Below are 122,653 nucleotides of genomic sequence, written 5' to 3'. Positions count from 1 at the left end.
AATTCAACAAGGATGACCACAAGGACATTTCGCTTTACAAAAAGTCCAAACAGGCCTCGTCGGGTCCAAGTGTTTGACCTGAACCTAAACCCGAATTCTAAATGCTATGAAAGTGTTTTGTAACTCTGGAGATGTATCAACCAAGCCATTTTAGTCAATATTAGTTTTGAGTAAGGATAATTTGGTAAGTTGGAAGCCTTTCTAACATGACCGCAAGGAGGCTTGGATATGCGGCGCCAAAAACTCAGAGAATGTAGAGTGTGATAAAATACTAATTGTTCTTGTGAACCATAAACATAAACATGGGTGTGAATTGATGAACGCGTCCAGCCTAAAAACGTTCTCAATAGCATAGGCCGTTGGCCCACAACAGTCAAAATTAACTCTGGAGATCGATGCTTTGAGCTCTCATGACTCGTGACTCGCTTGTCACGTGATTAACTCATGCATTCATGAATCCGGATCTTCTGTCTACCAGAATTCTGCCCACATAACATAGCAGCCACATATAGAGAATATCTCATCCATTTATATAGTATTATATAGGGGGGATATTTCCAATTCACAGGAGTAATATCTTGTGAGTAGACGTATACATAATTCTCATGGGTAGGAGATCCCGCGTCTGCATTCACAGGTTCATAAACTCTCAATCAGGGGCCATGCCATAAGCCCATAAGCCATAACTTGTGATTAGTACTTGGTCGGTTTGTCCTGACTTTTTTAACAGCGTTGTTTCCCCTTATATGCTTAACTGAAATAAATGAAAGCCCTTCTTTGCAAAAAAATAAATGACAGCATGCTTCACATCAACCTCACAGTGCATGGCAGCTCGGCATTGGAAAGCATTTCTTATACTTAATTTTATCAGTCAGAGAAAGATATTTTCAATACAGGGCTGCGATGTGCTGTGAAGTTTGTGTGAGAGCAAATCTGATTTCCATACAACTACACCAGTCGGTTCCATGATTCCTTCAGCTCATTTAATGTTTGCATGACACTTGGTATGGGTGTAGGATAAAAGATTAATCAAAAGGACAAATAAAGGACTGAGTGGGGTAACATATCCGAAAAAAGGAAGAGAAAAAAAGTAATGTCTTAGATTGTTATCCACTTTGTTTTATTCTATAATGTGTTTTCGGCCCCAATGGGCTTAGTCAACAGAATAGTCTGTGTCAGTATGGATTCAGGGGCGAAGACAATGGCATGTGAGGCCCACTGTCATTCCATGACAGCTGGCAATTCAATGGATCAATCCCATCTTCCACTTTGAGAGTAATGTTTCGGCCGTTTAACAACAGCTGAAGTGACTGAATTGAAAAGTCCATTACTTGTGAACAGGTTTTATGGAAGCTGCGGGCTTCTTATTTACTTTAGCATCTGTTTGGCATGGATGCCATTGCTTTAAAAAATGGTGATACATCAGTGTCATATTGGGAAAAAAAATGGTGTTCCTGGAAACATTAATATATTTGAAATTATTTTTTCATAAAAAATGGTGCTCTAAGTAATGCCTTAGAAATTGAGAAGGTGTGGTTTGGAGCAATGTCAAATTTGATATTTTCTCATATTGGAACTTATTGCTACCAACAAGAACGTAATGTGACAGTGACGTGGACTTTCTATAATGGGTACCAATGCTGAAAATAGGTATGGAGCACTGGTACCAAATAGAAAGTGTTGTTATTCCAAAAAATATCCTACCTAATAGCAACATTTTCAAACAAAAAAAAAAGACACCACAGCACAATACCAAACATATATTAAAACCGTAATGGGATAGATTACATACAACGAATAAATCATTTGGTTCAACAACTTCAGCGGTTCAGCCAGTATCAAATGGCATTAGTTAACCATTTCATACTGCCACCAATGGGTTGGGTGATTGGGTCTGGTTTGGGTCAAGATAGACCCCATCTTAACCCAATAAGTAAATGTTCAGAACCAGGTCCAAAGCAAATTCTGTAAGGTTTATAATTGAAACCTACATGTTAATTAAATTGACATATTTTAACGTCATAATAGGCAAATGTTAATACGTGTGGGAGCATATATATTTCAGCTTGAAACTTGAAACAATTAAAATTCATCCTTGAACCAATTATAATCGGAGCACATGCTTTAGACCAAAAACTTTAAATCGGCTTTGTTGGATCAGCCCAACCCATTGACAACCTTTACATATCCGGCGACAGCCTTCCATGAGTTAGAAATTTATTTCTTAGGGGGTGTTTTTTTTTATTTTGAGAGGAGGGGAAGTTGGTCAATGGGATTTTGGTTCCCATTGACCAAGAATCCTATGTTCATTTTTCAGATTTATATGGGGACTAAAGAAAGTTTATTTTCTTGGGTACCACTTACCTGGGTAAGTGATATCTATCTCCTAAGTGGGTAAATAATTTTTCTATCTAGAGGGAAATTGCCAACACTTGAATGGGACAAAAATGTCCCTTTTAATAATGGATTTTTATGGCTAAAATGGTCATTACCTTATTTATATGAGAAATTAAAGGACATGGGTAAGTAACTATCCGGAAAGTGAACAAGGCCTTAAATATATTAAATATTTACAAATATGTAATATGCATGGCTCCAGATATCCTATTCACAAAACACTATATCCGTGCATTAGGAACATCTCCCAATGCATAATAATATGTAAGAGGATGAGATGTTCCTCATGTGTAGCTACGATGTTATGTGGGTAGGTGTGGGTAGAGTTGTCGGATAGAAAATCTGGACTCAATATACACATGTGCAAGTAAACTATATATGATATTTGAATTTTATTTTTATGATTTGCATAAAATCTACAACAAATTTTAACTTTATATGGATAGATGAGATAAAGGGTCATGATTTTATGTGGAAATCAATGTCTTTCATAGAATAATTGAGAAATCTCAGCTCGTGAGACCTGATATCATAATAGGACAACATGAGATGTGGTGTGGGAAGTTTATGATTTTGGCTATTTATGGAGGTTTGTTGCAATCTATCCATTGGTTGAGATTCGAGAAACAAAACTACAATAGTAAAATTGAAATATATAATTCTTTCATTGGTACCATTGTTCGGTAGTGTGAATGTATTGTAGGACTGTTTTAGTCCTGTCCAATAGAATGCAGAATTCTGTTTTATATGAAGAGTTTTCGTTCATAAAATAGCATAAATAAGGATGGGCCACACCCCCCATTTATTGAACATTTATGGGAAGGGCTCGATATAATTCAAATATTTAATATATTACACCTCAAGTTAGGAAAGAATCAAGCCCGGTACTCGACAATCCTGTGTAGGCTTATAAAATTGTTGGCAAAGACGTCTTCCTCAGTGACCCACATAGCGGTGGAATTGCTTAGATGAGTCATTTGAGAGAGAAAGTTTGATGATCTGTCAATGTCACCCTCTTTCTATCAAGGTTTTAGCCCAAAAATTCCAATCATGTTAAGAAAGGATGAGAAAGAGTTTGATGATGTGGAGAATCTCAAGATCCAGGTAGGGGTGTCAATTAGACTGGATTTGGTTCAATCCGATCCAGTTCAATGTGATTCCATTATAAATGGACCGGGTCCAATCAAATACATTGAATGTTTTGGAAATTTGGATTGGTCCAATTCAATGTTTGGACCGTTTTATCTGTTCAAATTCATTTTGATTTAAATTGATTTCAATCCAAATCCGGTCCATTGACATATGTATTCTTATCTTATATCAATGGATTAGATATTGGCTTAATCCAACCCAATTTAATATAAATTTGTTACAGAAGGACCAGATTCAATCCAATTTAATAAATTTTTTGGACCGTATTGGTTCAATCCAATATGTCTTGTTGATCCGTCCAATCTATCCAAATTAATTTTGGACTGAACGAGGTCCAATCTAAACCGGTCCATTGACACCCTTGGATCCAGGTAACTAGTCGTCAACCTTCTCTTATCTTCATCCCTAAAAAATGAAAGGAGGATGTCAATGGAATCATGTAAGCATAATTGGGTTTTGGTCAGATTTGGTTTGAGGTCAACCCGTATCAAATCCAACATGTTGACATGGTAGAATTGAAATTTTCGTTGAGAATGGTGCTATTTTAAGGGGGCCATTGGTGTAATGGTAAAATGACATCTCAGGCGGCAAGCATGAGAATGTGGGTTTGAAATTGAATAGGAATGAAAATGGATCTAATCGGATTTGAATTAGGGTATATCCAAATCCGATTCAATACCGTATAGATTCGATCAGATCTCATAAATATTGATTCGAATTTAAATTCGATCAGGATGTTGGATATCTAAATATGATCCAACCTGGATTCAATTTTATTTTTTAATCAATAAATTATTAAAAAGAAAAGAAAATATAACAGTCTAAATAAAGAAAAAAATTACAAGTATTTTTTCAACTTTTTTTTATCATATATACGTGTATTTTATAAAAAAAAAATAAATAACATAAAAATTTGCAAAAATTAATACAATATAATAACATATTTATCAATAAATAAATAACATATTATACTTTTTTAGATCAGATGGGGTGATCCGAATATGATCCAAAGATCTAAAACAGAGATACCAAATCCGACAAAATAGGATCAGACTTCGGACCGTATCGGATCACCACCATTTGCACTCCCTAGGTTTGAATCCAAGAGCATCCATTTCGTGAAAACAAAAAGGCCAAAGTTTATGATTGTATCTAATCTACTCCTCCCAAGACCCTAAATATCTGGGACCAACATTAGGAAATGGCCCTTTTTTGTTAGTTAGGTCTAGCATCCCATTTTATTTTGTTGAATCTGGTCAAGTTTAGTTTGACAAAACCCGATTGACACCCCTGGGGTTGATGTCTGAACATCTAGCTTATGCACATAGACATTGACACTGAATACATTGCAATTTTACTCTTAAGATGAGGTCATTTGCATTGCAATCCAGGGGTGGATCCAAAACCTTTGATAACTGGGGGTAGACATTATCATAATATTAACTTAGTTATAACATTTGAGTAATTAAAACAAAAATATTGAGATTAAAATATTTTCACTCTAATAAGTATCTAGGGCTAGCAATCTTGACCCACCCACCTTGGAACCCACCCATACCCACCCATTCTATTGGTGGGTAAATATGGGTTGAGCAACCCATTGGGGTCAGTGAAAAAGGGTTAGGGTGGGGTTGGGTTGAGGGGGTCAAGGGTTGGGTTGACAATTTCGCCAAGCCTTACAATAAAAAATGTGTTTCAAGAGACTCAAACTCAAGTCCACCTAGCGCGTTAACATTCTCCTTCAATTTCAAGCCACCAAGCCAAAATGCAACTTTGTGATAAAAAGTTATATACAAATGATTTTATTAGCTTTTGTATTCACATGCAATTTAAACAAAATCAAATATTTATATTTAGCAACTCTAACTAAAAATTAAAAAATATTATTTTATAAACTAATAGAATAAATAATCTATCAAATCTACATTTATATAAAAAGATGATTTTTAATATAAAAAAAATTATAAAAATAGAATATTAATAATAGAATAATTATTTTAATACTTAAAATTTATAAGTTTGTACATGATATAAATATTACAATTCTTATATATTTTTATAAATTATTAACTAATAATTTAATTTACATTAATAAGTAATAACAAAATATTTATTATTTACAAAAAAATAAAAATATTATAAACAAAAGTATTGAAGAATATAATATTAAATTGAATCTATCAAATCCACTAATCTACATTTATTTCGAAAAATAATTTTTTATTTTATAAAATTTATAGAAATAAAAACATTAATAATGGAATAATTATTTTAGTAATTAAAAACTATGAATTTGTATATGTTATGTATCGTAGAAATTTTAACTAAATTGATACACTCTAAGTTAAGATTATAATTTTATAAATTTTTAATTCATATTTTAATTTGAGTTGGTTTTTAGTTAATTTAAAAAAATAAAATAATAATTGATATAATAATTAAAATGCAATAGGTGCATATATTTAATGTCTTGGACACTTGATTGATCCATTATAAATAAAATTGTATGATAGCTACACATCCCAGTATACTAATTGTAATATATTTCTTCTTATATATCATTAAAATTTACGTTTTCCATGTATTTATAAAATATTTTGTGATTATTTTGATCTTAAATTTAGTATTATTAAAGTATTTATAAAATATGTATGCATTTCCCTAGCATATTCATACGTTTCAATATTTTTTATCCGCATCCAAGCATTTCCAAAGTGTATTAGTATTCGTGTTATCCGATATAATATCTGATACTCAATACTGATACTTTATTCCTTAGCTTTAAAAATTCGAAAGTCTCTGTTCAAGTTGAATGTTTCTGAGTAAAGGTTGAGCCTTCCTCCAACCAGTTTTTGCCATGTTTTTATGGTATGTTTTCATGCATTTTCTACATTTTTTTTGTTTTTTTTGCATTTTTATTATTTTTTCTATAAAAGTAATGCATTTTTTGCATTTCTGCAATTTTTAACATTTTTTGGTATTTTTCTGCATAATTTTTGCATTTTTTTCTATTTTACATTATTTTCTGCAATTTCTAGTATTTTTCTGAAACTTTATTGTATTTGTTGCATTGTTTTTTGTAATATTTTGATAATTTTCTAGATTTTCAGCAAATTTCTGCTTTTTTGTATTTCCTGCAAATTTCTGTATTTTCTATAATTTTCTAATATTTTCTGCATTTTTTGTAATTTTCTAGTATTTTTTGCACAATTTATGAATTTTTTCTAGTGTTTCCATGCATTTTTTGTATTTTCTGCATTTTTTGCAATTTTCTGCAAAAGTTATGCATTTTTTGCACTTTCTGCTATTTGTTGCAATTTTTGGTATTTTTTTTCAGTTTTCCTATTATTTTTCGGAATTTCCTACAATTTTTCTACATAATTTCTGCATTTTTCTAGTGTTTTCATGCATTTCTGCATTTTTTTTTGGTATTTTTTGCATTTTTTCTGATTTTTTACAAAATTTTTGCAACTTTTTTTTTGTTTTTTCTATATTTTTGCAAATTTTCTATCTTTTTTTCTAAATTTTTTGCAATATTTCTGTTGTATTACATTTTCTACAATTTTTCTAGTATTTTTTGCAAAATTTTTGCATTTTCTATAAAGTTTTTGGTTTTTTTTTGCATAATTTTTGCATTTTCGGGCATACAAGTCGATTTGACCCGTTTTTGCCACGTGGTAGCCTTGGTAGAGATTATTCTCTCAAAAATGTTATTTTCAGGTATACAGGTTGGTCAACTCATTTCTGTGACGTGGCGGCCTTGAGAGATGATTCTCTCAAAAATGTTATTTTCGGATATACAGGTCAATCTGACCCATTTATAGTGTGTGGTAGACTTGAGAGAGTTTGTTCGCTCAAAAGTTGCTTTTTGGGTATATAGGTTGACCCGCCCCGTTTCTGTATTTATAGGTGAGGGTAGGTGGGTTAGTATGGGTGGTGGTGGGTAAGGGTTAATATGGGTGGGTCAAGTGGGTCAATATGAGTGGGTTAGGGTGACCCAGGGGTTAGGGTGGGTTTTGACCCTTTAAGAAGCATTGATGATGGGTCATGGTGGATTGGTGGGTTAGTATTCAACCCTTACCCAACCCAATCCAATCCACCCATTTGCCACTCCCATAAATGGATAATCTTTTCTCTTAGATTTTTCTGAAATAAGGAAGCATAGAAGGTTCTAAAAACTAAAAAAGGGAAAGAAAACATTGCTCCTAACATAAAAATGATCAACACGATTTTGCATTAAAAGCTAGGGGTTGTAATTTGTAAAACAACAAGAGAGAGATTTTTGAAGTGTGTTTTGTCCTTCAAGAATGTTAGAACGAATAAAGATATGGAAGGACTCTATCTAGTTCATCTCCTTGATTTCCTCTACAATCCAACAACCTATTCAAAGAGTCTATGGTGGCGTTTGATTGCACTTTTTAGACGTCTGAATTTGAAAAAATTGCTTTTCAGACGCCACCTTTGTTTGGTGTTGCATCTAAAATGTTTTTCTAGATCTTAAATTTTTATACTTAGGCTCGTCACTTAACGTTCTCAAGCATGTTTCATACATGGCCTAAAGTCAAAAATACCCCTCCCCATTCGACATCTCTCTCTCGTCTTCATACAACTCTTTCTCTCTCTCTCTCTTGCTCCCCTGTCTTCCCATCTTCCCTCCATTGCCACCACCGCTGCAACTTGTAGTGGCAGCAGTTCGGTGAGTAGTAATAAAAATAGTAATAATAATTATTAATTGTTTTAATATTTTTATAGTCATTAATTATTTTTTAATTTTAATCGTTTCATTTATTAATTATTAATTATTAATTATTTATTTTTTATTTGTATTGTTTCAATATTATTTTGAGGTTGAAAATTATTTTCTATGAGATAATGCAAATTGAACTCAACATTTCCAAATAGTATGTTCTAGAGGTAAAATAGTAAAATCAGTAAACTTCATATGGTAAAGGATTGATCAAAAACAAACAAACATATGGATTCAGAGCCTCTAAAAAGTAGAAAAGCACATATGCTTCTTTTCATATTTCAGATAAAAAAAATATCTTTTTAACTTTTCAGATCTTAAATTTCAAATTTATCAAACACGACCTAAGACTCCAACTCTAAACTTGAAAAGAGAAAAGACGGTTTGAATGACTCCTTTAGTTATTAGGGGTGTAACTGTCATTTCACTTCTCATTATTTCAGTTTTAAATTTTAAGTATGTCCATGGACATGGGTGTCATTATTTGACCCTTTATCATTACCAAAAAATAATAAAATTGACATTATCATTTCATTTGATTGTGGGCAATTGTGAAAAAAATAAAAAATTCATTATTATATAAAAAATTTTCAAATCTCAGTGGGGTATATTGCCCAGAGTCTCAATGGGGCAATTGCCCACACGCCCACACTGACATGTACATGGATATGCCTTTGATTGCAATGTTGCTAGTTTTAAATTGAAATTGTAACTTAAAATTAGTGTTAAGAGGATAAGGATCTATTCCACGAAAATGAAAGGTATAATCTCTATATGGACATGGCCATTAAATCCAACCATACTTTAATTGATGTATGATCTGGATATATTAGTTACATTTTCCATCCAGATTTTGCCTTTTTTTTTATTTTTTTTAAATAGCCCATTGGCTTGTTCAATTCAACTTCAAAAGAGGGTTACAAAGCTATATAATTTAACATACTTTTTCTAGAACAGGAGAGCAATCCTAATTAATGTCCCAAGCATTCTCATTTACATCAAATTTAGCCAAAACATGAGCAGCTTTATTACCATATTTTGGAGTAAAAGGGGGGATTACAACTGATGTTTAACAGAGAATAAAATGATAATGACCACCTTTGCATCACCTTCACAACAAAGGCAAGTCAGATTTTGAGGTATTGATTTGGGCACACCCCTACTCAAAAGGTATATGCAGTAAAGGACTAAAATAACCCCACTTTTTCTTTGAGTTTTTATCATAATCAATGGATGGTTAATGGTTTTCTATCTTTATATGCCCCTTTCATCAAATTGTGATGTGCCCATATCAGCCCCCTTTATTTTTATTTCGAACCATGTTTGCCACCAAAACTGTGGCTGAAATAGTGAGTTATGAATAGTTTATTACTAACTTTTATGTGTTCATTGTTCTACATTTCTAATCAATCAATTGATCCCTCACTTTGGCCTTTTGTTCCTTCTCATCAGGTGAAAAGGGAGAAGAAAAAATGGTTAAAACAGAGTAATCTGAAATATATTAAACAAATGATTGATTTAGAGATAAAATCTAACAAATAAAATGGAACTATTGTATTAAAAATCATCATCCCTTAGATATAAGCTTCACATATTATTAATTATTTACAATGCTTACAAGAAATTATTTCTTCCTTTTCTTCTCCTCCTCCTCCTCCTCTTGATTACTTATCTTCTACCTGTAATCTGGAAGTCTAAATCTTTATTGTTTAGCTTGATAGACTTTAACTAAAAAATAGCTTAAAATGCTTTTCAGGGCCCCCACCAACTCAAGATAAGTGGGTGATTCATAAGATGATATTGAGACAATTGAACTTTGGTTCATCAATCAAGCATATCTTGTATTCTTCTTGAGGGTGACCCAATATAAATAACTACAAATGAAAGCATGCTTTACTGGCAATAATGACAAATAAAGGGCTCTTAGTTTATTATGTGAAAAGGATATCATGACAATAACATTGTTGATGACACTTGTGGTAAGTAAAGCACTCATCTTACTGCATTAGCAGATGGAGTCCAGTTTAGATCCTTCTATTCCATGGTCCACATTATTAAGAGTCGTTTTAACTTTTAAGAAGTCCATAGGAAGAGCTAGCAGTTTCTGGTTTCTAGGGTTTTCTTTCCTCTAGTTCTCTTTCTATGTATTTGGCCATATTATGGGTAGTCTGTCACTTTACTACCTGGACTATCAAAAGATGAAGATATTTCCTTCCAATTTTTACAAGTGATGTCTGTGAAAGTAAAATGACCAAATTAACCTTATTTATTTCACATATTCACGTGTATAGTGGGGTTTTGTTCTCACACCTAACAAAATGAAAGGGTCTAGGGTTTCTTTAGAACAAAAGCCTCTCACCACCAGAGAAGTAGCAAAGTAGACATCAAAACAGCCCTCCCTTCTCTCCTCTTGAAATGTCAAATGAAAAAATAAACACAAACTTCTCTGAGGATAAGTTGGGCATTTCGAGAAACTTAATAGGTCTCATGATGTAGGCATAACCATTTTCCTGATGTGACGCTTACAATATACACCCTATGTAGATCGGGGGTGTTGGAGTTGTGCTCAGATCTCCTGCTCACAAGAATCTTATTCACACTTTTAGGGATATTAATGGGTTAAGTTAAATGGTAAGCTTAGTTTGACCCAATCCTATAGAGTCAAGTATATTCAGCTTTAAGGTTGGGTTAGAGTTTTGATTATTTGACCCGAGTTTGGTTTAGGTTTTGGCTGACCCCATCCCATCAGCCATCAGGTCATGATACCTTGCATATTAATAAAGTACTCTTGCAATTTTTTTTTTTTTGACTTTTAACTCTATAGCCTTAATGTTTATGATTTATTTATATATTGATTTTGGTTTTCTTCCTTTTTTTTAAATAAAAAAAAGTAATATCTTAAAATCTATAAAACAATTTCCTAACTTATTAATGGATTTTAGGTATTCAAAACATGTTAAAAATTCATTTGAAATGCTATGAGTTAAGTCAAGTCGGTATTGGGTTAAGCCCTATAGGGTCAGATGGGGTTTAGAAATTATGTATTTTTAAACTGGATTGGGTCAAATTTGAATAAGGTGCTCGAAGGTCAGGTTAGATTGAGACAAATCCATATGAACCTAGCACGTTAACATCCCTACATGAAAAACATATCACTACAGCTGTACATTGAGAATATCTTAATATTTGCATGTATTCATGGGAGATATTCCCAATATACAATTGTAATATCCTCTGATCGGTGTGGGCAGGGTTTTTGTGAGCAGATCTGGATTGGTTGGACTTTACCCAAATAAGGCAAGACTGTCAATAAAATGGAGTGGCAATGATGTTGTGTTCTATTAATTTGACTCTCAAACGATGCTTTACATTATTTTAATAAAACTAATACTTAAACTAGCAAAAGGAGTCTAATAAGGCTGGCCACCGTTAGAAAGACACTCAAGGTTCCCACCCTTATGACTCACAATTTTGTATATTTATTCAATTAATATCTTAAGGGTTGGTGGTGGATCGGATTCTGCCGCTCTAACCAAAATTTTTGCGATGGGGTTGGTTGGGTGGTACAGAATCAAAAAAGTCAATGGCGTGATAAATACTGAAACCTAAATACTGAAGATTTCAAATTAAAAAGTCTCATTCAGCATTTGAGCGATTTCAAGGCCTAAAAGGTAAAAGTCATTTCATCCATGCTCAGGTTACAAAATAATATCAAAAATAGCAATAAGATCCAAATTAGATGACCGTGTATTTCACTATTTTGTATGAATATGAATAACAGATATTGAATGCAGAGTGCCAACTGCTGGTTGGTAAGATCTCCTGTTGATTGTAGCGGAGACTTGACATTGAATCCCTCGCCTACACCTGAGTTGAGTTGGGGCAGGTTTAGGAATGATGTAAGGAATTTACATCAGCACCCCACAGGGCGTGCGGGAGATACTGATGTGATCTTTGATTTAAGCCCCCCCGCCCCTCCTCCAAAAAAAAAAAAGAAGCAACAGACATCAAGAAACAGACCAAACTGATGATTTTTTAACCAAAACAATTTGAATGATTTCTCTAACATCAAAAGTTTTATTTATCAACAATATTTATCGATTTAGGACATTTTAAGTTTGGAATTCTTCACTAGTTTGCCCAGCAGTCGGCACCTATTTCAATGTTATCAAATTCCTTCACAGGTCTCACAGGTCACAGCCCAATTTAGGGATACAATATTGTATTTAGGGATGTTAATGGGTCAGGTTAAACAGTAAATCTCCTTTACCCAGTTGGGATCGAGATTGGGCCAATATTAGCCTGGTTCAGGTCAGGTTTGAATCGAGTCAAGGCCGCAGCAAGCCTGCACATTGACATCTCCGAGCCATAGTTTTCTTTCGTTGCCATATTGTTACAGGCATTTTGGTGGCATTTTTCTTTAATATCTAAATCCCCCTTTCCACCAGGACTAACCTGAGATCATATGTAAATCCCTCTTTCCATGAGAACACATGATAAATCCGAGACCCTTGACAAAATATCATGTCAATTCCGTGTTGGATTAAAGCACTGGCGTGTTCAAAACTCGCGGGAGGTCTTGGGGCTTGTCCTAAATCAGGGTTTGCAGGAAATGTGTTCTCCGTTTTCATCATGAACACAAAGGAAAAATAAAACCAAAGAAAATTTCACTCCTACGAATATGATACTAATCACAAGTATGGTTGAGTAAGAATCAATTCTGGCCCTATAGCAGGGCTGTCAACAGGTTTGAATTTAATAGGTGATTCATTGGCCAATGGACAGCCAAATGGGCTGTTTCTTTGAAGGTTATCGAACCGTTGTTGATTTGGACGGTCAAACCATTCAGCCTAGGAAGGCAATTGGTTCTGTTTTACCCTAAATCCAGTCTTTGACCAAAAACTGTTGAAAAAGTCAACAATCTGTTGACTTAGGAGGTTGAACCGTTGACCCATTCAATGATTTTGACTTTTTTTATTTTTTTAATTTATTTGTCAGAATGAACCGTCCGTTCAAACTAGATAGTCGGACCATTGACCCAGAAACCAATGGCCAGAATGATTCCATTTCTAAATCATTTTTTAAAACGTTGGTTTTTCTCCACATCAATTAAATAAGGAGTCCAAATATAATTCATTTCAAAAATTTCATCATATGTTACATTAGAATTATTTTTCATTTATTAATATTTGACAAAATGTACTTAACATTAAAAACTTTACAACGTTAAAGATGTACTGTGACGTGTCCCTTTTATCACTGATTTGTTTAAGTTATATTGCATCAATTTCCATAGAATGCATTATAGATTTTGTCTTAAATGTGTTGTTACTTGTTACGGAATGAGTTTATTGAATTTGAATAAATACATGATTGAGCTGTATTGAATTGGGCTACTCGATCGAGTTCTGGCCTTCTGAGCACTGGGAACATATGCTTTTTGCTGATATGCAACTTTTGAAAATTACGATCCTAATTCCTGATATTGCAGTGGCATTATTCTCATCTAACTGTCTAATTCCAATCAATTGGTTTGAACCTCAAATCAGTTTATTGAACTGAAAATTACGATCCTAATTCCTCTAAGGCCGATTTAGAACTAGTTCATTGCTAGAAATGCTTATCCTTGGCTGTGTTTGGTTTGACAAAGAGGAACAAAATGTGGAAATCATATATACTTACCCTCTCAACCCTCTCTCTCTCTCTCATCAAATTAAATATAGCTTAATAAAATTCAAGTGTGGATTTTCTGACCACAAACATTGTTGGCCATGTTCATCCACTCGCACTTAGGAATATCGGTAATATAAAGTATGAGTGGACCCAACCTGAGCCAACGACCCAGCCCACAATTTTATATGGATTGGGGCCCAGGCCCAGGCCCGAGTCCAACCCAAATGCATCAAATTTTAATTTGGGCTGAGCCTGGGTTGAACAGTTTGGGCGTAACCTCAGGCTTGGGTTGGGCTCAGGCCTTAGGCCCACTTCTTAGGATTGGGCTTGGGTTGAGCTTAAATCCAGCTCAACTTGCAGTCCTAATATAAAAGTATCAGAGATGTTACCAACGTGTGGTTGAATAAATGTGGCCAGCAATGTCTTGTAATGGATCGAAACATGAAACATGTAAGATTCTGGCCATAGTTATTTACCATTACTTCTGCTCTATTTCATCTTTGTTTGTCCTCTGCTTGTTTATAGTTATTTACCATTACTTCTGCTCTATTATACTTGTGTAATTTTGGAAATGTATTCAAATTTATTTAAATTTTCATTAAATAATTTATTTTCTTTTTAAATGGTTTACTTATAGAATTATACTAATTTATCTTATAATTTCTAATATAAACTAACCAATAATTTCCTTTTTTCAATATTATACTAATTTATCTTAATAATTTGTGTAATTATTTGTTCAAATTATAGTTTTCATTTCCCATAGTCATTTATCTTTAATAATTTTCAATAATTTGCAATGAAAATTACATAATTTTTCAATGGTTTTCCAAAATATATCAAACGTAATATTTTTTCCTAAAATTTGCAAAATATTCTAATAATTTTCAATAATCATTTAATGCATTTTAAATAAACTTTCAAATACTTTATATCTTTTAATTTCAAAAATGTTATTTTACGAAAATATAGTTTTATAAATTTTTTTGAAAATTTTATTACATTTGTGTAACTATGGGGATTTATTGAATTTTTTTAAATTGTTATTAAATAAATATATTTTTATTTGGTAGTTTACTAACAAAACTACACTAATTTATCTTTTATTTTTCAATATAAATTAATTAATAATTTCATTTTCTAACATTATAATATTTTGTTCCCCCATTTGTATTTGGTTATTAATTATAATAATAACAATAACTAAAATTTTATACTTTTTGATAATTGTTAAATATAATTCTCAATTTTATAGAAATTAGTTAATGAGTTTTCAATTTCTATAAAATGTTGTTAATGAGTTAATTAATAACAATATGTATTATTTTGGGAAATTTACTAACCGTACTAATAAGAATATTTAATTTTTGGTAATTTACTAATCGTATTTATTAACTTTTGGTAATAACATTATTTAATACCCATTGAATATGTATGGGATTAAATATTAAACGTATTTAACTATTTATTAATATGAATATTTTAAATGAGGAAGAGTGGATATAGATTGGGGGGGATGCATTTTAGGAATTGATTAGGGAGTGGGGCAACATGATACTTTCTTATTGGTTTAAATGAGATACCTTAGGAGAGAGATTATAGGAATATTTTTATGTAGTTGGATGACATGACTTAATGGGAGTGGTGGGAAGGGGAGAGGAGAGAAAGTCAAAGAGAATGTAGGGTGAGGATAATGGAACAAGGAGAGGCATGGTGACAGGGACCCGTGCGATGCATGGGCTTTGTTAAGCGAAAGTTAAACAATAGAAATACATAAGAGTATATAATTGTTTTATATTTTAACTTTTTAATAAACAATCCGATCAAACTCAACCTGAGTTGGTTGGCTTTCTAGTATTCCAGATCAGCTTTGGTTTAATAAATATATATTAATATTTTATGCTTTAAATTTAATTTTTAATACGAAAAAGTAGGAAAATTCCCATATTCCTTAGTCTAAAATATTTTATATCATAGATTTATTTTTTGTAAATTATTTTTAAATAATATCATTGTAATTTATGAAATTTAAAGTTAATTTTTAAGCTTAAATCTTTTGAGCAAACAAACTAAACCAAAAATAGACCCAAGTTGATACAACTCGAGTTGATGGGTTTTCACTAATGGTCAATCGGTTTCAAGTGACAAACTGTGGACTTGACCAGATCATTTTGGTTGGCGAAACAACCTACAACTGAACTAAACCAATCATTGAACACTCCTAATCTCAACAAAATTTATAGTCTAATCTCTAATAAATAACAATAGTTTAATCTCCAATAATTTTGGAAAATTTATAGCAAACGTACACAATCATTGAAAATAAGTTTATAATGAGAATATAATAGATATATAATAAAAATACAATAATTACAACAATATAATAAATACTGAAAATATACTAAATAAGTCAATAAATAGTGTAATCTCAAATAATGGTTTAATATCTAATGAGTATTGATGGTGCGCAATCCGGTCACTCCTACCTGGCACTTGCGTGGCTCCCGAAAGGTAGCTTAGATGGAAAAGAAGAAGAATCCCCGGGGGCTTGCCCGGCGGGAACACTCCGATGCTTAAGTTAGTATTCTGTAGGGGAAGCAAGGAGAAGATGAAGGTTAAGAGTGCAGATAGCCCGAGTGTAGAAGATCGTATCTCTCCTCCTTGATAATAAACTCCTTATAACAGAAATTCGTTTCATCCGGCCCACTGGCCTCTGACAGGGCAGGTATAACTGCCACTGCCAGCCTGCCGCATCCGTTACTGGTAGGGGCTGAGGTGGCACGCGTGGGGCCGTCATCGCAGGGTACGTGCCTGTCAGGTGTGAGGCACCCTCTAAAGGTGGCAGGCACGACGCTGTCTGACGAGGGATATGGATGCTGTCCCCATATTTGTCGGGTACGGTGGTCGGGCAGGAGGTCTTCCTGTGGTATGCCGAACTACCCTTCCGTGAGCTACCCTATGTCGGGCTACCTTGTAAGCGGCGAGCTGCCTGTGGCAAGCAAAGCCGAGTTGTCTGGCTTGAGGTGTCTTCACCTCGGGGTGTCTATAGGCGGATCGGTGTATTCCTGTCTAGGAGTGGCCCGAGATCCGCTGGGAGGAGCTCGGGTATTAGGAAAGATCAGGGGGCCCCGAGCTCGGAGGTAGCTCGGGGTGCCTTAGCCCCCGGGGTGGCGGTGCAGGCCAAGCGGCTCCCGGCGAGTAGTCTATTCCGTCGAGTCGCCAAGCTGAACTCGGTAGGACCTTCCCTCCGAGTCGCGGTTGCGCCTGCTGTGCTGCCGTGCTGAGTCATCATTTGAACAAGGTCACGCACACGTGTCCTTGGGCCACAAGGTCAGGCCAAATCGTCCTCCATCAAGTATTAATCTATAAATTATAAAAATATGTAATTACTAAAAACAAATTTATAACAAAAATACAATAAATACGATAAATTAAAATTCAAAAGTTAAATAATAGTTGTTTAATCTTCAATAATTATTGATAATTTTCTATTAAATAAAAAATAAAATATATATTTGCAAATAATTATTGAAAGCATATTTATAAAAAACAATAAATCATTATTGAAAATAAAATAAATATTAGTTATAGTATATATAAATATATAATGAATATACACTATTATTGTAAAATTATTACTAATAAAAATAATTTTTTTGATAGTTATTTCTATAATTATTAATTGAAATAAGTAAAATTAGTAATTTACAATATTATTTAGTTATTGAAATAATATTGTTATTTAAATTCTTCAAATATTAATTATTTATTGAATTTAATAATCCATTAAATTATAATTGTACTATTTGGTTATTTTAACTATTTATAATTTTGTCATGTGAAACATTTTGTTATTTAAATATTTAAAATTTTTCATTATTTTTTATGTTGTTACATAATATTAAATATTTTTTTATACTATTTAGCTATTTTTAATGTTTTTTATTTAATATTATTAGTTATTGAAATATTTAAATAATGTTTTAGTTTTTAATGTTAAATTTTTATTATTTGAGTAATATTTAAATTGAATAATTCATAAAATTATAATTTATATTGTTACTACATAATTTCTTGATGAATTTTGTAAAAATATTGAATTATTAATAATATGAATATTCTTAAATCTATTAATTTTTTGTGTTTTGAATAAATACTTTAAATTTAGTATTTAATTTCGTTATAACATTTAAACAGTTCAATCTTTTTAATTGAAAATTTCTTTATATAGATATAGATAAAAAGTGGGGGAGAGGATAAATAGGAACTAAAGATAGTTTAGGAGAGAATTTCTCTACTAAATTAAGAGATAAATAGAAGTTAGAGATAATTTAGGAGATAAATAGGAATTAGAGACAATTTAGGAGGAAGTGGTGCCACTTGGCTAAACATTAGAAAGCAAATCCCCCTTTCTTAATGGTTGTTAGAAATAGTTAAGCATATGTGATTTCCTTATTGGTTTAATGGGTAATACTGTGGAATTATAAAAATAAAATATTCAAAAAAAAAACAGAAAATTTGAAAGGGGGTTTGAAGCAAGGAGAGGTATGTTGACGTGGACAAACCAATTTTAGTATATATACTAGTAGGGGCCCTTGCGATGCACGAGACTTATTAAGCGAAAGCTAAATAATAGAAATGGTCATTTACTAAAATACCCCATATAGTTTCATGGATTTACTAAAATCTACCCTATATAGTTAAACTTTTACTAAAACACCACTTATAATTTGCAATGGATTTAATCATTCTTCCATTAGATGACAGTGGAAAATGACAATGTTGACCCTAATGTTCATTTAAATAAATTTAATCAAAAGAAAATAAAAATAAAAATACCATTTTTGCCCTTTATAAGACACAGACAACCACTCTACTGGCTATATTTGGTTAATTTTGTTTTCTACACAAAAAAGTGTTAAGGGTATTTTTGGAATAAAAAATTATGGGCCTAACGGAAAAACAAACACTCTTTAATGAAAGGTTGATTAAGTAAATAAGTTGTAAAATATATGAGATGTTTTAATAAAATGAAAACTATAAGGTAGGTTTAAGTAAATATGTAAAACTATAAGATGTGTTCTAATAAATGACCCTAATAAGTATTCAATTGTTTTATATTTTCAAATTTTTAAATAGTTAATAATTATTCATATTGTATATACTACTTTTAATAATTTTTTTATAACACAAAAATAACAATAATTAATTTCAGTTAGGTTTATTCATCAAACTAATGAAACCGACCAACCCGATCAACTCGACCCGAGTTGGTTGGTTTTCTAGTATTTTAGATCGGCTTGGTTCAAAATTTCCCAATTCAACCAAGTTGGGTCGATTTCACTTTGGCCATTTGTAAACTAACCAAAATCGAACGACCTAACCATGGATATATATTAATATTTTATATTTTAAATATAATTTTTAATATGGAAAAGTGGAAAATTTCCCATATTTCTTAGTCTAAAATGTTTTATATCATAAATCTAATTTTTAAATTTATTTTTTAATAATTGCACTATAATTTTTAAAATTAAATTAAATTTTTAAGTTTAAACCTTTTGAATCAACTAACCAAACTAAAAAATCGACCCAAACCGATACAACTTGAGTGGGTCAGTTTTTACAAAAGGTCAGTCGGTTTCAACTAACCAACTCCCCAACCTGACCAGGTCAATTTGGTTGGCCAAATAGCCTATGACCGAACTGAACCAACTCATGAACACTCATAATTTCAGCTAAATTAAAAGTCTCATATCTGATAAATAATAATAGTTTAATCTCCAATAATTATTAAAAATTTATAACAAAAATACACAATTATTGAAAATATATTGATAATGAAAAAATATAATAACTACTAAAAATATATTAACTTAGTCAGTAAATAGCATAATCTCTAATAAATATTAATCAATAAGTTATAACAAAAAAACAATAAGTACAATAAATTAAATTTAAAAATTTTACTAATAGTAGTTTAATCTCCAATAATTATTGTAAATTTTCTATTAAATAACAAAACAAAATAAATTTATACATAATCATTAAAAATACATTTATCAAAAGCCAATGGTGCCTGATTGAAATGTGCACAAAAGCCAAAATGAGGAAGAGAGGGTTAAATGTTAAAGTGAGATGTGCAGTGTCGTCAGATCATGTTGGTAGGTTGCTGGAATGTATTTTGTTGGTAGGAGATCTCAACTCGCAAATCTTAGGGCCTAGGCTCTCTCAAGACTTGAGGCCCAACATTCAGCTAAGTAAGTTCAGCTGCTGCTTCTTTTTCTTTAATTTTCAGTTAAGAAGCTAGTTCAACTGCCTTGAGGCGCTCTTAATAAGCTATCAAGTAGATAGCCCAAAAGATGATTGTCTGATAATTGATTTGGGCTATTTGGATTTTCACCAAATACCATGTGAAGCCCACCTTGGAAAGCCAGAAACTGTTACACTTCAGCCCTCCCAGAGGGGCACAGTGATCAGCTCAAGCCCAGCTATGTCCACTTTTTAATTTTTCCTATGGATACAGCTATGCCCACTTTTTATTTTTTCTTGATGGATACAGCTGTCACCTTGGCCGGGAATTAATTAGGTTCATTTTCATCGGTTAAATCCATTTTTTATATTGGGCTTGGCCTAAAATTTTCAACCAAATTGACCCTAGGTACACGCTTTGCAATAATCAGGAGGAGATATGTGGGACTGGAATAGAGGTGGCAATTTTACCCACAAAACCGAGTCCCCGATCCGACCCGCCCTTAATGGGGCGTATTTTCCTTGGTCACAAATGCATGCGGGTCGGGTTTGGGGAATTTTTTGCCCCAGACCGGGGACGGGGCGGGGATGGGGTCTGCCTATAAATCCTTGAACCCGCCCCGACCCCGGTTGTAATTTATAACTATATCCTTATATAATATATATATAGTGTATTAAACTATTAGGGTACGTTCAGTTTCAGTGTTTGTGTTTCAATGTTCAACTTCTTCGCTCGCAGAAGGCAGAAGCCACAGAATCGCAGTTTGTAGTCGCACAACCACCGACTGCCGGGCGTCGTTGCCACCGTAGAACCGTCGATCGCCGTAGCACAGAATTGTGGCTCAGTCTGCAAGCGACTATCATTTTCAGTTCAGACTTCAGTCTTCGATTGCAGACTGAGAAACTGAGAAATCTCGTTTGTCTGCCGACCGCCGGGTGCCGCTGCCACCATAGAACCGCTGACCCCGGCCGCCGACCACCCTAGCACAGAACAAACCAGTTTTTATTTTGAAAACAAGTCTCACTGGTAGTTTTCCTTCATGACTTCTGTTGCTTCTTCTGTTGAAAAGTTCTCCTCTTCGCAGGGATGGAGTAGTTGCTTGTTTGGTCATTGTTTCGAAAACAAGTGTTTATATGCTGAGGGTTCAATTGGGTATCTTTTTTCTCTTTTTATGTTTGTCTTTTGTGGTCTTTCTTTCTCTTAGGGGAGACAATGGAAGTCTGTGTTTGTGCTGAATCTATCCATCTATTCGACCATTCAATAATCTCATCAAAGGCCGAGGAAGGATGGAGTCGACGGACAAACAGAGAAGACTGAGAGAAGTGCAGTTTAGGGTCTTCAGATTTCACAAAGGTAGAGAGAGAGAGAGGGATGAATACAGTAAAAGTGCAGTAAAACTGGTTGTGAGGCGGGTACATGTCGGGGATTCCCCGTCCCCAATGGAGCCATGGATGGGGCTTGAATCTTCACCCCGATACAGGGGACGGGGTGGGGACGGGTGCGGGGATTTTAGCTACAGGGCAGGGACGGGGAGTGCATGCCCCGCCCCATACCCGCCCCGTTGCCATCCCTACACTGGAATGATAGTTTCGTGGACTCCGGATCTCCCATAAAACACTACTTTCGTGTAGGAATGCCAACGGGGCAGGGCAGGGACAGGGAGCCTCTCCCCATTCCCCTTCCCGTGAAAATCCCCATCTCCATCCTACAAGGTCATCCCCATCTCCGTGGGATCCTCGTTCCACATGATTTTTTATAATGTTAATTATTTTATTTTTATTTTTTATTTTATTTAAAAATAAATAAAATAATTAAAATTTACAATCCTATTAGAAAAGATTTAAACATATTTAACCATATTTGTAAAAATATTAATATATAGATGTATGTGTATATATATATATATAACGTATGGATATATACATATATATTAGTGGTAATCCCCCGAGGCGGAGATCGGGGTCCCCGTGGGGTGGAGAGTGCTCTCCCCGTCCCCGCTAATGGGGATGAAAATTTCTCTATTTCTGTTCCCATGTGGAAAAATCATCCCCATCCCCACCCCATTCGAGACGAATCCCCACGTGATTCAAGGAAATGAGAAAATTACCATCCCTATGCACCGGAAATATCTCTTCGTGCATAATAAGAATGAAATGTTCCCCATAGCTGCGATGTTGTGGATAGGAAATCCGGGCTCAATTTTGTGGCAACGGAGGAAATAATCCAGCCATTCCAAGCTGAGGTTTTTGCTGTCAAAGGAAGGGTTGTTTTATAAAGAAACTGAGCGCTGATCTGGAATCTGGATCGATTTATTCAACGTAAAGGCAATGCCGCTGCAATTCGGATTCTGGTTGTCTAGTGGTTGGTTGTTAGTTTTGCTTTTGTCATTGTGCTGGTCTGTCGTCGATTCTCTTGTCTAGTGGTTGCCAGTTCAGATCTCTTGCCAACAATAATCTTTCCCAACACGTTCCAACATGATCAGGATAAAAAATATTTCTTGACAAAAACCACTGCGATCAAAAACATCTCCCAAGAATTTAATGGATGGGGATCTCTTCCAATAAAAAATGTTCTAACACTCTCCTAACGTAATGGACACAATATAATTACGGGTGCAATTTGAACAGGCCCAATCCAAGCCCAGACCAATTCAGTCTGAAATTTTATATGTTTGGGCTTAGATTTTCTATCCTCTAGCTGGGCTCAGGTTTTTATTTTTTGGGTTAGGCCAAGGGTTAAGTCTATTTTGAGTATACACATTCATATATACATATATAGATATATATTTACACTAACGGCCTTCCGTGTGATGCATGGAATTGGACTTAAAAACTTATTGTTCTATGGAGCTATATAACACGGGGTAGGGATGGCAATTTTCTCCATCCCCACCAAGTACCTAGCCTCCTTGATTAGTAGACTTGTTCATGGGCCGGGTGGCTCGACGGCCTGGCCCGGCCCCCGGACGGGCTTGAACACACAAATGGGCCCACGGGCTTAACCTCAGGCCAAAAAGCCCAGCCTGCAATAAATTCGAGCCAGGCTTGGGATTTGTCAAAATAGCCAGGCCCGACCTATAATTAAAGCTAAAAACCCTAGTCGAATACCCCTCTTTCTTTCACCTCTTTGGCTCTTTCATTTCTTCTTCCAGCTGAACCTTTCTTCTCCACATCCTCCACAGTTCTCAGTCCTCACACTCTCAAGCAGGCACACAACCAGCGAAGCGACGAACGTTCACCGACGCAACAACTCTGGCAGTGAGTCCTCTCCTTCTCTCTCTCTCTCTCTCTCTCTCTCTCTCTCTCTTGCTCAGACGCGAACTGGTCACTGTTAAAATTGCAGGTTGCAGCTCACAGTCACCGTGAACTATGCTCCGACGAACACAATCACCGGTGGTGAATCCTCGGGCTTCGGGCTTTTTATCAGGGCTGGGCTCGGGTCCAAGTTGTAGGCCCGTTGGTCGGGCTGGGCTCGGGCTCGGGCCTAACAAATCTCCATTAATGAAGAGTAAAAGCCCGGCCCGAGCCCGGCTCGGCCCGACCCATGAATAGGTCAGCTAATCAGGTAGGGATGGGATGGAGATTGCCTTAACGGGGATAAGGTGGGGATGGAATTAATAGGAATACCTGATTAGGGATGGGGAGTGAAGTCCACACCCTGCCCCAACCCCAATTATATATATTAAATATATAATATTATTTATGTTATTTATAATAGTTTTATATTATATATATCAAAATATATTTAAAATAGTATTTGCGTTTTAACTTTTTTCCTTTATTTAAATAAATATATTTCAAAAAGCAAACTTTTAATTAAAAAAATTTAGGGATTCAAGTCCCCGATGGGGAAGCCCTCTCTATCGAGGACCTAGGATGCAAGCTAAAATTTTTTATAGGATTAATTTAAAACTTGAGGTCGGGATGGGGAGTATGATCCCCACCACAAACACGTCCATTGCCATTCCTACCCTGGGGTCATCCCCTAAACTTATAACAACCCCAAACCCATAAATATAGTTCATCTAATTATGGAAATTATAAATGTAGTATCCAATACTTTTGGAAATTATTAAAATTTTCCAATTATTTATTTGAAAAATTGGAAGTTTTATAATTTAAGTTTCATTAAATTAACAAAATCACTAATTATTGCTAAAAAATTATAGTAAATATCAAAATTATTGAAAATATAAAAAATAAATGTATATTTATTGAAATTAAATTTCTGCTAAAAAATTACTATTTTTAATTATTGTTTGATAATATCATTAGATATTAATAAATTGACCAAAGTTACTAAAAATATCAATAACTACTTATTGCTAAAAATTACTGATAATTTTTAATTATTAAATTTGTATTTATTAATATTTTAATTAATTATTAATTTTTAGTAATTATTGATTTCAATAATTAATTTTCAAAAAATTCTGAAACTAAAATACCAAAATTAGTAATTTTCAGAAAGTAATTCTTAGTAATTAAAATTTACAATTTACCAAAATTACGAAAAATTATAGTTTAGGTGTTGATATTTACTAAATAATATTCAATAATATCAGTAATTATTGAAAATATAAAATATAATTTTTAATATGAAAAAGTGGAAAATTCCCATATTTTTTAGTCTAAAATATTTTATACCATAAATTTAATTTTTTTAATAATACCACTGTAACTTATTAAATTTAAATTTAATTTTTAAGTTTTAATCTTTCAAACAAACAAACCAAACCAAAAATAGACCCAAATTGATACAACCCAAATTGGCAGGTTTCCACTAATGGTCGATCGTTTCGGGTAACAAGCTCCCGACCTAACTAGGTAAATTTGGTTGGCGAAACAGCTAAATTGAAACAATCCTTGAACACTCCTAATTTCAGCTAAATTAATAATCTTATCTCTAATAAATGATAATAGTTTAATATCCCATAAATATTGAAAATTTATAGCAAAAATACACAACTATTGAAAATAAATTTATAATGAAAATACAATAGATATCTAATAAAAATACAATAATTACAAAAATTCAATAAATACGAAAAGTATATTAAATTAATCAATAAATAGTTTAATCTCAAATAATAATTTAATCTCTAATAAATATTAATCAATAAATTATAATAAATACATAATTACCAAAAAATAATTTTGAAACAAAAATACAATAAATATGATAAGTTAAATTTCAAAAGTTAAATAATAGTTGTTTAATCTCCAATAGTTATTGATAATTTTTTGTTAAACAACAAAACAAAAATAGATTTATAAAAAAGAATTATTGAAAACATATTTATCAAAAAATACAATAAATATTAATTTTAGTATATATATATATATATATATATGTAATGAATATACACTATTATTGTGAAGTTATTACTAATAAATATTAATATTTTTCAAAGTTATTTTATATAATTAGTAATTGATATAAGTGAAGTTAGTTACTTACAATATTATTTAGTTATTTAAATAATATTGTTATTTATATTTTTAAAATATTAATTATTTATTGAATTTAGTAATCCATAAAATTATATTGTATTATTACATAATTTGGTATTGATTTTGTAAAATGTTAAATTATTATTAATATGAATATTATAAAATCTTTTATAATTATTTTTCTACTTTTAAGTTTTTTTTTAAATTTATTACGTAATTTTGTTATTTTAACTATTTAAAATTTAGTCATGTTAAATGCTTCATTATTTAAATATTTAATAATATGTAAAATATTTACATTTTTTATTATTTGAATTTTATTTATTTTAATTTTATTACATAATATTAAATATTTTGTCATATAATTATTTAGCTACTTTTAATGTTTTTTATTTAAGATATTTAGTTATTGAAATATTTAAATAATGTTTTGTTTTCAAGTGTTAAATTTTTATTATTTGAATAACATTTAAATTGAATAATTCATAAAATTATAATTTATATTGTTACTACATAATTTCATGATGAATTTTGTAAAAATATAGAACTATTAATAATATAAATATTATTAATTCTATTTATAATTGTTTTTTTTGTTTTGAGTAAATATTTTAAAGTTAGTATATAATTTTTTTATAATATTGAAATAATTCTAAAAGTTTTTAATTGAAACTTTGTTTAGATTGATGTAGGTAAAAAGTGGGGGAAAGGATGAATAGGAAATTAGGAATTAGAGATAGTTTAGGAGAGAATCTTTGTACCAAATTAGAGATAGTTTAAGAGATAAATAGGAGGTAGAGATAATTTAGGAGATAAATAGAAATTAGAGACAATTTAGGAGAATGTGGTGCCACTTGGCTAAACAAACAGAGTTCGGATCTCTTGCTCACAAAAACTCTGCCCACGTCTACCCACATGACATCACAACCATACAAGGAGAACATTTCATTTTCCTACATAGTATTACGCAAGGGGAGATGTTCCCAATTCATGGGGGTAGTGTGTTGTGGGTAGACGTGGGCAGGAGATCCGAAGTCGAACATTAGAAGAGCAAATCCCTCTTTTTTTATGGTTGTTAGAAATGGTTAAGCCCATGTTATTTTCTTATTTGTTTAATGGGTAATTATGTGAAAATAAAAAAATAAAAAATTTCAAAAAACCAGAAAATTAGGAAGGAGAATTTGGAGAAAGGAGAGAGGCATGGTGATGTGGACCGTCTTACTATGGATAGATATAAATACATACATACATACATGCATACATGATTGCATAAATGCATAAACACATGTATAATCTTAGAGTGAGTTCATTGACCAAGCCTAACCCAGGCCTAAGCGGCTGAGCCCAACTCGAATGCATCAAATTACAGTATAGGTTGGGCATAGGTTGAAAAGATCAGGCTTGATTCAGACTCGGGCCTTAGGCCAATATCTTAGGGATGGGCCTAAGTTGACAATAAACCTGTCCGACCCTGGCTCAATACGCTTGACTTGCGCCCCTAAATGGAATATGTATGGGATATGAGGACACCGATAATATGGAACATGTTGGAATGATTTTTGTTGGGTGGAATGCTGGATTCAATTTTTAGAATCCCAATTTATTCCTCAATCTCACACCAACCTGACAACACTTTCAACTGTGCATTTGAAACAAGACCGGATCTGCTCCTCACACCTGGCGCCTCCTCACAGGAGCCTTACACGCACATCTTATCATGCATTGAAAACATCTCCCATACTTATTGGTTATTATTCACGGGAGATGTTCCCAATGCATGGTGGATGTGCCCGTAAGGCGCCCATTTGTGAGGAATAGATCCCGTCACATTTGAAACATCTCTCGCATTCATATTCATCATTCATGGGTCTGTGAGAACCTAGATTTCCTACTCACTTTCTCTACCCACAACCTACCTACAGTGAATTGCAGTTGCGCATCTCACAATACAAGATGGCATGGATGGCGCAATTTAAGAAGGGAAGCCGCACATCCCACTCTAATATATAAACCAGTCCAATGTGAGTCAATTATAAATGGACCAGGTCCAACCCAATCCAATGAATGTTTTGGATCAATTTGAACTGGTCCAATTTGTTTAAATTCATTTTGATTTAGATTGGTTTCAACCCAAACCCGGTCCATTGACTCATATATTCTCATCTTATATTAATGGACTAAAAATCGGCTTAATCCAATCCAATCCAACAAAAATTTGTTACGAACGGACCAGGTCCAATCTAATCTAATAAATATTTTGGACCGATCCAATCCAATATGTCTTGTTGATCCGTCCAATCGGTCTACATCGATTTTATACAGGACGGGGTCCAATCCAAAACCGACACCCTTACAAACCACTAAACCAGGCAATCACATTTCCCATGAACCCGATCGCCTACTGTGTAAACAGCTATGTAACCAACTACCATTTACCGGTGGACATGCCAATGTCATGGATCGACAGCGAGCAACAGATCTGCGGTGGTTTTCTATTACAATTTGCAAGTATAGTCTTACATGCCTGAAAGTGCACAAAAATGCAGAGCAGAAAAGTGCAGGAGATACCGATTCTGCAAACAAACTCCAACACTACCAACAAAAGCTAGCTGGCTCTATCATTTTAAAATTGTAAGATGACCATATCTTTGTTTCTTGAAATTATCACATTTTTGGACGACAATGATATCTCCACTCCACCCACGGATGAAAACTCACTTTCCTTTGATTCCTTCTTCATGCAGAAGGATGCGGTTGAAAAGCAAGAAAGTAATAAAACAACCCTATGGCACTAAAATTAGGTAGATTCGTTGTCGAGGAAAAAGCTGTTATTTTTAATTGTTTTTTTGGTTTTTTTAAGTTAAAGTTATCATCATTTATGAGAAAGATCGCGATGTCTCCAACAACCATCAACCTAACCCCAACTTTTATAGACTGCAGTTGGTGCAAACCTGGAAAACTGCGGTTTGGAGTTGCGTATCCAAACGGGTCGTTGTGGGTTTTCTCTGTGTTCGAAATTGATTTCGTTCTCTTCTTGTTTTGATCAGATGTAACGTAAAACAGTAAAAGCAAGCGGTCTTAAGCTTGAGTTGGCCATGGCTGAGGTGAGCTCTTTACGTCTTTTTGCATTCCCTGGAAACGATTTTATTTGATGCATACTACCTGTTTGATAGATTTTCTAAAGAAGTTCTATGCCGAAGTATTTGCATAATCAAAGAGAATGAGTAAGAAAAAAAATGTTCTATAATTCGCATTTCCTAGAAAATTAATGTTTGGACTCTAATGTCTTAGTCAACTTTGATGCCTAGTTCTTTTTAGCACACAGGAGGGTGTCGCTTACCAAAAGTATGAACACGTTAAGAATCAAGTGCTGCCCAGTTCGCCCATTCTCTTTTCCCTGTTTTCCTTTCTATTTCCGAGGGTCTGAGCGTAAGGAGTGTCGGGGGTGTACAATAACTGTTTTGAGTTGTTTTGTGAAGCTTAAGTTTGTGGAGTTCAAGCACATAAAATTCCAGAGTGCTGCTGTCTTAATTTGCATCTTGTTCACAGAACCTCTCAGTCACCTGTTTATCCCGAGCCCATACTAGGATAGCAGTATATTTTTAGGCAACTGCCGAAAATCTCCTTTTAATCAAAAGATTCTCAAAGTGCCAATTTTGTATTTCATAGAATGATATTTAGACGAATTAGTTACTCATAATCTTCGATGCTTATAAGTAGGATTCTGCATTTTGGTGGACTAACAAAGGCGAGTGAAACCAAGTTTTGTGACAATAATCTAGTTCAACAGTATATTGAAGTTGTTTAACTCTTTTTGAAACGCTTACATTGATAATTATTCTCATGAGGGTGATACTGGGATTTTCAAATGGTCATGATAAGAACACCATTCTTTCATGATAAAGACTTAAAGAGAGAGGATTCTTAACCAGAAAGAAACTAAAGGTAATTTACAGAGGTGGGGTAAAGAGCTAGAAATCTGCTTGTTATTTGATCTCCAAGTCTATGACACGGGTTTATATTGTCAAACAATGAGGTATTGTAAAACATTACCTCAGAATGTGCGAGTTTTGCGATTTTGTTTTTGGAGTTTGGATGCTAATGACATTGTAAAAATCCATTTTTATGTTGATAGAAGGATAAAAAAATTGCTGTCAAACATCTCTAGAGAAAGGCCTCAACAGAATTTCATTGTCATACACATAGTGTAGACTATAACAGCTTGAGTGGATATAGAGTAGAGATGGTATTGAGAGGAAGGAGGGGCTGCTGGGTTGGAACTTGGAAGCATCAGTTAAAGTGAAGTTGAGAATCTACTCTTGAAACATAAGAGGATTGGGAATTTGTGGGCCAAAGGTTAACTGTAATTTCTCTGGTGCAGGATAAGAAGATAGGGTTGTAATGGTCTTCTAAATAGAATTAGATATAAGATGGTCATTGTACCATTTCTTCCTTTTGGTGCAGGAGATTATATGGCTAGGAGAAGTTGCTTGCAGTTGCAAATGGTACTGCAAGTAAATAATAATCACATGGAATCTAGAAGTTCAGATGCCATTTTAAAGATATCTTAGTTTTGTTCCCCTTGATTAAGGATATCATGTCATTCTGGACTCCCAGGTTTTGAAGTATGAATAGTGGCGGTATTTTGATCAGTAGCACAGGGGATAAAGAATAGATATGATATTTCTCAGTATCTGAGTAAAACATTTACAGGCTCAGCTTTTCTTGTAACACAAGTGGTAGAGTCGTTTCCTTTACTGCTTTACCTAGTCAAATAATAGAGGACTCCCTAATATGCCATAACAATGTTCACTTTCATGGTTCAACAATAAATCGACCCTAATGTCATTCCTCCTGCATGGTCCTTAGTCTGTTAGGATTGGAAATCCTACTTCCTATAGTAGCTCATCTATCAGATATTGGATCATATTCCCATGCTGGGCACTATATTTATTTCTTTCTCCTCTCCCTTTCAAGAATATACTGCTATTTGTTAGCAGCTTTAGAATCTAGTTGGCAATTGGTAGTGTTGGGGAGAAGGGGGTTCAGTTTTTTTCTGCTACAAGGTTCTGGTTTAGTTCTTCAACAGAAGTTGAAAGGAGAACAGTTTTAGGAATCTAGTTGGCAATTGGTAGGGTTGGGGAGAGGGGGGTTCAGGTTTTTTCTGGTACAAGGTTCTGGTTTAGTTCTTCAACAGAAGTTGAAAGGAGATGTAAATGAAGTAATGAACAGAGTTATTTGAAAATATGCGTCAGAAGGCCGTGTCAGTGGGGAACAATAATAATTATTGATAGAAAGAAGATATACTACTACCAAGGCTCCAGTGGCATAGGGTGAAAGCATAACTCTGGAAAGACTTCATAGTGATCCACTAACCACTGAGATAATGTAATTGGTAAGTTAAATATATGGTCTATTTGCTTGAGGAAAAGATGAACGCATCATGACCATGATTCACAATTTCCCTGAAATTTTTTGAGATTTCCCCACTTTTCCAAGCATGAAACTAGAAAAGAAGTCCTAACTCTAATATTTTGGAAATTCTGATATAACAGAAAAAAACTTTCTACATGTGTAAGCATTCCAAATTTTGATGAAAATTTTTTACAGAATCACAAGAATGACTGTGAGGCATAGAGACAACCCCAAAGCAGCTAGCTAGAAAAATGAAACTATGATATGCTGATTCTGGACCTTTGAGTCACCATCTATATTTGGATTTTTTTAAAAGTTATATTTTTATACTTTAGAAATAACTTGAATTGTTATAGTAATCATAGTTTTGAGAAAATAGTTATCTTCTAGAGTATTTGGTTTCATAAAAAATGAATTAGGTCAATTAATTGAACAGGCATGCATCTCATTTGAGGCTTAAATCTTGACCATACCTCATGAGAACGTTACTGTTTGGAATTATGCTTAGGGTACACCTGTCAACTATCATTGAAAATACTGGTTTAAAGGCATAGATGTATAATATAGAGTCAGGTTCAGGTTCAACAAGGATTATTTGAGGGTCAAGTCTGAGAATAACCATATTACAAAATGGACTATGATTTTATCCCTAATCCAGCACAACCCTGTATTGTGTTTTGGCCAAACCCAATTTTTACCTTTACCAAAACCAATTCCATGATACTTCAGAAAAGTTTGAGGTTTAAGTTATAGTGGCCACTAATCTCTATTGTCCTCATGTCTGTGCATGTGGACAAGGATATCGAATCAGGGTTCTTGGAAATTCCATAATCACATCAAAGATCTTTGATGCCAAACACAATCCTCTCAATGGCCATTACTATCCAATCTGCTCTACAAGTTCAAATGGTCAGACAGAAGTGCATTGGATGCTAAAAATAAGGAAATGGTCCAAACATTCTATGTTGTAGTCTACATGAAACATTGATATGTTTTGTCTAGTCATATTTGTTTTTAGCACGGGAAATCCATGTAATCATCCTGTTACTTGAATTTTCTTTTCAATTTTAAGCAGCAGGAATCAGAAGATGCATCTCAAATACAAATTGCCTCTCAAGACAGATCTAAGGCCAAATGGACACCACCACGGGATGATTATCTCGTTGAACTAATGATCGATCGACTTCCATTTGGGTGGAAAAAAAGTGAAAATGGATTTACCAAACAAGCTTGGCTTTCCATGGTAATCCGTTTCAATAGGAAATTTGGTCTAGATTTTGAGAAAGCACAGTTAAGAAACCGATACACCAACTTAAGGAGGATGTACTTCATTATTAAGTCACTTATTAATCAAAATGGATTTGGTTGGGATGATGCACAACAGACAATTACTGCTTCAGATGAAGACTGGAACCGTTATATCTCGGTATGTTGCTCTTTTAAGATTTTCAAAATGGCTATGAATATCTTTGAGCCATGGATAGCAGATTGTAGCATAGCAAAATTATGCTGGTAATAATGTGCAGGAGCATCCTGATATGGAGTCTTATAGGTTTAAGAGCTTTCCACTGTACAAGAAATTGGCATTAATTTTTGAAGGTAACTACATTATTTTTTCATAATAGCTTTAAAAAATTCGAATATTATACCTATGATTTTGTGTGTTAATGCCACAGGTTCCAAAGGGCGTTCTCTTATGAACAGTCCTACAGAGGTGACAAAAGAAGGCAATAGCATCAAAGGATTGTCAATATTTCCCAATGACTCTACCCTGCAACATATACCACAAACTGACACAGTAAATGAGCAGTCGAAAACAAGTTCAGATACAATGTCCTCTGAAAGAGGTATACAGTCCAAGAAGCATCAAGCTACTGAGGAGACAATATCATGTCGTAAAAGATCACGGAATGCTGAATTGATGATTGCACGTGTTATTTCAGAAATGGCATCAAATTCTAGAATCAATGCAAAACAAGTTGTCAACTCAAGGCAGTATTCATATGATAGATGCTTGGAAGAACTACAGGAATTGGAAGGTTTGGAGGATTCAGTCTTTGTGAAGGCAGTTAGGCTTCTAAGAGATGAAAAGAATGCAATTGCTTTCATGACACTCAAAGGCGCTAGGAGATTACTATGGCTAAAGGCAGAATGCCAAGCTGAGTTTCCTTAGGCGATAGGAGATTACTCTGGCCAAAGGCAGAATTGACGCTCAAAGTCTAGTGAGTCGAACTTTTGCACCAACAGTTATAATTAACATCCTTTTTTATATTGTGAATTATATGTAACTTGTTAATGTAAACCTTTTGTACTATCAAGCAGTTTCTTTGAGTAATTTTAGTCACACTACTGTGCAACTTTTTGTGCTTTGATGGATGTACTTAGGGGGTGAGCATGGGTCGGTTCAGTTCGGTCCATGGCAGAACCCGGAACCTACCTGTAGGGGTCGGTTCTAGGTTTTTGGAACTGGAGCCTATCCTGTGAAGGTTGGTTCCAAGGTCAGTTCTGGCCTTGGCAGTTTCGGTGTCGGTTTCAAGTCTACCTGTGGAACCTATTCATTCTTTACTTTCCCCCTTCAAGAAAAAAAAAATGAAACATGTCATTTAAAAACCTGATTTTCAATAATGATAATATATGGTTTAAAACTTATATTGTCTTTATTGATTAAATTAAGTAATTTAATATGTAGATTATCATAATATATTAACATATAGTTGAAAATTTGTCATTATAATTTAAATTTTGTAAGTATACCTTTTACATGATTTATTATACACATACAATAAAATGAAAACAAATGATCAAATCACTTAAGTAGCTCGATGGTCAAGTGAGACCATGACTTTTGTAACCATGAGTGCTTTGGCTCAAATCTTTACATCCTTAAAAATATTTTGGGGTTTATTTCAAAGCAAATTCGGTTCCAAGGCTGTTTCGGGTAGGGTAAACCCCTAGACCCTGAAACTGACCTGGGTAGGGTCGGTTCAAGGCCGGTTCGAGGTTAGTTCCATTCGGTTCCAGGTAGAACCTACCCATTTGCTCACCCCTAGATGTACTTGGTTCAAAACATTGTACTTCTTGGCCTACCAACTTGACTATAAAATAGGGAGATTGTGTTTCTTTACCAAGCATCTAAATATATAATACATGAAAGAGAGTATATATAGGCCAGGGGTAGAGCAAGGCAGTTCGGATCAAATATGCATAGTATTGTAAGCACGTTTAATGAGCACTAAGAATTTTTTTTTAACACCTGTCCCATAAAATACCTCCAGTCAACCATTGAAAAAGATTAAAAACAATTTTTGACAGTGAGAATATTTATTAAGTGCTCATTGAACTTGCTTATTATGATGTGCCTACTAGATCGGAGCAAAGGGGGAGGGCCAACTAGGGCTGTCAACGGAGGTCTGGCTGAAGTGGAACTGACCCGGCAAGAAATATTAAGGAACTGGAACCGAACCGGACTTGATAGGGTCTGTAATTTTAAACCCAAAACTGAACTGATCAATTCTCGGGACAATCGGGTCTGACCCGACGGGCCCGATCATAATAAGTCGAGGTTCTGAGCCACAGGGAGACCATGGTTCCCCCAAGCTCTGCCCCTAAGCACACATCTTCACCACCAAAGTGGGTGGGCCCTGTCCTGCATTCTTGCCACATGTTAGGTTGGTCTTGACCAAATCAAGAAGATTGAGAATCATACAGTAGCAATTGGATATGCTACCTTGACTGTCGCCCCTGTGGCTCAGGCGAGTTCTGTTCTTCCGAAATCTTGGCCAAGATGATTAGTGTCGTGCGTTATAGAATGAGTTCTTCAACTTAGTTTTTGCCTCACTGTGCATTTGTTTGGTAAAATCAGTTTGCGCAAAAAAATCAAATGTGACGTACCTCGAATGTACAAGCATTTGTTTCTATAATCCTGCAAGATTAGAGTTGATATCTCCCCCCTACAACGCCCCACAGCACATTCTCGCCATGTATTGGAAATATCTTCTAATGATAATATCATCGGTTCTGATATTATCATTGAAAGATATTCTAAATACATGGCGAGAATATGCTGTGAGACGTTGTGAGGCAGCCCCTTATGGGGCGGAGATGTGAACTCGCAAAACTAATATTAAATTCTGTTATTCTCTGCGTTATATCCTCAAATGATGTATGTATCAAATTACCGATGGATGGCGAAACAAACTGTAGAGGCACATTTCAATCATCAAATACTTTAATCTATCCTTGTACGTGTAGTGCACGCACAGTTCTTTGAAAAAGGAGTAGTTTGAGGCTGAGCATCATTAGAACTATAGTTCGTCTCTAACTTTTGCCTTCATGTAAGGAAGCTGGGGTCACCTATCCACAGAGTGGCTGGACTGATCATCAAAGCAGCCAATTCAATTGGACAAATTACTTATAATAAAAAGGAGAACTTGTTCTTTCTCCCCTTTTATGTGTTCCCATCATGATTTCACCCAAGTTGGTATATAGTGCATTGAATCACTAAGTGTAGCTTCCTTTTGAAGGAGTATCTAAACTAATATGAATTATGATTCCAAATGATAAATTATTGCACAAAAGCGGCTTTATTCTTCTCATGATCATGCTTTTACTTTTTAAAACCTTTTCTATAGTTAGAAATGTAACATGTCATTTTAGTGTCTCCTGTTTAGGGTTAATTATTTAGTAGTTAGTAGATATACTAGATTGGTTTATATATAAATTTAATAATTCTAAGCTAGCCCATGATTATTTGATTAATTGGATGTCTGAAGAGATGACCGACAGCTTGCCTCCCAAGTCCTAATCTAGGGCATCCCATAACCCATCTTGTTTGTAATTCACAAAGCTGGGAAATGCTCTCCCTTTGGCCTTGAAAGCTAAAATTAAAGTTTTGATTGGACACGAAAAAATATCAAGGGCCTGTTTGATTTGCTGGAATAGAGGTCTGGAAATGGAATCAGAATTGGCCATTCCGATTCGAACTGTTTGTTGTTGGGTGGAATTGGGATCCCATTCCCAATTCTGGTGAAATGACATTTCCACATTTGAGGGAATGATTATTGTAAATAAGGTGGTGGTACTTTACGAGCACTATGCACTTGCAATTATTCCCTCCCCTCCTGTTGGGAATGAAATCCCATTCAGCTTATTTCAATTCCTGTCTGAACCAAACAGACCAAGGAAATAGATCGTTCTATCTGATTCTGAGAGATTTCGATCCTGATTCCCACTATGAACCAAATGAACCCCAAGTAGATCATTCTAAGAATGAAGAAGGAATCACCATTTCAGTGATAACAACTCGGAGGCATCTCAAGGCAGTGTTATCCCTATTGAATCATTATGGGATTTGTTGGTGCCCGGATTGGCCGAGGACAACAAGGTAAATTTGCTCCGCTTCTTGGATGAACTGACTAGGAGCATCTGAGCTGTGGTCGGCCGAGGTAGAGCCAAGGACGTGGATCAATGATGTTCAAGTAGGGCCGAGGCCGAGGTCGAGGGCCAGTGGGATCCATGGAGTGCCGAGAACTTACGAAGGAAGGAACGTCAGAGACCCCAGGTGAAGACCCGAGGCAGGGACTCCGACGGTCAAGTTAGTAGGGCGTAGTAGGGAGAGTGGACGAGGTCCGAAGGGTCCGGACGAGGTCTCCTAGAAACTGGGGAGCTAGAGTGCAAGTTCTGGGTCTAGATCCAAAAAAGTTGTTCCCAAGAAAAGATCCCTTACCTTGGGGGAGTGATGCCCTATTTATACTTGAGGTTGCCTGATGGCGGACGCTGCAGACGGTTAGGATGTGATCCGTCCCTGAGTGGGTGGCCATCCGAGCTCGCTGATTCGCTCTGAGCCCGACCACGTGTCGACGTGCCAAAGGCCCGCCAAATGCGCCTACATCACTTGCCCCCCACTCTCGAGGTCGTGGTGGAGGTCTTAGCTTAGGACCTCGGCTTTGGCCGAAGAGAGTGTTCTTGCTAGGAGGTACTAAGCGGCCTTCTTGGTGAAGGCCTAGGCTATGGCCAAGCTGGAGAGAGCAGTCTTCTGGCGAGGAGGTGTTGGTCTCGATTTTGGGACACATCTGTCAAGGCGAAGCCATCGGGATGCATCTGTCGAGGTGTAACAGTCGGGGTGCGTCCGCCAAGGCGAAGCTGTCGGGACGCATCCGCTGAGATGAGACCACTAGGGTGCGTCCACCAAGGCGAAGCCATCGGGGCGCATCCGCCGAGGTGAGACCGCGGGGTGCGTCTACCGAGGTGAACCCGTCGGGGCGCATCCGCCGAGGTGAGACCGCGGGGGTGCGTCTGCCGAGGAGAAGCCGTCGGGATGCATCCGTCGAGGTGAGACCGCCGGGGTGCGTCTGCCGAGGCAAAGCCGTCGGGGCGCATCCGCCGAGGTGAGACCGTCAAGGTGCGTCTGCTGAGGCAAAGTCGTCGGGGCACATCTGCCGAGGTGAGACCATCGGGGTGCATCCGCCAAGGTAAAGCCATCAGGGCGCATCCACCGAGGTTTAACCGTCAGGGTGCGTCCGTCGAGGAGAAGCCATCGGGACGCATCCGCCGAGGTGAGACCGCTGGGGTGTGTCCGCCGAGGCGAAGCCGTCAAGGCGCATCTGCCGAGGTGAGACCGCTGGGGTGCGTTCGCCGAGGTGAGACCGTCGGGGTGCATCCACCAAGGCGAAGCCATCAGGGCGCATCCGTCGAGGTGAGACCATCGGGGTACGTCCGCCGAGGCAAAGCCGTCGGGGCGCATCTTCCAATGTGAGACCGTCAGGGTGCATCTGCCGAGAAGAAGCTATCGGGGGCACATCCACCGAGGTGAGACTGTCGGGGTACATCCGCCGAGGCGAAGCCGTCGGGGCGCATCCGCCAAGGTGAAACCGTTGGGGTGCATCCACCGAGGCGAAGCCGTCGGGGCGCATCTACCGAGGAGAGACCGCCGGGGTGTTGGAGTTGTTTCCTTCAACATGTTTGTTCAAGTGGGGGGCCAATGCCAACGCTCAAACTTGGAAGAGAACTCGCTCACTTGGAGGGTCTTACCGAGGCCGAGGCCAAAATCGAGGGCCTTCCTGTTGACGGCCACCCAAGGGGCCGTGTGCCTTGGAATGTAGTCCAGTCCGAGCGTGTAACCTTAGAAAAGGTTGTATGTTGCAGAAGGGCGCTCGATCGAGACTAGAATGCATGTGCTGAGGATTTGAGGCGAGGTAAAAGAGACTTACTTTATTACAAAAATGGTTTTTACATAGTCGACCAAAGTCGAGTGCTTGTGGTCACATGGTTCGGCCGGCGGATGCAACCGGGGTTGAGGTGATGACGATGACTGACTACGACAACGGCCATTGAGACGGGGTGATAAGATCGGTGTCAACAGCACTGAGCTACTTCTCATCGTCGTCACGGCTGTCCCGTCATTGGTGATCGCCATGGTCGATATCGGCATCGATGTCGATGTCAGCCTCTCCACCTGGGCGTTCGCCGACCGGGGCTTCTTCGGCAGCGATATACTTTTGTGCCTTTTTCATAAATTCTGCTTTGGTTTTGTCCGACATTTTGGCGACAGAGTTCTTAAGGGCCGACCTAGGGAGGAGGCCTTGGATTGCTGCGTGCACGGAGACCATGGGGTCGAGGTCGCGGACCTCCATCTCTTCTTTCTTGAAACGGTCGATGTAGGACCGTAGGCTCTCGCCACGTCGCTGTCAGACGGCCATGAGTGAGACGATGCTCTTCTGGTGCCGCCAGCTGCTGATGAAGTGGGTGAGGAATAGATGGGTGAACTGGTCCCAGGAGTTGATGGAAGAGCAGGAGCCTGAAAAAGCATCATCGAGTTGCCCCCTGAAGGTCACTTGGAAAGCTTAGCACTTCAATGCGTCAGAGTACCCATACAAGAGCATGAGTGCCTGGAAGCTCTCCAAGTGTTCGTTTGGGTCCGAGGTGCCATCGTAAGTCTCTAACATGGGAGCTTTGAAATGAGGCGGAAGAGGTTCCGAGGTGATGGCGGTAGTGAAAGCATCCATCCTGGTGGAAGGGTGCTGGCTGGCTGAGGTGTCACCTCGGCTCTCCTTGACTTGTCAAATTTTGTCCTTCACTGCACCGATCTGTGCTCGTATGTCGGCGATCTGCTGGCCGACGAGCACCCTGGCTTTGTCTTGGTCTTCATGGTAGCGGGACAGGCCGGCTGTGTCTCAGTTACTTTTGGCCCATCGTTCGTTGAGGTAGTCTCGGAGGTCTAAGGTGTGAGGCGGTTGGAGGGTCCTCGGTGGCTGACTCACACTCTAGCTGCTTCCGCCGGACGTTGAGGGTTCGGCCTTGGAGGGCACGATAGGGTGCTTAGCCGGCGAAGCCCGCGAAGGGCGTCTGCGGTGATGCCCCCGGTTTTCAGCGTGGCAGCCACCCTACGGGCAGCCTCCTACTGGTTGCCGCACCTCGTCCAACCTCTACGAGAGGTCGTCGAGCCGGTCAAGGACTGTCTGGAATTGGTCCCTAGTGACCAAGTTCTGTGTAACTTTCCTATGCCTAGCCATTTCGTTGGAAGCTGAGTTGTTTGGGGGAGGGCTTAGTATTCAGTTCCCACAGACGGCGCCAATTGTTGGTGCTCGGATTGGCCGAGGACAACAAGGTAAGTTTGCTTCGCTTCCTGGACGAGCTGACTAGGAGGATCTGAGCTGTGGTTGGCCAAGGTAGAGCCGAGGACAAGGATCAATGATGTCCAAGTAGGGCCGAGGCTGAGGACCGGTGTTGTCCGAAGAAGGGCGAGGCCAAGGACCGGTGTTGTCCGAAGAAGGCCGAGGCCGAGGCCAGTGGGATTTGTGGAGTGCCGAAAACCTACGAAGGAAGGAACGTTAGAGGCCCCGGGTGAAGACCCGAGGCGAGGACTCCGACGATCAAGTTAGTAGGGCATAGTAGGGAGGGCAGATGAGGTCGCCTGAAAACTGGGGAGCTAGAGTGCAAGTTCTGGGTCTGGATCCTAAAAACTTGTTCCCAATAAAAGATCCCTTACCTTGGGGGAGTGATGCCCTATTTATATTGAGATCACCGGATGGCAGACGCTGCGGATGGTTAGGATGTGATCTGTCCCTGAGCGGGTGGCCACCCGAGCTCGTTGCATGTGGTTGTGCCATTAGTCTCGCGTTGGGCACTGACCCCTGCCTTATTTGACGTGTTGATTCGCTCCGAGCCCGACCACGTGTCGACATGGCAAAGGCCCACCAAATGCGGAGGATTCATTGTGAATATGAAGTTTGTTTGGCCATTCCGTTCTATTTAATGTCATATTCATTATTAAATTATGAGCTCTTAAATCATTTCTTATTATTTTCATTCACGTCTTTTTCATATGTCTTCTTCTAGTACCTTCTGTTATTTCTATCGAATAACCTGATATATATCTTACTTGCAAGGGTAAGATAAGATGAACAATGTGGGGGAAGATAAAGAAACAAAAAAAAGGAAAAGAGAAGTAGCTAGAAGCCTAGAAATATAATATTTTTGGAAATCCAAAGTGCCACTTCCCCTTTTCCAACAAAGGTAATTGTTGCAAACACACATGGTTTCATTGATTCATTATGTAAATTATTCATCCACTAAATAAATAGGACGATATATATAGAGCTAGAGGCTAGCTCCTTTCCTTATCCCTAGCTTGCATTGATGTGCTTGTAGATATGTACTTAGAATCTTTACAAGAACAAATAAAATCAATCTTTTGCTGGTGACAATAATGACAGTATTGGATAAACATTCTTGGCAAGGGGGGTCCAAACCCCTAATGGTGCCCATGTCATAGATGATGGTGATGGCATGGGCGCCAGCAGCCCGCCAACTCTCTTCTATTTCTGCCTAGTTAAATCTTAAAATCGATCAAATATACCAGACTTGGACACTGCAGATTAATTAATTAACTTACCACATCTCACGAGACTGAATCTGCCCCACAACATCTCACAGTACATCCTTACTCTGTATTGAGAATATTTTCCAATGATGACATCATCATTTCTATTATTATCATCGGGAGATATTTTCAATACACGGCAGAGATATGCTGTGAGACGTTGTGGGGGGTTGATTTGAATTCACATCTCAAGTATTATTTATTAATATTACTGATATGATATGGCACTAAACAAAATGGAATGACAAAACATATAGCTGATAGCCTACCCATATAATTGGAATTGATGATGATGATGATGATGATGATGATGATGCCAATAACTATGAAATATAAAACAAAAATAAAAATTTATGGTCCATGATATTGTAATGTTACCAAATGGACTACATAATGGCTTGATAAAGATCTGGGTGTTTCCTTCCCCTTTCCATACTTTGGATTCAAAAGCCTGATATATAGTTATTATAACAAGTGGGAATACTTAGAGAAATGAGATTCCTAAAATGGGCTCCCTGGTGCACAATCACCAAACTTTTCATGTCAAGCAAAACCATTTTGTATTTCTCATTCAAAGTTTCAAATCTTAGGTGCCAAACCACTGTAAATTTTCATATGTTTTTCTCATTCTAGTTAGGTAAAGATGGGGTCAAATCAGCGGCATCATGGTCTAGACAACACTGAACTGCATTCAGATGTGCTAATTAAAGGTTTCACCACAATTTCCTTTTACGCCATACCCAGAAATTTTGTTTATATAAAACGATATTTACGTGGTTCAGAGTTGATAGTTAATTATTATCATGGAGTAGAAAAGGGAAGAAAGATCAACAAGCTTATCCTTGGAGAAAACTTGGAAAATTTAATCCTTCCCTAATTCATTCAAGTGTTCAGCTTAATAAGAAAAGTTGCAATAAAGCATAGAAAATCTATAAGAAATCAAAAAGTCTACTCTCAACAACTAATTCAAAGTCCAAGATGGTTGCCGAGAAGATATTTTCTTTGTTTGAAGAATGAAAACATTCCCTTCATCCGAATCTTTCAAATTAACAGAATGTCAAAGTTTTACTGTAAAAAGTAACACGTGTGCTCTTGAATTCACTATAAAAACTACAACTCCTACCATTCCTTAGCACTACCACCTTTCTTCTTTGCTTCTTCGCCACCTTTCTTCCTTAATTGCTTCCATTAATTTCTTCTGCTATTAATTCACCCTATAATGGCTCTCTTCGTTCAGTCTCTCCTTTTGCTCCTTGTCTCTTTTCTTCTGCTGCAAACTCCAGCATATGCTGCAACATGTAGCGACTGCTTCACTCAATCACGAGCAGCTTACTACCCCAACTCCGACGAGAAGGGAACAGAAGGTGCAAGAGAGTTTGAACTTAGAGAGAGATAGAGAGAGAGAGCTCTAGCTATTACTTGCATTATCTGACAATCTGAAATCTAAATGTGCAATACGTAAAAGTTCTAACTTGTTTCTTATAACTAAATTGCAGATGGGGCGTGCGGATTTGGTTCATTTGGTGCAACAATCAACGGTGGCGATGTTTCTGCTGCATCTGATCTATACAGGGATGGTGTGGGTTGTGGTGCCTGCTACCAGGTGAAAATTAGTCCAACAACTAAGATCTTCTGGTCTTGTTTAATGGTATTAGCTAGAGTATATAGAAATTGAACAATTCTGCTTCTCCAGGTGAGATGCACCAACGCTCAGTTTTGCTCAGACAATGGAGTGACCGTAGTCATCACCGACCATGGCTCAAGCGATCGCACTGACTTCATACTGAGCAGACGTGCCTTCAGCAAGATGGCTCAGACCACAGATGCCGCTGCATCTCTACTATCTCTTGGCGTTGTTGGCATCGAATACCGAAGGTGAGACCGATACCACCATTGTCCTTTTATATCTATTCAAATTAATTAAGTAGTCTTCAAACAAATTATAACACTGAGACTTGGAGGTTCCTTCAATTTGCAGGGTTTCATGCAGTTACCCAAACAAGAACATCCAATTCAAGATTGATGAGAGCAGCAACTACCCCAACTATCTGGCTTTTGTTTTATGGTTTCAGCAAGGCAAGAAGGATGTAACTGCTGTACAACTATGTGAGGTATTTCTTCACTCCTTTCTCATAATAATTTCTTAAAAAACCATTTAACCTAAAAGCTTAAGTTGTCAGGTGAGGTCCTTGAATAGGTTGTTATTTTAAAATATGTGAAGCCCTTCACACGAAAACTCATGAATTTGAAGCGTAAACAGCAAGCATTGGCCCATAACCATGCCTTGTGCTGAAACTTAATTAATTATAATGAGGCGACGAGAATCAAACACCAGACCATTTGATTAAAGTGGCTCTGATACTATCTTAAATAACCATTCAATCTAAAAGCTTAAACTGTTAGATGAGATGCTTAAATAGGTTGTTATTCTCTAACATTCATAGAGCATCATTTTGCTTGTTATAAAGCTTTTTCTGAAGCATGCAAAAACTGAGCCAGGTTCATTTTTGACATATCCAATGAATGCAGACTCAAAATTTTGTATGCAAGCTTCTGGATCGGAGCCATGGAGCAGTTTGGGACAGTGTGATGCCCCCAAGCGGACCCCTGTCTATAAGGATGCTATTGACCGACAGTGACACAGGAGATGAGACCTGGCTGGTGCCTACCAATGACATACCCCAGGACTGGAAGGCCGGAGATGTATACGACTCTGGAGTGCAAATAGAATGATCATAACCCCCAATAATAACTCAACTTCTTCTCGCTAGCGCTCATTCGTTGCATTCATAGCAGAGAATAAGCTCGTCATTATTCATATTATATATAACCACAATAAAAAGAGTTCATACGTTGTTCTTTTGGTTAATAGGTTCTATTTCATCATTATTATTATTATTATTATTTTTGTTTTGAGATTGGAGAATGGAGAAAGGAGAGGAGTAGTTCATCATTGAGTTATTTGGTTTGTATGGACAATTTAGTTGATCAATAAAAATGTATGATTCCTTTATAAATGCATAAATATTAATAGAAAAATGATTCAATCTGGTTGCCCTCCTCTGAGCCCATCACTGCATGGTTTTTAAAACCGAACTGGTGATTGAACCGGTCGGCAATCCAGTTATTTGTTCGAACGTCTGACCGTTCGACTCCAACGACTGGCATGTTCTGACAAAAAAAAAATTAAAAAATTAAAAATTTTGAAAAATAGTCAAAATCATTCAAACGGTTCAAACGATTAACCAACCGATTCAACGGTTTATTGACCAAAATCAACGATTTAAAAAAAAAACAGATTTGAAGAAAAACGAAATCAATTAAGTAACTAATTCCTAATTTTTCCAATCCGAACCGGTTTTAAAAACCATGCATCATTGAACTTGATACAAGTTTTTTTCTTTCTCAAGTTTCTCCGCTACAGGAACTAATAATAATGAAAATTTAATTACATTCTTATTATTATGACCTCATGCCGCACAAGAGCTAGACCCATCAACTTTGAACTGATTAAATGTAGCAATAGCAATAGCTTAGCTAGCATCTGTTGTTTTCAATCACTGTCGCTATATCTCTTCGGAGGGGGGAGGTGGTGGGGTAGGGTGATATGAATGTGCGAAGACCCCTCCCTAGCCAACCAGGGAGATATAGCTATTGCGGTTGAGTGATGCACAGTTCTACACAAATGCAAAGTAATTAAGTGTCATATCTTGACACGTTTCTGTATGGTGGATTAGAAACAACCTGATGGGACTACGGAAACGGAATGGAGGGTTGTTGAATGGGTAATTAAAAGAAGTGTTAAACCAGCTGGTCCAACGTTTGAAGAAGTGAAGAGAACCTTAATTGCTTCTTTAATTCTTTTGGGCAATTCTAGGAAGCTGCACAAAAGGGCAAAGTGTAAAGCATTCCTGTGGCACTTTTACCTACATGTTGAGTGAGGATCAAAGTTGTTGCTTCGGGTCGGGTTCAGGATGAGCTAAGCCCATATCAAACCCGTCTCATTGACATCCCTTTACACACTGTCATAGACATATATAAAGATTGAATAGAACAGGGAGTAGGGATCTTAACTTAATTTTTGCTTAGTCATCCAACCCCATTAAGTTGACCTGGGTCAGTCGACCAGTGGGTTCACCCTCGGTGATCTAACCTGCCTCTCTCTCTCTCTCTGGTGAGGAAAACCTCCAAGGGTTGATGTTGATGATGCCCACCTAAGTAGGGCTGTTAATGGACTTAAAAATGTCCGATGATTCAACTCTAAATACGATTATAATTTGCATCTGATTAATAATTAGATCGATATATCCACATGCTTTACACAAGGCAATTTCTGATCATGATGATAGTAAATAATATGTTTATAAAATTTTCTATATTTTTCTTATATTTCTATATTTATAAAAAATATTCTTATTTGCTACGCTTATTATTGTTTAATATGATGAATATATAATATTTGAGATGTACCAAATGTTTTTATAATTTTTTGTATTAATTTTTCATGCTTTTGTTTGTTTTCATATTTTTTAATTTTTCTTATTATTTAATAATGACATTAAGGGTTGACACATTTGACCCAAAAGGTTGAATTGTTGACTCACCACCAAATGGAAAAACAACTCCATTTTTTTGTTAGTTCTGAATTTGTGTTTTATTCTCATCATCAATTAAAACAAGTATTCTTTATTACACATTTTTTTCGATATGATTAATTAATATAAGATATTAGAGATATGCCAAATGTTTTCTACATAATTTATATATTTTTTTGTGTTATCTTTTGTAATTTTTACTTCAGAGGTTAACACATTTAACCTGAAAGGTTGAATTGCTGATCCACCATAAAAAAGCAAAACAATTCTTTAGCATGAAAGAGCTATATATCCCCCAGAGACATACATTAGGGCTCTCTCTCTCTCTCTCTCTCTCTCTCTCTTGCAAATGTCTTCAAAAGCAACTCAGTTCTTTCAATCTCCTCAACTCGTCTAGTTTCCAATTCCCTTTCACTTCTCTTATATGTTGCTCAAATTCAGACCAACAATATTTATATGCATATATAAGTTACAAAAGAACTTTTTTTAATTTTTTTTTATTTTTTATCATTTTAACACATAATGTGACCGTGGATTAAATCCACATTCGATCCAAAATCCAACTTGATAATTGGATGTAAATGTAAATATAGAGGTTTCACCATCGGATGCAGATGCAAATGCAATTGGGTTTGGTTTAAATCCAATTTTTACAACCCCACTTACAAGGAGGAAAAATCATCAATTGGGCCTAGTTGAGCCAAAACAAAAGCAAGAGAGAACCTTGGAATATCAATAAGAAAGGAAAAAAATTAGGATCTAAAATTCTAGATTCACACTACACACTAGTAGACTCAGCATTCCATGGTTTATAAACAACATTGGAAGCTTAGCATCATCCTTGTGCAAAAATAAAGTGTCAGTTTGAGGGATGAAAAACTTTGTGGAAATTGTTGTCTTTTTATTATGCAAGGTACATCCTATATATACAAGTAGGAGATTCAGTTTCAGTAGGAATCGATTTTCCAAATACATCTAGGAATACCAATTACACATGCATGCAAGAAGGTTCCCAATGAAGGTTGCGTAGAGATTCGGTATGAAGGTTACGTGGAGATTTGGTATGAAGGTTACGTGGAGATTCGGTTTCTCAATACTCCCCCTCAAATTGGCGCATGCAGATTCCGAATGCCCAATTTGCCAAGGAAATATGAGAATTTCTCTTTTCCAAGAGCCTTCGTCAGGATATCAGCCAACTGCTATGTGGTTCGAACATGGCAAGTAACAATGTTCCCACGCCGTAGCTCATCGCGAACCAAATGACAATCGACCTCAATATGCTTTGTCAGCTCGTGGAACACTGGATTCATCGCGCAGGTTCATCATGCGCCACCCCAAAGGACAAAAGAAGTTTCTTCATCCACTTCAGCTCACAGCTTGTCGCAACCATCAAACGATATTCGACTTCTACAGAGGAGCACGACACGATATGTTGTTTTTTCATTTTCCAAGAAACCGGTGACTGCCCCAGCATAACAAAATAGACAGTCAATGACCATCGCGTCAATGGGCAGCTTGCCCAATCAGAGTCGTAATAAGCATATAGACACAGATCGCTATCAGAACGAAACAATATACCTTGTCCAAGATATCCTTTCATATAACGCACTACGCGCAGAGCTGCATCCCAATGTTCTTGTCGTGGACTTTGCATGAACTGAGCTAGGATATGAACACAATAACACAACTCAGGTCGTGTAATGGTCAAGTAGATCAATAGTCCCACTAATCGTCGATACCGATTCGGATTTTCCATAAGAGCGCCTTTTGCCAGCGCAAGATGATGATTCTTTTCAATGGGCACGGATGTTGGTTCGGCTCCCAAGAGTCCACATTTCGAGATGATGTCTAGGGCATACTTCCGTTGCGACAAAAATATTCCCTCAGGGCCACGAGCTACTTCAATCCCTAGAAAATATTTGAGTGGGCCCAGGTCTTTCATATGGAAGCACCGATGGAGATACTTTTTGAATTTTACAATGGCAGCAGTATCATTTCCCCCAATAATCGGGTCATCAACATATATCAGCACGTGCAAACGAACATTGTGTTTGCAATAGGTGAACAAAGAGTAATCAGGATACGATTGAACAAACTCAAACTGTATCAAGGCTGTTGTTAACTTCAAGAACCAACATCTGGGAGCTTGACGCAGTCAATAGAGAGATTTCTTCAGTTTGCACACTTTTGTTCGATCCTTAGATGTAAATCCTGGCGTCAACTGCATGTATACTTTCTCATTCAAATCCCCATGTAAGAAAGCATTATGTACATCCATCTGATGCAACTCCCAGTTCCTAGCGGCCGCCACGACTAAGAAGGTTCGGACTGTCGTCAGTTTGGCCACAGGAGCAAAAGTCTCATTGTAATCTAATCCTTCAACCTGTCTATTCCCGAGGATAACTAGGCGTGCCTTATACCGTTTAATCGTCCCATCTGAATTATATTTGATCTTATAGACCCATTTACTCCCTATGGCCTTTTCCCAGGAGGTAGAGATTCCAATGTCCATGTACCATTATCCTCCAGAGCCTGGATTTCCTTCCTCATAGCTTCTCTCCATTTCTCACTTTTTACTGCCTCAGAAAAACTGGTAGACTCGGCTCCTGCAGTGACTGCAGCTAAGAAAGCTTGATGTCTAGCAAAGAAGTTAGTACATGTCACATAATTTTCTATGGGATAGAGAGTCGTACCTGAGGACTTTGATTCAGAGTTGGCTTGAGTGTGAATGGGATCTTTCAGACATCGAGCAGTGTAGGTTACATAGGGCTTAACAAAATAGACGGCGTGCGATGTCGATGTCCCCTGCCAAGTTGCTCTTATGGTGTTGTTTGTGGTGCTAGATCCACACTAATTCTTCCCTCACCGCCATTAGCTTCCACTTCCTGCACATCCCTTCCATTGCCTTGCTCCTCCTCTCTTCTATAGGTATTTTGAAAGCTCTCCCTATCATTTGCACAGATATCCTCTTTGTCACTCCCCCTGTCTTTATTTCCTCTGTGGCTGTGAACAACATCGTCATCAACTATAGCCGCAATTTCCGGCCCAGGGTTGTCTTCAAGAGTTACTTCTAAATCACCGGCATATGGAAATATATTTTCATGGAAGACTACATCGCGAGAGACGAAGTATTCACCGCTCTCAACATCATATACACGCCAACCTTTCTTTCCGTAGGGATAGCCTACAAAAACACACTTCCTATTCCTCGCTCCAAACTTATCCTTATCTCAAGGGCTCCAATGGGCATAGCAGAGACAGCCAAACACTCTTATTTGCTCGTATCGAGGTGTCATCCCGAACAATACCTCATACAGAGTCTTCCCATCAAGTACGGAAGAAGGTGTCCTATTTATCAAGTATCCGACGGTCAAGACACACTTTCCCAAAAACGAATAGGCAAACCTGCTTGAAACCTCAATGCTCTCGCAACATTCAAAATATGCCTATGTTTTCTCTCCACTCGACCATTCTGTTGGGGCGTTCCAACATAGGAAATTTGATGCATAATGCCATGAGTCTCAAAGTATGACTTCAGGCTTTTAAAATCTGTTCCATTATCACTTCGAGCAGTTCTGACTTGCTTGCCAAATTGGCGTTCTACCATGGCACAGAAATTCTCAACAATATGTGCTACTTCACTTTTTTCAAGTAATAGGTAAACCCACATAGCACGAGAATAATCATAAAAAATGATTAGAGAGTAAACGACACCACAAGAAGCAGGTACTTTATAAGCACCCCATGTATCGCAATGAATTAGAGAAAAACAATCATCAGCTTTATGTTCACTTTCAGGAAAAATTTCCCTAGTTTGTTTTGCTCTGTAACAAACATCACATGGCTTATCTCTTTCAGGTCTATTATTTAATTTATCTACTTTAGGAAGATAAGATAATATCTGTTTAGACGGATTCCCTAACCTGCGATGCCACAACTCCCATTCACTCATTCCACTTGTTCTATTTGCCCGAACCGGTGCTGCTCCTCTAAACTAATAAACCCCATCACACAGCTCACCTGCTCCAATAAGAGTCCTCGAGGTTTGGTCCTGTATCACGCACAGCTTGTCAGTAAAAGTGACAATACAATTTATCTCTTGCAATAATTTAGCTACAGAAATAAGGGTGCAGTTCATTCTTGGTACGAAAAGCACATGATGTAAATAAATATTTCCACCCAAATGCAAAGTCCCTTCCTTCATTGCGGTAGCTTGCTTCCCATTAGGAAGTTCCACCGAACATGGTGTAATATTCCGAACTTCAATCAATAAATTAACTTCTCCAGTCATATGGTGCGACGCCCCGGAATCAATTATCCAATCAGTAGAATTTTTCTTACCAGAAAGTTTTTCACCAGATTTATGTGAATTCAAAATATTCAGAAGTGTTGTCCATTGATCTCCACTCAGCCCCGGAAACCCGCTACGGTCATGCTCATTTGTGGTTCCAACTTTTTGTCCTCCAGTCTCACTTCTCGTTGCTTGGGCAGCATTTGCTCTTGCCTTGTTTCCTCGTCCTTGTCCGCCGGCATCGATGCCCGAACCACTTTGCCCGTGGCCTACTCCTTTCCCAGTTGAGCATGGTCTATCTCCCCACCATTCTGGATATCCGATCACCTGGAAACAGTCATTTGCTTCATGTCCGGATTTTCCACAGTGTGTACAGCTCTTGCTTTTATCCTTTGTACATGCAGCAGCTGCTTTTGCACCAGCATGAACCGCAAAACCCACAGCATCACTTTGTTCTTCTTTGCTCTTGGCTATACTTTGATGCCTTTCCTCTTGAATGACAATTGCATAGACACAGTTCAAATTCGACAACGACTCTATGCTCAAAATATTCGAACGCACAGTGCCATAAGTTCCGTCGTCAAGGCCCATCAAGAACTGATGTACCCTCTCTTCTTCTCGCTTCTTTTCAATTATGGTCGCAATTTTACAGTTGCAACCGCTACAACGACACGCAGGTACTAGATCATATTCTACCATCTCGTCCCACATGACCTTTAGCTTCCCGTAGTAAGCCATCACTACTTGTCCCTGTTGTTTACAAGCAGCCAAATCAGCCTTCAATTGATGGACTCGAGGTCCATTCCCGATAGAAAATCACTGTCACAGATCCTCCCACAAGTCTTTCACACTCTCCATATATGATATAGTAGTTCGCAAGGTTGGTTCGATTGTATTGAAAATCCATGCAACCAGCATTGAATTCACCATTCACCAATCTTCGATATCGGTCAAATCATCTGTTGGTTTACCCAACGTTCCGTCAACGAACTTGAGCTTTCTCTTCGCTCTGAGGGCGTTTCTCATGGATCTCGCCCATTCCTCATACTTCTCACCTTTTAACTGAACAGGTGAGAGAATCATTCCGGGGTTGTCGAACGGATGCAAGTAGTACGGCGAGGGGACGGCCGTGTCTTTCCCTGCGCTTTTTTCTGCTGTCTTCACCTTCACCTGACATGATGGAGAAACCGGCGAGATGCCTTCAGATTCGCTAGTATGCACTATTGCCCACTGTTCCGATCCTTCGGTAAGGAAAAGAGAACCGAAACTGTAGAAGGAGACTGTAGAAGAAGACTTCGCCGCTGTTGGAAGAAGACTGTAGAAGAATAAAACAGAAGAGCTCTGCTTGAGTGCAGAGTTCTTGTCTGAACCGCGAAAGTCGGAACTCGGAACTCGGATCCGCCGGTCGTAGCCTTGGAGGATTCTCGATCTCTGTCTCTCTGGAGTTGAGACGAACAATGGAACTGTTCCAACTGGTAACTGCTCAAACTGGAAAATCTGGAATGGAATTCTGAAGTCTGAATTCGCAGTGAGGAATGAGGGCAACGAAGAGTCTTCTCTTCTTTCTATTTTCGATGGAGGTCTCGAGTCTGGATTCTGGTTTCTGGGAGCGCCGTAGTGACGACTGCGGAAGGCGAAGTGCCGAACTAGAAACCGGAGTGCAAAGTCTACACTCTGCCGACGCCGAGCTAAGTCGCAATCGCCACTGATTTCCAGGTCTTAGAAAACAGACCTCTTGCTCCCGTTTCTTGCTCTGATACCATGAAAAACTTTGTAGAAATTGTTGTGTTTTTATTATGCAAGGTACATCCTATATATACAAGTAGGAGATTCAGTTTCAGTAGAAATCGATGAGTAGGAATTGATTTTCCAAATACATCTAGGAATACCAATTACACATGCATGCAAGAAGGTTCCCAACGAAGATTACGTGGAGATTTGGTATGAAGGTTACGTGGAGATTCGGTTTCCCAATAATAAATTGCTTATGGCTTTCCTAGATGGGTGTAACACAGACAACCTATAAGCTATGCTTGACGAAAAATTTGAAGAGCCTAAATTAGCTAACTCATTGGAAGAGCTTTTCACTTTAGCCTCTTTGAAAGCTTATCCAAAGCGCTTCAATACTGAAAATGATTATTGAACCCGTTCATCTCATATCAAGGTTTAAAACAATTATTGACTTAGACGGTTGGACCATTTGACTCAAAAACCAATTATGATATCACTTCCATTTTAGCACTGAACCATTTTTGTCAAAAGTGATTGAATTGGTTAAAGAAACCACCGACAGGCAATCAAATCATCAACTCGTTTGACTCAAGCAATGATTCACAAGTTACTTTTAAAAGAAAATATTAAATTATTTTTTAATAAATAAATAATAAAATAGAATATGAGATTTCTGTGTGAGAGAGGGAAAGATAGAGATTTGGGAGGAAAAAGAGAATAAATTGATTCACAAAAGGTGAGGGAAAACTAAGATTTGAGAGGAATAAGGGAAGAAAATTTGAACCAAAGCCAGAGATAGAGATAGAGAGAGAAAAAAAAGAGGAAAAGAGGAATAATAGTTCTGTAAACAACAACAATGCGGCCGCGACAACAGAAACCGATGACGCCACCATGCACGTCATCCTCTCCTCCTCTTTTTCTTCTTCGGTTTCTCTCTGCCACCATTCTCTTTTCTCTCAAAATAAAATCCCTTTCCCTAAAAAATCAAATCCATATTAAGATATCTTTTCTTCTCTCAAAATTGTAGCCTTTCTTCCTTCTCTCCAAATAAAGGACATAGCCTGTCATCTCCATCTATGTCCAATTTATATTTAACCGGGTATAGGTCCATAAGAGCTCTCCAGAGAGCCAATTTGAAACATCCCACCACCTTAATCTTCCACGCCTATTTAAGACTCAGGGCTAGATGTAGGTCCAGGTTTGATTTATCTGGGCCTTCCATTTTGTAGGTCAATTTTGCTGTAAGACACCTATTTTTATTCTGGGTTGAGACCCAGGTGGGCCCTTGACCTATGGGTCGAATTGGGGTGTTGCAAATTTTATGGACCTACGAGTCTTGTAAAAATGATTCCATTTTCTCCCTATCCCAAGCCCCATTTTGGCCAATTAGGTCTAAGATTTTCAATTGGTAATCAGCAAAAGCCAGTAGTTGATCTAGTCCTACGGACCCTTGATATGTTTTTTATGCACTGACGTAGCCTGGATATCAGAATCTGGGGTTACCAGATAACCCACCTCTAGAAAAAAAGATCCCTCAAGATGAGCCCCATCGATTTCCAGAACTAGGAAGCTGATTGTTTAATCCTAAACGGAAACAGTAAGCCTCCTTTAAGGTACTTTGCTTGCCAGATGTTGGCCCACCAGTTTTGGTGTTCTAGTAAGAATCTCCAGGCCAATTTTTTAAGGAGGGCTCTATGGATTCAAGTCATGTAAAGGAGGCTTAGCCCACCAAAAGATTTTGGAGAGCATAGTTTTTCCCAAGAGATCCATCTAAAACCTCTTTGACCTCCTTTATTCCCCCCACCAAAAGGATCTTTGGGTTTTCTCCATTTCCTAGGTTGTTTTTCTAGGGAACAGGGCTACGCCCATCCATGGATCCATGGAGGGGTATAGCTTGAAGGGCAAACTGACCCGAAGTATGTCTCCCAGCTAGTGACTAGGATGTAGCCTTCCAGGTAGCCAACTGGGATTTTAAGGCATCCAAAAACAAAAGAGAGGGAATTGTGATTTTGTTTGTTTTAGAGAAGCGGTACCCTAAGTATTTTGAGATAGGGGCTAGACTTCCATCCTCAACTACTTCCTCATCTGTCTTGGGTGAATATTCTTGTTGAAAAGGTCAGATCTTTCGTTATTTATCAATTGTTTAGACATTCTTTTTTTTATCAATAACAGAAATCTTTATTAATGAATAATACTTGTGAAAATTAATTACAAAAAATGAGGAGGTAAACAATCTTAACTCCCCAACATCAAAATGACAACAGAATACTAAAAGTGTGTCCAAAACAAAGAATCCTTAGCCACCCCTTGCTTAGCTAACCCATGAGCCAGTGAGTTAACACTTCTCTTCATCCAGCTCTATTGCACCTCTAAGTCCTTACACAGCCAATTAATTTTTTTCTTCTCATTACTGCAACTCTACAAGCCATTGATATCTCCTTTCAGTCACCTAATCACCACCTTCGAGTCCCCTTCAATCACTAAGCATATGATGCTTAATTCTCTTGCTTTTTTGAATTCCTTCAAGAACTGCTAGAATTTCGGCCCTAAGAAAGTCACCCTCTCCAATTGGCCTAGAGAACATGGCAGTAATATACCCCTCCTCATTCCTGAAAACACCCCCTCTCCCAGAAGGCCCCGGATTCCTTAAGCTACATCCATCAAAATTCACCCTCTCCAATTGCCTACACATTCTCCGAAACTTCTCCAGAGTATCTTTGAGATTCCTAATCTCTTCCCGGTGGGCTTTGATAAACAATATTACATCATCTGCATAAAAGATACAAGAAACTAGGGGGGCATCTCTAGCCACCTTGAAACCCTGGATTTTCCCTTCTTCTTCCACTTTTAATTACGGTCTGGATAAGCTTTCCATTACTATTAGGAACAGGTACGGAGAAAGGGAGTCCCCTTGCCTAATTCCCCTACATGTGAATATATAACCTTCAGCTATGCCATTGATTAGCACCGAAAGGAAACTGACGAGATGCATTGGTCGATTAACAGACACAATGACTCAAAAAAACCCAAAGCCTTCATGACCGCCTGTAGGTACCGACCAATCGAGTTTATCATATGTTTTGGCCATGTCCAACTTTATCCCTATATACTCAGCCCGGACCCTCTTATTTATCAGAGAATGACATATCTCATGGGTAACTATCACATTATTGGTTATTGGTCATGGTTAACCTATGTTTAATATGAAGATTATTAATTACCATATACGAGGGTTAGTACATTAAATTCACATAAATTAAACCAAACATTTTGACCCGCTCGGACCAAATGGTTGAACCGCTAATCGAAAAACCAGACAAAAAGACGTCCCAGGTCGGTTTTTAAAACCATGCCTTCTATCATGAATATAAATTTATTTATTTTTTCAATGCTTTTATGACAACCGATTGGGTTTGGTACTGGTCAGTGACGTTAGTCTCAATAATCCATAACTTAATACACACCAACTAAAAAGTGCATAAAAAGATGGTGTGTTTGGCACCTGTTTTTTTTGAAAACACAAAAAAAACTTGTATTTGGTAAAGATGCAAGCAAAGTTTAAAATATCGATACACCCGATATGTCGGTATGGGCATATCGGGCAAATCGGTACTATTTTTTTTAGTTTTTTTTTGAAACCGGTTCAGAGGGGCCGGTTTAGGTCTCCATCCCCTGAACCGGTCAGACCTCCGATACACCCACTATAAGGGCATATCGGTGGGTCCCAAAATCACGGAGTCAATACAACAGTTGTCAATTTAATGATTCAAGAAACTCCTCCTTTCCTAGGGCTAATCATTGTAAAACATTTTCTTTTTGAAAAAAAAAAAGATTGCCAATTGTGAATTTCTTACCAACTCCATTTAATTGACAAGTATTATGTGATTTCTTACCAAAGTGATTTGGCATCATAATATACTTATAATGACAACTATATCACATCTAAAATAAGAAGTCATTTTTTTCAAATTTCAATGTATCACATTACCTTAGTGATTCAAAATCACCAAAGTTTTTCAAGAATCGTCAATTTAATGGTTCAATAAAGTCCTCCTTTCGGACCTTTCCTAATCATTGCAAAGCATTTTTTTTTCAAAAAAACAGATTGCCAGATGTGAATTTCTGACCAATTCCATTCAATTGCTGATGTGACATGAATGACACATCAGAAAAGGAACACTTGTGAAACATTCCAGTGCCAAATGCCTACAAAGAAGACCATTGTCCTCTAAATGAATTTTCATGAAAATAACGACATTTAAAAGAAACTTTGTTTAATTCAATGCCATTGTTCATGTACAAGAGCCTATTCATAGGCAAAACCTAGCTTTCCAGAAATAGTAAAACTACCAAAAATAAGCTCAGTTTGGAAGGAGTACAAATACAAATTTGTAGAGTGCAATACTGTACATATTTGTATTTATACTCCTTCCAAACTGGGCCTAACTGAATTCAAACTTCCTAAAACAATATATCTTAATGAAAAAAAAAACTTTTTAAATAAACTAGAGTCCAAGGTTCAAAATATCGATACGCCTGATATGCCGGTAGGGGTATCGAGCATTTCGATACTTGTTTTTTTACTTTTTTTTTATTTTATTTTTCAAAACTGATTCAGGGGAACCAGTCTAAGACCCCTCCATCCCCTGAACCGGTCAGACCCCCGATACACCCACTGTAGGGGCATATCGGAAGGGTCACGAAACGATACGTGAACCTTGCTAGAGTCAAACTAAGTTGAAACGGCTAAGATATATGGCTCACTATAAAATGAAAGTTTTTAGAAAAATGACCATTTGGAAACCAAAAGTAAAAAAGTGGAATTTGGGCTTGGCTATTGTGTGACTTAAAAGAAAGGTGGCTTCAAAATAAATACAAAAATAAAGTCGACTGTTGTTGTTAAAGCCTTATCCCCATATGAAACCATGCATGACACCAATTTGGACTATAAGAATGTAAATATTAGTATATTACTGACTTATGGTTCATAACTCGTGCAAATACAACACAGATTCCAAAAGAAAAGGCAAATTTTCACCTACGATAACAAATTCAAAACACAGACGACATATCCACATGAACTTGCTATGAGCCATCAGACTGGAATATGTATGAGATCATTGTTGGCCATGCATTAACATGAATACCTTTAGATTCCAATCATGGCTTCATCATCAAAGCCACAGCAAGGCAACTCTTTGTTTCGGCCATAATATTAAAATGTTTTCCATCGGATGAAAGTAGGAACTCACTCCCCCAAAAAATACTCTTAGAGGAAATTTTCTAATAAAAAACAGGTAGTTTCTTAGTTGAACGGACCAATGGACATGCATTTCTTTCCTTTCTTTCTTGAGCTAAACAAACTAACAAAGTCAATATACAGAACAAAATATTGAATAATTCCTACTACTACTTTCCATTTACAGTAGATGAGAAAATCCTGAAATCACAACAAATAAGCTCACAGGCTCTTACATTTCTCCTTTTTCTCTTCTCATGTTGCTTGAGGAACGAGTGCCACAGCCACACCATTCACCAGCACTTAGAAATGTCTCTCATTTCTCCTCAAACTCGACATCAATAATGTCAGGTCCAGAGGTTGAAGAGGTATTATTACTTCCACCTGAGAAGAAGTCACCTTTCGGTTGCCACACAATATTTCCACAGCTTGCACAGCGAACTACTTGGTTCTTGTAGCCCATGAAACGTCTTTTGCAAGCTGGACAAGCTCCCTGTTTAAACATTGAAGGAAAGAAATACCATGCACATTATAATTCTTTACTTCATAATTTCAATTATTAATGTGAGTGACAATGTAATGGTGATATCAATAGGAAGGATACAAGATCAAATTGAACATAAATACAGATGTCCACTTGTATGAACCTTTCAAAATATCTGATTTTGGATAAATTGCACAATTTCCGGCCTGAATGAAGACTATCTTATGGGCCCTAACCGCAAATTTCCTCCTGCTCATGTGGTCCAAGCGATCTCTTTGAATAGACCATTCAAAAGTAGGAATTAAAAAAAAAAAAAAAACAATCAAAATCTGGGGCATATCTATTATATGTGGCAATATATGTCTAGTCTAGTGGGGGCAGCAACAACTCTAGGAAGAGGATGCTTCTTGTCTTTTGGCCTTGCCCCCAGTAGCATGAGAGGGTGCACGTTGAAACTAAATAATATTTCAGACTTAACAAAAATTATGTTTGCACTCTTGTGTATTATGATGTCTGTCACCAATAGATATAGTCTGATGTCCTGATGTCCTCAAATTCAGCAGAGTATAGATCTTTTGAACTCAGAGAGGTTGGAAGACCCAAATCACATCTATCCTCAGCAGGCTTCAAGTTCGTATCCCCCGGCTCCGAGTGAACATCAACCTCACCTGATAAATACAACCAGCATTGCCAGTCGCAGTAGAATATGGACTACTGTTGTGAGTCTCTTCTGCACGCCAATGAGACTCTTCTTGCCATGTTTGTCAAACCTAGTAATCACCCATACCCAACTCTCTTCCTCTCCTTCTCTAATCTCAGTCAAATCATTCTTCCTTACCGTTCTTTTTTCTTTTCAGACTTGGTTTTTTAGTCCTCAGAAACTTCTCAATGCCTTTTTCTCTATTCCTGGATCGAAAGCCCTTGTCATTTTGCAAATCGTTGTTGACATCTTGAGTATTAGACAACTTTCCTTTTGCTCGAGGCGAAATCTCCAAGCCATACTCCTTATCTGCTAAAGTTGATGGAAGGAATGCACCATCCAGCTTACCATCACCATCAAGCCCTTGTACATACACTCCTTCACCCGTAAACTTTGATCCACCGGCGATCCTACCTTGGTATGTCTCCCCGTTCTTAACTTCCTCTCTTCCTCCTCTGAGATCTCCTGCTACCTCTCATCTACCTTCTTCTATCCCGTCTGAGGATGACACAATACGTATGGATACTGTGTTTGAGTTGGCCCAGTTACTCGGGCTTATCGAAGGCCAAAGCAACATGTAACTAATAGAGCATTCACATGATTTAATAGCCCCTTTTGATCTGAACTCTTGAACCGCTGGCAGACCATCCGGTTCACTTAAACTAATTTCAAACCTTCTCTTTAAAAGGTGGACCCCACTCACTCGCCGACTCAGCCCCTGCCAATTCTACTTCCCCATGCGAGCCTCCATTTTCATAAATATCATTCATTTCTCATCGTGCATTCGACTCTGGAATTCGAAGCATCTCCCCCAAAGTCTTCGAAGCTTCTTTCCCAGTCTCCACATCTACACCCACCTGTGCAGCCACTTGAAACCCCACCAACCACGTCATCATCTTCAACCTTCATCTTTCCAAATCAGAGCAATGATTCCACTTCCAAAGCCACCCACACCCTGCTCCAGAGGCCTCCGACATGCAGCATGAAAGACCTCGGAATCGCCTCTGGCTTGACTCCAGCAACCCTCATACGTAAAGCTCTCAGATCACTACTGTTGAACTCAAGCAGAGTGTAGGTTTTCAAGACTGCTATTCAGTCTTGATCACTAAGAGATTTTAGGTTCAATGAGAAGAGAGAGTGAAGAAGATGTAGAAGAAAGAGTGATGGAAGAGCAATAGACACAGATTTTGAGGAGAAGAACAGAATGTCAATATTCTGCCGCCGCCACTTTAAGTTAATATATATAGGTTATGCTAGTTACATGAAAGGACATATCTGCCCTTGGTGTTTACATCATAACAGCTAACAAATAACAACCAATATAAAACTGAAACTAGAAATAACAAAACAACAAAATAACCACAGCTGTGACTAGATACATTCTACCCTACGGACAGAGTGGTACCACAGCTGTGGGGCCCACATCAATGTTCTCTACACTCCCCCTCAAGTTGGGAGTATATGTTCATCATTCCCAACTTGGATAGATCCGCCTCTAGCTTCTTTCTTGATACGGCTTTAGTAAGAATGTCGGCTAGTTGCATACTGGATGTGATGTAAGGGAGGCATACTTCTTGAGATGAGACCCTCTCTCGCACAAAATGGCGGTCAACTTCAATGTGTTTGGTTCTGTCATGCTGTACTGGATTATGTGCTATATTTATGGCGGCATGATTATCATAGTACAGCATCAGGGGCTTCTCATACTCAATACCCAACTCCTCAAGTAGAGATCTTAGCCATAGGATTTCAGCCACTTCATTGGCCATGGACCTGTATTCTGCTTCAGCACTTGACCGGGAGACCACACTTTGTTTCTTACTTCTCCAGGAGACAAGGTTTCCTCCCACAAGGGCACAATATCCCGAGGTAGACCTTCTGTCATCAACACTCCCAACCCAATCTGCATCAGTATAAACCTCCACCTTCATGTGATTGTTGTTCTTGAAAAGTATACCCCTACCTGGGCATCTCTTCAAGTAGGCTAAGATTCTTTCTGCCGCAAGAAGATGTGTGGTTCTAGGAGAATGCATGTACTGGCTGACAACACTAACAGCATAAGTAATATCTGGCCGAGTGAGGCAGAGATATAGGAGCTTTCCTACCAGTTGCTGGAACATAACTTTGTCTTCAAGAAGCTCCCCACTCTCGGCACTAATCCTGTGATTCTGTTCAATTGGTGTATCTGTAGGCTTGACACCTAACTTTCCAGTTTCTGCCAACAGGTCTAGGACATATTTCCTCTGAGATATAAAGATCCCCTGTTTGGATCTAGCAACCTCAATACCCAAAAAATACCGGAGTACACCAAGGTCCTTCACCTCAAATTCTTGGTGAAGAAGCTGTTTAAGAGACTCAATCTCATGGCTATCATTCCCTGTGACCACAATATCATCAACATATACTGCCAACAGTGTCAAAGAAGACTCCACCCTCTTGATGAATAGGGTATGATCTGACTGGGCCTGTACATATCCAAACTTCACAAGTGCTAGTCTGAATCTATCGAACCAAGCCCTAGATGACTGTTTCAAACCATACAAAGCCTTGTTGAGCCGGCAGACCTTCTTACCTACTTCTGCATCATAGAAGCCAGGAGGCAAACGCATGTAAACTTCTTCCTGCAAATCTCCAATCAAAAAGGCATTTTTCACGTCCATTTGGTATAAAGGCCAAGTGTGACTTACTACAAGGGACAAGAGAACTCGAATAGTAGTCATCTTGGCTACCGGTGCAAATGTCTCCAAGTAATCTATGCCATAAGTCTATGTAAACCCTCTTGCAACTAACCGAGCTTTATACCTCTCAATAGATCCATCTGCATTATGCTTCACCGTAAATACCCATCTGCATCCAACTGGTTTCTTTCCTTTTGGCAAATCAACTACCTCCCAGGTGTTGTTTTTCAATAGGGCATCCATCTCAACTTGCATTGCATCTTTCCATTCAGGGACGGATAGGTAGGAGATAGGCGATCATAGGATAAAAAATGGGAAATACAATGGGCTGTGGATGTGGTACAATGTCGTTTCCCTTTACGGACTGCAATTGGAAGGTCAAGATCATCTATAGGGGAAGTCTCTATGGGCTCTGGGACTGAAGTATCTGGACCTGGAGCTGCAGATGAGATTGGAGCTGGTCTGGACTGCTGATGATCAGGATCAACCTGCTTGCACCGCCTGTGATAAACCCTCAACTCCTGATCCCTCTGACCACACTCACCATTGCAGCTTTCCCTCAACTCCTGATCCCTCTGACCACCCTCACCATTGCAGTTCTCATCACCCAATGGAATAGGTAAAGGAACTGCCCCACTCTCACTGCTCTCCCCGTGAAGACAAGAACTCAAACCCCCACTCTCACTACTCTCCCCCTGAGGGGCAACCCGAGGATAATAGGGTGTCCCCTCAAAGAAAGTGACATCCATGGAGACAAACTTCCTCCCGGAGACAGGATCATAACAGCAATAACCCTTTTGAGTTTGTGCATAACCAAGGAATATGCATTTGGAGGCTTTGGGTTCGAACTTGGAGGGATGGGGTCCGAGAAGCTGAACAAAGCATGTGCAACCGAATGTCTTAAGGGGAATAGAAAACAAGTCCTCACGTGGGTGTAGAAGTGAAAAAGGAGATCGCATATCAAGGACCCTGGAAGGGACCCGATTAATAAGGTATACCGCCGTGAGGATAGCGTCCCCCCAGAAGCGAATAGGGACATTGGAAGTAAACATGAGGCTTCTAGCCACTTCCAAAATGTGCCTATTCTTCCTCTCGGCAACTCCATTCTGCTGAGGTGTATGAGGGCAAGAGCTCTGGTGGATAACCCCATGATGAAGAAGATAAGATGTCAATGATTTAGCAAAGTATTCCTTTGCGTTATCAGATCGGAGAACTTTGATCTTGGCATCAAACTGGGTTATGATCATTTGGTGAAAATTTTGAGTCAGGGAAGGTACCTCATCTCGTGAACGCATGAGATAAACCCAAGAAAAGCGGGTATGGTCATCAACAAATAACAAAAAATATATGTACCCACCCATGGAAGGGATATGATAAGGCCCCCAAACGTCAGTATGCACAATATCAAAAGAATTATCACTCCTTTTATTATTCAATAAATAAGGCTTTCTACAATGCTTAGCAAACTCACAACTTTCACACTGTAGCCGAGACAACTCAATAGACTCAAATAAAGTAGGAAACAGACTCTGTAAAGATCGAAAAGACAAATGACCTAATCGGTTATGCCAAAGCATAACCGGACTCACACTCTTAGAAACAAAAGACAACTTCTCTACTGACTCTCCCTGATGAAACCGCTCCCCGAGAAGATAGATCCCATTCTTCTCACAGCCAGTCCCAATCACCTTCTGCGTCTCCAAGTCCTGAAAAACACATCGGTCAGGGAAGAAGGTTACTGAGCAGTTCATATGCTTGGTAATACTGCTGACTGAAAGAAGGTTAGTATCAAGCTTAGGCACATGCAAAACAGATGATAGGGAGATAGTATCTGAAAGCTTGATGTCACCCTTCCCAGAAATAGGAACCAGGGAGCCATCAGCAATAGATACCTTATCCCTACCAGAAGACAAATGGTAAGTAGTAAACAGTGAAGGCAAGCTAGTCATGTGATCAGATGCACCTGAGTCTATTACCCAACAAGGTTCAGTAGTACCTGGAGCTGAGGCATGATAGGCTGAAGCTCAAGTACCTGAATGGGCGAAGGCAGATGTGACAGGGGCTGATGGAGACTGCGGTGGCTGAGCTGAATTTCCAACCTCCTTTTCTAGCTGTATTAGGGCAGCCCGAACTGCAGCTAAGGTCTCCAAAGATGTTCCTTTTGTGCCAGATGAGGATGCTGAATCAGTGTTCATGGCTACATGAGCAGTGCCCTTCTTGTTTCTTAACTTCGCAGGAACCAAGTGGGGATGCAGTTTCCAACATGTCTCTTTTGTATGTTTGGGTTTCTTACAATGTTCACATACTACATCCTTCTTGTCTTCCTTCCTCCTGTCCTTCTCTGAATCACCCCCTGATTTGGGTGTAGCCGCTACCAAGGCTGATATGAGTTGCATCATAACCTTCCTTCTAGTTTCTTCACTATGTACAAATGAGTAAGCCTGAGAGAGAGTCACATTGTCTCTAGTCAAAATCTGCTGCCTCACAATATCATATTCTGAGTTCAGTCCCGCCAGGAACTCAAACACTCTGTTTGTCTCGATGTGCTTTCTATGGGTCTGAGCATCTTTGGGACTCTCCCACTCAAGAGTCTCTAAGTGATCAATCTCATGCCATAGGGACTTCAAGGTAGAGAAGTAGACCGATACCGGTTTCTCTCCTTGTTTAAGGGTGTTCACTTCACATTTCAATTCATATGCTCTGGCAACATTAAGGGGTTGGGAGTAAGTTTCTTTCATAACATCCCATATCTCCTTAGTTGTTTTTGCCCACAAATAATTCCGACTAATATGAGGCTGCATAGAATTACACAACCATGTCATAACCAAGTAGTTTTCTTGCATCCACTTGGTATATGTCGGGTCTCCCTTGGAAGGTTCTTTCATATCTCCCAGGAGGCCTGATCTGTATTCTCAGTGTATGTGCACAAAACCGAAGTAATTCTGATCTGAAACCAACTAGCCAACACAGCAGTAGCTGTCCGTAGATCTCTAACCCCCTTAGAACTCTGAGAACAGCTTTAAAACAAAACTGATATGCTAGGGAAAGTTAGGGTTTTAATCAGTCCTGAAAGGAAGCAATTCAGTCGCACAGTCCAAACTATATAGATGAGCTTTCAGTAGGGTTTTAATCAGTCCTGAAAAGAAGCAATTCAGTCGCATAGTCCAAACTGTATAGATGAGCTTGCAGTAGGGTTAATAAGAAACCCTAGAATCTGATCGGATCTACCAATCAACTTAAGAGTAGCTCTAGGTAGATCACAGAGTTCAGTCAACCAGAAGCAATTCAGTCGCACAGTCCAAACTATATAGATGAGCTTTCAGTAGGGTTTTAATCAGTCCTGAACGGAAGCAATTCAGTCGCACAGTCCAAACTGTATAGATGAGCTTGCAGTAGGGTTAATAAGAAACCCTAGAATCTGATCGGATCTACCAATCAACTTAAGAGTAGCTCTAGGTAGATAACAGAGTTCAGTCAACCACTAGGACTTGCCGCAGATCACTTTCAAACCCTAGAGTAGAGAGAAACACAGTTCGGTCCAGGGTTTGATGTAAAACCCTAGGAAATCGAAGAGAGAAAGAGCTAGAATGGTTCGGCCTTCCCCTCCAGATAGGTCCAACCTATCTTCTCTGAAAGAACTTCTATTAAAAAGTAACAACTTACAAGGAAAAAATAGTTTGCTACCTTCTAGGGTTACCTGAACCCTAGTCTTCTCTGATCCTTCCTGACCACCAACACTCTGCAACCCTAGCAAGTTTCCAACAGCTGCTAGCACCTCTGGCGATCTCCAAGAATCAGTCTGCGAACTCCTCCTTTTCAGCTTTCAGTCCTAGGAGATTCTCATGTGGTCGACTGGTATTAGACTCACATGAAAAACCCTAACTTGGCTCTGATACCATGTAGGTTTTCAAGACTGCTATTCAGTCTTGATCACTAAGAGATTTTAGGTTCGATGAGAAGAGAAAGTGAAGAAGATGTAGAAGAAAGAGTGATGGAAGAGCAATAGAACACAGATTTTGAGGAGAAGAACAGAATGTCAATATTCTGCCGCCGCCACTTTAAGTTAATATATATAGGTTATGCTAGTTACATGAAAGGACATATCTGCCCTTGGTGTTTACATCACAACTGCTAACAAATAACAACCAATATAAAACTGAAACTAGAAATAACAGAACAACAAAATAACCACAGCTGTGACTAGATACATTCTACCCTACGGACAGAGTGGTACCACAGCTGTGGGGCCCACATCAATGTTCTCTACACAGAGCACCTCCCATCGCCATTGCAATCTGCTCAATTATGGATCTCGTCCAGAGATTGAAAGGCAGCCCCACCAGATTCAGGTGGAAGCAACCATCAGAAATCTCCAGAGAGTTGCATGACGGCAACCATTTTTCAATTGTCATCGTTCTATCTTGCGTCTCGATGATCTCACAGCCCACTGCCCTCTTCCCTGCATCCAAAATAGCCTTCCTCTCATTAAACGGTATGAGGGCTGTTGTACTCTTGACTCCCAACTTCTCTGTTACGTCTTCTAAGATTCTTGTCCAGTCTAAAACTTTATTTTTTGCAGTAACCACAAGCCTTTGCCCCCATTCTCTCTCCTCTCGGTTTAACCTGAATTTTGGTTCCGCTGTAGACACCGCAACCATCACAGAAGCCCTGCATTTGGACTTATCTTCGAGTCTTAAGTTCTCAAAATTCTTTCTTATTTCCTTCAGGTCCTCCTTTCCAAAATCTTCCACTGTTTTCTTTCCTTTTGTTAAGTTGTTCTCCTTCTTACTCCCCCAGCTTTTGCTTACCACTGCATGAAGTTGATTAGCAATTCTTGTCCACCCTTCCAGATCCTTACCTTCTGGTATAATGATCGTTTGCTTCTTTACATTCTTGAATCTTTCTTTAAGCGACACAAACCAACATTTTGCATTCCTCCTCCTTACTGCATTCTGAACGTGTCTTTCCAATCCAATCTCCAACTTACATTCACCGCACCATCCAGAAAGCTTTGGAACCAAAATGCCACCTCCCTTACTAACATAACTGTACCTTTCCTGCCTTCTTGAATTCTAACTACGAGCTCTTTATTCTGAAATAGCTCCATCAGAAATTCCTTCATTTCCACCTTGAGAAATCTCCACCAATTCCTGATCGGTGAAAATCTTCCACCCATGGCAAATTCAGCTTGCTTTTTTTACCTTGCTCTTATTCGTGGATTTGTTGAATGCCATGAGGTTCACCTCAGCATGGAAGCAAGGAAAGAAACCATGGTAGAAGAAAAGTTCCTTCATGCTACCATGCCTGCATCACAAGTTCAATTGTACATGGACAACCAAATATGACAAAATAATTGTACTAATCAAGTTGTACTAACCTCATATATAACCAAATAGGACAAAATAATTTTTTCTGCTGATCAAAAAAATAAAGGCTTTTGCACTTCTAGAACCCTCTCTCCTAGATGTAATGCCCAAATATACATAGACAACTAGATGTAGGTGCATATTTTCCATGCACACAAACAACTTTACAGGTAAAGAGTATTAAAGCATCAAATAAATATTCTCCAATTATCTACAGGTCACGAAAAGAAAAACAAGGGAGTTTCTTAGGTCTGCAGCAGGACCCTGAGAAGAAGAGAAACAAGATGGAACACTTTTAGGTTTGAACTGCAGAAACCATATGCAGCTTGGGATGATCCTATAAATAACCAGCATATCTTTTTTTTTATCAATATAAATAACCAGCATACCAGAAATTGGGTGGAACAAGATTGCCAGGTGACAGATCCCATATAGATATTGTCTCATGTTTGTACCAAAAATTGATATTACCTTTGGCCATCTGATCTAATGCATCATTTTAGAAGCCTTGTAAAATTTGTCAATAAAGCCACTTAATAATTTAATATCCATCTAGATGAATACGAAAAAAACCTGGAATCTACATCAATTTTGCCCTGGTTAACCTCTCTATTGACTGATTGAATGTGGGCTCTGATCAATAATCAGACTAGAGCTTCATACAACTGAGTGAACTTTGCAGTCTGCTATTAGAATACAAATTGTACAGGAAGGAATCAATATAAGTATTAAGTAACACAGCTGATAATCCACCTCTTGCATGGGTCATGGACCCCACACTTATACAAGTAATATCATCATTATCATCATGTAAGCCTTGTACCAACTAGATGGGATTGGCTACATGACTTCTCCAATCTGTTGTGTTCAGTGTCATATCCATTGTCAAATTAGGTGGGTGCTTAAATCATTTCTAACTACTTCCACTCAAGTCCTTTTTGGTCTGCCCCCTAACAAACCTTTTCTCAAAGGACCTTTACCATAATGTCAAATATACTTGAAGAAAACTGATCAATTAAATGCTTAGAATATTATCAAGTTAACTTATGGCTATTAAAGATATTTCCATTAATTAAAAGGTATAGGACAATGAAACTAATAGACAATTTAGTCTTTAGCTAACTGCACCATGTATTACATAGCATATTACCCTCAGAAGGTAACCTTCAAGACTAACTCTTGTTACACATAAAACTTAAATGAGTTGGGGAAAGAGTTAAAAACATAATTACAAAATTTACAACGACAAGAGCAGAAAAACTGAGCTACTAAAACCTATCCCATTCAATCAATCTTCTTGAATTCCCCAGTTCAAGTTTCAAAAGCTTTTGCCAGATTAAAGCTGAAAGTTTTTGGGGCAGTGCCAAAGAAGAAGAGGAAGAAGATGAAGAAAGCCTTTCAAATAGGTTTATGGGAGAATGTCTCTGTTTTAAGTGTGATTTTGAGTCTCGTCAGAATAGGTTTATGGGTTCAGGGTTGGTGTCTCTGTTGGTGGGTGGGAGTGAGCATTTACTTGCTTTTACGAGTTCTAGGGAAGGAGGTTTTTATGTGTTTCTCGGGTTTTTCAGTTTTGGTTGGCGTGGGGATTTCAAATTGTAATTGGTGATTTTAGGGTTGCTTTCTTAAGGCCCAAGGGGTAAGATGATTGTTTTTTCCTGGGTTGGGTGATGTCTTATCACCTGGTTGAATCCTCCTTTTTCTGTTTCTGTTTCTGTTTCTGTTTCATTAATAAATTTTCTTCTTTATTTATCTTCAAAAAAAATCCCCCGTCATCCATTAGACTGAAAAAAAATCAAGGTCAGAAACAGTAAATTTACCTCAATTACAAAGTTATTGGCAACAGTCCCAATGAGTAGGGGAGCAGCAAATGGCAGTACCCATGTTGCAAAGATCAAGACTCGAAAAAGCCATCCAGATAATGCAAACCAAAGGAAGAAGACCGTCTACAAAAGTAAAAGGCATAAAAATGAGCTATAAGAATTATATAAACTGAGATGGTACAAGGAAAAAGAGGGATCAAATAAACAGCATTTGATATAAATCGGTATCCTAATATGCATCCGGTCCTACACCAGTACACTAGGAATGCATGGTCATCCTAGTATCATACCTTGTGGTCATGGTTAGCTTAACATGCAGAAGCTCCAAAGTGATTGCAACAACCAAGGGAATTTCCTCAGTGAAGCATTAGGTCAAAAAAGGGGCATTATGCAATTTTTGCACAAAGTGATCACTCTCAAACTCAAACCACATTCCAACGCCTGTCATCCCAAGGTTTTACCATTGCACCAATCAATGGCCCCTTACGCATTAAGCACCTGGTACAAAATATATTTGCAAACTAAATACACAGAATTCTAGTTGCCTCTATTAAAAAAAAAAACTAAATATACGTAATAGGAATTTCAAACTCCAAGCACAGGGGCTACCTAGAATTTCTTGGAAGAATCAGCTAATGAGCTAATTAACAAAGATGTCAGACCATTAGAGTTTATGGCGCTATTCAAAACTATAAAAACCTTTTATCATGCAATAACAAGGCTTCTCAGCTTCTAGTCTTGATAATCAACTAGTGATCAACCCACATAACAAGCTGTAGCTTTTAGTAGACACTTAAGGGTCCATTTGATAACAGCTGAAGTGGCTGAATTGAATGACTTGTTGCTATGTCTTTTAGTGAATAAGTTACTCTGGAGGTTGCAAGCTCCTTATTTGCTGAATCTGAAATTGGGTTTATTAGTATACCCCCAAAATATTTTATTATTTAATTATTTTATCAACTAACAAACAAATCAATAAGTCATTCAGTTCAGCTAATTCAGTTGCTATCAAATGGCCCCTAAGCATCTAAAAGTATACTCTGTGCTGATCAATTAGGATCAGGAATAACTAGAGAATTATAACACCATGATATCAATGAAACAAACTTCATCAAATTGCAAATTCAGAGTCAATAATCATATAGATATAAAGAACAAAGGAGACACAATCAATATGTTAGAAATGTCTAACAAATTCATACACATAGGAAACCAATGATTTTAGGGCACCAGTGGTTGTCTTGTAGCAAAAGTTTTGAAACAGGCTCCAATCAAAGAGGAAAAAAAAAGTTTTGAAACAGGAACCCCAAAAAAAAATACTAAAAAGGAAACAAGGGGAAAGAAACCTTACACCCCCTCAACATTAAAAGATTTGCTATTGCCATGTTTTAAGTTTTTGCGATAACACGAGTCACTGACCAAAACACCATCTACTTCAAGCCCATTTTTTATTTATTAAAGCAAATAAAAGTGAAGACCATAGAAAATAACTGAGCTAAGGGACTGATATTTTCACCAATAACATTCCCATATTTACTATAGATAATTACTTAAGGCAGAAGAAAACACCCAACCAGAAAATAAGTTTAATTTGTAGGACATCAAGAACATCTATATACATTGCATTCAGGACCAATCGGCATGGGTGATTCAATGAAGGCAGAAACCTTGGCTTTGTTACAAGGCCTGAGACTAGCACAACAGCTTGGCCTTAGAGATTTGGAAGTGGAAGGTGATTCACAATTAGTTATCCATTGGGCAAAGCAGCTTAAGGCAGTACCTTGGAAATACAAACATGCTTTCAGGGAGAGATTGTTTTTATTGCAAAGCAATTGAATTCACAGTTCAGCTGGGTGAGGTCTGGAAATGGGATAGCAGATGCATTAGCCAAACAGGGAGTTGACAGAAACTCTTTTTTGCACAAAATTGTAATATGATACCAAAGAGTGCTGGTATTTTCAAAAATTGTATCATCTTTAATTTTCATCTTTAATGAAATCATTTGCTGATCAAAAAAAAAATCTATATACATTGTAAAAGAGTTATGGATACTCACAGCAAAACTTCTTCCAAGTGGAGTATCAAGAAAATCATTCAGCTGCCTCCTATACTGCAAGGACAAGACAAAAAAAGTTATAAATAACCATGCCAACATCCATGAAACATGAAAACCAACAACTAAACTTTCTATGACAAAGTTGAAATAATCCAACCCCAGGGGAAAAAAGCAAAATAAACAAGTGAGATTGCAGTAAAATATTTTACATGACCACAGCAACTTCTTAATTTCACCAAGGGAACCAGAGTCATTTTCTCAGGGCACTTCTTACAGTTAGAGTTTAAATGTTCAGTATGTCCAAAGAGAAACTAGCCTCCTAGGCAACTGGGCACTCCACAGTTTCCTAGAATCATCATCACACCTTGACAACTCTATGAAACTAGGTATCCATATCATCATCGATCAACAAGACTAAGAGAACTGGAATAATAGACACAACAGTCCAATATAAAAATAAATACCTACAAGGAAAATTGAAATCTTCAGACCCATATTCAAAAAGGATTCAGTGGCATAGCTGAAACATATCTTGCTGATGCCAGAGTAATACCTAAGAAAGAAACTTTCTTGCACATACCATCCCCACAATCTCATCCATAAGCAGACCTGCTACCCAACATCAAAGGTGCTCACCAAATTTAGATTGAATTTTATGCTGGTCCAAACATCATATGATGGTCCTAGTTACTCCTACCAAAAGGTACCACAGAGAACTTAAGTTCGTACAAAATAACCAAAAGAAACTGAAATTTCTTGCCCACCCATTCAAAACCATTCAACAATGGGAAAAATAAAATCAAGAATCTAACCCACTACATCCTCCAACCTCCATGGATATGCAAAGTACAACTTACCCATGTGATAACTTAGAACCATTCTGTTTGTTAATTGCCCTCTGTTCGTCGATAGCCAAGATTTTGAGTTGGAAATAACCAAGACGACCAAGGGTGAAAACAAACAAATATTCATCCAGATGCTTTGTCGAAGAAGAAAGACCACTTATCATTCCAACTGCTCTATTGCCAATTTATTTTTCCTCGTTCTCATTAGAGATGACTATGCTCTCCACACTAATTCTCAACTAGCACCTAATGAGTGTTCATCTAGTCTCTTTATAGTGCTGCAGAAGTTAAATCATTCGATAATTGCAACCAAGATTACGAAGATACAATTACCACGTGATATATGTACAAGAAAAATAAGTGGTAGGAGTAATATGAATAGAAATAATCACGGAGAACGGAAATTGTTTACGATTCAATTTAGATGTTCAAAATTCATACACACGAAAGCTTCGCCACGCCATCAAGTATCAACAAAGAGCAGAAATGACTGAAAGAAACTCAATTAAACAAAATTGCAAATAACTTAGCAAACTTATATATAGCCGCGACTATATTCTAAGAAAAATGATTTTAAGGTATTTAACCAAATATAACATCCAAAAATATTGAACCAAGTAAAAATTGGGCAAAAAGAAATAATTGAGGGAGAACAAACCCTGGGCCAATTCCTGGAGAAATCGAGGGTAAAGGAGCGCCACCGCCGTCCGATTTCAAGCTCACGGTCGATCTCGCGAGCCCGGTCGGTGGCAGATTGCATGACGGCGTTAAGTCGTCGAGAGACAGAGTATTGACGATCGAGACGCTCCGCCGTCTTCTTGGCATCGAAGAGGAACTGCTCGAATCCATCGTTAGCACTCCGCCAAGCATCTCTCCAGGCCTCACCGGAGGTTACTCGCTTCGCGAAGCCGTCGAAATCGCTGCGGCGGAAGGCCTGCACAGTGACCACTTGACGCGTTGAGAGAGCCCGTCGTCGGATAGAAAGGTGAGATTTCGAGGCAGACAATAGGGGATGCCATGGCAGGCTCGTCGCCATGATTACCACACACACACATGCACTGCGGTCTTGAGGTGAAGCTCAGCTCAGCTCAGCTCAGCTGGCGGAGAAGAGAACAGTTTAGGCCTAAGGGAGGGCACAAGACACTCGAAATTTTTCTAGCGTGAACGTGATGGGTGCATGAAGTTATCCTGCAGCGCGCTCTCTCTCGAAGTCTCTTTTTGCAAGTTAGGGATTTAATCTTCCTTTTTATTTTTTATTTTTTTTTATCTTTTGCGTGGAGAAAAATCTAGATTACAAATATATTGACGAATCGATCATATAAAAAGACAAAATAAATTGTGGAATTGATACAAAAAGCAAATAGTGATTTAATTATCGCCAATGTTGTGTTTGGACGGGTAATTGCCAGTAGAACGACAGATTCATCTAGATGACACCTCAGAAGCTTTTGTGACCATCAAAACAGAATCTTTCAGCGGCAGTTCCATGTGGTGTCCCTCACATGTTGGGAGTTATAGTTTACTGCCAACAATACACGTTCCAACCCCTACCAACATGAACTAATATCGCATATCTCACCATGAGTCTGTACCCACTATAAAAATAAGGCCGGCCATCTATGAGATGTGCTGTGTCAGGTCATGTTGGAATATATTTTGTTGACAGGTGACCCGGACTTGTATGGTAGTATCAAGTGTCCAACCACAAAAAGACAGGTTTCAGGTTCCGGTTCTGGCCTTTTCCCTTCTGACTTCTGAGGCTGGAATTTGGTCTGGCTCTAGGCCTTTGGCGAAGCGTCTGAGCGTCTCTTTGACAGTAGACACGAGTAATTGATGATGACCATGTTTGTGGTCTGTCATCTTGAGGTCTTGCCCAATACATAGTTGCATGTGTTAACCGTTAAATTCATGATAGTCATCAATAGACCTGTTCATGGGCCGGATAGTCTGATGGACGAGCCCGGCCTCCATAACTCTTTCCCATTTCCCTCTTTTCAGTAGCGTTTTATCTTCTCACTTTTCTTCTCATTCTCAATTTCTCTCTCTCAGAACGTACGTACCCAAGCGCACCGTTTTCAGCCTGCAAACTTAGACACCAACGACGGGCGCCACTAGAACTAGGTCCTCTCTCTCTCTCCAGCCGGCACTATTTTCATCTTCTATCTTCTCACTTTCTCAGTTTTCATTCTCACTCTCAGACTCCCAGGAACCGGCGAACTCAAGCACCATTCTCTCTCAAAAATGAACTCAGGCACCGGCATCACCAGTGAACTAGGTCATCTCTCTCTTCGGGCTCAGGCCCAGGATTTGGGCATTTTATGAGGGCCAGGCTTGGGCCTAAATCGTAGGCCCGTTGGTCGGGCAAGACTCAGGCTCAGGCCTGAAAATTTTCTATTAATGAAAAGAAAAAGCCCAGTCCGAGCCCGGCCCGGCCCATGAACAGATCTAGTCATGAAACTCATGACAAACAAAAGAAAGAAAAATAACCTTCTGTTGGAAAAACCGAATTACTTTTTTATTTATGTTTTTCGGAATATCGAATTTGAAGTTACTATTTAGCTGCGAGCCTGTGAAGCAATCAATCTTGTGGCTCTTCTAATGCACTGCATTGCGTGCACGCAACCTTATTGTTTACAACTTTAGTTTCCAGTTTATTTTAGCTAATCAATTCCTCATTTTTCTCTAATTTTACCAAAAAAAAAGACATTTCTTCCAAACAAGTCAATCCCTCATTTTTCTCTAATTTCTTCCAATAAATCTATGTCAATTTTACCAATAATAACAACATACATGATACATTCTTCTCTCCACCTCAATTGGATCTGCACTCTGTTTTTAAGAGTATACTTTATCCAAAAATGTGTCCACTCACCCCAAGCTGGATTCTCAGCTTCTTCTATCAGCCTGCAAGAATTTCAAACATATTGTACACATTATCCTCGAACTGAAACGCCTGAAAATTGGGTGGAAAAGGGATTCATGGTAGAAGAGTGTTGGTGGTTATCAATAACAACCATCCAGTATGCGGCACTTTCTTGTGAGATTTAGCCCTCGGTATCCCCAGTACGGGCACAATAATTGGAAATTATTTGCATGTTCCCTTCAATTACATATCGGAAACAGACCACAGATAGGCTTCTCTTTCTGTTGCACGTTTCTCATTCATCCTTTTGAAGTGCTCCTTTTCATATCCTGCATCAATATAGAAAAGCAGAAACAGGTAAATATCTTCAATTAATGGATGAATCCAACAATTACAATAACACAATATAATAGTTCTGAGGACAAAAGCATTGCACTCCATGAATTTCGAGGGAGGGAGTAGAACATGTCTATTAAAAGCATGTGGTCATCCAACATTTGATGAGTTGGCAGAAACATCAAAACAGTATAAACTTTGCGATGCACAGGATGGTGCTAAAAAAATTCTCATATTACATTTCAGTTTCTTAACTGAATTGGTTGTGGGTGAGCTTAAATAGCCCTATATTTAATTTTTATTTTTAAATTCAAAAAAAAAACTGCAAAGTTCTGAAAGGGTTGGGAAGCAATCTGAGTCTGTCATGGACAACTACATTTTTGAATATAGTATAGATATGAAAGACTTCTCTCGTACACAAATTAATCTCAGGAGCATGCATTCATCAATGTCTGACAGTCAACATAAGGAGCAGTAAATAATATAAATCGTAATCTGTCCATCAAAAAAATAATATAAATACTAATCAATAAATGCAGCTAGAGGTGTCAATGAGTAACTAATGCCATCAAAATTGGCAATTTACCAAGAAATGCAGTTATCCAATAACTGAAGAACTGATATACCCGACCATAATTACTAAGCCCTTTGTCAAAAATATTTGACCAATCAATTCACATCAATTTATACCAGGTAAGAAATCAGGACCAATGCAGACTAGACACAAGGACACATTTTTTAATTTTGTAGAGGATAATCCCTTTTCTTTCTTCTCCTTTTGTTTTAATTAACTATGTGTGTATAAAAATCAAAAATTTAGTGTTTTAAACATTTGAAATGGCCAATTATCATTATAAACTTATTTGGTAGGTCTAGCCCTCAAGCATGTATAAACAAACAAGGACCTGGAACTGGATCCACAATCATCCAAACCTGATGCATAAATATAGGTGGCTATGGGTACACATGGAGCCAACTGAAAAAACCCACCTGTAGCAGCATCAATCTCATACAGTAATGATCATAAAATCAATTTAAAAAATAATGGGGAAATTTTCAGCACATACAAGCCAAAGGAATAAAACAAAAGTGTCTCATCTGCAGGTAGGAAAAAACAAACCATTGCTGCGATCAACTCCATCCCAATGTCGCCCAGGTTTTATACCATAACGGTTCGGGGTGGCATCTATTCCTCTTTTTATCCAGCTGTGGCTGGGAATGTCCTGAGGAATCATAAAACCTGATTCTTTCATCTTCTCATTATCACCCAGGTCATCTAATACCGGTTCATGATGCTTCCTCTGCAGATGTATGAGAAGCAGATAAGTACCAAATATCAATTGATATTCAAAAATAAAGAGCATATCCCTAAAACAATTACCTTGACCAAGTGTGCCATTGGATCACCCCATCGTACCCTGTCCTTCAGCATTTTGTCAAGTTCTGGATCATCTCTGCAAACAAACAGTGCATCTTTTTTAGTTAAACAATAACCATCTAAAATGTATCAAGTAATGGCCAGCAATGGGGACAACCCATTTTACTAATGTATTGCATATGAAGTAAATAAAAAACAATGGTTCTAAACCGAAGCTTCTTGAGAAATTCAATCTATGAAAACTTTTAAGTACCATAAAAAACTAGAAACACAAGTGAAAAAAATGCAAACATAACACATGAAAGAAAAGCAAACGCAGAAGTAAAGCAGATTAAATCTGTGCCCTCATTTAATTTGTTAAATGGGTTTTTTGAAGTTGTAATTCTCAATAAAACTAATCTATCTATATATATAAAACAGTAAAGGTCGAGGTTCAGGCAACGTGGCCTCTTGTATGAGTGGAAAAGGGTATTGACACGTAAGTTCCAGGTTGAATGAGGGTGTGGGTTTCTTGGACACATGCAAGATGTTGTCATTTTGGGTAGGGTGTTTGGGGCACATGTGAAGAATTTCCAATGACACATGCTGCCGGCATGTCATACCCAAGCTAGCTCTCTCCTTTCTTCAAGAGCCTTCTGAGCTTTCTCTGTTACTCTCTCAAAAAACCCAAACCCTATCTCTCCCCACAAAGCAACCCTCATCTCTCTTCTTAATCCAAAGCAATGTTAGGACTTTTATTGGGTTTCGATTTTTAGTTTGTATTGGTGCAATCCTCTATCCTCAGCTGCTCAGCGGCCATGGATGCTGGCCATAGATGCCTTCTTAGCGCGCTCTGAATTTGGTTTACAGAGATTCTGTGGTTTGGTCCAGGGCTTCATTGTTGTTTTTTTTTTTTCATCGGTAACAGGATGCTTTATTAAATAACAAAATTTGTGAAACTTTTAAGTACAAGAAAGGGGAGGTAAACTATCTTAACTCCCCCACAACAAGGAACAAAGAAGAAAGCTAAAAATTAGCCCAAAACATAGATTCCTTAAGCGCCCCTTGCTTGGCCAACCCATCAGCCATTGAGTTTGCGCTTCTCTTCACCCAACTGTACTTCACCTCAATATCCCTACTCAGCCATTTAATTTTTTTCTTTTCATTTCTGTAGCTCCACAAACCATTGTTGTCTTCCTTCAGCCACCTAATCACCACCTCCGAGTCCCCTTCAATGACCAAGCATCGAATGTTTAATTCTCTTGCTCTTTGGATTCCTTCCAGAACTGCTAGAATCTCAGCCCTAAGAGAGTCACCCTCTCCAATTGGGCCTGAGAAAATAGCATTAATGATCCCAGCCTCATTCCTGAACACTCCCCCAAACCCAGAAGGCCCAGATTCCTTAATTGTTGTTCTTTTACCTTTTTATTTGTTTTTTTTTTCATTTTTTTGCAGAGTTTTGTACCTTCCTTTATGTGTATTCAGGTGAGACTTCTCGGCAGTCGGCATATATTTCTTTGTTTTCTAAAGTTTCCTTCCTTTGCTGTTCTGTTTTCAGGTTGGGACAAGTAGACAAAGCAATTTCCCTTTGGAAGGAGACACCATTGCTTTTCTTGAGTCGGGTGTGCGACCTCTTGAAATTTGGTTTATTCGGCACTGCAACATGCATGAGCATTGTCCCTTTTGGATTTCAGACCAGGCGAAAGATCAGACTATCAGAGTATGGAAGCTTGGAATTTGATGATATGAATCATTCTTTCTTGTATTACCCGACTGGCATTGCTAATCATGATAGAATGATTGCACAACCTTTTTCTCTTTGGTTGGATAAAATCCTACTCAAGATGAGTTACCTGTTTAAGAGAGAAAAAGTATCATTTTTAATTATTTTAGCAAAGCTGGCTCTTTGGTGAAATAATTAATTATTTTTTTACTCAAATCTAACTCTCTACAGGAGTTCTTGTTGTGATGTCTCATTGAATGGAGAACAAAAAGCATCAAAGACTTTGATTCTTTGTTTCCAGACTTCAGGAAAAATAAATTTTACTCTATTTGCTTGATTTGATTTCTATATGAAGCTTTGCTTGAGAAAGCTCGGGGATGAGAAGGTTTGATGATTTCATTAAGAGGAGATGCAAATCAGTCCTCAAATATTAGGTGTAAATTTGAAGATTAGAAGAAAAGGAAGAAGAGAAGTAAGAGCAGCAATACAAGAGAAGAAGATGGCGAAAAGAGAAGGAAGAAGAAGAAGAAATCGAATCATCTCTCCTTTCTCCTCTAACCCTTTTTTTATTAAAAATTAAAGTTAGAGTAATGACAAGTATGCCCTTAAGTGGGCGGCCAGCTAGGCAGTAACATAAAGAGATTAAACAAAAAGAAATAATAGGCCCATTAAGAGAGGCCCATTCGGCCCAGTCTCTTTACACTCCCCCTCAAGCTGAGCATAGATGTCAATCATGCCTAGCTTGCTTATATAGTGTGTCATTTTCACTCTTGGAACTCCCTTGGTCAAGATATCAGCCAATTGCCATTGCCATTGCCCTGTATTCTGACACACCATGTGCCATTGCCCTGTATTCTGCTTCAGCTAAGGATCTAGCAACTACAGACTGTTTCTTACTCCTCCATGACACAATGTTCCCAGCGACCATAGCACAATAACCTGAGGTGGATCTCCTATCATCAATACATCCTACCCAATCAGCACCAGTGAAAGCTTCCACCTTCATGTGTCCATGTTTAGCAAACAAAATACCTTTCCATGGAGTACCTTTCAAATAACACAGAACCCTTTCTGCAGCAGCTAAATGAGCATCTCTGGGAGAGTGCATAAATTGACTAACAACACTTACTGCATAGGAAATATCTGGCCGAGTCATGCAAAGATATAACAACTTCCCAAGCAATCTCTGAAACACCCCCTTATCAGATAAAAGCTCACCATCTGTAACAGAAAGCTTATGATTAGGATCAATAGAAGTGGAGATTGGTTTAGCTCCAATTTTACCAGTCTCAGCAAGGAGGTCAATGACATATTTACGCTGAGCAATGAAGATACCATCCTTAGATCTAGCAACTTCAATGCCCAAAAAATACAGAAGATCTCCCAAATCCTTGATCTCAAATTCGGAGTTGAGAAACCTCTTTAGTTTACTGACCTCTTGAGTGTCATTACCCGTGACCACAATATCATCGAAATAAACTATCAAGAAGGTCACTAGAAAGCCATTTCTCTTCAAGAACAGGGTATGATCAAATTGTGTTTGTGTGTAGTCAAAGGAGACAAGAGCAGCCCTAAACCTCTCAAACCAAGCCCGAGGAGACTATTTGAGACCATAAATAGATTTCTGCAGTTTACACACCTTGCCTTGCATTTCCTTCCCATACATCCCTAGAGGCAAATATAGACATATTCATGCAGGTCGCCATTCAAGAAGGCATTTTTAACATCAAACTGGTGTAGGGCCAGTTAAAAGTAGCGGCTAGAGATAACAAAACCCTAACTGAGGTCATCATAGCGACCAGAGCAAATGTCTCAAGATAGTCAATGCCATACATTTGAGTGTAGCCCTTAGCAACCAGCCTAGCCTTAAACCTCTCAATAGAGCCATCAAAGTGATATTTAATGGTAAACACCCATTTACAACCCACTGGTTCCTTCCCTTCAGGCAAGTCAACAATATCCCAGGTATGGTTCTTATGCAAAGCATCTAGTTCAGCCATCATAGCATCCCTCCATTCAGGTTGAGATAAGGCTTCCGGTACGGACCTGGGTATCACATGGGAAGAAACAGATGCAAGAAAAGAGTAGTGGGAAGGAGAGAGAAGGCTGTAAGACAGGTGTTTGGAGATACAATGGGCTGTACACTTCCGCTTGCCCTTGCAGAGAGCAATAGGAAGGTCAAGACCTGGGAAAGTTGTAGACCTACCTCCGATATTCCTATTCCTCCTCTTCCTCCACCTCATTCTCCTATAATTCCTCCTCCTCCTGTTCTCCAAAGGTGGTACCAAAGGCAGAGATTCAGACATGGGCAAGTTGTTTCCACTCCTTCAGAAGAAGGTTGACCTGTTACCCCAGGAATGATGGGAGGAGCAAGAGGCTCTTGTGAAGGAGTGGAAACAACCTGCCCATGTCTGAATCTCTGCCTTTGGTACCACCTTTGGAGAACAGGAGGAGGAATTATAGGAGAATGAGGTGGAGGAGGAGGAGGAATAGGAATATCGGAGGTAGGTCCAGTGGTAGAAATGGACACCTCATGATAGAACTCAAGAGGAATGGGAAGAGGAACAGCTGGAGACATAGAAAAGGGCTCTTCAGATTTCTCCCCCTCAGAAGGAATGCTAAAGAAAGGAGTCAACTCAGCAAAGGTGACATCCCGAGATACAAAACGGGTGCCACGAACTGGATCAAAGCAGCAATATCCCTTCTGTGTGGAAGCATATCCCAGAAAAACACATTTATGAGCCTTAGGTTCAAACTTGTGCCTTTGATGACTGTGAATATGCACATAGCAAGTGCACCCAAAAACACGGAGAGGAAGAGAAAAGATATCCTCATCCGGGAAGAGAAGGCTAAAGGGGGTTTTAAAGTCAAGGACCTGGGAGGGCATACGGTTGATCAAAAGAGTAGCAGTAAGAATAGCATCTCCCCAAAACTTTATAGGAACATGGGATGCAAACAAGAGGGATCTGGCAACTTCAACCACATGTCTGTTCTTCCTTTCCGCCACCCCGTTTTGTTGTGGATTGTAGGAACAAGAAGTTTGATGAATAACCCCAAAAGTTTCAAGATAGGTGGAGAGGGTTCTCTCAAAATACTCCTTAGCATTATCAGAACAAAATATTTTGATACGTGTTAAACTGGGTGAGGATGAGTTCATGAAATTTTTGCACAATAGCTGGTACTTCATCCCTGGATTTCATGAGATAAATCCAAGTGTAACGCGAATAGTCATCAATAAAAAGGATAAAGTACCTGTAACCCCCCATAATTGGCAAATGATATGGCCCCCACACGTCAGAGTGAACAATATGGAAAGGAGAAAGAGATCTTTTATTGCTTACTGAATAGGAATGTCTACAATGCTTTGCCAGTTCACATGACTCACAATGAAGACTCGATAAAGACACTCCCTTAAACATATCTAGAAACAAATGACTCAAAGCAGAAAATGACAAATGACCAAATCGAAAGTGACATAACAAAATTTTGTTAACAGACTCTAACAAAACTGACTCTAAGGCAACTCCATGAGGTGGTCCCAAAGCTCGATCCGGTGTGTCCAACAAGTATATTCCGTTCGCCTCATGGCCACTCCCAATCATCCTCTGAGATTGCAGGTCTTGAAAAAACACAATGAGTGGGAAAGAAGGTTATGCTGCAATTCATGGATTTAGTTAAGTTGCTAACAGATAAAAGTTTTGTGTTAAGTTTAGGGACATGAAGGACAGAGGATAAATAAAAGGTGTCAGAAGTCTTTATATCTCCTTTACCAGAGATTGGAGCAAGTGACCCATCAGCAAGGGATATTTTCTCTTTGTCAAAGAGAAGGTGGTATGAGCAGAAGAGATTAGACAGGCTGGTCATATGGTCTGATGCACCGGAATCAATAATCCAAGGGATTTTATGATTACCTGAAACTGAAGCATGATTTGCAAAAGCACGAATACCTGAGTGAGCAAATGTTGATGAAGATGATGTGTTGTTGGAAGGGTGAGATGAAGAAACCGTAGCTTCCAAGTGATTTAGGAGCCTCCCATACTTTTCAAAATCCGCCTTCATTGCTGCCAATTGCTCAATGGTTGATTTCTCTTCACTCTCCTTATTTTCTCCTTCAGGTACTATAGCAACATTAGTTGTCTTAGGCTTTCCTACCTGACTGCCCTTCTTAGAGCTGTTGTTATTCTTAAACCTATCAGGGAGAAGCTCAGGATGAAGCTTCTAGCAAGTGTCCTTTGTATGCCTCGGTTTCTTGCAATATAGAGTAACCTCATCTCTGGCCAGGATATTTTGCCTAATGATGTCAAACTCAAGGTTGAGTCCAGTAAGAAATTCAAACACCCAATTTCTCTCCACCAACTTCCAATACATTTCAGCATCATTCTTACTCTCCCATACAACTGTTTCCATAACATCAATTTCTTGCCATAGGGATTTCAGTATATAGTAGATTGCTACACTCTTCTCCCCCTATCTTAGGTTCTTCACATCACTTTTCAACTTATATACTCGGGCTACATTCAATTTCTGTGAACAGGTCTCAATAACACTGTCCCATATCTCCTTAGCCGAAGACATCCAGAGATAGTGCTGACTTATATGAGGTTGCATAGAATTGACCAACAATCCTATGACAATATAGTTCTCTTGCATCCATTTTTCAAATCCAGGGTTTGTCTCTTCGGGTTTCACTTTACTACCTATGAGATACCCGAGTTTTCCTCTACTATAGACATAAATTCTTATAGACTGTGCCCAAGCAAGATAATTTGTCCCATCTAGCTTGATTGTGGTTACACCAATCAAAACGGAATCTACCAAGCCAAGGCCTGGAACCGGCACTTGCTTGAACTCACTTCCGTATGGCTCCATTAATCAAACGAAAATCAAAGAACCAGAAATTTTGTCTGTATAAACTTACTTGAAGTCAAACCAGAACCCAGATGCTTGAAAACTAGGGTTTTACTCCATCCAGCTGTTGAGGAGAAAGAGAGAAGATGCAGCCGCTCCTACCAGACCTTCCCAATCTCTTCCAAACCTTAACCGCCCTCCTTTAGGAGTCACAAGACACCTCCCAAGCACAAAGCGCCACACCCAAGCTTCACCTTTACCTGTACCTTCGAAAATCTCTAATCGGCTAGGGTTTTGGGCAGCAATAGAACAGCACCGCTTCTTGGCAATATCCAGCCAGATTTAAACTCTCCAAACCCTCTACCAACTAGGCCAGAGATCCTCTGTACTATAGAGAACCTATCTCTCCATACACTCTCTTAACCTAAGGGTGTATGGGAAAAGAAGAAAAGGAAAAAGGAAGAAATAGACCTGCTTTGATACCAAGATGCAAATCAATCCTCAAATATTAGGTGTAAATTTGAAGATTAGAAGAAAAGGAAGAAGAGAAGTAAGAGCAACAATACAAGAGAAGAAGATGGCGAAAAGAAAAGGAAGAAGAAGAAGAAATCAAATCATCTCTCCTTTCTCCTCTAACCCTTTTTTTATTAAGAATTAAAGTTAGAGTAATGACAAGTATGCCCTTAAGTGGGCGGCCAGCTAGGCAGTAACATAAAGAGATTAAACAAAAAGAAATAATAGGCCCATTAGCCAACAATAAAAGAAAAGATATTACAAGAGAAGATACTAGGGCCCATTTGGCCCAGTCTCTTTACAGGAGGCATGGTCTGACTGATCCTCCATTAAATGGTTGTAAATTCACCTGGACAAATTGGCAATGCCCACCTATATTAAGGAGATTTGGTAGGTTTCTATTTTCAGGAGATTGGGAGGGGCATGTTGCAGAAAAGGTTAAGGAAGCTGTGCCCATTTTTTATGTCAGATCATAAGCCAATTGTGCTTAGACAATCTGTGGTGACTGCTGCTCCAAAACCTTTTTAAGTTTGAAAAGATGTGGCTTGATCATCCAAATTTCCTGGATTGGGTGGAAGAGAAGTGGGGTGGAATGCAAGTAGAAGGGTCTGCAGGATTCAGGCTGGTAAGGAAATTGCAGCTGTTGAAGGAGGAGATTAAGGTATAGAATAAAAATGTTTTTGGAAATGTGGGGACCAGGAAGGGGATTATCAAAAAGATGGCCCACTTGGACAGGTTGGAGGAGGAACGATCTGTCACTAAGAAGAAAAGATGGAAAGAGAAAGGTTGGAATCTGAGCTGAAGAGGTTAATCTATAGAGAAGAGGAGAGGTGGAGACAAAAGTCAAAAGTGAAATGGTTGAAAGTAGGTAACAAAAACACTGCCTTCTTTCATGCCTATGCTAGTGCAAGAAGAAGGAACTTTATTTCAAGAATCTAGGTGGGGGAGGAAATGGTGGAAACATGGAAATGAAATCTAAGAGAAGGTGGCAGGGTACTACAAGAACTTATAATACTTCGAGAGTGTGGAGCTGGATGTCTCTTGGGGAGTTGTCTCCCAGGAAGCTGAGTCAATTTTCAGCAAATTGGATTGAGAAGGACTTTGAGGTGGGGGAAATTGTGGAAGCCTTAAAAGATATAAATGGGGACAAGACTCCGGGTCCAGATGGGTTTAATTTTTCTTTCATTAAGGCCTGCTGGAATCTACTAGAAGAAGAGTTTAATCTGATGTTCAAGGAGTTCCTTGGGGAGAAAGTGTTGGAAAGGATGGCTAATGCTATATTTATTTCTTTGATCCCATGGAAGAATGGTGCTGTGCAGTTGAAGGATTTTAGGCCAATAAGCTTAATTAGCTGTCCATATAAACTATTAGCCAAGGTATTATCAAGTGGCTGAAAGAACTGAGAAGGCTCAGAGAGATTTCTTATGGAAGGGAGTGGGGGTGAGGGAGGGGTCAAGAAATTTCACCTGGTGAAACGGGACAAAGTCTGTAAACCGAAGGAGAAGGGAGGGCTGGGGCTTAGAAAAGTGAGAGTTTTCAATAGGGCTTTAATGGGGAAATGGTGCTGGAGCTTTGGGTTAGGGAGAGAGAAGGATTCTTTATGGAGGAGGGTGGTGGTGGGGAAGTATGGGGTGGTGAGGTTTATTGGGAATCTAGAGAGGTGAGATCTTCTTACGGGGTGAGCGTTTGGAAAGGGATTATGAATTTTAACAGGGAATTTAGAAGTCTAACAAGTTTCTTAGTAGGTGACGGCTCAAAGGTGAGGTTCTGGGAGGATGATTGGTGTGGGGTTGGCAAGCCGAGTGAAGTTTGTCCAAGATTATACAGGCTGGCTGAGGCTTAACTGCCTATCAGTGGCTATTATGAGAGAGAATATCAGTTTATATGGAACCCTAAGTTCAGAAGGCCTTTGTTGGACAGAGAGGTGGATGAATGCATCTCTTTGTTGGGGAAATTAGAAAGTGTGAAGTTACCTTCTCAGAGGAAGGATGAGCTGTGGTGGAGAGGAACACTCAAATGGAAAATTTACTGTAAAATCCTGTTATTTAGCCCTCAGCAGAAGTAGTTCAGATCCAGATCAACTAAAAGGTGTGTGGGGAAATCCAGTTTCTCCAAGGGTAGAACCTTTTGCATGGCTGGTGGCTTTGGACAGTGTCCTGACTGTGGATCATCTGAAATCAAGAGGCTTCTGTTGGAGTGTGTTGAGCTTTTTGAGTGCAGAATTGGGGAGCTCCAGTTCACTTATTTGGGGATGCCGATTGGGGGAGCTTCAAATTAAGGTATTTAATGGAAACCATCTCTACAGAGGATTGAAAGGAGGTTGGATCGATGGAAAGCAAAATTCCTCTCCCGGAGGGGAGGGATAACTTTTATGGAAACCAATCTTTTTTTTTTTTTTTTGAAAAGTAAAGATAAAATTCATTAAAATAAGAAGAAATACAAAGGAAGGTGACAAGAAATCACCCAAGCCAAGAAAGACTGACTCAGACACTTCCTACACTAGAACAGTAGACAAAGACTCCAAAAAGAACAGCAAAACGGACTCCTCTGACACCAAAAACTAGACCAAAAAGAAAAGGACAACTACACACGGCACAAAAGAAACTAACAAAAGAGATAAGCTATACTTCCCCATCAAAAACGTCCTCTTGGTTGTCACCATCTTTGTCCCATCTCCTTCCTCCAATTAACCCTTTTCTCGATTTTTCTTCCTTCTTCCTCTCAAACTCTTCAAAAGCTTTTAAGGTGCACCTCCCTAGAAAAACAAACCCAAGCTTTTACCAATTTCAACATCCTTTCTAGCCGCTGCCTTGAAACAGACAACACCGGTTTTCCCCACCTCCTCTTCAAGACATTTATCAGGTTCTCTAACACCAAAATTGGAATCCTTTTCAGGAGCACCAACAAGATGCCCAGTCCCCAGCTGCTTAGCCAGGTTCGAGGAATTCTGATAGTTCTCAATATCAAGAGTTTTCTCTGATGTTTCAGAGGTCTTATTGTTCCTTCTTCTATACACCCTTTATAGTTCTTCATAGGCCCAGACCCAACCAAACCAAGCTTCAGACGGGAAAAAACTTTGGTTACATGAACAATATGAGAGTATTAACTCCAAAGGCTCCTCGGACCTTTTTGGATGTCACAGTCAGTCCCAATTAAATCTTTCTTAGCGTCCCCCCTCCTGCCCAACCACATCATCGAAAACACAAAGATCAGAGACATCAGCAACCTCGTCTTCAAACTGGGATAGGGAACAGAATTCCTCACCATCATTTTTGCTTCCACCACCACCAGGAGCAGCGTCTCCTTCTAGGGTGGCAACAGCAAACCCACTAGCGTCATTCACTCATTCTCCTCCGTCAGACCAATCTCCTTTTCTTCATGAATCTCCCTATCTGCATTAATTGAGATTTCCCTTTCAGTTGAGAGAGGGGCCTTGGATGTTGGCCCAGAGTTCTTCTTTGGAAAAGCATCTTTGAGATCTTCTATCAACTCTCTACTACTTTGATCACAATGACCAGAGTCGCCTACATTGTTTCCAGAGCTTCGAGACACACTGGAGTTCCCTACTGGACTCAGCTTCTAAAACCACTGATTTCCCCCTGTTTTGATCGCAACTACAAAGAGCACCTTCACTGCAGCCAGGGTTATGGGTTGCGTCAATAGAAGCTATCCCATTTTTAGGTCTCTCAAAAGCCTTCAGCTTTGACCCCTTATGAATTCTGACCATTTTGTTGCTTTAAGACACATACAAAATGGAGCAACTCAGTCACCTTCCTTTAACTATGGTTTTAAAAGGAGTTGCAAACCTTTTATTAACCCCTACCTTGAATGGGACACAAGGCCTACTCGCATGAATTGATAAAGGCATTGAAGAGTGGGCCCCGGTGACATCTCCTTCCCCAACGCAAGACACCCCTTGAAGAGACTTTCCAACACCCCCATTACCTGACACCGAGTGGGTCCCACTCCCCTCCTTTTTCGAGCTCTCCCCCAAATCATTCCTCTTTCCTTTCCCAAAGTCTCAAAAGTCCACTGGAGCCATCGTATCAACCCCAACTTGTCACATGTCGTTTCATGGGAAGGTGTGGGAGGGGGAGAAGCAGGTAAGAAGCTTCACTTGGTAAAATAGGAAAGAGTGTGTAGAGCAATGGAGGGGGGAGGGTTGGGTTTTGGAAGGGTGAGAGTGTTCAATAGGGCATTGATTGGAAAGTGGCTGTGGAGATTTGGTTTTGGGAAGGAGGAAAACTCATTAGGGGATGGAGGTGAGATCAAGAGAGGGCAGGAGTCAAGGGAGGTGAGATCATCCTATGGGGTGAGTGTTTGGAAAGGGAACATGAAGTTCAATCATTCAGAAGTTTAACAAGTTTCTTAGTAGGGAATGGAGCAAGAATTAGGTTTTGGGAGGATGATTGGGGTGGGGTAGGCAAGCTGAATGAGTTGTGTCAAAGGTTGTATAGGTTAGCTGATGCTGAAGTTTACTGTTCTTCACCATTATGAAAGAAGGGGAGAACAACTAGCTTGGTAACCAAAGTATAGAAGGCCTTTGTTGGATAGAGAGGTTGATGAATGCATTGCCTTGTTGGACAAACTAGAGAAGGTGAAAATTTCAGATCAGTCAAGGGATGAACTATGGTTGAAAGAATGCTCAAATGGGAAATTTTCTGTGAAATCCTGCTACCTTACTCATTGTAGGGACCATTCGAGTTCAATCAAGCTGAAGGTGTGGAGAAATCCAGTTCCCCCTAGGGTTGAAGCCTTTGCATGGCTTGTGGCCATGGGCAGCATTCTAATTGTAGTCCACCTGAAATCTAGAGACTTCAATACGGCTAACATGTGCTTCCTTTGCAAAGAGAAAGAGGAAACTATTTGCCATTTGTTTTTCTCCTGCAAGATTTCTGGTTTTTTGGGGGTTGTTCACTGCTATGTTCGGGGTAAGAGATTTTCAACCAAGAACACCTGCAGAAATTTTTTCTTCTTGGCCAAAGATGAGAGGAAGCATGCGCTCTTCTTTTTTATTATTCTAAGGGCTGATCAGAGAGGGTTGTTGAGAGGGTGGAGAGTAGGAAGAGATGGTGTGCCTATTACCCATTTACAGTTTGCAAATGACACCATTCTTTTTTGTGAAGGAACCGAGTTGGAATGGGTAAGGAACATGAAGCTTTCAGTGCAGCTTTTTGAAAGGATGTCAAACCTTAGGATCAATTTTGAGAAAAGTTGCATAGTGGGAGTCAATATGGGAGAAGGGGAATTGGCAGAATGTGCAGAGATTATAGGTTGTAGTGTCGGGTCGTGGCCTTTGACCTAACTAGGTTTGCCCCTTGGAGCTAACCCAAAAGAAGTTGGTTTCTAGAATCCAGTCTTAGAAAAGTTCTCCAAAAAGTTAGCTGGCTGGAAGAAAGGGTATTTGTCGTTAGGGGGCAGGATTACAACAATGATAAGCTCAACACTAGCCAACTTGCCTGTCTACTATTTGCCAGTTTTCAAGGCTCCAGTCACCATAGACCACACTCATTTGTTTGCTATGGTCATATGCATCTTTATTTTTTAAGTAAATTTTCTCTTTTCTTAGTGGCCGTTTGTAATTAAATGCTAGAATTAATTATTAAAATTTATATACTAATAAATATTAATATAAATTATATTGATTATTTGAAAATTAATATATATACATACACATTTTTTAACATATTAGCTATTCCATCATTTTTCAACAGATACTAATTGTGTCCTGATATCTCACACTTTATATAAACCATTAAATTATGTTTTTTTTACAATTATATAACTTATTTAGAATCATATAAAACTTGCAATTATTGTTATTAATTAAATTTTTCGGATTTACTTGAGTTTCTTAGCATATTTAGGCATATCCTGATTTTTCGTCTGTATCCATGCATATCCCGATACGTCTCTTAAAACTGTCTTTCTGGTACACCTTGCATTTCCGATACTTTTAACCTTGTATGTAACTAGTAGTTTTTGTTGAATTTTTGTATGTGGGTGATACCTTATCACCTGTTAGATTGTATTGTCTTTTTTCTATTAATGAAATTTTATTTTTACCATCAAAAAAAGAAGCTTTGCACGAGTTTTCAAACTTCATTTCTCATGCATTGCACAGGTTTTCCACTAGTGTAACATTATTGGAAGCATTCCTTTTGTTGATGAAGAGAAGCAAATCATATTCCAGATTTATTGTATAACATGGTAGAATCTTCATTAAAAATAAAAAGGTTATTACAAGAGAAGGTGAGTCATTTACTAAAACACCCCTATAGTTTCACAGATTTACTAAAAGCTACCCTATAGTTTGTGTTTTACTAAAACTCCCTCTATAGTTTGCAACTGATTTACTTAATTGACCTTCTATGAAGAATTTTTTATATTGCTGTCTGAAAAAGGTAATTTGACCGCCTATACTGAGTGGAAAATGTTTAAGAGCATGGGCCTATGGTATTTTATTGTGAAAGTACCCCTAGCACTCGGGCTTTTAAAATAAACTATTCTTTGATTTTCAGATCTACCACACAATATTTGGTTTCAGCAGAATGAAGAAGAAGAGAGAATAATGTATCCCAGGTTATTAATTTGCACCATGTCTTTATTTTCAGGACCATTGGGTGTTGGTGATTCTGTAAACAGATGAGATGACTAGTCATCTTGGAGCGAATAATTTGATAGTAGAAGGAGATTCCAAGGTAGTAGTGGGCTGGTTGACAAGTCCAGAAACAGCTTGTTGGGGCTACAGGGATCTGTTAAAAAAAGTTAAATGGCTGACAAGAAATATGTCAGTCAGGTTTCAGTGAGTCAGCAGATCAGCAAATGCAATGGCTGATTCTCTGGCCAAGCAAGGGGTGTCAAGGGGAGATCTGTTTTGGGCCAATTTATAATTGTGCTTCAGGCTGGTGTATGTTCAGTAGTTATGGTTCAGTCCTAGGGGGTGGTAACACCTCATGCCTCCTCCTAGGCTGACTATTGTTGTTATTTGAATTAATAAAACTATTCTCATTTATCAAAAAAAATTGCAACAACATGTCTTCCTTCTTCAAATAGAGAACAAAATTGATCGAAAAATGTTGTCGCCCATGTTTTATTAGGGGCAAGAGTGACATTTCCATTTATATTTTCTGTAGATTAAATTGGTCCAAATGGATGCTAAGGCCAAAATTGTCACTTTCCACTTTAATCTAATGGAAGGTTGATTAAGTAAACCAGTTGCAAACTATAGGAGCTGTTTTAGTAAAACACAAACTATAGGGTAGGTTTTAGTAAATCCATTAAACTACAGGGTGTGTTTTTGTAAATGACCCTTTTTTGAAAAGGAATAAATTTCACCTTCAAGAAAGAAAACAACTTCTAATAGAACAGTGAAATACAAATTGAATTACAAGTCACTATCAGAAGTCAGATCCAAACAATGACCTATCTCTTCAAATTCAGGGTGTGCCATCAGCCAAGAGCAGATATTAGCTACTGCCCTATTAGTATACTGCTTCCCTTGTGTTTTTTCTCCATGTGAAAAAAAAAAAAAAAAATCATGCAGCTTAGCAGCTTATGAAGCATAGGCTGGTCATGTACAAACCTTTAGTTTTTTTTTTCTATCAATTAGAAACCTTTAGATTTCATATGGTCAATTGTCAAAACACTGTCCAAAAACAGCATCCATGCCAAAACTTCACCTCTACAGCCCCAACATTCTTTCCACCATTTACCATCAAATGCATGAAGATAGATTCTCAAATAAGCCTCTCAAATGTACAACACAACACAACCTTTTAGTTTTTTTTTTTCTATCAATTAGAAACCTTTAGATTTCATATGGTCAATTGTCAAAACACTGTCCAAAAACAGCATCCATGCCAAAACTTCAACTCTACAGCCCCAACATTCTTTCCACCATTTACCATCAAATGCATGAAGATAGATTCTCAAATAAGCCTCTTAAATGTACAACAAAACACAACCTTTTCACCCCTTATTTCAACCATTGATTCACCATAATATCTTTATAACTCAATCAACAAAATCTAGGACAAATATCACACAATTTGCAAGCCCAAATCATGATACCTTTCCAATTTCATACCCACTAAAGATATTGTAAAACCAGCAAAGAAAGAATGAAATTTCATGATACCCTCCACAGACATACCACATAAGTTGAAAATACCAGTCTAGAATCTCATTCAAATCTTACTTCATATTTACTTACTACCACTTTCCTCTACAGTGGCTCCCCATCTGCGCCAAATCTCCAAACCTCTACTAATTACTAATCTTTTCTAAGCATAATGGTTTTCAGCATTATTTTACCAAAAAATAATTAGTGAAATATATACATATCATGGTCCACAGTTTCTTCAGTAGGACATGGCTGAAACAAATATATAATACCCACGTTATGTTGTTCCAGAAGTAAGCCTTCTTTTGTGAATGATTATAGAGCCATTAGCCTCAGTGTTTTAAAACGCGGAGGTGTGATGCGAGGCGTTCCACTACCTAGAGGCATGAGGCGTAATTCAGAACGCAAGAGGTGTAAACCTCCCGTACACAAGGGGGCGTAAGCCTCCTTAAGAGGAGGGGGTTATGAGGAGGATGAAAAGGAAGGGGGGATCTCATTTTTTCTTTATTTTTAATACTGTACCAGGAATAAACATCCCATTCAAGTTCTTTCTTTCTCAGAATATCCTTACCAAGCTACAAAATGTAGTCAGAATCCATGGAACTGCACTCTCTCGAGAATAATGGAATCTCCCCCTTTTAAAAAGACTTTCATAACTGTTAATCTAGGAGTCTACTCAAAGAAAAACAGTTTGGCCTCAACAGACATGGGTCATTTCCAAGGACATAAGGGACAAAAACCCATGATTGCTAATTCTGAGCAGGACAGGGAACTGTGAAAGTTTTAAAGTCTAAGGTCCAGAATTTCACAGAAGGGATATAGAACTTAGCAGCAACGATGGGGAAGAAAAGAAAGAAAAGAAAGTGGAAGATAAAGTGATTACCCAACTTTGCTGCTTATAAGAAAATGTCCCCTGCTAGCATGTTTAAGAGATATATTTATTTTTCTATCAACATACCAGATGCCATTTATAACAGATGAAGTGGCTGAACTGAATGATTTATTGTTTTGTCTTTTAATGAATAAGTTATTAAAGTAGGTAGCAAGCTCCTTAATGGTTCAATGGCATGTTTGGTTGATTATTGTACCCCCTAAATATTTTATTTAAATGACTATTTTATCCAATAAAAAACAAAGAAACAAATCTTTAGTTCAGCTACTTCAGCTGCTATCAAATGTCCCCTTAGTTTATCAAATAATCCCAGTTCAATCATGAGTGGTTTTGTAGATTTACCTGGTACGTGCAAATGGTCTGTCCTTCTCAAGTTCTAACTCCTGTTGCCTAGCTTCAGCTTCCCTCTTCTGAGCCAAGCCTTTGCCCCATTCTAACTTCTTTTCCTGACCAAGGTGACAGGAGGACTTATCAAATCTGAGGGTCAAATAATGAAAAAATTTATAATGTAACATACACTTTAAAAACCAAAGCGTGTAATTTTAAGAAAAGAAATAAGTAGAATACAAGCAACAGATTATGCGAATACAAAGATAGATGATATAGATTACGGTACATACAATCAATTTGTTGAATGTATGGCATTCTATACTTAATAGTTCAAGCACAAATGCAATAGAGATAACTTGCCCCTTTTTCTTTTCCTCTTTCTCAGAGATAATCTAGTTGAATTGCAAACTGTGATTACAAGCAAATTGCACTATGATTTGAACAATAAAGCTAGTACAATAGTTAAAATTTATTAGTACCATGCAAGTATTTTATTTCTTTTTTTGAAGATAAATAAAAAACAGAAATTTATTAGAAAAAGAAAAGAGAGGAGAATACGAGAAAGGGTGATAAAGATATCACCCACCAAAAAAGACATAAAAAATCAACACCAACCAGCCTTCCAATAATAAGAACCTCCCAAGCCCCAACCCAAATCTATGAAGACATCAGAGAGCCACCCAACAAGACCTCGACACATCCAGAAAATTCAAACTCACCCAAACCCAAAAACTAAAAATACTCCGCCCTGAAAGAAGCTGAAAAGGAATCTTCAACTCTTGATGGTTCAACATTATTTTCCTGATGAACCTTCTTCCCTACCTTTCTCACTTTATCCAAAACTACCTCACCCTCTTCCTCTTGGCCTTTATCAATCTTTTCACAACCTTCACTCTATTTCTCCAACTCTCCCCTCTTCAAATTATTTTCTTCTTCTTGAGAAACCAAAGCCATCTCCCTTAAATTCCTCTTAGAATCTTTCCTTCAAAATATCAAGTGAATTGATCTTCTCAGTACCTTTCTGAACTTTGTTTTTCGTCTTCACACCCTTCTTATAGACTTCTCTTGAATTTATTGATTGGACCTGCAACCAGAGGACCATCCTTCAAACAATTAAAGACTTTGGTGACTTGAACCAAGTGTCCACTGCATGCACTTTTGTATTACTTCATAGATAAGATTTAATCCAATAAAATTCTGCAAAATAATTTCAGATTTAAGCAAAGAAAGAAAAGGAAGAGGAAGACAGCGAGAAAGAAGAAGAAAAAGAAGAAGAAGAAGAAGAAGAAGAAGAAGAAGAAGAAGATGGAGAAGAAGGGAGAAAAGAAGAAGAGTTCGATTTTCTCCTCTTATACCTCTCTTAACTTTTATTAATCTTACTAAAACTGCTCAAAATACAAGTCTGCCCTTAAGTGGGCAGCCAGCTCATCAATCTACATGAAAAAAGGATTAACAGGCCCATAAAGAAAAGCCCATTAACAAACAAAGCAACTAGGAAGAACAATAATGGGCAAGGGCCCATTCAATCCAGTCTCTCTACATTCATGTTCTCTGGTGTGTTGTCATCAATATTAACCACTTCAAATCCATTTCCATTCCTTTTCCGCCCCAAAGCAACCCCTAATTTGCCCACCATCAACTCAAAGACATCTCCTGAACTTCACGACTCTCCTTCAAAATCTGAAAACTCACAAAGGCTCACTCTTTCCACCTCTTCCCCTTGTTGAGCACTACGGACATTCTCCAAGCTTGTTGAAGCATCTAAATCTGACAACACTACCTCTGTGGTTTCACCACAAGAACAGTCATTCACCACCACATTCATCGAATCCAAACTTGCCATATTCCCTGAAGAACCCAAAAAACGTTTCTTCACCATGAGACAAACACTCGTATTGATGCATAACCCCCACTCAATCTTGCTTAGGTGCACTTAGATTTGTGGAACTAACCATCTTTGATGCATTATGTCCATCCATCCCCATCAAATGGTGAAGAACTCGCCCTACCATCTTCCACCACCGCCCCTTCTTCCACCTTTTGAATAAACCTGGTGATGATCCATTCCCATTTCTCATCGTTCTCCTTTTTCTCAATGCTTCAACAAGCTTGGAGAATGACCATTCTGTCTTGATGCATAACCCCCACCCCATCTTGTATGATTGTGCAAGTATTACACAATCAGACAATCTTTTACTCTCTACGTGCTTAGTAAGAAGTTCCAAACTCGACATTAATGTAATGAATTATAAACTTGGAGCCATGTTTTATGAAGATTCTATTTGTATTGTTCAAAAAGGAAAATCCATTAAATGAAGGATCAACACTTCACTTGGAAAGAAAGCTGAAGACAAACACTACATTTAGTTATAACAAATACAAGAGAAAAGAAAACAAAATAGGAGAGAGAGAGAGAGAGAGAGAGATTTTTAGGAGTGGGACCAGTTTTGCCTCAACTGTCATTTCTCTTTTGGTTTCCCTTGTCAGTCAAACTGAAGAAACTCACTTTCTTTTATATTTTTCCCCTTTTGCTTCAGTTTTCTTCTCAACCAAATGGACACCAAGAGGATTTAGTCCATGGTAGGGCTGTACAGTGTTAAAAGCACAAGGTGCAAAAAAAGCGCAAGGGCCAATTTGCGCCTGAGGCGCAAAGTCAGAAAATTCAAAAAATATTAAACATAATTTTAACAAAAAATATAAACTTAAATTTTAAAATAAATGTTTTAAAAAACCTATTATTAAAATTAAAATACATAAACATAACATGTAAAGCATATTCAAATGAAAATTTAAAAATAAAAGCAAACATATAAAGCATTTTCAAGCATGTAAAACCCACAATCTCTTTTCCTCCTTAATTGCATTGCTTCAAGTAGCTAATGTGATGTAAAACATATTGCATTCTTGATTCTATGAGTCGCCTTTGTACCAAGCCCCTCGAGGCAAGCCCGAACAAGTATATGTTGGGTCTGAAATTCTTATTTCTCACATAAAAATAATGATTTTATAACTTTCATTGCCTTTTAAGAAGATATTTATTGCAATGAATGAATGAACAACATTAGCAAATAGGCACAAAATTTTAAAAATGTGCACGCCTGGGCTGAGGTGCAAGGCGCATCAGGCGCACGCCTAGGTGCACCAGCTGTGCGCCTTTTCAAAGGGGTGCGCCTAGGACCTGGGCAAGGCGCATACCCCAAAATGCGCCTCGCCTGTGCGCCTAGGTGCGCCTTTTAAATCACTGGGGCTGTAAACATTGTCCTTTTGTCAGAGATCAAATTTAAGTCCAATCAGGTCAAGGCAATCCAAATTAATTAATTTATTATTGAATCAAGTACGAATACACCCCAATCCAATATAAATGTGGGCGAGTGGGTTTGCATAAATTAATATATATTTATTAGGAAAGTTGGTTGCCATGTTGTATTATTGCTAAATAAGTATATGTTTACTTCAAATTCATTTTATTAATAATATATGGTTTCTGATAATTTCATAGTACTTTTTTTGATAATTAACTAATGCATTTCATTGAGAAGGAAAACACCCTACTGCCTTAAAAAGGAAGGACTATAAGTACAAGAAGGCTTGTCTCAGCATAGCCTTAATACAACAACAAAAACAGACTTCTACATGATACACCCCAGCCCTAGACAACCCCAATCAAGTAATTATCTCCCAACCCCTGCTCTTGTTAAAGAATCTGCCACCATGTTTGCACTTCTAGGAGCCCATTTGAATGAGATATTCAATGTAGCACCTAGGTATTTACCCAGCCTCACCAACAGCCTGCACACCTACAGAGCCTTTTCTTGTGTTACGTTACCATCCAACCTGTAACAGGTTGACAGTCTCTTTCCACAATCACACCACTCAATCCATGCTGCCACAGCAATTTTACACCTTGAATTAGAGAGCTAACAAATCAGTTCTCAGAGGATTACTTTAGAAATAACGGGCTGAATGGGCCTTAGTTTCTTTGTTTTTCTTTAAGTTATGTTTATGACTTGTGTTAGTAGGTAGTGGGCCTTAGTTATGGGCCTGTTTTTTCTTTTTTTATTTTTTTATTGCTGTCTTTAGTGATAGACGCCCTACTAAGGACACTCATGTAATTATCCCTATTTTTTACAACAAAAGAATAAAAGAGATCATTGGAGGAAGAAAAGAGGTTTTGAACTACTCTCTCTTCTTCTTCCTTTCCTTCCATCTTCTTCCTCCATCACTTCTCTCACTTCAATCTCCTTCTTTTCTCCTGTTTCTTTTCTTTTAATTCAGATTCTTGCAGGTGTGATTTACAACTTGGTATCAGAGCAGGTTCTCACCTTCTTTTCTTTCTTCTCCCTTTGCCCATACATAATGTGTATGGAGAATTGATCAGCTGATTTGGGAGCAGATTATGTAGCCTAGTTGGGAGGGGTTTTGGAGAGATTTTGTGAATTTTTCATCCCCAATTGAAGCCCAAGGCAAGTTCTTGGAGTTTTTTCCCAAAAACCCTAGACAACTAGAGAAAACTAGTTACAGGTCCTAGAGACACTTTGAAGCTAGTGCTTAGGGATCAAAGGGTAGCCTTTTGGTTTTCATTAAGGGAAATTTGAGTTTGACAGGGTTCTAGAACCTCTAGTAGGAGCGATTGAACTTTCTCCTCTTCTTCCATTCGAGTAGGTCCTATGAAACTCTAGATTTGGTTGTTTGAAGAGTAGTTTTTTGCTTAGATAGCAAATCTAGCTTAGCTGAGACTTATTTTGATTACCATTTCACTCAATGGAGCAAACTAGAGAAGAAACCAAATATCCCACAGATTCCAGGTTTGGACATGGGGGGTCAACGGAGAATCTTTTTGAGGCAGTGGCCACTGTGAAGCTGGATGGGACCAATTATTTATCCTTGTCTCAACCTATTAAGATACATGTGTGTAGTAGAGAGAAATGGGGTTGCATCACCGAGAGCAAGAAGAAGCCGAGGGAGGATGACCCTACCTATGAGAGGAGGATGAAGGAGAACTACAAAGTAGTGGGTTGGTTAGTGAATTCTATGCAGCCACATATTAACTAGAACTACTTGTGGATGGAAACTGCAAAGGAGATATAGGATAGTGTCACAGAGACCTATTCCCAAAAATTGAATGTAACCCAGGCTTACAAATTGAAGAATGATGTGAATAATCTAAGATAGGGGGAGAAGCCCTTAGTCGTTTACTTCTCCATGCTAAAATCTCTTTGGCAGGAGATTGATTTGATGGAGACTGTGGACTCAACCCGGAGTATGATATTGTAAGACAGAATGTTTTGGCAAAGGATGAAGTGTCTTTATCTCAGGCTTATGCTATGGTGAGTAGTGAGGAGAGTAGGAGACAGGATCAATCTGTAGAGCAACAAATGGATCACTATGCTAATGTCAGGATGAAGCCGAAGGTCAGCACTGGAAAGAAAGATGTTGTTTGTGAATATTGCAATAAGCCTAAACATACTAAAGACACCTATGGAAGCTACATCTGGAGCTTATACCTGCCAGACTCAAGAATGCAAACAATGGAAAAAGGAATGAGAATGGGAAAGGTGGAAATGCAAATGAAGCCACCTCCTCACAGAGTGAGCAGGAAATAATTAGTCACCTAGAATCTACTGCAACAACACCTACTTCATCAAAGATAGTTCCCTCTTCATTTGCATATGCCCATTCAAGTATCCGTGCTACTGTGAATCATGTTTCTATCTCAGGTAATCGTAGGATCCCTTAGATAATTGATTCTAGTGCCCATAACCATATGACTATTGTGTACCATATAATTTCTACTTACCAGTTTTTATCTAGTCGAGAAAAAGTCTCCCTTGTTGATGGCTCTCTTGCTCTTATCTCTGGCAAAGGAAAAATCAGAGCTTCAGAACCCTCACCTTATCCTTAGTCCTTCATGTTCCTAAATTAAACACTAATTCACTTTCAATTAGTAATTTGACAAAATCTTTGAATTGCAATGTGACCTTTTTCCCTTCTTACTGTGTTTTTCAAGGCATGAACTCTTAAAAAAATGATTGGGAGTAGCCATGAGGCGAATAGGATATACTTGCTGGACATGCCTAGACAAAGTCAAGTATCACCTCCGAGAGCAGTTTTTGGTTCAAATGTGTCAGAGTTTTGTTTTTCTTTTTTGGAAAAGGTAAGGTAACTTTATTCAAAACAAAAGAACATACAAACAGAACTCAGACCCAGGAAGGCAGTCTAAGAACAACAAAGTTACAAGCTCCAACAGGAGTGAGACCGAAATAAGAAAAGGCAAATTCAGATTTCTGAACTCCTCAGTAACAGAGACCCAAGAGATCAGCTTGCCCATTGCTCTCTGCACTATATCTTCAGGACTTTTAACTCTATTACAGAAAATCCTATTGTTCCTTTGAGTCCAAATGGACCACAAAACTACTGCAGGGGTGGTCCTCCACACTAATTTTCCTTTCTTACTTGAGCCTTTTACTTTCCAGCAGCAGTGTAGCCCCTTGACCGACCTAGGCATAACCCAACTGATGTCCATGGATTTGAGAAAGTGCTCCCACACCTGAGAGATCGGACAGTGAAGACACAAATGATCTGTAGCTTCTGGAAGAAACCCACAAAGACTACAAGAAAGATCCATTATTTGAATGCCCCGCCTCTCAAGATTAGATCTGGAAAGGCATTTGTCAAGGGCCACTGTCCACACCAGAAAATTGCATCTTGATGGACTTGTAGGATTCCAAATTTGAGTAGCTAGGAAATCAGTGGGGCCCAAGCTGCACAATTTGGAAGCTAGGGATTTGATAGAAAATTCACCATCTGGGTTCCATTTACAACACCATTTGTCTTCCAAGAACAGGTCTATCTTCTGCTTCTGAAGAAGATCCATCGGCTCCATAATCTCTTCCAACTCCCAGTCAAATAGGATCCTCCTAAAAAGAGGGGTCCAAATAACGGAGTCTCCAGAAGAACAAAAACTCTCAGCAACTGAGGAATCTTGGTTAGAAGCACACTGGAAAAGGAGAGGAAAGGAATCAGCAAGTGGACCATCCAAGCACCAAGGGTCCTTCCAAAATTTAGTTCTATCCCCTTTACCAATCTTGACTGAAATCCCTTCCAAGAAAGTAGAGAAATTCTTCATGATGCCTTTCCAAAGGGAGTTGCCCCAACTTGGAGGAGGATCCCTAGATCTCCAGTTTCCCCAGTCCACCCCATATTTACCAGCTATAAGGGATCTCCACCAAGCATTCCTTACAAACGAAAACCTCCAAATCCACTTACTAAGGAGGGCTGAATTAAAGCTCTTCAACTTCCTTATTATGTTATGTCAGAGTCAATCATTAATATTATGTTATATCATTATCATTTGGGTCATATTTCTTTTTCTTCGTAGAGCCTTTTGTTTCCAGCTTTGTTTAAAGAAACTAAGTTGTCAAGTCTACATTGTGAGTCATGTGAGTTGTCAAAGCATTGTAGAAACTCTTATTCTGCAAATAATAAAAGATCTACAATTCCTTTTCATATTGTTCACTCTGATATGTGTGGGGGCCATACCATTTACCTTGCATGGGTGGTTATAAATATTTGATTTTGTTTATTGATGATTTTTCTCATTACACCTAGCTTTATATTAATGTTCCCATGCTAAAGTACCCAAACATGTAAAACAATTCCATAAATTAGTGCTTACCCAATTTGATACCTGCATCAAGATATTCCGATTAGATAATGCTAAGGAATATTTTGAGAGCGATCTTGTTTCATACTTTGAGAAGTGTGGGGTTATACATCAAAGTTCCTAACCTCGTACTCCATAACAGAATCGGGTAACAAAGAGAAAGAATCAACATGTTGTTGAAGTAGCCAGGAGCATCCTTTTTGCCTTCCATGTTCCAATGAGATTTTGGGGTGATGCAATGATAATAGCTACCTACCTTATTAACCGCATGCCTTTTCAAGTCTTGGGGTTCAAATCTCCCTTTGTTGTCTTGTTTCCTGAGAGTGAATTGTTTCCTATTCCCTTGTGTGTCTTTGGATGCATGCGTTATGTTCATGTCCCTAGCTCTCAGAGACATAAGTTTGAATCCAAGGCCGGGAAGTGCATTTTCTTAAGGTATGCCTCCACACAAAAAGGCTATTGCTATTAGATCCCACTAGTGGAACTTGTTTTGTCTCCATGTATGTTACCTTTGTAGAATCACTTCCATTTTATGGTCATTCTTTTGAGGGGGTGCATTCCGTTGAACTGTTTTCTTCACCACTTCCTCTGCCTTCTCCTGTTGATCCTAAGGTTGTCTCCTATGGTTCCTTCTGTTCTAATGGCAGAGCCTTCGTCTCCCAGTTCTACCATTCCTGCTCCTCCTACTACTACTACCAGTCCTCCAGTTTTCAATACCCACCCTATTGTTCAAAGGTGGTACCAGAAACAAAGGCTACGACGTGATCAAGTTGTTCCCTTATCTATAGTTGAGCCTCAGACACTCTCAACCCCTTAAGAGAGGACAAGTCCTTCATCGCATGCTCCAGAACCTCCCTTCCTAGAATTGAACCTACCTATTGTTGTGAGAAAAGGTAAGAGGAAATGTACAACACATTGTATTTCGAAACACCTATCATATAGCCTGTTATCCCCATCTTATTATTCTTTTTTAGCCTCCATTTCTTCTCAAGCCTATACGGCTATACCCAAGTCAGTTACAGAGGCCTTGTCTAAGCCATAATGGAGGGAGACTATGAGAACTGAAATAGAAGCACTTCATAAAAATCATACTTGGGATATTGTGGATTTGCCTCATGGGAAGGAACTAGTGGGATGCAAGTGCATGTTCACTATCAAGTATCATGCTAGTGGCACTATTGAGAGATATAAGGCTTGACAAGTAGCAAAGGGTTATACTTAGGTATATGGAGTTGACTATATGGAGACTTTCTCAGCAATTGCAAAAATGACCACAATGAGATTTGTGTTGTCCTTGGCAGTGAGTTATTACTGGCCCCTTTTTTATCAATAACAGAAAGCTTTATTAATGAATAATACTTGTGAAATTTAATTACAGAAAAGGGGAGTTAAACTATCTTAACTCCTCTTAACTCCCCAACAACAAAAGGACAAAGAAGAAACTAAAAATTAGTCCAAAACAAAGAATCCTTAGCCACCCCTTGCTTAGCTAACCCATCAGCCATTGAGTTAGCACTTCTCTTCACCCAGTTGTATTTCACATCTAAATCCTTGCTCAACCATTTAAATTTTTTCTTCTCATTGTTGTAGCTCAACAAACCATTGTTGTCTCCTTTCAACCACCTAATCACCACCTCCGAGTCCCCCTCAATAACTAAGCATCTGATGCTTAATTCTTGCTCTTTGGATTCCCTCAAGAACTGCTAGAATTTCAGCCCTAAGAGAGTCACCCTCTCCAATTGGCCCAAAGAACATGGCAATAATATACCCCTCCTCATTCCTGAACACACCCCCAATCCCAGAAGGCCCTGGATTCCTTAAGCTACATCCATCAAAATTCAATTTTATGAATCCAGCGGGAGGGGAGTACAAAAAGGTCTATAGGTCCTCTTACAAAGAACAATAGTAGCTACCTCTTCCCACTTTCTCAACAAGTCAGCCATAGAAAATTCAGAGAATATCTCCATTGATTTCAGCCAGTGAGCTACCCTTAATTGTATCAAGTATATTAGGTTTTCTGTGGTTCTTTCCTTGTCTGAAAAAATTTGTGAGTTTCTTTCTTCCCATATTGACCAGCACACTGCAGCCCTAATGCTTCTCCACATAACCTTCCCCCTTTTCTTAGGCCACCTAATGAACGAGGGAGAGAACAAGCATTGCACACTCACGGGGGGATTCCAAGTACACCCAAAAAGGAAAAACACCCACTCCAAAACAGTCATAGTAACTGGACAAGTAACCATAATGTGGTAACCCGTTTCCCCATCAGCTTTGCAAAGAATACACCTATTGGGAAGTAAACAACAATTGGGCCTCTTTCTTTGAAGCAAGTCATTTGTGTTAATTCTTTCCAGGAAAATTTCCCAACAAAAACTACCAACCCGAGGAGGAATGGGTTTGCTCCAAATCTCTTTAATAGGGAATGACAACCCAAGAGGAATAGTAAGTTAAACTAATGTCTCAAAAAACAAAGCACAGAAGAATGAGCCAAAGGAGGAAGGGGTCCAGATTCTAGTGTCTTACTTACTGGGGTTCAAGAAAACATTTTCAAGGATGGCTAGCAAAGATGAAATACACCCCAAATTTGTATCCCTAATTGCCCTTCTTAGGCCCAGATTCCACCCAAAACCAAAAGAAGAATCAGAAGAAACTAAGAAAGAGGAGATGAGTTCATTTTTCAAACCTGACAAAGCAAACAAGGAGGGAAATTGGTCTCTCAGGGGTAGGTCCCCAACCCAAATTTGCTCCCAGAATTTTATTCAATTACCAAAGTATTACTAGCCCTTATTATCAATTTGATGTAAAAAATGCTTTCTGAAATGGATGCTTGACTAAAGAGGCTTATATGTCACTTCCACCGGATATGTATGGTAAGGAAATGCAGGGCAAGGTATGCAAGTTGAAGAAACCTCTTTATGGCCTCAAGCAATCCCCACGAGCTTGGTTTGATAGATTCAAAACTGCACTTGTTGAGTTTGGCTATACATAGACACAGTCTGACCATACCTTGTTTGTGAAGAGGAGAGGCACTCATGTTACCTTACTCATTGTTTAGGTTGATGATATTATCGTTACAAGGAGTGATATAGAGGAAGTACAGGCACTCAAGACAATCCTTAAATCAGAATTTGAAATTAAGGGTTTAGGAGAATTAAGATATTTCATGGGAATCAAAGTTGCTAGGTCTAAAGATGGCATCTTCATCTCCCTACGTATGTGTTAGATCTTCTCACGGAGATTGGGTAACTTGGTGCCAAACCTCTTTCTACACCTATTGATTCTAACCATAAATTCTCAGTTGATGTTGGTGAACTTTTGGCAGACAGGGGAGTGTTCCAGAGACTTTTAGGGAAGTTTCTATACCTTTGCATAACACGACCAGATATCTCATATGTTGTTAGTGTGATCAGTCAATTTGTGCACTGCCCTAGAGACACATATATGGTTGCTGTCTACCGTAGAACGAGTTTTGTGTTACTTGAAGGGAACTCCAAAAAAGGGTATCCTCTTCTCTATGCATGGACACATGAAGCTAGAGGCTTAAACAAATGTCAATTGGGTTAGTAGTATTGATGATATGAGATCTACATCGGATTAATGTGCCTTGGTTGCAAGGAACATTGTCTCCTAGAGGAATAAGAAACAGTCAGCAGTAGTCAAGTCTTCGGCTGAGGCAAAGTACAGGGCAATGGCACATGGAGTTTCAGAGTTGTTATGGCTCAGCTCACTTCTAGAGGAGATGGGTATTATACATGATAAGCTATAATCAACATAGTTCACAACCCAGTTCAGCATGACAAGACAAAACATATTGAAGTTGATCAGCATTTTATAAGAGAAAGGGTAGCTTCAAGATAAGTTTGCCTTCCTTTCATTGCCTCAGAGCAACAGTTAGCAGATATTCTAACCAAGGATGTCCCCAAGACAAAATTTACAACCTTGTGTAAGCAAGCTGGGCAAGATTGATATCCATGCTCAGCTTGAGGGGAAGTATAGAGATAATGGGCCGAATGGGCCTTAGTTTCTTTTTTTTAAGTTATGTTTATGACTTGTGTTAGTAGGTAGTGGGCCTTAGTTATGGGCATGGTTTCTCTTTTTTTATTGTTGTCTTTAGTGATGGACGCCCTACTAAGGGCATTCATGTAATTGTCCTTATTTTTTACAACAAAGGAATAACAGAGATCATTGGGGGCATAAGAGAGGTTTTGAACTACTCTCTCTTCTTCTTCCTTTTCTTCCATCTTCCTCCATCACTACTCTCTCTTCAATCTCCTTTTCTCCTGTTTCTTTTCTTTTAATTCAGATTACTGCAGGTGTGATTTACAACTGTTATCTTGACCTGCTAGTCATGAGAAGCTTAGTATTATGTTACCACCATGATCTCTCACACCTCCCATCCCAAATGGCCCCAGATTTCCAAGGCAATAGCCATTAAAGTTGAATTTAACCATCCCTGTTTCTGAAAGGCTCCACTCCAGCATCCTTTTTTGTTTACTCGTTTGAAAACCACTTATAATCCACCATTTGCTTAGAATATCATCTAAGCTCACCCCTTTGAACTCTTCTATGACCAAAGCCAATAAACAACCTCTATCATTCTTATGTTTCTCCTCAAATTCTTACGTTTCTTTTTTTTTTTTGAAAGGTAAGGTAAATTTATTAAAATTAACTCAAAAAAAGTACGGAACAGAACCTGCCCACAAACAGGCAGGTCTGAAAGACTCCCACTACAGACACCAGATTGATTGAGTTCTCAATAGATGAGTTACATTTGACTTTCTGAATTCAGGAGTGACTGAGATCCAAGAAATCAGTTTACCAACAGCCAGCTGAACTATAGCCTCTGCCCCTCTCACCTTTTGATTAAAAATTCTGTTGTTTTTCTGACCAAATGGCCCAAATCACAGCTGCAGGAATTGTGGTCCATACCACTTTCCCTCTTTTCTTCAAAATGCTGATTTTCCAACAGCAAAGTAACTCCTTAGTTGATTTAGGCATGACCCAACAAATCCCCACCGTCTTCAAGAAATGATGCCACACCTGAGCAGCAAACGGGCAATGGATGCATAAATGATCTGTAGTTTCCAGATGGTCATCACAAAGGACACAAGACTTATCCTGAATCTGCAGCCCTCTTCTTTCAAGATTGGTGCGGGACAGACATTTGTCCAAAGCCATAGTCCAAATAAGAAAATTAACTGTAGAAGGACAGATAGGATTCCAAATCTGTTTTGCAAGAAAACCTTCCACGCCACTCTGCTACCAAGCCAATTAGCCATTGTTTTGACTGAAAAAACACCATCCTTGGACCAATTCCAAATCCACTGGTCATCTTGATTATGGTCAAAGATTTGAGCCTGTAGAGTTTCCAACAGATTTGAAGCTTCTTGTATTTCCCAGTCAAAAAGACCTCTTCTGAACTGAGGAGCCCAAATCACTTCATTACCCAAAACTGAGTAAGAATCAGCAACCGAGACATCCTGGTTGGAGGCACACTGGAATATACGAGGGAATTCTTCTGCCAAGGAGTGATTGCAACACCAATGATCTTTCCAAAATTTAATTCTTTCACACCACAACCCCCACAAAACTCCCTCTTGCACACATTGCCAAAGAATCTTTTGCTTTCAAGTGCAGTTACCCATTATATCTGTCTTGAATAGATCCAACACTTCAGATGGTGGCTCCCTCACCCAACCAAAGAACAACAATGTTGTCAAAGTCTATAAGCTTGGGAGCAATGTAACAATATATGGTCAGTGCTCTCCCCATTCTTCAAGCATAGGACACACACAAGAGGGGAGAGAAACCAATATTTCCACCTCGTTTGGAGTCATTCAAAGGTGCTAATGATTTGTTTAGCAGCCTCCCAGCAGAAAACCTTGACTTTAGGGGGAATTGGTTCTTGCCACAACTTTTTAACCAGAAAAGAATGATACTCTTGCAAGGGATAAAAAGTTTTGAAAAAAAAGCACAAGTAAAGATACCCTAGGGAATGGGAGCCCACACTCTCATCAACACCCATAGGACAAAGGTTAACCTCTTTAAGAATGTCAAGCAAAGGAATCAGCTCAGAGGTTTCAGAATGGGGAAACCTCATTCTGGGAAGGTTGTAGACTCCACCTCATTCCCTTCTAAGGTTCCCATCTCAGCAATTGTTTTACTTCTGGAGTTGGAAAGGTTGTAGACTCTGGGAAGGATTGACAAAATGGGGAATTTCCCCACCAAGTATCCTCCCAAAACTTCACACATTGTCCTGGGATAACATCAATATCTAATATGTTGCAAGGAAGTAATGCTTTTAATTACTCGACTCTAAGTCCCACCCATTTGGGTGTAACCCATAAATGCTTTTAATTACTAAATGCCACATGCCTTCCTTTCAATAGGAAACCTCCAAAGCCATTTAACCAATAAAGCCATATTCCTCTCCTTATCTTTCCAATCCCAAGTCCTCCATTTCTCTGGAATTGTGCACCTCCACCCATTTCAAGAGATGATTACTATTATTAACGGTATGCAATATTCAATCCAACCTGAATCCAATGGATAAGATTTTTTTCAAATCTGAATAGTAATGGATCAAATTTAGGTCTAATTACATCTGATTTGAATATGATCCATTGGCAACCCCAACACCAATAGGTATTGGTGACTCAATACAGGCTGAATCTCTAGCCCTACTTCAAGGTCTAAAGATGGCTGAGCAGATAGGAACAACAGACTTAGAAATAGGAGACTCACTACTGCTCATTTCTTGGGCTAAAAACATCACATCAGTACCTTGGAAGCTCAAATTTATCTTAAGAGAAATTGACATACTTGCAAGGAGGATCAACTCTCAGTTTGGTTGGGTCAAACGGAATGCAAATGGGATGGCAGATACCCTAGCAAAACAAGGGGCAAATAGATCTTCATTGTACTGGGCAGAATTGTAGCTGATTGCAAGTGGTTTCAGATTAGATTAATGCTACTCTGCAACCTTTAACTATTGTAACTGATTTTCTCTGTTATCAAATAAAAAATTTCTTGCTGATCAAAAAAAAAAAGAAGGTTTTACAGAGATTAGGGCAGACAAACATGGTTTGTTGTTCATCATAACAGGGGGGGCTGGAGAATGAGAAGAGAAGGTTATTTCTAAAACCTTGCTTAGCTGGTGCAGTGAACATTACAAGATCAATGGAGGAGATTAAACTTTGGGCCATCCGGAGATGGAAGTTGAAGTGGGGATTGAGGATTCAAAGACTGCCAGACTCCAAACTGCTCTTCATTTTCGCAAGTGAGGCAGAAGCCAGGAAGAAGTGGCGCATGGAAGACAGGAATATCGATGGGGAGTTGCTACACCCGGCTCCTTGGGACATGGGGAAGTTATTTTGGAACACAGGGGTGAGCAAAGCCTTCTGGGTTAGAGTTTTGGACTCCCAATCCACCTTTGAAGTAACAAATTAGTGGAGAAAATTGGATATTTGTGTGGTGGTTACCTAGAGATGAATGATTCCAGCCAAGCTAAAGAAACAGTAGAGTGGATTAGGATCATAGTAAAATGGCAAGGTTACCCTCCGACTACCATTAGAGTAAAGGACAGGGATTCACTGACAGAAGTAAGAGTCTGGCCAGAGATCCTACCTAAGCATGCTAAGAGTCAGACAACCTGGATCAGTACCAGTTGAACAAGAGTGGAATTACAGAGTCTTGGCGGGATCAGATATTTCTGCAGAAGAGGGGAGAAGATTAAAGGGGAAGGAGGTCTGCATGGAGGAGGAAGTAGGGTGGATGGCCACTGTCGGATAGGGGTGTCAATGGACCGGTTTTGGGTTGGGCTCCATACAAATCAAAATCAATTTAGACAGATTGGATGGACCAATAAGACACATTGAATTGGACGAGTCCAGACTTAATGGTCCAAAGGATTTATTGATTGGATTGGACCTGGTCCATCTGTAATGGATTTATATCGGATTGGGTTAGATTGAACCAATACCCGGTCCATTAGTAGAAGATAAGAACACGGGTGTCAATGGACCAGGTTTGGATTGGAACAAATCTAAATTAAAGCCAGTTACAAATTGGACTGTCCAAACACTGAATTGGACCAATCCAAAATGGTCTATTCATTGGATTGGATTGGACCTGGTCCATTTGTAATGGTCTCATATTGAATTGGACCAAAACCGGTCCAATTGACACCCCTACTGTCGGAGGAGGAGGTACAACAGATAAGTTCAAAGAGGCACATTTGAGAAACTCGACATGGCAGTACCTGGTAGAGGGAGACTGACAAAGATGGAGAAACTGTCTATGTCTTCTGTTGAACTGAGCCACATGGACAGCAGGATGAGCAGAAAGTCTTCTGGTGGTTTTCAAATTTCAAATGAAGACCGCCTTGAAGAAAGGGTGGCAGATTGATGTATAGAGATATTAGCTGGAATGGGGGTAGGCCAGGGAGTTAGGGACAATCCTACAGAGGGTAGAGAGTTGGACCGGAAGGTATCCATTACACCAACTAAACAGTTAGATCAAACAAGTGAAGAGGGACAAATCAAAGAAGGTTCAGGTGAGGGAAGTAGAAGGACTAAAGCAGTAATACTTTGGACTGTTTGGGAGGAAAGAAATGATAGAATATTTGAAGGAAAAGAAAAATGTAAGGAAGCTTTAGTCGAAACAATAACATTGAGGGTGGCACATTGGGTAAAAAGCTTGAAGTTGTTCTCAGCTTTTAAGGTCGAAGACTTTTTTAGGGTTTGGGGACTTATTGCTGCCTCTTCATCTACGAGACAACAGTTTTTTGAGGCATGGTATCCTCCAACAGATGGTTGGAAGAAGCTGAACTTCGATGGGAGTTGTGTGGGTAATCCAGACCCTTCAGGCATTGGGGGCCATTAGAGATGAAAATAGAAACATTATTGCTCTGTACTCCGGTCCTGTGGAGCAGGGTGATGTGGCAAGGGCAGAGTTTCTAGATGCAGCATATGGGGTTGAGAAGGCTAAAGAGTTGGGTATTAATAGACTGATCATCGAGGGAGACTCAAAAACTGTGATAAAATGATTGCAGAAAGGGGAAGGGGTGACATGGCAGTTGAAGAATGATGTCCGAAGACTTAAATGGATGTCAAGGAACATGTCAATCCAGGTGGGATGGGTTAGGAGATCTGCCAACAGTTTGGAAGATAGTTTAGCAAAGCAAGGGGCTCAAAGAACACATATGTTTTGGGCACATTTGTAATTCTGTCCCAGGTCAGCTTACTAAAGCTGATTTCTTTCACAACTTCTTGTTGTAGCCTAAAGTTTTCTAATTAGTGAAATCTTTTCAGAGTTATTGATAAAAAAAAAGGAAGTAACAGGAAATCAAGCCCTACCATTTTGGAGGTGGACCACACCACTTCAAATGGGTCTTCTGAACCATCTAAAGTGCTAGTTAGCCCAACTAGTGTTTTAAAAGCGAAAGGCACAAAAAAAAAAGTGCAAGGGCCAAGGTATGTGCCTTTTTTAAGTAAGGCACAAAAAAGCAAAAAAAAAGAAAAATCTAAAAAAAAATCAAAAAAGTGCCAAAAGAGACAAAAAAAATGCAAATTATTAAAATATTAAACACATTCTTAATTAAAAATATAAACTTAAATTTTAAAATGAATGCTTTCAAAAACTATTATCTCAAATTAAAATACATAAACATAACACGTAAAACATATTTAAAATAAAGATTTAAACATAAAATCAAGACAGGGTGTGAGATCGTAAGAGGTTCCTCCGAAGGTGTCTAGTTCTTCAGCTTTCTAGTGGCACCCCTTTCAACAAAGAGGTCGAAACCTAGTCTTTCTTGCATTGGAGGAATCTACAGAAGTCGACAGTGAGAATGTTGGAAGGGAATAAATGGCTCATCGCCTTTGCATTTGAGGAAGAAGCTAGTGGGGCCCTCTTTTCCAATGTGTCTTCGCTCAACGGCCTGCAAGTTTTGCTATCATGTTTGTCCCATCTAGGTTGTTTAGAGAGGCAAGTGAATGGCTTTGGAAGATGGTGGATTCTCGGTGTTCCTCTTTCAACCTAGTGCCCCGTGGTGTTCAAGGAGATTGGAAATGCAATAGGAAGCTTTATTGCAGCATATTTGAGCAATACGGCGTGGAGAAACCTCGAAGCCCTTCGTCTGCTGGTCTAGAGTAGGGTAGTGAAAGATATCCCTAAACCCTTAGAGCTAGTGGGGGCATTAGATATCTCCTGCTTATCACAGTAGATGACATTGAAACTCAGTTTGAACAAAGAAACACAAGGTTTCCTGTTCAGTGATCGGGTTCTCAATCTCTTTTTACTCCGTCATTACCCGCAAAGCTCAACAAGATATCGGTTTTCACTCCTGGGGGCGGTGGTGTTCTATCTTCAGGAGGTGGCCTTCCCATCCCTTCTGCCACTGTAAAACGCCAAAGAAAAAAAAGGAAAAAGTCGAGGCGAAAGGCATCATAGCCTCACAGGTGAAGGGAAGGGGAGCGGAATTGCAAAGAGTGACGGTGAAAGAGGGGGTTGGAAAGACTAGTGTTCATAGTCACAAGAGCTGGAGGGTGGGGAGCGTTTGGGTTTCCCGTCGCCGCCGAAAGAAAATGCCCTAGGTGTCACGTCGGTGGGTGCTATTTCTCCAGAGCCGCTGGTTGCAGCAGCCACCCCTGTTCCCAGCGAGTCGCAGGAGGCAGGAGTTTCAATTTTCAATCAGAAGTTAATTTTTTTCACAAACTGGGGTTTTTTTAGTTTCAACTTCAAATTTTTCCCCTGTGATAGTTCGCCCCGACCTCTTTGGGTAAAACCGGTTTCGTGTTGCACCCTGTCCAGAAGCTACAAAATGGGCTTAGGCACACCAAGTCCTATTAAGAAGTCGTGCTCTGTTGAAACTTCCAACGCCCTGGTCCCCTTATCTTCAATTTGGCAATGTTTTGATTCCCTCAAAGGTTCTCCGACTGGCAGTCCTCCACTCATATGTGGAAGCTCTGAGGCTCCTAGCATTGAGTCTTCTGGTATGCAGTCAGTAAGTCAGCAAGCCGAAGTGTCGATGAGCTAAGCCCAATTGGTGAAGAGGGGAGGGGTTTTCCTTGCAAGACGTTTGAGGAGGGTATTCAGGTTAGCAGCACAAGCCAGGCAGACAAGGCTTTAAGCTTTGGTAAGTCCCTTGGAGTTTCTTATCCAACGAACCAAGAATCGATTGGGATTGGTTTAATGCTAAGTTTACTAACAAGGCCAAGTCGGACAGTTCTCGGGATGTTCCTAGTACTTTGTCGGACTTTGAATCAAAAACTGACTTCTCTTGGTCGGACCATTCTTCTAATCCAGCGGGTTTCCCCTTTGGAAGCAAGAAATCCAAACTTCTAGCTGATTTTTATGATGTGAAATTGGTGGGCCCCCCTTCCCATGGGGTCCGAGGCTCTAGAGGGAGGGTTAGAAGAGGCAAAGGCTGGAATATTGTGAATAAGTAGGGGGTCTTTTGCAAATTTCCATTTTGGTGGTCGTGATTCTTAGCTGTGGTGAGTTGTGAGTTGGGTGGTTTGTTTTAGTTGTTCGAAAGGAGGTTTGGTGTGCTCTGTTTGTGGCTTTTCTTCAGCTTTTGTTTCCTTTTGTTGGCCGGTAGGGGAGTTTGTCAACTTTTAACTGTGTACTGCCTTTTCGTGTACTTCTTGTACACCTTTCATTAATAAATTTTTTACCTTACTCTTTTCAAGAAAAAAAGAATCACTAGCCAAATCTAGTGCAGAGATTGAATATAGGGCTATGGCACATAGTGTGGCAAAAATTTTGTGGCTCAAGAATTTTCTAATGGAATTGGGAATTGAAGTTCCTAGGCTGATGCCAGTGTATTATAACAGCAAGGCAGCAATTAATATAGCTCATAATCCCATAATGCATGACAGAAAAAAGCATATCAAAATAAACAAACACTTCATCCATGAGAATCTTGAAACTAGTGAAGTCTGCATTCCCTATGTGAACTCCATTGATCAATTGGGTGATATCTTCACCAAGGGTGTTATAAGTACTCAGCAATGTTAACATTTGTATCAAATTGGGAATGATAGACATATACAACCCAACTTGAGAAGAGTGTTGTTAGAGCTGTTAGAATGTTATTTATTCTATTAAGTTGTAACTAAGGGCACTATTGTAATTTTCTCTTTATTTCTTAACGCCCTAGTATATAAGTCAGTATGGGCATCGCCACTAACATCTTCTGCCAAAATATTCTTTCTCTTCTGCTACATTATTCTCCTCTCTTCTCCCTCCTACAAACTAGAATTCAGTTAATATTACATTGCCAAGTCAGCTTCTATCTTTGGGCACTTATTTTTCCTTCCCAAGATAATTGGAGTTAAACAGTGCTTCCTAGTTCCTTGTCCAAAAAGAAATATGGCACCACTTGACCAGGCAGTTAATCAATTCCATTAGTCAATATTAAATACCTAACCAATTTTCTTAACAAATAATATCTCAGGCATACCTTGGGTTTTTCTTCTCCTTTTTGTGATTTTAAGAATTCATCCTTCGAGATGCGTACTCCTGCAGTGAAAAAATTCAAATGGTAGCTTGCATATGGTTAGCATAAAACCTGAGATACATAGATTTTGACACTTTGCATGAACTGGCAATGAACTGTTATGAGAAGTTAAGAGAGTATATAGAAGAAATTTTCTCTGACCTTTTACTTTATCACGATACACGGGTTCTGCACCTTTTCCACTGATGGAAGGATCAATCTCTTTGAACCTACATATATTTATTTAAACAATCACTTCTCCAAATAAAATAAAAAAAAGAGCAACAGATGGAATGTTTGTCGTCCATGCATCAGTCATCTTAAGAACAACCAATTCAACTTTACTAGAGAAAGGGGGGCAAAATAATAACTTCACTTAAACAGGAACAACTCTCTTTCCTAATTTTGGAGAGCACCAAATACCTAATACATGAACAAGGAGTATAGTTGCTCATTCAAGTAGTTAAATTGTCTGACTACTGTTGCTCTCCATTCTTCATGAATATTTGAGCTTATGGTGATAGAAGTAATCCTGTTTGGCCAAACTAGTTCATGAAAATATAGATAGTCTATTAGACAAGTCCTGTTCTGTTAGTAGCTATGAACACCCCGTCCTGCTGGGCAAGGAGATTCCCTTGGTTTTACCTTTTTTTATTTATTAAACAAAATTTAAAACCTACTTCAACATTCGAAACAACAAGAAGTTTGTTCAACAAAGATAACCCCCCCCCCCCCCCAACATAGACACATGGATTATGGCAACATGAAAAAAAAAACAAAAGATGAGAAGAATAGAAATAAACAGAATGAGAGCAGAGAGAGCATAAACAGCAGCGCTCATCCGTTGCTTGTTTTCATCGCTGCCTAGTTTGTTAGCGGGAGATTTACCTCGCCAAGTCCTCCTGCACTTTGGCAACCTCTTCTTTAAATGCTTCGCGACTAACCAAACCAGACCTCCGCCCTGCTTTCACAGGGGATAAATCTTTCCGGCTTTTCCTTGAGGGTGAAAGGTCTACAGAAGCATCAGCTTCAATTGTTTGGGAATAAACTCCTTGAGAGAGGTCAGGTAATTCAGCCCTCTCAGAACCCTTCTTGCTTCTCCTTGGAGGAGAAAGATTTCCCACCAATGAAACTCGGGGTGCACCCTTATCTGGTGAACCAAGATGAGTACGCAGAGGGGGAGATAAATCAGATGAACCAATCCTCTCCAAATTCTTCCTCCCAGTATCCTTCCTGTTTCTCCTTGGGGGAGAAAGATAGGGCGAATCAGTCCTCTCCGAATTCTTCCTTTGAAATTCCGTCAGTGTTTGAGAACGGGAGCGCCGAGGTGGGGACAAGTCATGGTCTGGGTTTACGGAGTTCGATGCCTTTGGTTCATTCTCAGGTGATGGTGTTTGATAACGCTGCTGTCGCCGCCGTGGTGGGGACAAATCAGAAGCTTCATTGCCATGATATGTACGCTTCCTTTCAGGTTCCGGGGAAGGGGTATCATACCGAGCCCGTCGCTGCTGTTTCAGCGGCGACAAATCAGGAGCTTCATTACCAGAACGTGTATGCTTCCGTTCAGGTCCCGGGGAAGGGATATCATACCGAGCCCGTCGCTGCCGTGGCGGTGACAAATCAGGAGCTTCATTACCGGAACGTGTACGCTTCCGTTCAGGTTCCGGGGAAGGGGTATCATACCGAGCTCGTCGCCGCCGTGGTGGTGACAAATCAGGAGCTTCACTACCAGAACCTGTGTGCTTGAGTTTAGGTTCAGGCGAAGGTGTGTCATACCGAACCCGCCGCTGTCGTGGTGGTGACAAATCAGGAGCTTCATGACCAGAACTTGTGCCGTTCAATTCAGGTGAAGGTGAAGGTGTATCACACCGTGCCCTTCGTTGGCGAGGAGGGGAAATATCAGAATCTTGCTGAGTGGGTTTTGCTTGTTTAGGTGCATCAGAAATCGATACCCAGCCACTTCCATCCTCAGAAATGGCATGGTAGGGACGCTGAGATCGAATTTGCTCGAGTCTCTTCAGGCGCTTGACTTCAATGTCTTCATCAATTTGGGGTTTTTCTTCATCTGTAAAAGATGCTAATAAGAAATTGGTAATTCAATTCTTCAACAAATATTCTGCTTTCTCCTTTTGAGGGTTTTGATTTCTTTACCTGCAGAATCATCCTCACTTTTCTCATCATCAAGTTGTACTGGTTTTTGCCAGACCGGATCTTCATCCACAACAAGAACACCCACTGCATTCGTTTTTGCTTTCACCTTTTTCTTCTTCTTCTTCTTTTTCTTCTCGTCTTCATTATCATTTGTGTACCTCTTCAGGTATTCTTTGAGAGATGCTGATGCTGAAGCAGAAGCTGCCATGGTGGCCTCTTGTTCAAGACCTTCCTAGTTTATGGACCTGGAAAGGAAACAGTAAGTAGTTTGACGAAAGAAAATACAAGAGTTAGACTAGTAAGAACAATTTCGGAAAATAAACCTGAACCCTCTTCTGTTGTGGCCTTTCAGACCCAAATTAAACTAGTAAAATAGATGTAAATCCTCTATCTGATGATTCAATTATGTCATTGCCATCCAAGTTTGAGCTCCCATAAATCGGGAATAGACTACAGTACAATTTGTACCAGACTGAAACACAAGCTTGTAAAATTTTTCTAATTTCTCATGGAAGACAAGGAACAACCTTCAACAATTATTGCGAATTACAAACCAGAAGGAAATTATCTTAATTCTAAAACAATTTGCTAACTTATCCTTCCTCAATGGTAGATGGATCAATGGCTAAGAGAGTAGGGTTACAGAACCCTTTTTCAGTTTATCATAATTAAACGACCAAACTTGAGAAGGGATGTGAAACCTTCGCGTGAAAAAAAGAAAAACACAGAACAGTAGGAGGGAATCGAAACTCACCGGAGATCAGTTGATTCACTTCTTGTTTGGGCAATTGAGCGGAAATGATTCCGGAATTGAGCAAGGACCAGACGTCTCTTTTAGCGAAAAAGGAAATGTTTAAAAAAGTGAAAATTCCTGATTAGTAGTCTTCCTTTGTGTCTAATGCCACTATAGTCCCCGAATTTTAAAATGCAACAATTCAATAATTGAACTTTAAAAATGTACCATTAATCATTAACCAGCAGTTAATATGTTGTTAAGCGATATTTGAAAAGGAAAATTGACGGTCCCAAATCCTTGTTTTTTTTCATTTAAGAAAGTTGAAGTTACATTTGAGTGGATATTCTAGTGACCTTAACTTTCTTAAATAGAAGAGGTAAGGATTTGGGATTATAATTTTTTTTGTCAATGTTTAGATAATTGATAAGGAAAATTAGATAATACTCAAAGGGCATTTGTGTCTTTTTAAAATGTCCTTAATGGCCGATTAATAGTTAGTTAACGGTAGATACTAGATTGTCACGCTTTGAAAGTTTGAGTACTGAATTGTTGCATTTTAAAGTTTGGGGACCAACATGACACTAGACCCAAAGTACAAGGTATTAATCGAGAGTTTTCCCCAAAAATGAGACAAACCCAGTCGTCGCAAGTCTTCCAAAAGAGTTATTTCGGTTCATTCCCCTGCTATTTTGTTCGTAAAAACGAAACATTAAGGCTCCAACCAATCAGCCTGAGTTCAGAGCACTCCTTACACCGACATGAAAGCATGTATCGCCACAAATGTTTTCAAGCCAGTTGGTCGAACCATTTGAACCGTCACCCGGCCAGGATTCCAAACCTAGTTCAGTCAATACCCGTTAGACCGTCAAAAACCATTGAACTTGGCTAGTTCAACCCAGTGATTGGGTCACGGGTTGCACACCCAATGCATACAAAACTTTCGGAGGTAGTAACTTTGCTCTCCGGTGTCTGATTAAGGTATTTTTTATTTTGGGCAACTTTTCGAGATCATGTGCCCTAGGAAGTCGTAGGTGCCTTGCCCCGCTATTTTTGCGAAAAAGAAAGAAAAAAACTTTTTTGGTCTCAAATTGCAATTGTTAATATTTTTATAAATAAAAAAAATTAAAAACTAAATTAAAAAACACATATAAAATATAAAATAATACACATAACATATCTAAGACATATTTATACATTATTTATTGCTAAAAATATATATTTATACATATATATATATATAGACGCACACACATATATATACTTAGTACATATTTATGCTGACATGGCATGATCTGAACTGTTCGACCCGGCTAATTGAACCAATGACCCACGACCCAAAGGCAAAAACAAGTTGGCCTCCGAATCGGTTTTTAAAACTTTAACCGTTGCATAACAAGAACATCTCCCCGTACTACTATGTTATAATTCATGGGAGATATTCCCAATACACAATGGAATCTACTCCTTACACCAACCTCACATCTACATCCCACCGTATGTTGTGAATATCTCTCATGAATAATAACATGCAAGGACGGAAGATGATTTTGAGCGGCTGAAACATGATGTGAGGTTAGTGTGAGGAGCATATCTGAACTCATCCGATAGATTCGAGTTGATCAAAATGATTATACGATTCCAATTACATAATTTTGTCCGAACTCCTGAAGATGATTTTGAGCGGCTGAAACATGATGTGAGGTTAGTGTGAAGAGCATATCTGAACTCATCCGATAGATTCGAGCTGATCAAAATGATTATACGATTCCAATTACATAATTTTGTCCGAACTCCTGATTAATAATTGGAGACCGGATCTGCTCCTCACACCTAACGCCTCACATACACATCCTACCATGCATTGGAAACATCTTCGAACTTATTATTCACAATGCATGCATGTGAGGCGCCCATTTATGAGGAGCAGATCCCGTCTCTAATAACTGGGTCGAGTGTGGTAACGTCGTTCTTGCGACTTGTGAGTTTGGATTTGGTCCTCACATTGGTCACACCATCTTCACGGCCATCTATCAAAATAACACCCCTCAATCCTTAATCTACTGTAACTGTGCACTTGAAATATCTCTTCATAGGCTGTGAGGACGGTGTGAGCATAGTTCTGAGGACTAAATCTGATATCGGTTCTTACTTGTTTCAAATGAATTGAGACCCAAACCAATGAATTTGTTAATAAATTAAAAAGATTTCCTAGTTTTTTGTGATTTTTATTATATTTTAAGTAAAAAAATGTCAATTTCGACCTTAAAGAATGAAAAAGACCATTTTCGACCCCAACCCATAAAAAAAGGTCATATGTAGGCAAATATAGACATCATTTGAAACTACACCAATGATCCATTAGATAACGTTATGAGGCACTACTAAAGTTTGAAAAAGTTCACTTTAGATTCTAAAGGTTGAAAATGGGCCACTTTAATAAAGTTAATAAATTACTTCATGTTCTAAGTAAATGACCCTAAACTATAATTAAGTATTTAATTTATTTAGGCCCCATTTGGTTCATGGGAATAGGGGTTTGGAATTGGAATTGGAATGGGCTATTCTGATTCCAATTATTTGGTTGGATGGAATCTAAACCCCATGCCCATTATTGTTGGAATGGTATTCTCGCATCTGAAGGAATGACCATTCCCTGCCCCTCTCTAGGGAATCAAATCCCATTCCTGTTGATTTCAATTCCCATTCCCATTCCTGTCTGAACCAAACAGACTATGGGAATGGGTCATTCCAATTCCGATTCCGGTGAATTTCAATTCCGGTTCTAATTTCGATTCTAACTAAGAACCAAACAGGTCCTTAATTAATTAATTAAATTATACTAATTAAGTATTTAAATAAATTAATTAGGGAAATGGACTTAATTAATTAAATTAAATAAACAAAGGCAATCGATCTAAATAAGTAAATTAAGCCAATTAAGCAGAGTTTTAAAAATCAACCCAAATGAAACTACTTTAGCCACCGATTTCTAGGTCAATGACTTGATAATCTGGTCCGAATGGATCAACCTATGATGTTTTGAAAAATAAAAATAAAATAAAAGTAAAATATAAAACAACTAAAAACCATTTATTGGATAGAACAGTTTAGGGGGTCAACCATTTGAGTCGCTTGTTTATTAACCAAGTTAAAAATTCTGGGCAATCAAACCATTCGACACAAGAATCATTCAATTGTCCAGTATGATTTACCCGATCGGTTGAACCATTCAACCTAGGAACCGGTCAATTGTCCAGCTCCATTTTATACTTAGCCCGGAAATAAAAAAAAAAAAAACGCTAACTTCGTCAATAAACTACTGTCCCAAACATTTAAACCAGTAGATTGTTTAATCCAGTAAATGTGTTTGGTTCATCTTTTATTTTAATTATATATTGCTTTTTTGTTCTTCAAAGTTTCATGGTTGATCCACTCTGACGGGACAATCTAATTGGTGACCAAAAACCAGCTGCCAAAGTGGTTCTGTTTTGGGTCGATTTTAAATCCTTGTTTAATTGATTTAATTTATTTATGGAAAAATTCTCGATAGTATCATGCTGAGTGTCAATTTAGTATTTATACTTTAAACCGTGATAATTTAATATTTAAACTTTCAATTTGAGACAACCCATCGACCCACTTCCTGTTACCTTTTACATGTTTCCCCAAAACAGACGTATTAACAGAAAATTTTCCGTTCCCAGCGGAACAGACGATGCGAGCTCTCCCCCTTCCATTGAAGTTGGACAATCTCTGCAACCGTTGTAGGATTTGGTGGGGCATCAAACAAATCAACAACGAGGGTTAAGTTCTCGGTTTTTCCTTCGGGATCTTGAAAAGTTTTAAAAGTACACTGCAGTCTGTCAACGGTTATCTCCGTCTCTTCACTGTCTACACTCTTCTCAGAGTTCAGACTTGCCTACCCTTGCCGAATAAGCAAGGATGGAGCATCTACGGAGAAGTCCGACGACAGAAGAGATGGCCACCGGCAACAAGAAGTGGAGGTGTCACCGTCGTTGTCGTGTTTGTTCACTCTGCCGCTTAGGGAATCGGTTTCGACCTTCAGTCTGGAGAATGCTGTCTGCAGCCATGGGCTGTTCATGATGGCACCGAACCAGTGGGACCCATCGACTAAGACCTTCCAACGCCCCTTGCGACTCTCTGATGAAACCACTTCCATCCTCGTCCGCATCTCCCATCCCCCAATTCCCCTTCTCTCCATGTCCGCGTTCTCGACACCGCTTCCCTCTCTCCCGACGATCAACGAGTTCTGCTGGTACTCAACCATCTACCTACTTTCAGTGTTTGCTCTTCTTTCTCTTCATTCAGTTTATTAGCATGTAATTGTTAATTTTAGGCTCAGGTAACCCGAATGCTGCGATTATCGGACAGTGAAAGGAATATAAGGGAGTTTCACAAGATCCACCATGAAGCCAAGGAAAGGGGTTTTGGCCGAGATTTTCACTCCCCGACATAATGACCTGTGTAGCAGCTGGATGATATCGGGGGGTGTTGAAACGATGCATGAAACGTCAAAAAGCGACCTGTGCGTTTTGTTCGTTCAACCCAGAACGAAGAAGACAGGTTTCGTTCGTTCAACTGACGGAATGAATGGTTTTTTTGGTATTTTGAAAATTTTACCCCGCATGTGAGTTTCTGATGGAAATCTAACGTCCCCTATTAAATTGTCGCAAATTGAAAATTTAATATCAAATTGTCTCAAATTAAAAGTTCAAGTACTAAATTATCACGATTTAAAGTATGGGTACTCGCTTAAAGTACAGAATACCTATTGAGAATTTTCCCTTTACTTATTTAGATCGAATAGCTTTGTTTATTTAATTTGATTAATTAACTCCATCTCCTTAATTAATTTATGTTAATTAGTTAGTTGCTTAATTTACTTAATTATCTTAATTAGTGTAGTTTATTTAATTAACTTAATTAGATACTTTAGGGTCATGTAATTAGACCATGAAATAATTTGCTTAATTAATTTTATTAAAGTGGCCCATTTTCAAACTTTAGGGTGGAAAGTGGCATTTTTCAAAACTTTAGCAGCGACACATAACATTGTCCAATGGATCCACTAATGTCGTTCCAAACACCATCTATTTTTGCCTACAAATGGATTTTTATCAAGTATGGGGCCAAAAGTTGTCTTTTTATCTTTAAGATTATAATCAACCTTTTCACAAGGTCCAGGGGTTGTTAGGGCCAAAGATCCTTTATTAATATATATATATATAATTTATTATTTTTACTGTCATTTTTATTAAGATTATGTTATCAAAAATCAAGTTTTAGGATATTATTTATTTAAGCAATTATAGTTGTCAGAATAATCAAGTCAGGCCCAATTATTAACTAGGTGGTTCTGGTCCTTGTATCGGAGCTAGGAATTTTCTCTTGGGTCCAAGTTATATAACTTCTATTTGGCTTATGTTAATGAAAAGTCGTATTAATTTAAACTATTAAAAAATAATTTCACAAATAATTTTCTAACATCTTGGTTCACATTGTATTTAGAGTATTAAAATGATAAGAAAAATTTATATAAACGTATATATAAGGAAGAAAGCAAAAGAACTAAATATAATCTCTTAGATAAATTGATTTGGTGGGGGGGATGGGGAAGAAAGGCTTAGAGGAGAAAAAAAAAAAAAGGTAAAGGGCAGAGAAGATTGGTTAAACATTAACTAGTATGGTATTCAACAGTGATAAGAGACTAGATCAAGAAATGAGTTATTGGTATATGTTCCAGTTAAATATCAGTTTAAGTTAAAAAAACTAAAACTGTACAAGTTGGAGAAATCACTAAAAAATTAGGTTACTTGTAAACTTTTAAATTAGAATAAAAAGCTAAGTAATACTTAGTCTGCAAGCAATGAATGCAGCACAATTGAAGTCCTAGAATAGAAGAAAATGAAATCTAACAACAAAAAGCCCATAAATAGAACCTAAGTACGAGAGAAATCTAACAAAGAATGAAATAATAACTTCTTGCAATTGAAACTTTCTCTAAATAAGAGAGATCTGGAATCAAATGAATAAGCCAATAAAAAGGGAATTTTAAACTATTCTAATTGCACAAATGCTCACTAATTGGAGAAACTTATTTGTAGAATGGAAATGGAGAGAGAGAGAGAGAGGAAGTTGGGGAGAAAAGGGAAGGAGAAGAAAGAAAAGGAAAGGAAACAAGGAGTGGGGCGTGTAAGAGGGAAAAAGTAATAGAAAAAACTTTGGGAGTGGGGTGGGGTGACAAAGTACCCTTTGCCTGCCCCCATTTACTGAAAAACAAAGGAGACCTGGGTTGGAAAAGGGAAGAAGGGAGAGCCGAGAGGCATGCTTACATGATCCAGTTTTTTCTAGAGCAAGATTTAGCTGAATGCTTTAATTGGTCAGTGGACTGTGGAACTAATGATAAGGTTTCACGACAATATTAAATATATGGGGCTCACATTATTTATAGTGGGGCCCATTAATTTATTATTGACGTGAAACCTCATCATTGGTTTCACGCGTTCAATTAATCTAAATTCTTTTTTTCTAATATTTAGTAATAGATTAGCAAAGACTTGATTTCCATTCTCATACAAGCCAGATGGCAGGTCTTCTTTTGTTTTTATAGCTTCACGCTCCTTATCGTTGCCAAGAAAATTTAACAAAAATAAACTAAAAAATAAAAAAAATGGAGAAGAAGTGAACCTAAAAGGTATAAGAAAAAAAGGTTTACAAATAAAAGTTTTTGGGACTGGACATAGAATTGCTTTGGTGCAATTCAAATAAAAATGTAAAAAAGGAAAAAAATGATTGTCAAAGATCTTTTAATTTACATTACTTTAAAATTAGTTTTTTTTTTTAAATTACACTTAAAATAAGTGTTAAATGGTAGAACATTCATTAAAACATATTCTGGATAAATTTGATGAAGCCAACATTATAATTACCGGTAAAAAAGACATTTAGCTTGTTGGTTCCCGGTTCTTAGGGATTCAATAGTTCAGTTGTTTATAATTTGATAACATTCATTAATTTGTAGTCAACTTTTTTTTGAAATAATTGAAAAATAATTTATCATTTGGAAGAAAACCTTTGAATTAAATAAACTGTGTTGTGAATTTCAAAAACTCTATTAACCCTCCGAATCCAAGGTGTTTAGACTTGAAGGGACTTTCTTTTCAAGTCTACCCATTCAAAGGATAGTTCTTTCAAATCAAACACAGCTTAAATTTATATTTAGTGAGAGAGATAAGGGAATTCAATACAACAAATAAATAAATAAATAATTGAGTGGAAGTTCTTAAGGATTGGTGACAGTGACTGCAATTAGATAGTGGAATTGAAATACTCAAAGCGGTAGGGCGTTTCAAATAACATTTCTTAATTGCTAGCGTAAATTCTTAAGCCTTGTTTGTTTTTAGGAACCTATTTTTCCTCAGTAAGTGTACTTATCAATGTTATTTTATGTTTAATTTATTCGGATAAATTTATATATTGTCTTGACATTTTTGAACATTTCAATTTTGGATAAATTTTTTAAAATACCTTTATTATTTAGCTAATTGACTAGATGTACCCTTACTATTTGAAAATTGATGAAAATTGACTAACACTATTCATACTGTTTTTGACAATTGACTAACTCTAACTCTACCCTCACCCTTAGTATCCTTAATTTTCCGTTATATATGACATCATATGACTGATATATTTATTAAAATTCTTAAAACACCCTTTCCACCGTCTTTGGGTCTCCTCTCAGTCTCGTCTAGAGGCTTTCTTTATTATTCTGACATTCTGAAATGCAAAAGCTTCGGATGTAACTAGTGTGCAGAA

At 38.4% G+C, this 122,653-nt stretch overlaps 6 protein-coding genes across 13 annotated transcripts; 2 read left to right on the top strand and 4 right to left on the bottom strand.

Annotated features, from left to right (window-relative positions):
- Window positions 1-28,067: 28,067 nt before the first annotated feature.
- Window positions 28,068-33,445, top strand: LOC104606426 (uncharacterized). Of its 6 annotated transcripts, none has more exons than XM_010271611.3 (6): window positions 28,068-28,306; window positions 28,420-28,476; window positions 28,723-28,779; window positions 32,166-32,516; window positions 32,617-32,689; window positions 32,767-33,445. In XM_010271611.3, the coding sequence occupies exons 3-6, from the start codon at window positions 28,771-28,773 to the stop codon at window positions 33,261-33,263; spliced, it is 930 nt and encodes a 309-aa protein (XP_010269913.1). In that variant the 5' UTR covers window positions 28,068-28,306; window positions 28,420-28,476; window positions 28,723-28,770; the 3' UTR covers window positions 33,264-33,445. The 6 variants fall into 6 exon arrangements, with proteins under 6 accessions (XP_010269913.1, XP_010269912.1, XP_010269914.1 ...); XM_010271610.2 differs by having other exon boundaries at window positions 28,073-28,306; window positions 32,163-32,516; XM_010271612.3 differs by having other exon boundaries at window positions 28,166-28,306; window positions 32,169-32,516.
- Window positions 33,446-42,094: 8,649 nt separating this feature from the next.
- Window positions 42,095-44,017, top strand: LOC104606425 (expansin-like B1). The gene is made up of 5 exons (XM_010271609.3): window positions 42,095-42,334; window positions 42,467-42,573; window positions 42,664-42,845; window positions 42,949-43,081; window positions 43,500-44,017. Exons 1-5 carry the CDS (start codon window positions 42,190-42,192, stop codon window positions 43,701-43,703), a joined length of 771 nt encoding a protein of 256 aa, XP_010269911.1. The 5' UTR covers window positions 42,095-42,189; the 3' UTR covers window positions 43,704-44,017.
- Window positions 44,018-48,384: 4,367 nt separating this feature from the next.
- Window positions 48,385-50,594, bottom strand: LOC148790747 (uncharacterized). Its single transcript, XM_088890349.1, has 3 exons — window positions 49,586-50,594; window positions 48,971-49,441; window positions 48,385-48,749 (listed from the first exon to the last, which is right to left on the bottom strand). Exons 1-3 carry the CDS (start codon window positions 50,592-50,594, stop codon window positions 48,385-48,387), a joined length of 1,845 nt encoding a protein of 614 aa, XP_088746475.1.
- A 6,294-nt stretch (window positions 50,595-56,888) lies between these two features.
- LOC104606424 (replicase polyprotein 1ab protein) lies at window positions 56,889-72,003 on the bottom strand. The gene is made up of 4 exons (XM_010271608.3): window positions 71,434-72,003; window positions 69,931-69,984; window positions 67,872-67,997; window positions 56,889-57,319 (listed from the first exon to the last, which is right to left on the bottom strand). Exons 1-4 carry the CDS (start codon window positions 71,809-71,811, stop codon window positions 57,143-57,145), a joined length of 735 nt encoding a protein of 244 aa, XP_010269910.1. The 5' UTR covers window positions 71,812-72,003; the 3' UTR covers window positions 56,889-57,142.
- On the bottom strand, window positions 62,269-63,573 carry LOC148790746 (uncharacterized). Its single transcript, XM_088889583.1, has 2 exons — window positions 62,721-63,573; window positions 62,269-62,394 (listed from the first exon to the last, which is right to left on the bottom strand). Exons 1-2 carry the CDS (start codon window positions 63,571-63,573, stop codon window positions 62,357-62,359), a joined length of 891 nt encoding a protein of 296 aa, XP_088745709.1. The 3' UTR covers window positions 62,269-62,356.
- Window positions 72,004-73,481: 1,478 nt separating the features above from the next.
- LOC104606423 (pre-mRNA-splicing factor of RES complex protein) lies at window positions 73,482-114,964 on the bottom strand. 3 transcript variants are annotated; one of them, XM_010271605.2, is made up of 9 exons: window positions 114,833-114,964; window positions 114,079-114,323; window positions 112,816-113,992; window positions 112,090-112,157; window positions 111,892-111,950; window positions 91,775-91,878; window positions 75,356-75,428; window positions 75,095-75,275; window positions 73,482-73,967 (listed from the first exon to the last, which is right to left on the bottom strand). In XM_010271605.2, the coding sequence occupies exons 2-9, from the start codon at window positions 114,284-114,286 to the stop codon at window positions 73,882-73,884; spliced, it is 1,956 nt and encodes a 651-aa protein (XP_010269907.1). In that variant the 5' UTR covers window positions 114,287-114,323; window positions 114,833-114,964; the 3' UTR covers window positions 73,482-73,881. The 3 variants fall into 3 exon arrangements, with proteins under 3 accessions (XP_010269907.1, XP_010269908.1, XP_088745708.1); XM_010271606.3 differs by having other exon boundaries at window positions 114,402-114,840; XM_088889582.1 differs by lacking the exon at window positions 114,833-114,964 and adding an exon at window positions 114,606-114,810.
- Window positions 114,965-122,653: the final 7,689 nt, after the last annotated feature.

Source organism: Nelumbo nucifera, chromosome 6 (assembly GCF_055504915.1).
Source record: "Nelumbo nucifera cultivar China Antique chromosome 6, China Antique-T2T, whole genome shotgun sequence".
Taxonomy (NCBI): domain Eukaryota; kingdom Viridiplantae; phylum Streptophyta; class Magnoliopsida; order Proteales; family Nelumbonaceae; genus Nelumbo; species Nelumbo nucifera.
Note: the sequence above shows the minus strand (reverse complement) of the source record. Positions and strands in the feature narration are given on the sequence as shown.

Excerpts from the sequence above, each read along its gene's own strand:
- LOC104606426 (XM_010271610.2), top strand. Across the intron at positions 32,517-32,616 it reads ACTGGAACCGTTATATCTCG|GAGCATCCTGATATGGAGTC; the intron begins GTATGTTGCTCT and ends AATAATGTGCAG. Across the intron at positions 32,690-32,766 it reads ATTGGCATTAATTTTTGAAG|GTTCCAAAGGGCGTTCTCTT; the intron begins GTAACTACATTA and ends TTAATGCCACAG.
- LOC104606425 (XM_010271609.3), top strand. The coding sequence starts at position 42,190 with ATGGCTCTCTTCGTTCAGTCTCTCCTTTTGCTCCTTGTCTCTTTTCTT. Across the intron at positions 42,846-42,948 it reads GTTGGCATCGAATACCGAAG|GGTTTCATGCAGTTACCCAA; the intron begins GTGAGACCGATA and ends TTCAATTTGCAG. Across the intron at positions 43,082-43,499 it reads CTGCTGTACAACTATGTGAG|ACTCAAAATTTTGTATGCAA; the intron begins GTATTTCTTCAC and ends CAATGAATGCAG.
- LOC148790747 (XM_088890349.1), bottom strand. The coding sequence starts at position 50,594 with ATGGCTTACTACGGGAAGCTAAAGGTCATGTGGGACGAGATGGTAGAA. Across the intron at positions 49,442-49,585 it reads GAGGACTCTTATTGGAGCAG|ATAAATTAAATAATAGACCT; the intron begins GTGAGCTGTGTG and ends TTCCTAAAGTAG. Across the intron at positions 48,750-48,970 it reads AGCATTGAGGTTTCAAGCAG|GCTATCCCTACGGAAAGAAA; the intron begins GTTTGCCTATTC and ends GTGTTTTTGTAG.
- LOC148790746 (XM_088889583.1), bottom strand. The coding sequence starts at position 63,573 with ATGAAAGAACCTTCCAAGGGAGACCCGACATATACCAAGTGGATGCAA. Across the intron at positions 62,395-62,720 it reads ATCTGCCTTCGCCCATTCAG|GACTTGGAGACGCAGAAGGT; the intron begins GTACTTGAGCTT and ends TGTGTTTTTCAG.
- LOC104606424 (XM_010271608.3), bottom strand. The coding sequence starts at position 71,811 with ATGGCGACGAGCCTGCCATGGCATCCCCTATTGTCTGCCTCGAAATCT. Across the intron at positions 69,985-71,433 it reads TCTCCAGGAATTGGCCCAGG|TATAGGAGGCAGCTGAATGA; the intron begins GTTTGTTCTCCC and ends TTGTCCTTGCAG. Across the intron at positions 67,998-69,930 it reads CACTTGGAAGAAGTTTTGCT|ACGGTCTTCTTCCTTTGGTT; the intron begins GTGAGTATCCAT and ends TTACTTTTGTAG.
- LOC104606423 (XM_010271605.2), bottom strand. The coding sequence starts at position 114,286 with ATGGCAGCTTCTGCTTCAGCATCAGCATCTCTCAAAGAATACCTGAAG. Across the intron at positions 113,993-114,078 it reads AAGTGAGGATGATTCTGCAG|ATGAAGAAAAACCCCAAATT; the intron begins GTAAAGAAATCA and ends CATCTTTTACAG. Across the intron at positions 75,276-75,355 it reads CAATGGCACACTTGGTCAAG|AGGAAGCATCATGAACCGGT; the intron begins GTAATTGTTTTA and ends ATACATCTGCAG.